This window comes from Myotis nattereri, assembly GCF_964212035.1.
Source record: "Myotis nattereri genome assembly, chromosome: 1".
Lineage (NCBI taxonomy): Eukaryota > Metazoa > Chordata > Mammalia > Chiroptera > Vespertilionidae > Myotis > Myotis nattereri.
The window spans coordinates 130,362,784-130,506,962 of record NC_138075.1 but is presented as its reverse complement, the minus strand read 5'-3'; the positions used below and the strand labels follow the sequence as shown (position 1 = coordinate 130,506,962).

The 144,179-nt window shown below is 41.8% G+C and overlaps 1 protein-coding gene across 1 annotated transcript; it reads left to right on the top strand.

The window, feature by feature from the left end:
* Positions 1–34,403: 34,403 nt before the first annotated feature.
* On the top strand, positions 34,404–110,989 carry LOC308523134 (ankyrin repeat domain-containing protein 26-like). Its single transcript, XM_081096819.1, has 18 exons — positions 34,404–34,472; positions 34,635–34,808; positions 36,355–36,452; positions 38,530–38,594; positions 40,375–40,431; positions 44,572–44,628; positions 46,422–46,556; positions 47,973–48,006; positions 53,242–53,329; positions 66,506–66,666; positions 77,959–78,133; positions 80,484–80,924; positions 84,342–84,394; positions 85,981–86,110; positions 91,386–91,667; positions 92,222–92,430; positions 94,486–94,623; positions 109,696–110,989. Exons 2-18 carry the CDS (start codon positions 34,701–34,703, stop codon positions 109,709–109,711), a joined length of 2,247 nt encoding a protein of 748 aa, XP_080952945.1. The 5' UTR covers positions 34,404–34,472; positions 34,635–34,700; the 3' UTR covers positions 109,712–110,989.
* The last annotated feature ends 33,190 nt before the right edge of the window (positions 110,990–144,179 follow it).

Genomic DNA, 144,179 nt, shown 5'->3' with positions numbered 1-144,179 from the left:
CTATTATTTTGGTTATTGGTGTGATTCAATTAGTCAACAACTGGTATAACCAACTAAATAGCAGCTTTTCTAGAAATTGCTTTTAAGAAGAAAAAGACTTCTTTTTCTTGGAGGTGGATCTCTTGTATTTTGAATAAGTTTTATTTGTTATTATCTTTCCTGGTGAGAATAAAAATAAAAAAATAAGAGTAGCATTTATTTTTATTGCTATGGAGCAATCATTTTATATACAATACATTTTTATTTCCACAGCAGCCCTTTGAAGTCAGTACTATTATCGTCATTCATGCTTAATTGATGGAGCTGCATTAACATTTAGCGTATTTGTAACTGTGACTCAGGAAGATTCATTTAGCTAAGATCATAGAACCAATCAATGGTAAAGCTGAGGTTTGAAAGCATGTCTGACTTTCTCCCCAACAAAACCCTTAGTCTTCAGTACAGCACAAGCATATCTAAAACTTTACCAGTCCATGAAATCCTTTTGCAGGAAAAATATCTAATCAATTACTTTCTTCAGATTTGCACTATTTGTGTTATAATATTATTTAGTCGTACATGCACAATGAACCTGGTATAAACTCCCTTTCAAATGGCTCTTATCCAACTACAGAAGGAAATGCGAGCACAATTTAAATGCAAAGAGAATTACAAAATTGATCAAATTTAACTAAACATTTTTACTACAGGAGGGAGAGAAAGATACTATAAAGCAACTGAATGCTTGAAATAGAATGTAAGTCCTTTCATGGTGCACTTTATTTTTAAGATTCTGGTAGGCACCGAAGAAGCCTTTTCAGAACAATAGCAATTATCTGCAAAGCACACCACATCTCCCCCAGGAAATTGCATTTGTTTAGTCAGTGAATGACTGCAAATAAAGAGGCTCACCTTAGTGGAACTTCTGTGGAAAGGAAAAGTCCAGAAGCAGAATCTGGGCTGAGCAGTGTCTTCTGCAACAGTGACCTGTGGTTTCAGTATGAATGATGTCCATCATTTCATTGATCTGGTCTGTTTACCATTAGCCAGAACCACCTTGCAGCTCCTTGACAAGGTGGGCAACAGTATTCAGAACAAAACTTCTCATCCCAAAAGGCACAATGTTATTATATGGAGGATGTCTGCATTGCTCTGTTTGCAATGTTATTTGGAAAATATCTTCTTTTGAGCCTTTTAATCAAAACATAAGTAAAAATCATGTAAGTCCAACTTTTTTTTTTTCACCAACTGAAAGAGTTAAACAACAAAATATTTTTTTCCTTATTTGGTTACCTTTTAATGCTATTTTACTTATGTGCATTTAACTTATTAGATAAAGAGTTTAGTAATTCAAGCATCCCTGACCTTCTAAGATATCTCCTTTTTTTTTCAGGAGTCTCAGTCCTAGTTCCTAATAGAATTCTGGCTAGGGAAGGCAATGCATTTGGTGCTTCCAAACCCTATGTGTGGATTAAGCATAAAATTAGACCTGCTGTTAAGGGTTGGAGGCCTATTATAGTCTGTATTTACAGAGTTCTTCAGCCAGCCATAGGTTCCAAATTTATCATTTATGGTCAAATCAATATTACTTTTTATCTGCCTCAATTTTCAGGGATTTAGAGAAGCAGAAAAAATAATTATCAAGCACTTACAATTTTCCAAAGACTGAGCTAAGGGATTTTTATACAGGGATTGATTTAAGACTTAAATAATTATATAAGGTGTTATAATCTATGAGAATTCCACTGAAGCAAATTGAATTCCAAGCAAATAGAGAATAAGGAGAGAAAATGGATTAGCTATCCCAGATCAGGTTGAGTCCAATAAAAAAAGATCTTCTCAAATTCTAAATGAATCCTACCATGAATACTTATAATCCTGATATCTTGGACATGTCTACTGGATGGAGACAAGCTATAACATAAACAAATTTACCAGATCCACAATGTGGTTCTTCATCAGAGCTTGACCACAACCAGTAAACATACACATGTTCAATACACAAACAATTCTTCTTCATTGCCCATCTCAGTCAAGACTGGATTTGCTACATTCCCATATTAAGCTTATTAAATTGATGATTAACCCATCAAAAATCATTTTTGCTGTTATTGTTGATTGGGATTTTTCTCCTTAAGCCTTGGGCACAGAGTCTAGCTTCCTGTCTTGTCTTACTGGTCACAACTGATTATCAAATGACCTGGTAGGTTTGCTTCCTGGTAAAGCCCAGAATGTCTTACACATCCCTTATTGCATCATGAATAGGCATTGAATTTCTTATACTCTATGTGATTAGAGACATTTCATAAATCTTAAATTCCTCAATTAACATTTCTTGATTTATGCTAAAGTTTTTGTTTTCAGTGATCTTACCTTAGTTATGTATGTAATTATTCATGATGTCAGTATTTCTTAATTGGCTAGACTGCTCAGGTTTTTATTTTTCATCTTCAAGCTTTTAAAATAAAAATTGTTGAATCCAAGGAATGAGTGACGGAGGTACCCAGGCTTTCATTATTAGGTTGACAAAACAAGCCATTTTTTTTTAAAAAAAAATACATTTTATTGATTTTTTACAGATAGGAATGGAGAGAGATAGAGAGTTAGAAACATCAGTGAGAGAGACACTGATCAGCTGCCTCCTGAACACCTCCTACTGGGGATGTGCCCGCAACCAAGGTACATGCCCTTGACCGGAATCAAACCTGGGACCCTTCAGTCCGCAGGCTGGCACACTATCCACTGAGCCAAACCGGTTTTGGCAAACAAGCCATTTTATATGCTGGGAAATCTGATTCTACACTAGGATAAAAGAGAGAATTTTTTGTGATGTCTCTCCTAAGGACTCAAAAGAGAATGATTTTAAGTTATTTAGTTTACATATACATCAATCTTGACAGCGGTTTGAAAATTTTAATTGCATTAGGAGATACAATGCAATTATGACCTCCTAGGAGGAAAATGGAAGCGGTGGTAGTGCCTCTCAATGCTGAATTGCTTCCTATGAAACATTTGCTGATGTTTTTGGTTGTATTCATTCGGGGAGAAGCTGTGATGAAGACTACCACAGTGTAGCTCTGTCATTCTGTTTAAAGACCTCTCTGAAGGTTGGACTTTTAAAGTGCTTCAGGAGCAAGAATGGAAAAGCACCCAACATATATAGGGAAAGAGAAATGGTTGCTACTGAAAAGGCCAAAAAACATCTACCTGAATATAAATCCTCTTTCTTCATTTATTTGCTTATAATGATTTTCTTGCTTGAAGTGACTTCTCTGTCTTGGTAGACTATTAACCTTCAAGACCCTGCTGAGACATAACTCTTTTCTAAAGCCTTCTCTGTTTTACCTCTTCCTTCAAATTGCTATACATTTATTCCATTTATTCAATTCACTCATTCATTCAACAAACGTTTCTATATTATTTACCAGGAATTGGGTCTATAAATACAGATAAAACTTGATCTCTATTATTCAGAAGTTTTAAATTGATTTGGAGGAGATTCACATAGTGAGAAAAATAATTGTGATAGTTGTCAAAGCTTCCATTAGAGACATCTTTATGAAGCATAAATAGTCCATGAAGCAAGAACTGTTAATCACTATTGGGAACTAACAAAGGTGTAATAGAGAAGATGGCATTTGTGATTATCTTGAAGTATGTGTACATTTGGCTGGTGTAACGGGAGCTGTTGGTAGCCTGCCTATATTTCTTTGTCTTTACAACAGCAGTGTACACTGGCTCAAATATTATTGGAGTTGGCTCTTTGGCCACATTCATGAGAGCCTGGACATTCTGGAAATTACCCACTCCCTCACAAGCAGCCCTCCATCATAGGTAAATGGTCTAGGCTCAAAAGAAAGGTCTGGGATGGAGTGTTAAGTATAGCGGTTGTTGGATAAATAGCTCACCTTCCTTACCCAGGGCTGAGATAACTCTGAGGAATGTGTGCCATACTGACTGGGAGTGCCCACGGGAGAGTTACCTGCAGTTACCCACAGTAGTAACTGGCTTCATAATGTGTACTTATAAGCTGGCTTCCCTACCTTGTCTCACTTCCTTATTTCCTGCTACCCAAATAAACTACTTGTAACCTGTTATGAGATGATTTTTAAAAGTAAAATCAAGACTTTCATACAATTGTAAAATAAATACATACCAATGGTTTTACTTAACTTATTATTTAATGAGAAAAATGAAGAATGTCACAACTGAAAGAAAGGTAGAATTACCAGATAAAATGTAGGATGTTAAATTTGAGTTTTAGATAAATTTTTAAAGTGTAAATATATCTGAGAGAGAGGAAGATGGCGGAGATATAGGCAGATGCGTCCCAGGTCGTGTCCCGGAGCAAATGGAGTGAGCAGCTGAAACTAGTAACACCCACACCGAATTGGCGAAATTGCTCAGCTGGTGATATGGTTTGCAGCCGGGAAGAGCAGAACTTCCCTGGAAAGCAGGTCCAAGCAACAGCAACCTCCTGAGCACCACACCCTCTGCTGAGGAACAGCAGCTGTACGTGAAACCTCGCCCCACCAGCCAGAAGAGCCACCACAGCTGTTAACAGCACCCACCAGAGGAGCTGCTGCCAACTGAAGAGCAGCTGCTACCGCAACCACCCGAAGAGCAACCACAGACCAAGGACTCACTGCCACCAAGGGAGCAACCACTGAACGACTCAACGTCTAGATATGTCAGTGAGATCAAACATGGGTAGACAAAGAAACCCCCAAAGGAAAGAGAAGGAGGACTCTCCAGAAAAGCAGCTAAGTAATACAGAGGCATGCAACATGACAGAAAAAGAATTCAGAATAAGGGTCCTAGTGTGCATAAACCGGATGGAGGAAAAAATCGACATCCTCTGCAAGAAGCAAGAAGAAACAGATGAAAAAATCGATAACATATGGAAGAAGCTAGAAGAAACAGATGAAAAAATCAACAACTTAACTAAGACCCAAGAAGAAATGAAGAGTGATATAGCTGCAATAAAAATCCATTGAAAGTATCAACAGTAGACTAGGAGAAGTGGAGGACCGAATTAGTGAATTAGAAGACAAGGAAGCAAAACACACCCAAAATGTACTGCAATTGGAGAAAAAAATTAAAAGACAGGAGGAGAGCCTAAGGGAGCTTTGGGACAACATGAAACGAAACAACATACGAATAATTGGGGTACCAGAACAACAGAAGGATGAACAAGGATTAGAAAACCTATTAGAAGAAATAATATCAGAAAACTTCCCTGAGGTGGGGAAGAAAAAAGTCACACAAGCCCAGAGAGTCCCAAACAAGGTGAACCCAAAAAGACCCACACCAAGACACATCATAATTACCATGGCAAATGTTCAGGACAAAGAGAGAATCTTACAGGCTGCAAGAGAGAGACGGAAAGTTATATACAAGGGCTCTCACTTTAGATTGTCAAATGATTTCTCAACAGAAACACATCAGGCCAGAAAAGAATGGACTGAAATTTACAAAGTAATGCAAAGCAAAGGACTGAATCCAAGAATACTCTATCCAGCAAGGCTATCATTCAAACTTAAAGGGGAAATAAGAAGCTTCACAGACAAAAAAAGGCTAAGAGAGTTTATCACCACCAAGCTAGCAATGCAAGGAATGCTAAAGGGACTGGCATAAAAAGAAGAAATAAAAATCTCAGAAAGAAAACAGCCACACAAAAAAAGAAATGGCTACAAAAAACATGACCCATATATCTGCTGTCTACAAGAAACCCACCTCATTAGAAGGGACTCACACAGACTGAAAGTGAAAGGATGGAAAAATATCTTTCAGGCAAATGGAAAGGAAAAGAAAGCTGGGATAGCAATACTTATATCGGACAAAATAGACCTCAAAGTGAAGGCCATAACAAGAGATAAGGAAGGCCACTTCATAATACTAAAGGGATCAATACAACAAGAAGATATAACCCTGGTAAACATATATGCACCCAATGCAGGAGCACCCAATTCATAAAAAAACTCCTGGAAGATATCAAAGGAGAGATCGACAACAATAAAATCATAGTAGGGGACTTTAATACACCACTGACAGCACTGGATAAGCCCTCTAGACAAACAATCAGCAAAGATACAGCAATCCTAAATGACTCACTAGATCAGATGGACTTAATAGACATCTTCAGAACACTTCACCCCAAAGCCAGGGAATATACATTCTACTCAAGTGCTCATAAGACATATTCAAAAATAGACCATATATTGGGTCACAAGCAAAGTGTCCCCAAATTCAAGAAGATTGAAATCATAAAAAGTGTCTTCGCAGACCATGATGGCATAATATTAGAAATAAACTACAATAAAAACAACCCAAAATACTCAAACACCTGGAAGCTGAATAGCATGCTATTAAATATTGATTGGGTTACCAATGAGATCACAGAAGAAATTCAAAACATCCTGGAAACTAATGAAAATGAAAACACAACAATCCAAAACCTATGGGACACAATGAAAGCAGTCCTGAGAGGGAAGTTTATAGCTCTACAGGCCTATCTCAATGAACAAGAAAAAATGGTAGTAAATCATCTAATTCTACAACTCAAAGAATTAGAAAGAGAGCAACAAGAAAACCCCAGAGTGAGCAGAAGGAAGGAGATAATAAAGATTAGAGCAGAAATAAATGACATAGAGACCAAAAACACAATACAGAAAATCAATGAAACCAAGAGCTGGTTCTTTGAAAGGATAAACAAGATTGACAAACCTCTAGCCAGACTCACCAAGAAGCAAAGAGAGAGGACCCAAATAAACAAAATCAGAAACGATAGAGGCGAAATAACAACAGACCCCACAGAAATACAAATGATTGTTAAAAAATACTATGGTCAGCTCTACTCCAACAAACTAGACAACCTGGAGGAAATGGACAAATTCCTAGAAAAATACAACATTCCAAACTCAATCAGGAAGAATCTAAAAATCTCAACAGGCCAATAACTATGGAAGAAATTGAAGCAGTCATCAAAAAGCTTCCATCAAACAAAAGCCCATGACCAGACGGCTTCACAGGGGAGTTTTACCAAACATTCAAGGAAGAACTAAAACCTATCCTCCTCAGACTACGACAAAAAATTCAAGAGGAAGGAACACTTCCAAGCTCATTCTATGAAGCCAGCATCACCCTAATACCAAAACCAGGTAAAGACAACACAATGAAAGAGAATTACAGGCCAATATCCCTCATGAACATAGATGCCAAAATCCTCAACAAAATCTTAGCAAATCGGATCCAGCAGTACATCAGAAAGATCATACACCATGACCAAGTAGGATTTATCCCAGGGATGCAAGGATGGTACAATATCCGCAAATCAATAAACGTGATATATCACATAAACAGACTGAAAGAAAGAAACCACATGGACATATCAATTGATGCAGAAAAAGCATTTGACAAAATTCAACACCCATTTTTGATAAAAGCTCTCAGCAAGGTGGGAGTAGAAGGATCATACCTCAACATAATAAAAGCCATATATGACAGGCCCACAGCCAACATCATACTCAATGGACAAAAACTAACGCCATTTCTCCTAAGAAGATGAACAAGACAGGGATGCCCCCTCTCACCACTCCTGTTCAACATAGTACTGGAAGTGTTAGCCATTGCAATTCGGCAAGAAGAAGAAATAAAAGGCATCCAAATTGGAAAAGAGGATGTAAAACTGTCCTTATTTGCAGACGACATGATATTATACATACAAAACCCTAGAGACTCCATCAAAAAGCTACTAGACTTAATACATGAATTTGGCAATGTAGCAGGATACAAAATTAACCCCAAGAAATCTGAGGCATTTCTATACACCAATAGTGAACTTTCAGAAAGAGAGATTATAAAAGCAATCCCGTTTACCATTGCACCAAAAAAATTAACCTACCTAGGAATAAACTTAACTAAAGATGTAAAAGACTTCTACTCAGAAAACTATAGGATGTTGAAAAAAGATATAGAGGAAGACATAAAGAGACGGAAGAACATACTGTGTTCATGGATTGGTAGAATCAACATCATTAAAATGTCCAAACTACCCAAAGCAATCTATAAATTCAACGCACTTCCCATTAAAATACCAACGGCATACTTCAGAGATCTAGAACGAACTCTCCAAAAATTCATCTGGAATAAAAAAAGACCCCGAATATCTGCAGCAATCCTGAAAAAGAACAAAGTAGGTGGGATCTCAATACCAGATATCAAGTTGTATTACAAAACTACTGTTCTCAAAACTGCCTGGTACTGGCACAAGAATAGGCATATAGATCAATGGAATAGAATAGAGGGCCCAGAAATTGGCCCGAACCAATGTGCTCAATTAATACTTGACAAAGGAGGCAAGAACATACAATGGAGCCAAGATAGTCTCTTCAATAAATGGTGTTGGGAAAATTGGACAGATATATGCAGGAAAATGAAACTAGACCACCAACTTACACCATACACAAAAATTAACTCAAAATGGATAAAGGACTTAAATGTACGACAGGAAACCATAAAAATTCTAGAAGAATCCAAAGGCAACAAAATCTCAGACATATGCTGAAGCAATTTCTTCACTGATACAGCTCCTAGGGCACTTGAAACTAAAGAGAAAATGAGCAAATGGGACTACATTAAAATAAAAATCTTCTGCACAGCAAAAGAAACCATCAACAAAACAACGAGAAAACCCACTGTGTGGGAAAACATGTTTGCCAATGTCATATCTGATAAGGGCCTAATCTCCAAAATTTATAGGGAACTCATACAACTTAACAAAAGGAAGATAAACAATCCAATCAAAAAATGGGCAAAGGACCTAAATAGACACCTTTCAAAAGAGGACATTCAGAAAGCCAAGAGACATATGAAAACATGCTCAAAGTCACTAATCATCGGAGAGATGCAAATCAAGACAATAATGAGGTACCATCTCACACCTGTCAGACTGGCTATCATCAACAAATCAACAAATGACAAGTGCTGGAGAGGATGTGGAGAAAAAGGAACACTTTTGCACTGCTGGTGGGAATGCAGACTGGTGCATCCACTATGGAAGACAGTATGGAGTTTCCTTAAAAAACTGAAAATGGAACTCCCATTTGACCCTGTGATCCCACTTCTAGGAATATATCCCAAGAAACCAGAAACACCAATCAGAAAGGATATATGCACCCCTATGTTCATAGCAGCACAATTCACCATAGCTAAAATCTGGAAACAGCCTAAGTGCCCATCAGTAGATGAATGGATTAGAAAACTGTGGTACATCTACACGATGGAATACTATGCTGCTCTAAAAAGGAAGGAACTCTTACCATTTGCAACGTCATGGATGGAACTGGAGAGCATTATGCTAAGTGAAATAAGCCAGTCAATGAAGGAAAAATACCACATGATCTCACTCATTCAAGGATAATAGAGACCACTATAAACTTTTGAACAATAATAGATACAGAGGCAGAGCTGCCTCAAACAGATTGTCAAACTGCAGCGGGAAGGCCGGGGAGGGTTGGGGGGCAGGAGGTAGGGGTGTAAGAGATCAACTAAAGGGCTTGTATGCATGCATATAAGCATAACCAATGGACATAAGACACTGGGGGATAGGGGAGGCTAGGGGACTCTCTAGGGCAGGGTGATAAAATGGACACATATGTAATACCCTTTTTAATACTTTAAGCAATAAAGAAATTTTAAAAAAAGTGTAAATATATCTAAATTTTTGAACGGGACCATACTTATGCTAAAAAATAACTATTTATTTGAAATTCAAATGTAACTGGGTATCTTGTTAGTTTGATTTGCTAAATATAACAACCCTATTCAAAGGAGCATTCAAACTAGTATATATAGATGTCAGATAAGGAATGTTGTGAAATAAATTTACAAGTAGGTGTAAAACTGGAAGAACTGGTCAATATCTATAGGACAACAATCAATTACATTCCAGCTGGCATAATTTATGTGTGTGTGGAAAGTATTTTCATGGGTAATAGTTTTCTACAACTTAGAGTTGTGAAATAGCTCAAAGACAATGAAAAAGTAGAGATAAGTGGGAGGGTGAGATAGGGTACTCAGTAGTCTTTTTGTTTGTTTTCCATTTCATAGACTTTTATAATTGTTTCCAACAATAAGAACTCTTGTCTGAGAGTCTGCTTCTGAGAGAACACAAACTAAGAAACTGTTCTGGGGACAGGTGAGGTGATCAATCTAGAAAATGGGACAGAATGATGGTGCACTATAAGAACTGTACAGGATATATGGAGAGTCATGTTGGGTGGTAGGAGTGTAGTGATAGGTTGCGAGTGAGATAATTAAGAACCTTGTGTACCATGCTGAGTAGCTTGGGCTGAATCATGTGACAAACCTGGAGCTACTGAAGAAGTAGCAAGATCAGATTTGCATTTATAGAGATCAACCAGCCAATAGAATGATGAATGGATTTTAGGGCTATAAAACTGGAGGTGAAAAACAGAGGCAAAAGTGGCAAGTAGGTACAGATATAGAAGAGATAGGAAAGGAGAACTCAGAAAAGAGTTAAGGAGATAGAATAGGCAGGAAGATACATTTATTAAAATGTGTGGGTTGAATTAGAAGTAACTGTGTAGGGATGACTATTATAGTTGTGCTTTATTAGTGACTAGAGGACCAGTGCATGAAATTCGTGCACTGAGAGGAAGGTCTCTCCACCCAGCCTGCACCCTCTCCCAGTCCGAGAGCCCACAGGGGATGTCTAACCCATGGGGAGTGGGGCCTAAGCTGGCAGTCAGACATCCTTAGTGCTGCCGCGGAGGCAGGAGAGGCTCCCACCACCACCGCTGTGCTTGCCAGCTGTGAGCCTGGCTTCTAGCTGAGTTGCGCTCCCCCTGTGGGAGTGCACTGACCACCAGATGGCAGCTCTGGCGTTAAGCGTCTGCCCCCTGGTGGTCAATGCACATGAAAGCGACTGGTTGACCAGTCGACTGTCTACCCCCTGGTGGTCAGTGTATGTCATAGCGTGTGGTTGAGCGGCCTTAGCATATCACTAGCATATTACGTTTTAATTGGTTGAACGGACAACCAAAGGACCAGACACTTAGCATATTAGGCTTTTATTACATAGGATATTAACAGAGATAGACAAGTCCTTGGACAGAAATATTGAGTTTAGCTTTGAATGCATTAACATCTATCAGCAGTCAGCTAGATATATGGTTTAGGATCAGGAGAAAAGTCTGGTCTAGAAATATGGATGTGGGAGGCTTAATGCAGTTTAGAACTCTGGGAGTGAATGAAATCATTGAGGAAAAGATGGGCAAGGGAAAGACTTTGAAGGGTGCACAGAGGTAGAAAACTCATCAAAGAAACTTGAGAAGCAATGTTGGACATTCGAAGAATCATGAGGGCATGCTCTAACACAGTGGTCCTCAACCTTTCTGACGCTGCGACCCTTTAATACAGTTCTTCATGTTGTAGTGACCCCCAACCATAAAATTATTTTCATTGCTACTTCATAACTGTAATTTTGCTACTGTTATGAATCATAATGTAAATATCTGATATGAAGGATGTATTTTCATTGTGACAAATTGTACATAATTAAAGCATAGTGATTAATCACAAAAACAATATGTAATTATATATGTGTTTTCCGATGGTCTTAGGCGACCCCTGTGAAAGGGTCGTTCGACCCCCATAGGGGTCGCGACACACAGGTTGAGAACCGCTGCTCTAACAGGACCCAGGCAAAGAGAAGAGAGCTTCGGGAAACAAGAAACAAGAAACTGTCAAATGCCAAGGAGAGGAATGCCGGAAAGATCAGTACACCACTATTAAAGTGACAAGTATTGTCCATGAACTATTGGGACAGCTTTTCCCAAAGAATGTTTTGAGATACTCAGGTTTAAAGTTCCATGTCCAAATAAGTTTGGGAACATTTGTTATTATAGTCTCCTTTTGCTGCTTTAACATAAACATCATTTAGATAATGGAGAAATTCTGATGTATTTCTCCTCAAACCAAAAGCACAGAGAAGGGTATGATTGAACATTATTTAGTCCAGAAATTTCCAATCTGACTTGACCATGAAGCACTTTCAGTCTCTTATTCATAAGTTAAGAAACAAATGCTTCTGGGAAGGATGCACTAGAATTAGTAAAGGAATAATAATAAAAAAAAAGTTTGCAAGGAAAGTAATGTAGAATGTTTAACATCTGTATTAGCAGTATTCCAGGGACTCTACCAACATTATTACATTTAAACTTCACAATGATCCTATAAGATGGGTACTATTATTATCCTCACTTTACTGATGAAGAAACTGAAGATATTAGAGAAGGTCACTACTTTTCCATCGATCACATGGCTAATTAATAGTGGACTCAGCCTTTGAACTGAGGTAGCCTGACTCCAAGCACTTGCTCTTATCCACAATACGATGTTGCCACCTAAATATTTTTTAAAGTTATTTCAAAATGGTTAGAAGAATACAAAAGAACAGCTTGTACAGTTGCAATTAGAAGGAGGTAAAAATTGATCATAATAATCTTGTATTGCATGTTCTATAGATCACAGAGACTGGCAAACTATAGCCCATAACTCAAGTCCAAACCGCCACTTGTTTTTGTAAGGCCTGTGAGGTAAAAAATTTTTATACATTTTTAAGTGGTTGAAAGTAAATGAAGAATAATGTTTTATGACACATGAACATTATCTGAAATTAAATTTCAATGGCCATAAATAAAGTTTTATTGGAACACAATTCCATTTGTTTACACGTTATTTATAGATGCTTTCATGCTACAATAGCAGAACTGAGTTGGAACCGACAGAATAGTCTGCAAAGTCTTAATTAAAAATTATACTATCTGGCCATTTACAGACAGAGTTTGTTGAGTCCTATAAGAAAGGGCAGGTTCTCTAGAGAAAAATGAGGGTACAGGCTTAAAGATTAGGTGCCATAGATGACATTATAATAAGATTATTATGCAGAGCTTGGGGAAACTGAAGCCTTCCATCTATTAACATAAGCTGCTATAAATGCTGGTGTGCAGAGCCACCACACAAGCAAGTGTATGTCAGTTACAAAGAACAAAAACCATTCAAGACAGCAAAAATAAAGGGGTGAAACAGCATCATTGTTCCCTCAGGATATGGGAATCCTAAGATTCAGGGAACTGAATTGTAGTCCTTCTGTAAGATGGATAGTCATCAAGCCTTTATTTTCCTCCTCCTTCTTCCTTCAGAGTCTCTTATCTCTACTTTGCTTCTGCCTCTATTTTTTTTCCTCCACAGAGCATCTCTCTGCTCATTCATTTGCTTACACAAAGCTGCATCCAAATGGTAGTCTACACAACTGAAAGTCCACATGACCTCCCAGCTTGGCTCCACGTTGCAAATGGTTGTCTCTCCTAAGAGAGAAATCCGATTGCTCTGGCTCAGGGAGGTGCATGACTCAATCCAATTACAGTGGGGCCTTGACTTATGAGTTTAATTTGTTCTGTGACGGAGCTCGTAACTCAGATTACTCATATGTCCAATCAAGAAGTGAACGAGTGAGACACGTGATGCTGGGCTGATGTTGTGGCATTCACTGTGACGTTTGCTGTGCCAACTAGTGGTGGGGTATCTGAAGCTGGCTCGTAACTCGAATTTTAGCTCGCAGCTCAAAGCAAAAAATCGGCCAAGACACCGCTCGTATCTCGAAAAACTCGTTAGTCGGGACATTCGTAAGTCAAGGCCCCACTGTAGTTGTAACCAAGGGGCTGGTTCAGATGCTCCACATCCCTTCTTCTGACCTGACGGGAAAGAGTTTAAGGCAGTCATGTGTTCCAAAACAGTTTTGGTAGAGTTCCTACAATGGGCCAGGCCTTGATTTGCAAATGGTAAAGAAGTAGGGGCCGCCATCGGACTCTGTGGTCGGAAACTATTAGACGGAAATAGTCACAATGTGAGGATTGCTGGAGTAGGGAGGTCCTCGGGGCAGATCTGGGTTTCTGTTAGAACAAGAGATGAAGAAAACATTTAGAGATGACGCAGATTTTGTTGATGATGGACCATAGATTTGAGAGGGTGCTTTGGAAGGGAGTGAGGGAGTCAAAGGGGACATAGAGTCAGAGCATGAAATGGCTTTTGTACATATAGGTCTTATTAGAGATTCCTGCTATCGTCCCACCATGATGTAAGAAACAAAGTTATGTTAGAGAAACAAAGTTCCCCCAAACCTATCATGAGCTGAAACATGTTCCGCTACTGTGTGCATTCTGAAGGCATGTGCGGACCTCGCCAAGACTTCCTTTTCTCCTATCGCCTTTATATGTCTATACTTGATCTTAGTCAAAAGGCCAAGAAGCAATCCTTTATATTTCTTTACAGTATTTAGCACTATCAGTCTTGTTACATATTTATTTATTTTGTTTTATTTTGTTTTGGCTATATTTCTAGTAGAGTTTCAGATACATTCCCATACTACTCTAGGTCCTCTCATTTTGATTTCTAAGAGTTTTAGTCTAAGTAACTTTGTGTTCTGAGTTTTATAGCCTTGAATTTTTATGGCTTTTATGCCGGATATTTTAACAACACCAAGTTCCTGTACCGGAAATAGAAATGTAATCAGTATCCTCGTGACCCAACAGCTGTTTCTATGACTGGTTTCAGTGTTTGAACACGGCCCCACAGAGAGGAAGGCTCTATTTACATATATTCTAGCGTTTCAGATACCTTCCTATACAATTCCAAGTACTACTGTTTTGATTCCTTACAGGTTCAGTCTAAATCCCATCGTATTCCAAGGTCTATAGATGTGAATTTTAAATGATTGTTACCAGGTTTCTTTTAAAAAGCGAAAGTATTGAATCGGCATTATAAATGTAAACAGAATAGTCGTCATTTCACAGCTTTTTGAAAGTCAGTTTTCAGTGTCTGAACATGGCCCCGCAGACAGGAAGGCTGTATTTACATGTTTCCTAGCATTTCAGATACATTCCTATACAATTCTAGGTCCTCTCATTTGATATCTAAGAGTTTTCTTCTAACTAAGATAGTGTTCTGAGCTCCATAGCCTTGAGTCTTTAAGGCTTTTATGCCACGTTTTTTAAAAATGCCAACTCCATGAACTGGAAATAGAAATGTAATCTGTGTCCTTGTGACTTCACAGCTCTTTATACGAGAGCTTTCAGTGTTTGAACACGGTCCCACAGAGAGTAAGGCTCTATATACATGTATTTCTAGCGTTTCAGATCCAATCCTATACAATTCCGGTTTCTATCATTTTGACCCTAAGTGTTTCAGTCGAACCAACATAGCGTTCTTAGGTCTATAGCAGGCTCCTCAAACTTTTTAAACAGGGGGCCAGTTCACTGTCCCTCAGACCATTGCAGGGCTGGAGTATAGTTTTTAAAAAAACTATGAACAAATTCCTATGCACACAACACATATATTATTTTGAAGTAAAAATACTTAAAGGGAACAAATACAATATCTGGATTTGCATGTGTTCCGCGGTCCATAGTTTGAGGACCCCTGGTCTATAGACTTGAATTCTTATGGTTTTTAAACACGTTCCTATAGAAATGTCAAGTCATTGAAACAGATTTATAAATGTAAACAGTATACTCGTCCTTTCACAGCTATTGGAAAGTCAGTTTTCATAGTTTGAACACGGCCCCATTGATAGTTAGGGTGTATTTACATGTATTCCTGGAGTTTCAGATCCCTTCCTATACAATTCCGGATTCAATCATTTTTATATCTACGTGTTTCAGTCTAACTAACATAGTGTTTTGAGGTCTAAAGATTTGAATTTTAAGGGTTTTAAGTAGGATTCTTTTAAAAAAAACCAACTGATTGAACCAGAATTATAAATGTAAACAGTATATTCGTCATGTTTGAGCACGGCCCCTCAGATTGTTAGGCTCTATTTTTATGTAGTCCTAGTGTTTCAGATACCTTCCTGTACAATTCTGGGGTCATTCATTTTGATTTCTAAGAGCTTGAGTCTAAGTTACACTGTTATGATGTCTATAGATTTGAATTTTTAAGGGTTTTAAGTAGGTTTCCTTTAAAAAGCTAACTGATTTAACCGGAATTATAAATATAAATGTACACTCCTCATTTCACAGCTGTTTAAAGTCAGTTTACAGTATTTGAACATGGCCCGACGACAGTAAGTCTCTATTTACATGTATTCCAAGTGGTTCATACACATGCCTTACTAATTCACTGGTCTATCATTGTGAATTCTAATCTATTTAATGTCTTTCAGGCAGTTCTCAAAGCTTATAATCATAAATTTTAAAAGATTAAACCAACTTTTAAAAAAAAATGCCAATTAACTGAGCAGTAATTATGAATGTTAACACTATTCTACTCATTTCACAGCAGTTTGGACCTGAATTCTCAGTGATTTCATACTTTCCTACAGATAGTAAGGCTCTATTTATATGTATAACAAGTGCTTCATGAACATTCATACAATTAGACTGGTTTATTATAGTGAATATCAAGTTATTTTCACCACACCCTTTCAAAAACATCAACTCATTGAGCAGGAATTAGGAATTTAAAACACTATCCTACCCATTGCACAACTGTTTGAAGGCTCTATTGACATTTATGCTAGCTTTTTCAACCACTTTTCTAATCATTTCCCTCATCTATCCTTGTGAATTCTGGTGGAAGCACTTCTTTACAATTTCCTTGGTTTTAAAACAGAAATTCTTGATAATTGTAAAACAAATTCTTCGCAAAACACTAACTCATTCATGGGGAATTATGAATGTAAACACTCTCCAAACCATCTCAAAGCTGTTGGAACACTAATTCTCATTGATTTAATATTGCCATACACATATGAAGGTTCTACTTACATGAGTTCCAAGTGGTTCACACATGCCTTCCTAATTCATTGGTCTATCATTGTGAATTCTAATCCATTAAATGACTTTCAGGCAGTTCTCTGAGCTTATAATCATAAATTTTAAAAGATTAAACCAACTTTTTAAAAAACTGCCCATTAACTGAGCAGGAGTTATGAATGTTAACACTATTCTACTCATTTGACAGCTGTTTGAACGTGAATTCTCAGTGACTTTACACTGTCCTTCAGATATTAAGGCTCTATTTATATGTATTCCAAATGGTTCATACACATTCATACTATTTTACTGGTTTATTATAGTGAATTTCAAGTTATTTTAACCACATTCTTCCAAAAACACCAACTCACTGAGCCTGAATTATGTATGTAAAACACTATCCTACCCATTGCACCACCAATTGAAGGCAAAATCCTAATGTTTTAACACAACCTTAGAGATAATAAGGCTCTAATTTCGTTTCTGCTAGGGTTTTCAATCACTTTTTTAATCATTTCCCTCGTATCCTTGCGAATTCTGTTGGGAACACTTCTTTAATGTATTATTGGTTTTAAAAACAGGATATTTTAAACTTAAAAACACATTCTTTCCAAAACACTAACTCATTCATGTGGAATTACAAATGTAAACACTCTCCAACCCATTCCAAAGATTTTGAAACGTTAATTCACATTTATTAATACTGCCCTGCACATATGAAGGCTCTATTTACATGTATTTCAAGTGGTTTATAAACATTCCTTACTAATTCACTGGTCTATCATTATGAATTCTAATAGATTTAACGACTTTCCTGCAGTTCTCTTAGCTTGTAATCATAAATTGTTAAATATTAGCCCTAGCTGGTTTGGCTCAATGGATAGAGCCTCGGTCTGCAGACTAAAGGGTCAAGGGTTCGATTCCGGCCAAGGGCACATGCCTGGGTTGTGGACTCGATCCCCAGTGTGGGGCCTGGAGGAGGCAGCCAATCAAGGATTCTCATCATTGTTGTTTCTATCTCTCTCTCCCTCTCCCTTCCTCTCTAAAATCAATGAAATATATTCTTTTTTTAAAAAAAAGATTAAACCACCTTTTTTCAAAAATGCCAATTAACTCAGTGGGAATTGTGAATGGTAACACTATTTTACTCATTTCACAGCTGTTTGGACGTGAATTATCAGTGACTACACTGCCCTACAGGTATTAAGGCTCTATTTATATGAATTCCAAGTGTTTTATACACATTCATACTACTTCCAGGTCAATTATAGTGAATGTGAAGTTATTTTAACCACACTCTTCCACAAATGCCACCTCATTGAGCCGGAATTAGGAATGTAAAATACTAACCTACCCATTGCACCACCGATTGAAGGCAAAATCCTAATGTTTTAACACAACCTTAGAGATAATAAGGCTCTAATTTCGTTTCTGCTAGGGTTTTCAATCACTTTTTAAATCATTTCCCTCGTATCCTTGTGAATTCTTTTGGGAACACTTCTTTAATGTATTATTGGTTTTAAAAACAGGATATTTTAAACTTTAAAACACATTCTTTCCAAAACACTAACTCATTCATGTGGAATTACAAATGTAAACACTCTCCAACCCATTCCAAAGATTTTGAAACGTTAATTCACATTTATTAATACTGCCCTGCACATATGAAGGCTCTATTTACATGTATTTCAAGTGGTTTATAAACATTCCTTACTAATTCACTGGTCTATCATTATGAATTCTAATAGATTTAACGACTTTCCTGCAGTTCTCTTAGCTTGTAATCATAAATTGTTAAATATTAGCCCTAGCTGGTTTGGCTCAATGGATAGAGCCTCGGTCTGCAGACTAAAGGGTCAAGGGTTCGATTCCGGCCAAGGGCACATGCCTGGGTTGTGGACTCGATCCCCAGTGTGGGGCCTGGAGGAGGCAGCCAATCAAGGATTCTCATCATTGTTGTTTCTATCTCTCTCTCCCTCTCCCTTCCTCTCTAAAATCAATGAAATATATTCTTTTTTTTAAAAAAAAGATTAAACTACCTTTTTTCAAAAATGCCAATTAACTCAGTGGGAATTGTGAATGGTAACACTATTTTACTCATTTCACAGCTGTTTGGACGTGAATTATCAGTGACTACACTGCCCTACAGGTATTAAGGCTCTATTTATATGAATTCCAAGTGTTTTATACACATTCATACTACTTCCTGGTCAATTATAGTGAATGTGAAGTTATTTTAACCACACTCTTCCACAAATGCCACCTCATTGAGCCGGAATTAGGAATGTAAAATACTAACCTACCCATTGCACAACCTATTGAAGGCAAAATCATAATGTGTTAACATGTCCTTACAGATATGAAGGCTCTCTTGACACTTATGCTAGGTTTTTCAACCACTTTTCTAATCATTTCCCTCGTCTATCCTTGTGAATTCTGGTGGAAACACTTCTTTACAGTTTTCTTGGTTTTAAAACAGGAATTCTTGATAATTGTAAAACACATTCTTCCCAAAACACTAACTCATTCAGGTGGAATTATGAATGTAAATACTCTCCAACCCATTTCAGAGCTGTTGGAACGCTAATTCTCATTGATTTAATAATGCCCTGCACATATTAAGGCTCTATTTACATGAATCCAAGTGGTTCATACACATTCGTTGCAAATTCACTGGTCTATCCTTGTGAATTCCAATCAATTTCATGATTTCATCCAGTTCCCTGAGCGTATAATCACAAATTTTAAAAGATTAAACCACCATTTTTCAAAAATGCCAATTCACTGAGCCGGAATTATGAATGTTAATACTATTCTACTCATTTCACAGCTGTTTGAACGTGAATTCTCAGTGACTTTACACTTTCCTACAGATATTAAGGCTCTATTTATATGTATAACAAGTGCTTTATAAACATTCATACAATTTGATTGGTTTATTATAGTGAATTTCAAGTTATTATCACCACACTCTTCCAAAAATGTCAACTCATTGAGCAGGAATTAGGAATGTAAAACACTATCCTACCCATTGTACTTTTCTACCCATTGCACAACTGTTTGAAGTCAATATCTAATGTTTTCACATGACCTTACAGATATGCAGGCTCCATTGACAGTTACGCTAGGTTTTTCCATCACTTTTCTAATCCTTTCTCTCGTCCATCTTTGTGAATTTTGTTGGAAACACTTCTTTACACTTTTCTTGGTTTTAAAAGCAGGATATTTTGAAATTTATAAAACACATTCTTCCCAAAACGCTAACTTATTCCGGTGGAATTATGAATGTAAACATTCTCCAACCCATTTCCAAGCTGTTGGAACGCTAATTCTTATTGATTGAATAATGCCCTGCACATAGGAAGGCTCTCTTTACATGTGTTCCAAGTGGTTCATACACATTCCTTAGTAATTCAGTGGTCTATCATTATGAATTCTAATCGATTTAATGACTTTTGGGCAGTTCTCTGAGCTAATAACCATAAATTTTAATAGATTAAACCAACTTTTTAAAAAACTGCCCATTAACTGAGCAGGAATTATGAATGTTAACACTATTCTACTCATTTGACAGCTGTTTGAACGTGAATTCTCAGTGACTTTACACTGTCCTTCAGATATTAAGGCTCTATTTATATGTATTCCAAATGGTTCATACACATTCATACTATTTTACTGGTTTATTATAGTGAATTTCAAGTTATTTTAACCACATTCTTCCAAAAACGCCAACTCACTGAGCCTGAATTATGTATGTAAAACACTATCCTACCCATTGCACCACCAATTGAAGGCAAAATCCTAATGTTTTAACATGACCTTACAGATATTAAGGCTCTATTTTCGTTTCTGCTAAGGTTTTCAATCACTTTTTTAATCATTTCCCTCGTATCCTTGCGAATTCTGTTGGGAACACTTCTTTAATGTATTATTGGTTTTAAAAACAGGATATTTTAAACTTTAAAACACATTCTTTCCAAAACACTAACTCATTCATGTGGAATTACAAATGTAAACACTCTCCAACCCATTCCAAAGATTTTGAAACGTTAATTCACATTTATTAATACTGCCCTGCACATATGAAGGCTCTATTTACATGTATTTCAAGTGGTTTATAAACATTCCTTACTAATTCACTGGTCTATCATTATGAATTCTAATAGATTTAACGACTTTCCTGCAGTTCTCTTAGCTTGTAATCATAAATTGTTAAATATTAGCCCTAGCTGGTTTGGCTCAATGGATAGAGCCTCGGTCTGCAGACTAAAGGGTCAAGGGTTCGATTCCGGCCAAGGGCACATGCCTGGGTTGTGGACTCAATCCCCAGTGTGGGGCCTGGAGGAGGCAGCCAATCAAGGATTCTCATCATTGTTGTCTTTATCTGGTTTTGATATAAGTGTGATGCTGGCTGCTTAGCATGAGCTTAGAAGTGTTCCTTCCTCTTGAATTTTTTTGAATAGTCTGAGGAGGATAGGCTTTAGTTCTTCCTTGACTGTTTGGTAAAACTCCCCTGTGATTCTGTCTGGCCTCAGGATTTTGTTTGCGGAAAGCTTTTTGATGACTACTTCAATTTCTTTCATAGTTATTGGCCTATTGAGATTTTTAGATTCTTCCTGATTGAGTTTTGGAAGGTTGTATTTTTCTAGGAATATGTCCATTTCCTCCAGGTTGTCTAGTTTGTTGGAGTAGAGTTGTTCATAGTATTTTTAAACAATCATTTGTATTTCTGTGGGGTCTGTTGTTATTTCGCCTCTATCGTTTCTGATTTTGTTTATTTGGGTCCTCTCTCTTTGCTTCTTGGTGAGCCTGGCTAAAGGTTCATCAATCTTGTTTATCCTTTCAAGAACCAGCTCTTGGTTTCATTGATCTGTTGTATTGTGTTTTTGGTCTCTATGTCATTTATTTCTGCTCTAATCTTTATTATTTCCTTCCTTCTTCTCACTTTGGGCTTTTCTTGTTGCTCTCTTTCTAATTCTTTGAATTGTAGAGTTAGATGATTTACTACCATTTTTTCTTGTTTTTTGAGTTAATCCGGTAGAGCTATAAATGTCCCTCTCAGGACTGCTTTCAGTGTGTCCCATAGGTTTTAGATTGTTGTGTTTTCATTGTCATTAGTTTCCAGGATGTTTTTAATTTCTTCTTTGATCTCATTGGTAACCCAATCAATATTTAATAACATGCTATTCAGCTTCCAAGTGTTTGAGTGTTTTGGATTGTTTTTATTATAGTTTATATCTAATAATGTGAAAAGAAATAGAAAATAAAGCAACAAACAAAAACTTGAAAACAAAGAAAAAAAGAAAAAAAATAGATAACAAAATAATAAAAATTAAAAAAATAAAAATGAAAAAGTGAAGTGTTCCTTTGGCTGGCTTAAGATCCCAGTCTTCTGTACTGTAGTGTTTGTCAGTTTCCAATTGCTGCCAGCCCCTTTGGACTAACAGGGATTATTTAGGGTTTTTTTTTTTTAATCCTTTGTTTTTTGTATCCATTCAGGTACCCTATGCCTTTTCATTGGAGCATTTAACCCACTTACATTTAGGGTTATTATTGATAGGTACTTATTTATTGCCATTTTAATTCTGTATGCCTAGGTTTCTCTCTGTGTTTCTCCTTCTCTTTACAGCAGTTCCGTTAGCATTTATTTTAATGCTGGCTTGGTGGTGATGTACTTGGTTAGCCTTTTTTTGGTCTGAGAAGTTCTTTATTTGACCATCTATATTGAATGATAGCCTTGCTGGATATAGTAATCTTGTTTCAGATCCTTGTTTTCGATTACCTTGAGTATTTCATGTCATTTCCATCTGGCTTAAAGGGTTTCTGATGAGAAATCAGGTGTCAGCATTATGGGATCTCTTTGGTAACAGATTGCTTTTCTCTTGCTGCCTTTAGGATTCTCTCTTTGTCTCTAAATTTTGGCATTTTAATTATGATGTGTCTAGGGATGGGCCTGTTTGGTTTCTTCTTACTTGGGGTTCTCTATACCTCCTGAACTTATGTGCCTTTTTCCTTTACCAGGTTAGGGTAGTTTTCTGCCATTATTTCTTCAAACATGTTCTCTATTCTTTTCTCCCTTTCTGCCTCTTCCGGTACACCTGCTATTCTAAAATTGTTACATTCCATGTTGTCCCACAACTCCCTTAAACTGTCCTGTTTTTTAATGTTTTTGTTGTTGTTGTTCTCTGATTGAGTGAATTTTTTCAACCCTGTCTTCTAATTCACCGATTTGAACTTCAGTTTCCCCTAATCTGCTTTGTATTTCTTCCAATGTGTTCTTTATTTGTGTTATATCATTCTTTATTTCCGACTGTTCTTTTTTCATAGTTACTATATCTTTTTTCATGCTGTTGAGCATCTTTACCATCATCACTCTGAACTCTGTTTCAGATAAATTTCTTATCTCTGCTTTATTTATCTCTTCTCCTAGGTAATTCTCTAGTTCTTTCGTGTGGGGTTGTTTCCTTGTTTCCTCGTTCTGGCTGTCTGTCTGAGCTTGTGACTATGCCTCTCAGTCTCTGGTGCAGAACACTGTTAAAGGCTGTTTCTGACTAAGTAGACCAGGTAGACTCCAAGCCTCCAGAGACTGCCTCTGCCTAGGATAGCGGTTCTCAACCTGTGGGTCGCGACCCCTTTGGGGGTCAAATGACCCCTTCAGAGGGGTTGCCTAAGACCATCGGAAAACACATATATAATTACAGATTGTTTACAGTAGCAAAATTACAGTTATGAAGTAGCAACGAAATTAATTTTATGGTTGGCGGTCGCCACAATATGAGGAACTGTATTAAAGGGCCGCTGCATTAGGAAGGTTGAGAATCACTGACCTGGAGACTGGTAGACTTGGCTTGCCTCCAGGCAATCATCCTCAGGTGTGGGGAGAGATTTTTTCAACAGGGTGGGGCAGTTGCTTCTGCCTGGAGGCTAATTGTTTTTGTTTTTTTGTCTCTTAAGTGGCCTCAGGGCATGATGTTTTCCAACAGGAAAACAGCCTGAATTGTCAGCTGTCACTCCCTGGCAGACAGCAACCTGGCTGCTTTTCACAGCCAGATGGTATGTGGGTACCCTCCTCAGTTGTGTTGCTCTCTGCTGAGGGGCCCAGCTTGGGGATTAGATTCCAGAGTTCTTAGTGGCACCCCCAGCATCCCTTCCCTTCCCCCTCCGCTCCCCCAGCCACAGCTGAGATATCTCTGCAACTTCAGTTGCTGTCTGTAGGCATCCAACCAGCTCTTTCCCACCTCTGCCCCTCCTACCCGTCTCTATGCAGTCTCCACTTTCGGTCCTTAGGTATCAGGGTTCTCTCCTGCAAGTCTTCTGTTGATTATTCAGGAAGTTGTTTTGTATTTTAGTTGCAATTCCAGTTTGTTCCTGGGAGCATGTCCATGCACCATCCTCTTACTCTGCCACCATTTTTAATCCCTGGGAGTTGATTTTCTTTTTAAAGGGTTGTCCTTGTTTTGTTTAATAAGTTTCCTCCAGCAAATTTGTGAAGTTTGTCCCTTTTGGAGTGTGCAGACATTCGTGTCTGTCCATTTATAAAATGTTTAAATCTTGCTTCCTAAGATTTGCTGCTGGGTCTGCATTGCTTAGCATTTAGCCAAAGATTGGACCAAAGTTCTCTTTACACCTCTTCAGTTAGGACTTCCACCTGCTGATGGATCGGTGTGTTGGCTCACAAGGACATTCAAAGTTCAGGTCATTTTCAAGTCTGCCCTGGTTTTGCACATCCCAGAGAACAAATGAATCGGTTGTGGAAGAGTGTTCCACATGTTTCTTGGTTACTCTTACAGGGAAAACACATTAATGACAGCCTTTGAACTGGAATTGGAAAATGTTTGCCAAGGGATTTGGTAAGGCATCCATCTCTCAGTCATTTTTCATTACAAAATAAATACTAGTCTACACATTATGAATTCCATTAGCATAACTTAAATGAGTGTGCAGGAAAGCAGAACCAGGGCATTATTTGAGTCTTAGATAGGCATGAGGATTCCAAGCAATACCTTACTACAGAGCATCTGCTCTGGGTACAAAATTAGTTTTACAAAAATCTAGGAATGGGAAATTTTAAATTCCAATTGCTTGTTTGTCCAAGGAAATGCAGACACTCAGAGTTGGCCTAACGTTTACTCTATCTCTGGTCCATAGAGAAACTCTAGGGTCCACTGACTTGGAGTCCTGGTGACTGGTTCCTACCTCTCTGCAGCCGGGTCATGTCTTTGATCCTCAATGCAGGCTGAATCAGGAATGTCAGAGCCTTCTCGTCACATGTCACTACAGAGAGCCTCTCCTGTAAATCTGAGGAGCAAATAGGGTACAATAGGTCATTTTCTAATTGGGCTGCTGAAGGAGGCAAATGCTTGGTCATCATCGTTGAAACTATTCCCATGCCCAAAAACCAGTTGGTCTAGCTAAGCTGAGTCATCTTGAGAATTTTTTGTTGTTGATTTGGTTAATTGTTCTTTTACCAATGAAGGCACTCGTCCCTCAGCAGGGACCCCTTCACCAGCAGCAATTCTTATGGAAGGTCCTGGCATTCAGCTTCTGGGTTTCCATTTCCAAGCAATTTTGCGAACTATTGAACCAAAGAACAAAATGGCAATAAATGGCCTCAGAAGAATAACTCCCTAAATTAAAATCTATGTGTTTGTCTTGCTGTAAGATGTGTGTACCAAACTTTCACATTTTCCTGGTGCGTTTTATGCAGTGTTGGTTCCTGTTACTCTCCATGTTGGCTAGCTCCTGACATCATTAGCAAATGTAGTAGGGACGTGGTGAGCTCTGAGTTAGCTGGTTTGCGCTAGCTGTGGCCCTGGGCCTGCGCCTGCTCCTGTGCGGTTCACCCCCCATAGCAGGCGTGGTCCCGTTGGAGTTGCTGGACCAAGAACTGCCCTAAAAGGAGTCTCTGCTGGTGCTCACCCGTTTATACCAGTTACTGCGGAATATGGAGCCAACCGATTTCACCTTCCTAAGACATGGAATGAAGATGGAAAGACAGGAGTTGCTGATAGAGAAAGATGAAAGCAAGGGGAAATGAGTATTTAGATTTTAAGTTTGTAAATCTTAAAGAATATGGAGCATGTATGGAGCACAAGAGGCTTCATACTGGTGAAGATGATAAGCTCAGTAAGCAAATTACTGAAAAATTTGGCTAAAGGGATTTGAGGAAAAAATAGGTATTTTATGTCATTTTAAAAAAAATTTTACCCTTCAATAAAAACAACCTCTCTTGCTTGCATTTTACTTTTCTTGTTTTTACATCTGCATCAAAAAAATTCCTCAATATTACATCTTTCTGGTGAAATCTTTACCATCCAGTTTGCCTTCCCTGCGAACCTGCCATAAACTGTCAATTCCTTCACCAGTTACAAAAGTACATCTTGAAAACTTCTTCAGTCTGATTGTCAACTGTAAAGATATTAATATAATAATCATTTATAATTATAATGGAAAAATATTCTATCACAATAAAAAATGAAAAATCCCTGATATGTCTAAAGTGGGCAGGATTTACATAAGGAAAAAATACTACCACATCGCTAATCGTGTCAACAACAAGAACAAACCAAAAATCCAAAAATGAAAGTATCGCCCTGCGTGGGAGCTCAGTTGGTCAGAGCATGGTCCAGGTATGCCAAGCTTGTGTGTTTGAATCCCAGTTCGGGCACATATAAGAAGCAACCAAGAAAGAATAAATAAGTGGGACAACAGATATTTTTTTCTGTCTAAATAAATAAGAATATTTTTTAAAGATTTGTTTAAAAAATAACTACCAAAAGCTAAGAGGAACATTTAATAGGACTTAAATAAATTGAGAGACATCATATACTGATTTAAGAGATTGTCAGTTAAAATTAATTCTCAAGCTAATTAAAATTTCACTAAGATTTCTTTTAAAACTTGGAATACTGATTAGAACTTCATTTCAAATAATTTTAAGGTAAACATTGCCAGAAGGAGACTGAAAAAGAATAATAAAGAGGGGGAACATTGAAACGGTAAAACACTACAATACGTTTTATAAAGAAGTTAAAATAGTGCAGTGCTGATGCAAAAAGAAGCAGACAGTTCAATGGATAAAACAGACCACCCCAAAACAAAAAAAACATAATCTGAGAGTTTAATGCACAGTAAAGTGACATTTAAAACTAGACGAGAAAAGGTGGTTTGGGACAGGTGAATAGCCATTTTTTTAGGAAGTTCTTAAATGTGAACACCATGCTCCAAAATAAATCTTGGATTGATTAAAGATTTATTTGGCCCACCTCTTACACAAATTAAATGTAAGAGGTAGGCCAAAGGGGGAGGATTAAGAGGCCTGTGGAAAGGTGCTTTCATCTGGAGAACGGGCACTGGTTTCTCATTAAATTTGCATCTGCAGACACATATTGCCACAATCTCTGAAACCATGAAAACATCTTTCTGTTGTTGCATCTGCTAAATTCCCTAGAGGTTGGCTGGGGCCAGAGGGATGTGGAACAGATATAAACTGGGGCACTGGGAGATGTAGAGGTGTTTTTAACGTGAGTTTTCTCAGGGACCAGACCTTGAGCATCCTGAAGTTCCACACCACCCTAGCCCTGGTCGTAAGCAAAGACTGCTTTTTCACGGGGTAACTATTGCAAGCCTCTGGACACACCTGGCCAACTGCCAGGGATGTTTGAACAGAACCCAGACCTGCCCACAGGCAATCACTGAGATTTTTTTTTAATTTTAATGTTTGTTAATCCTCGCGGAGTATATTATTTCCATTAATTGTTTCTTTGTGGAAGGAAGGGAAGGAGGAGGGGTGGGGGTGGCAGAGAGAGAAACACCGATGTGAAGGAGACTTTGGTTGACTTCCTCCCCAACGCACCTGATGGAACCAGGGATCTAATCTGCAACCTAGGTTCATGCCCGTGACCAGTTATGGAACCCGCCACCCTCTGGTGCTCAGGCAGAAGCTCTAACCAGGGAGACACATCCGCCAGGCAGCCTCTGCGATTTGAGTTACTTGGGCTTTGCACATGGGCTCTGGATGCCCTTGACCACAAGGCCCTATGCACATGCCTGGTGATGTCAGAGGCCGTTGCTTGGTTACTGTGATTCCGAGGGGAGAGATGCTAAACTGCCAAACTGCCCTGCTTGAATGCTGTGGCGTGAGGTGGTTGGCTAGAGAGCTAGTATTGAGCTCAGGAGGCGCGAAAAGCGGAGGGAAGGTGCGGCTTCTCTGAAGCCCTGACTCTCCGCCATGAAGAAGGTGTTTTCTTTTCTGAAAAGCCCCAGGGTGGCGGCCATGGACTCCCCCACCAATCCTGGGAGCAGTGGCGTGGGAGCCCGAAGGCCTGTCTTTCGAGACTCAGATATGGGAGCGATCCACAAAGCTGCCAGCGTGGGCAACGTGCGGAAAGTGAAAAAAATCCTATTGTTCAGGAAAAGTGGCCTGAACGATAGGGACAGGATGAGCAGGTGATGGGGCCTGGGAGGCTGGGGGCCCGGGGTCCACTGGGAGGAGGCGGGTGGACTTGGGAGAGACGCCCCTTGCGGGTCTCAGCAGGTGGGAGCAGCCTCCTGTCAGCCAGGGCGCTCCTCCCTGGTGGACACCTGACCTGGGGTCTAGCCCTCAGACCAACTTCATGAGCAAAGACAACACCATAAGGACCCGCTCTCAGTGCCTCTTACAGAACACTTTACTGACAACTTTCGAGTGATGTAACTGCATATCAATAATGGAAACAAAATTAAGTACATACAGCATTTTGTACTAGATTAGAGACCTGGTGCCCAGAATGCGAGCGCTGAGGGAAGGGGGGGAGTCCCTCAGCCAGGCCTGCACCCTCTCACAGTCCAGGACCCCTCGCTCCTTACCTCCAGCCTGCGCACTGCTCCTTAGCGCTGCGGCAGAGGCAGGAGAGGCTGCTGCCACCGCCGCTGCCCTCACCAACTTTGAACCCAGCTTCCGGCTGAGTTGAGCTCCCCCTGTGGGGCACACTCACCACCAGGGGGTAGCTCCTGCGTTGAGCGTCTTCCCCCTGGTGGTCAGGGATATCATAGTGACTGGTCATTCTGCTGTTCGATTTGCATATAAGGTTTCTATTACATAGGATGTACACATTTTTACACTATAATGTCACATGCTATAGAAAAATGAATAATGAGAGAAATAATTCCCATAATTGATCACCTTCTGAGCTAAAAGTTCTTTGGATAAAGTCCAATAACCGCTTTATATCAGTGTGCACCTATGTTCTTAATGGCGGGACCTCAGAAGGAACTTTGAATGGGAAGATGGCTGTGGTCCTGATTAGGACGACTCACTTTCTCAAAATGTGTGCCTTCCTATGTTTATCAATTTTACAACCAAGTAATTATGTTTTAAAATTGTTTCAGTTACATGCTATCTTTCTTTGTTGTGATGATATTAAGAAAATTGTGTATAGTAGACACAGGTTTACCCTTCTAGCTATCATCAGGTGCTATAAACTTTCAGAAAGTATTTATTTACAGATAAATGATTGGAACAGAATGGGAAATTCCAAACACCCCAAATATATGTAAGACTTTAGAAATTGATACGGATGACATTTCATATTTGCAGAAAAGGGTCAGTTAAAAATGGTGGAAATTTTCTGTTAAGTATTTGGAGAAAAATTACTAGATTAAAATAAATTCCCAATTAAAAATTTTAAATATAGAAAATGAGAACAGTACCAGAAGAAAGCACAAAGGATTATTTATACATTTTTTAAAAAAATGTTGACCAAGACTTCAAGAGCAAGATTTCAGGAGATTGACTGAGCAATATAAAAAATTCAAACCCTCTGTGTATCAGAAAATAATATTATCAAAATCAAAGAAAATGTGCTTGCAAAATATTTGCAATGTATGTGTATCAGAGGGAAAAGTATGTCTTCCTTTTACAGAGAAGTCTTTAAAATCAACAAGAGCCGAACCGGTTTGGCTCAGTGGATAGAGCGTCGGCCTGCGGACTCAAGGGTCCCAGGTTCGATTCTGGTCAAGGGCATGTACCCTGGTTGCGGGCACATCCCCAGTGGGGGGCGTGCAGGAGGCAGCTGATCGATCTCTCTCATCGATGTTTCTAACTCTCTATCCCTCTCCCTTCTTCTCTGTAAAAAATCAATAAAATATATTTAATAAATAAATAAAATCAACAAGAAAAAACTCTAATTTGAAAGTGGACAAAGTGCTTTTTGCATAAGTATAAGTGACCAGCATACAAAGGGAAAAATATTTAGTGTCCTGGTAAGAAAGGAATAAGTTAAAAGAGGAGTTAAATAGTATTTTCCATCCAAAAAATTTGTGAAGTTGACCAGTGATTGTCTTTATATTCCTACTTCAAGTTTAAGTTGCTTTTGATTTTGAAATAGGAAATGTGATGCTGAGCACCACACTTAGCATATGTATTCCCTCTACCCATCAATTCTATTTATACTAAAATATCATTATGAAATAATTAGATAAATTACACATTTGTTTTACTCAGCACTTCTTAAAATAGCAGTGTATTAATAAGAAAGACTCAGTTTGGTTATACATACAAGCAGACTATGATCGTTTGTTATGGAAAAAATATGTGCAAAATGTGATAAAATTTATTTCTGGGCATTTGTATTATAAATGAACATTTCCTTTTTAAAAAAATATAATTTCTTTAATGAACATATACAGACATTCTAGTAAATATGAATTGATTTCTCACTTTCTGTTTTTGGGAATTTTTTGGAAAATTTTTTGGGGCTTGGTATCTTCTGACAACTATTGGCCTCTTCAGAAGTAAAGAGAATATTTTTATTTTTATGTTTATTTTTCCTGTTGACACTGTTACAGATGTCCCCCATTTCACCTCCTCAGTGCCCTTCCACCCAGCGCCCTTCAGCCTTCAGGCATTGCTGTCTGTGTCCATGGTCTGTGCACATATGCACATATGTTCTCCGGCGAATCGCTTCCAGTTCTCCCACCCCCTCCCTCTGAGATCTGTCGGTCTGGCCCATGTATCCATGCCTCTGCTCTTACTTTGTTTGTTTGTTAGATTCCACATGTAAGTGAGATCATATGGTATTTGTCTGTCTCTGACTGGCTTATTTCATTTACTATAATAACCTCCAGATCCATCCATGCAAAGGGTATAAGAGCGCCTTCTTTTTACAGCAGCGAGTATTCCATGGTGTAAATGTACGACATCTTTTTCATATACTTCTCTACTGACAGGCACTTGAGTTGTTTGTCACCTATGCCTGTAAGCACACCATATGTGTTTTACTTCATATAGCTTTATTACATATAATATGTAAATGATTATAGCTTAATCTTTTTAGTTGTGTGGTTATAAAAATGAAAAATTCAAAATAGTGCCCTGACTAGTATGGCTCAGTTGGTGGGAGCATCGGCTGGTATCCCTCCTGTACACTGAAAGGTCTCAGGTTCTTTTCAAGTCAGGGCTCCTATCCAGGTTTCTGGTTGGATCACTGCTTGGGTGGGGTGCCTATGGGAGGCAACCAATTGATGCTTCTCCTTCACCTCGGTGTTTCTCTCCCTCTCTCCCTCTCCTTCCCTCTCTCTCAACTCAATTAAAAATAATTTTTAAAAAACATTTAAAAATGTTCTTTTTGTTTTATTGTTGACAGTATTACAGATGTCTCCCATTTTTTCCTTTTTTGTCCTCCCTCCACCCAAACCCCACCCCACCAGGTGACTTTCCCATATCATTGTCTGCGTCCATGGCTTATGCATATCTGTTCCTTGGATGATCTCTTCCTGTCCTTCCACTACCACCCTGGTATCTGTTGATCTATTCCATGCATCCAAACCTCTGGACATATTTTGTTCATCAGTATGTTTTCTTCATTAGATTACACATATAAGTGAGATCATGTGATGTTTTTCTTTCTCTAACTGGGTTTTTTTCTTTAAAAAAGTAATAAAACAGAAAATATAGGAGAACCATGGCCTGTGGGAATCGGCCGAAACAGGCAGTCCAACCCCACCTGCCTCTCCTGCCTGCCACTTTGGCTCATCCCGGCCCCACTGCACTTGCCCCACCACTGTTCCTGCTGCTCTGCTGCAGTCTCGGGGCTGTGGCGGCCAGCCGAGAGCCCTGTATCTGGCGCCTGTCCGTCAGCTGAGCCACACCCCCGCTGTGGGAGCGCACTGACCGCCAGGGGCAGCTCCTGTGCTGAGCGTCTGCCCTGGTGGTCAGTTCACATCACAGTCACTGGCCGAGCAGTCGCACGGGCTTTTATGGTTACACTAGAGGCCAGTGCACAGAACTGCATGGCCCTGCCCACTCACGTGCACTCCGCTCATCGGCTCATGCCCCACCCACCCACGTGAACCTCACTGTGCCCGCCTCACCGCGCCCACCTTTCCACAACCACCCGCCCACCGCCCAGCCACCCGCTGGCCGTCAGCCTTGGTCCAATCGAAGCTTGTGGGCTGCAGGGGAGGGACTGAGAGGTGCTCCATGAACCTCCTGGTGACTGGTCATTTGGTCATTATGGTGTGAAGGCATGACGTCCACTGGCTTTTTTATAATATAGACGAGTGGCCCAGGGCACAAAATTTGTACACATTAAAAGGGAATTAATTAGAGGAAATATTTTAATATTGCTATTTGCCCTTTCTCTATAATAGAAGTGTCAGAGCTGAAAGAAAATTAGTAAAATGTATATGAAAATCTTCCTCCTGTCAGAGTCTGGAGCACACCGTGGGACCCAGAGTCAAGTTCCCAGCCACCCACTGCACCTCGAAATTGCACGAGACCCAGACCCGGCCAGCCCCACCCCCACCGGGCAAGATCCAGACCCAGCCAGCCCCACCACCATCAAGCCCCGCCAGGCCTGGCACCAGGGCAGGGGGCATGGCCTGAGGTCCCCCATCTACCCCTGTCGGGTGGGGGGGCGGCCTAAGGTCCCCTGTCAAGCCCCACCGGGCGGGTGGCACAGCCTCAGGTCCCCCACCCAGACCCAGCACCATGCAGCCGCAGGTCCCTGACGGTCGCTCATTACCGCTTGTTACGGGAACCCTGCCTCTGCTGTGGGCACAGCCATCTTGTGGTGGCCTGATGGAGTGAGGGTCAATTTGCATATTATCTCTTTATTATATAGGACTAGAGGCCTAGTGCATGAAATTCGTGCATGGGGGGTGGTCCCTCAGCCCCGCCTGCACCCTCTCCAATCTGGGATCTCTCAGGGGATGTCCGAGTGCTGGTTTTGGCTCTGTGGGATCGGGCCTAAACTGGTAGTTGGATATCCTTCTCACAATCTGGGACCACTGACTACTAACCACTCACCTGCCTGTCTGCCTGATGGCCCCTAACTGCTCTTCCCTGCTGGCCTGATCACCCCTTACTGCTCTCCCCTGACAGCCTGATCATCCCTAACCACCTCTGCCTCTGCCACCATGGCTTTGTCTAGAAGGACATCTGGAAGGACATCAGAAGATGTCTGGTCTATCTGGTCTAGTTAACATATTACCCTTTTATTAGTATAGATAGATAGATAGTATTCCATTGTGTAGGTATACCACTGGTTTTTAATCCACTCATCTGCTGCTGGGCACTTAGGCTGTTTCCAAATTTTAGCTATTGTAAATTGTGCTGCTATGAACATAGGGGTGCGTATATTCTTTCTGATTGGTGTTTCTTATTTCTTGGGATACATTCCTAGAAGTGGGATTGCTGGGTCAAAAGGAAGATCCATTTTTAATTTTTTCAGAAAACTCGATACTGTTTTTCACAGTGGCTGCAGCAGTCTGCACTCCCACCAGCAGTGCACAAGTATTCCTAGTTCTCCACATCCTCGCCAGCACTTGTTGTTCATTGATTTGTTGATGATAGCCATTCTGACAGGTGTGAGATGGTACCTGGTTTTCATTTTAATTTGCATCTCTCGGGTGATCAGTGACTTTGAGCATCTTTACATATGTCTCTTGGCCTTCTGTAAGACATTCTGAATTAAAAATTGGATTCCAATGTCAGAGATGTTAAAGTGAGAGAATATAAGCATTTTAGAATAATTGAAATACTGTGTTCTTCTTAATCCTTAAAACACATGTGCAAAGTAGGTATAATGATATCAGTTTGCTAATTGATATGTTGTCTTTGTAAAGTGGTGGTAATAGTAATAATGAAACTAATATCATAATTATTAAGCTGTTTTTATGTACAAGTTACTGCAGTAAACACTTTGCATAGATTCTCATTAAAACAAACAATGGTGTCCTGTGAGATGCCTATTATTTTTATCCCCATTTTGTTGATGAGGAAATTGAGGCCCATAAAGGCCAAGTGACAGCTAATAAGTGACAATTAAAATAGGATCAGAACCAAGTTAAGCTGAATTCCCAGGTCATCCTCTCTGTATTCAAACAGGCTTTTCCTTCACTAATGTGGTGAGTAACAAAAACTAATAAATATTGTACTGTCTCCAGAAGAAAATTAAATAGTTGCTTTGAAGGCATAGAGAGAAATGTTTACAATTACGTGGATATTGTAGGCTTTCATCTGGTGCCCTCTAATTCTCTAAGTAGTCCTCTCACTTTCATAGGACTGCTCTGCATGTGGCCTGTGGCAAGGGCCATCCGAGAGTGGTGAGACTGCTAACACGTAGACATTGCCTATTGAACCTCTGTGACATTGACAACAAAACGGCTCTCATTCACGTATGTATTAGCCAACTATGTCAACATGAGAGGGGTTTAATTGAATTACTTAGAATAAAAATGAGTTTATCTCATTTAATGAGAAGCCATTGGTGAAACTTGTGGAATGTTTACTTTGAATTCCTAGAACTTATAATCTATTTCTTGGCATAATACTGACAGGCCATACAATATGACCAAGAGGAATGTGCAACCATTCTTCTAGACCATGGTGCCGATCCAAATGTAATGGACATCCACGGCAACACTCCTCTTCACTATGCTGTCCTTGGCCACAATACAGCGATAGTGGAAAAGCTACTTTCCTGTATGGCAAATATGGAAGCAAGAAATAAGGTATAGATCAAGTAACTTTATTTACAAAATATTTGAAATACATGTTTTTACTTTAGTTTCAAGCCTTTTAAAAATTGTATGTTCTGCCAAAACCGGTTTGGCTCAGTGGATAGAGCGTCGGCCTGCGAACTGAAAGGTCCCAGGTTCGATTCCAGTCAAGGGCATGTACCTGGGTTGCGGGCCATCCCCAATAGGAGATGTGTAGGAGGCAGCTGATCGATGTTTCTCTCTCATCGATGTTTCTAACTCTCTATCTCTCTCCCTTCCTCTCTGTAAAAAATCAATAAAATATATTTAAAAAAAATAAAAATAAAAATTGTACGTTCTATTAATTTTAAAGAGAAAGGAAAGGAGAGGGAGAGAGAGATAGAAAAATCAGTGATGAGAAAGAATTATCCATTGGCAGCCTCCTGCCCATCCCGTCTGGGGATTCACCCCACAAACTGGACATGTGCCCTGACCTCCTGGTTCAAGGGTCAGCACTCAACCACTGAGCCACACCAGCTGGGCACAAGAACTTTCTTTCTTTCCCCTCCCTCCCTCCCTCCCTTCCTTCCTTCCTTCCTTTCTTCCTTCCTTCCTTCCTTCCTTCCTTCCTTCCTTCCTTCCTTCCTTCCTTCCTTCCTTCCTTCCTTCCACACAAAGATTTTCTTTCTCAAGTGCATACACTGAATACAATAGATCAGGCCCTATCACCATGGAAACACTCCAAAGCCCAGTCAGGGGGCTGGAGAAATGTAGAGTCCATGGTAGGGGGCAAAGCTCTGTCTCCAGCTACCCTTCCATCCCAGAAGGAAGAACTTCCTGTTAGTGCCTGGGAGTGGGAGATAGGCTCAGAGCCCACTAAGGCTGAAGGCCTGGGGGAGTGAAGTGATGCTGGGGACTGGCTGCTGTGCTGCCAGGGGCTTAGGAAATGGTGCTGCTGGGGATGGGTGGGAGGAGGAGGCCTAGTACCCAGCAAGGGGAGCTGGGTGAGTGCAAGAGGGAAGAGGAAGCCCCAGTCCACAGGCAGCAAAATAACAACAGGATACCGTGATAGGAAAACAGATTCTGGGAACCCGTACTGTAAATGTTGGAAGTGAGATTTGGAGAAGGATGCTGCAGTTAATCTGTTGAAGAGGCAGTGGAGGGCATATTAAAGGGAAGAACAGTCAGTGACGCAGGGGTGGGAAGATAGGGGATCCTTTTATTTATTTGTCCTCCTCACCAGAGGATTTTCCCCCCCATTGATTTTAGAGAAAGTGGAAGGGAGAGAAGGATGAGGGGTGAAAGAGAGAAACATTAATGTGTGGGTGCCTCCTGCATAGGCCCAGGCCAGGGCTGGGGGCCAAATCTGCAACCCAGGTGCAATCTCTGGAATGCGAATCAAACCTGGACCCTCCATGAGCAGGCCAATGCTCTAACCAGTGAGAACACCAGCCAGGGCAATAGGCGCTACTTTTTATTTACTTTCTATATTATATGTGTAAGTTCATAAGTTTTAATGTTCAGTTTGTATATATATATATAACTTAATAAATTATAAACTGTTTTTCTGTTTATACAGGATGACTTCACACCATTTTCACTTGCTAAATATGAAAACAAAGAGAAAATGGTGGAATTTTTAGTAACTAGAGCTTCAAAAATCAATCACATGGAAAGGTACAATTGCTCATTCCTTGTTTTATATTTGGAGGGTACATTTATTAAAGCTAGGGCCAGTGAAACAATGAAGGGCTTAGTTGGAACTATTCTAAGCTGCCAGAGAGATTGAAATAAAGCTGCAGGAAAAGACCAGATTTTCTCCTTTGTTACCAGATCTGTCCCTCCCCCCCCCCCACCCCAAGGACACTAGAACATCTTTGTTTAGGTAGTGGAAGGTCCCATGTCACCTTTCCCAGAGAAGTAGGCAGCAGCTTGCCTGAGACTCCATAATTGAGGTTGGCCCCTCAAAGGACCTCTTTGCCATAAGAATGAAACATTCCCAAGTGAGTTGAATTTACCTCAGGTTTCAAAATATTTTAAATTATGCCTCACATGGAAGCCAGTTAGAAAGCTCTGATTCAAGAGTAGGTTAAGGGTCCTTACAATTGCTAAGACCCCATCATGACTCATCAGTATCCAGTAGTGACAAGTAGGATTCTGTCATCCAAGCCAATTGGGTGTGGACAGGGATATTAAGCATCATTCTCATAAAGATCTGCTGGCTCACAGTGTGAGCAGATAGGGAAGAGATAGTAGTGGTTCAGGCCACGCCCTGACTTCTATTAGTTTTCTGTGGTTGGCATGATTCACAACAAAAATAAGGGAGCATTGTGTTGTTATCTGACTTCATGAGGTAATGTATTTGTACATACATTTAGTTGCAAGTTATATGATGGTTAAAACACCCTGAATTACAAACCACAAAGAAAGAATAAGTAATAACCAAAATCCTATCTAATAAAAGCCTAATATGCTAAGTGTCTGGTTGTCTGGTCATCCATTCAACCAATCAAAGCATAATATGCTAATTATATACTAAGGCCGCTCAACCGCTCACTATGATGTGCACTGACCACCAGGGGGCAGATGCTCCAACTGGTAGGTTAGCTTGCTGCTGGGGTCCAGCCAATTGGGACTGAGCGAGATGGGCTGGACATGCCCTGGAGCTCTCCTGTGGTCCTTTTCTGGCTGGCCAAACTCCTGCTTCCCTCCCCAGCTCCGATTGTGCACCAGTGGGGTCCCTCTGCCTGGACTGCACCCTCCCTCAATCCAGGACTCCCTCAGTGGGGCACATTGACTGTCAAGTAGTTCCATCCTATATAATAAAAGGCTAAAAGGCAAATCAACTGAATGGTGGAATGACCGATTGCTATGATGCACACTGACCATCAGGGGGCAGAAGCTTAACACAGGAGCTTCCCCCTGGTAGTCAGTGCACTCCCACAGGGGGAGTGTCACTCAGCCAGAAGCCCTGAGATGGGCTCATGACTAGCAAGCACAGTGGCAGTGGCGGGAGCCTCTCCCACCTCCATGGCAGCAGTAAGGATGTCCAACTGCCGGCTTGGGAGTGGGCCTAAGCTGGCAGTCGGACATCCCCTGAGGGCTCCTGGACTGCGAGAGGGCACAGGCCAGGCTGAGGGACCCCCTGCCCCGAGTGCATGAATTTCGTGCACCCGGCATCTAGTTAATATTTTCTGAGAACGGCAACATTTGAATGTTAGAAACTATGAAAAACCCACATTGAGATTTCATTGGGATTCTAAAATAGTTTCAAAAAATAAAGCTCATGAAGAGATTTTTCCTTTGCCTTGCTGTTTCTCCAAGCATCTCTTTTTGCTGCAGTATTTAATTTAATTCTCGAAACAACCTTCGAAAGTAAGGCAGTAAAACTTATTTTGTAGAGGAGGACCTTGAGCCACAGAAAAGTCACTTGTTTGAGAACAAATAGCTGTTGGTTATAGAACAGGGATGTCTGAGTTCAAGAGACTTGCCATTATGTCAAGCTAACCCTAATTGATTCACCAAACTATATTACCCTCAAATCATGACTGTTTCGTGCTTTTTTTTTAAAAAAAAAAATTGCATGCTTCATAAGAAGTTTGTAGAACTTACAAGTTTGAAGTGTATAGATTTAAAGTTTTAATATTGACTCTGATGTTATCTAAAAAACACTAAGAATTTACAATATTAGGGAAATATTTTTATGTTTGTATTAACATAGTAATATTATTTATCACCATTTTTTTATTGATAGCGAACAACTAACTTCTAAATATAAAGAAGAAAGACCTATCAGATCTTCTGACGGTTGCAATCTTGGTAAGACTTCTGATATTGAATTACTCTTGGTGGTCCTACCATGGATGAATTAAGAGTAAGTTTTGCTAATGAAAGAGCAATAAAAAAACCCACCAAACAATGTGTAAGTTGCATGTATAGTTTTTCTTAATCTCTTCCTTAATAGAATAGTATTCAGTATTATTAAAACAGTTAATTATAGGTAATTTTAAAACCTGGGGCAATAGTGTTTGAAAAGAGGTTCATTTATTTAGTCCCGAACCCTAAAATCCTATATGATATCTTTATGTAAAAAGAAAAATGACTTTAAGTTACGTTGTTGTATGTTTCCTCTATATTCACATTCTAACTAATTGGACTTGTTTTAAAAATGAATCTTTCGTTTAGTTTTTACAGCCAGTGGGTTACATTTAGTAAGTGAAAACCTGTTTTTACATAGTGATTTGTCTCACTAAATGTGCGACAATCTCGATGAGAATGTTTTTCTTGATTTCAGAGAGGAAGGGCAAGGGAGAGGCTTAGGAACATCAATGATGAGAGAGATTCATTGATTGGCTGCCTCCTGCACACCCCACACTGGGGATCGAGCCTGCAAAGGCGGCCTGTGCCCTGACCATGACCCGAACTTTGATCTCCAGTTTCATAGGTCAGTGATCAACCCCTGAGCTGTGCTGGCAGGGCCCAGTGAGGTTATTTTTCAAAGAGACCTACCAATGGCACAGAAGTCAGAAAGGCCAAACCTGTTGAGAATCATGGAGTATTTTATATATAATGACAACAAGATCTCACTATTATCACCTTTATTCCTCAGAGGTCAAAACAGAATGAGATACGATGATTCATTAGAACAAGATGTTTCCTTCTGTTTGTTGGATAATTGTCAGGACATTGTAATTTCTTTAGAACAAGATGCTCTGTTACCATTGATCAGAAGGTAATCATAATAAGTATTCAAATAACCCAATTCAGAACTCTACAAATTACAATAAGATACAAAAGTGTTTCACAATGACAAAAATGCCACAGTGCTGCCCAGACGTGGCACCTAGTTCACTGTGCAATCAGAAAGGTATGGGGACGCCTTGGACTTGGTAGACCCTCATCGGAGGACTTGTGGAGGCTGGTTTTGCAATTTTTAGGAAATACAAGGATGAAATGATGTTTTGACCTTGAAGTTTCTCATAATATGAGAGCGCTGTCCCTGGTTTATTTCTGGGTTTTTTTGTGTGTTTTTCCATCAGAATTTTCAATTTTTTTTCCAAAATTTAATTATTAATTTGTTTGCTTACTGGTCTACTATTTAACTCTCAGCTTCCTTTTAGGTACTGAATGCTATTCTTATATTGCAGAATTGAAATATTTTAAAAACACAGTCTCTGCCCTCTAAGAATTTGTTACTGTCATTATCATTCCTATTACTTACTATACTTTATTCAGTGCTTACCAGGTGGTAGAATGCACTAGGACTTTATAATTATCATTATTTTTTTTTTATTGATGTGTAGTATGTGCTAGCCTCTTTAAGTCCATGATGATAATTAGAGTTTTAAAAACGTGGGTGAGGCCTTGGCCCTGTACATCAGTTCTTAAAGCTTTGTTACCAATATGCCAAAGTTGTGGGTTTCATCCCTGGTCATGGTACGCACCAGAACCAACCAATGAATGCTTAAACAAGTGGAACAACAAATCAAAGTTCTCTCCTTTTCTCTCTCTAATCAATTTTTTTTTAAGTAGTTAAAAATCAAAGAAAAATAAAGGTGTGGTTGCATGCCCAAGCCTTCCTCCCTTTCTTTTCCCACAGGGATGCATCTCCTAAACTCTGAGGGACCCCAGGAGGCTTACAACCAGAGCAACAATGGTCAGTGGCAATTTATGCCGGGCAAACCCTCTAAACCTGTCCCCAAGACCCTCTTTTGTCTGACCACTTAGTGAGCCTAGGCTCATTTCCCCATTCCTTTCTTGTTTCACTATCCCCAACTTTAATAAAGGTCCTCTAGACTGTCTAGGGCGGGGGGGGGGGGGGGAATGGACACATATGTAATACCCTTTGTAATACTTTAAGCAATAAAATAAAAAATAAAAAAACAAACACACACACACACAAAATAAATAAATAAATGTCCTCTAAAATTCACACACACACTACAAAAGTTAAAAAAAATAAAAATGTGGGTGGGATTTAAAGTAAGCATGCAGGTGGAGGAGAAGTTTGCCAGGTAAAGGGGCAGAAGGGTTATGTTTGGCGGGGGAAACAGGCATTGTGATTACACATTAGGCAGCAGGAACAGCAGGGCAAGAGCTAAGATGTACACGTGAAGTTTATGGGATTCACGAGCAGTGCCGTTTCAGTGTGAAAAAGTGCGCTACGGGAATGGTTGGGAATGGGGTGAGTGCTTAGCTAAGGCAGGCTTATGAAACCCTTTCTACAGAAAGGACTAGACCTTATCTTGTAGATCTTGGGAACTTATCAGGTAGAATGCTGTTAGCTTCAGATAATAATAGGTGGCCTAATTAAGAGGCTGAAACAATAGGAACCAGTATTGTTCGGGTGGCTCGGTGATGATATAAGGATCCCAGGTGTTGTCCCTTATTCAGCTGTGAGGTTGTCAGTGTTTATGCCTGCTTTCCTGGTCAGTAATTGGCTACGGCTCCAAAGCATCCTATTCTCACATGGCAATATGTGAAGGCCAAAGCACTGCTTTGTTCATTTTTAAATTTTTTAAAGTCTACTTGGCACACAATATATTACTTTCAGGTGTATGACATAGTGGTTTGAAGGTTACATATCTTATGATGGGTTCACAATGAAAAGTCTAGTAACCATCTGTCACCGAACAAAGTTATTACAGTAATTAACACATTCTCTGTATTGTGCACTAGATCCCAGTGGCTTACATATTTTATAACTGGAAGTTTGCACTTCTTATTCATATTCTTTATTTCATCCCTCTCCTCAACTATCCTCTGGCAACCATCCGTTTGTTCTCTGTAGCTACAGGGTGTGTTTCTGTTTTGTTTGTTTTGTTGTTTTAGATTGCACAGGTAAGTGAGATCAAACAGTATTTTTCTTTCTTTATCTTATTTCACTTAGCATAACACCCTTTTGGTCCATGCATGTTGTCCTAAATGGCAAGATTTCATTCTTTTTTATGTCTGAGTAATAGTATACATGTATATACACACATATATAATCATATATATGTATATACACACACATATGTGTGTGTATATATATATATATATATATATATATATATATATATATATATTGCACCTTCTTTGTTCATTTATCTATGGAAGAACATCTACGCTGCTTCCATATCCTGGCTATTGTAAATCTTGCTGCAGTGCATATGGGTGTGAATATCTTTTCAAATTCGTGTTCATGTTTCTGTTGGATACATACCCCGAAGTGGAATGGCAGTTCTATTTCCAGTTTTTTGAGGAGTGTCCACGCTGCTTTCCACAGTGACTGTGCCGATTTACAATCACTTGAACAGTGCACGAGGCTTTCTCTTTTCTCCATATTCTTGCCAAAACTGTTTGTTATTTATGTTTGATGACAGCCATTTTGAGAGGAGTGAGCTGGTACTTCATTAAGGCTTTCATCTGCATATTCCTGTTTAGTGATGTTGAGATATGTGCTTTCTTTAACTTAAAAAAAAATACGAACAGACTGTCAAACTACAGCAGGAAGGCCGGGGAGGTTTGGAGGGGGAGGGGGTAAGAGATCAACCGAAGGGCTTGTATGCATGCATATAAGCATCACCAATGGACACAAGACCTTGGGGGGTAGGGGAGGCTGGGGGAAAGTCAAGGGCGGGGGGGGGGGAAGAGACATATGTAATACTCTTTGTAATACTTTAAGCAATAAAACAAATTTTAAAAAAAGAATAATAACCAAGATTGAAATGTAATTGAACTCTTTATGTGATTAAAAATGTTTTGAGAAATTAGTTTACACTTCAAAAAAAGTATGGTGTTATTGATATTTAGTGAGAGAGGATAGGAAAGGGAGAGAGAGATGGAAATAGCAATGAGAACCATCACATTGATCTGATGCCTACTGCCCACCCCTTCTGGGTATCAGGCCTGCAACCCATGTGGCCTGAGTGGGAATAGAACCAGCGACCTCTTGGTGCATGGGACAATGTTCAAGCCTCTGAACCTCACTGGCCTGGACTATGTGTTTCTTGTAAATAGGGAGAAAATGGACAGACTTTCAGTTGACTTCCTCTAGCAGTGGTTCTCAACCTTCCTGATGCCGAGACCCTTTAATCCAGTTCCTCATGTTGTGGTGACCCCCAACCATAAAATTATTTTCGTTGCTACTTCATAACTGTAATTTCTCTACTGTTATGAATCGTAATGTAAATATCTGATATGCAGGATGTATTTTCATTGTTATAAATTGAACATAATTAAAGCATAGTGATTAATCACAAAAACAATATGTAATTATATATGTGTTTTCCGATGGTCTTAGGCGACCCCTGTGAAAGGGTCATTCGACCCCAAAGGGGTCGTGACCCACAAGTTGAGAACCACTTTAGAGTAAAGTTTTATAGGCCTGAGTTACATCACGTGCTCATTCCTAAACCAGTTATTGATAAACTAGGTACTGTGATGAGCTTAGTATAATCATTTCCCTTTTTGGAGCTGGGGAGACACCACCTTCTTTGCGTATCAGGACAGGAAATGTCCAAATACAGTTGTAGTTGTCCAGCAAGAATGAAGACTGAGGTGGGGAACCAGCGCTGCTTACTGCAGGGATTCATGGGAGTTTTGAGCAGAAGAGGAACAAGATTAGATTTGATTAGGGCCCTCTGGTTGTGGTAGGACGGAGGGATCAGCAGGCTTTTTCTGTAAAGGGCCTGATTTTAGGCCATGTGTTCTGCCACATCTACTCAAGTCTGCCATTGTGGTGTGAGGGCGGTCCTAGAGAACCTGTAAGTGAACAGGCATGGCTGTGTTCCAGTGAGACTTTATTTGTAAAACCAGACGGCGGCTTGTATTTGGCCTGTGGGCCCTCCTTTGCTGACTGACCCCTCATGTAGTGGGTTCATAGAAGGAAACCACATAAAGAAACGTGGAGACGAGGGAAGATTTTGCCTCCTTGGACTAGCATCAGTCCATTCTGAAGTTTTCACCCATCCGTGCAGAAATGAGTCAGGAAGCTGTATTTACTCCATTTGAAATGTTGGTTTTTTTCTAGGTCTATGTCTTTCTCTCTTTTTCTGCTTAATAAATCTAATTAATTTAAGATGGAACAATAATGGTTGGTGGTATTTCCCTCCCTAGGAGAGCCATTTCTTAAGAGCCCATGTTTGACTAGAGCAGTTGACAGTAGCAAAGTAAGTGGAGACAGTAGGAGGCTAAGTTCATACGATTTCCTGGTGATTGCATGTAAACAGTGGCGAGGAGAAAGAAATCTAAGGTGACTGACAGGTTTTCAGGCAGTGCACTGGCATTCAGGTCGGACATGGAGAATAGGACTTTTCCTATGAGCAGAAAAGAGCAACAGTTCCGCTGGAAAGAGCAGTAAGTCTCCATACATGCTGAGTTTGGTGGAATATCCCTGGATAGCCCTACATTTTGGATACAATTTCTTTGACTTTGACTTGGCCTGCCAATAACCGCCTTAAATAGGTGAACCATGATTTAAGTTTTATAATAAATTAGGAACAAATTAGGAAAGAATTCTGTAAGCACAAGGATGCTATTATACTAATATGGTAATTATTGTTTTTCTGTAGTTATCACAGTTACTTGATTGATTCACAACTATTCTAAAAAGAAATTAAGCCCTGCTTAGTTGAAGAAAATTGTCAGTGTGATGTTTTCCTTTTCTTGAGCGGAACTTCCATGTTATAGAACATGTTGCCAATCATTAGGGCTCTGTATTTTCTATTCTGAGTAAATAGGGTTGTTGCTTGTTTCACATTGTTTTCTGACATAGTTGTTCTATTTATCCCTTTCTATACCTTTTTTCCAATAGTTACAGATCTACAGGAATCTCCAAAACAAGCACTGAGCAAAACAAAACCAAAGACAGGTATTCTGTGCAACCAGCTTCTGGCTGTAATTGTGTATAACACCTCAAATCAAATAATAACGATTTCACATAATGCAGTTTTGTTAAAGATCTGAAACCCACACCTAAGTTTGCTTGTTCACTAGAGAGATTTATAGGACTCAGCATATAGCGGTGCTCATACCTGAGGTTTATTACAGGGAAAGACCAAAGTAAAACCAGCCAAGAGGAAAGGTGTGTGTGTGACAAAGGGTGGAGGACACCAGGCACAAGCTTCCAAGAGTTCTCTCCCTGTGGAGTTTCCAGGAGGTCTTCATTACTCCAGGGTCAAATTCTGACAACACACGTGAACTGTGTCATCTACCAGTCTGGTTAGACTCAGTGCCAAGGTTTTTATGTCATGCTAACCACATAGGCATCTTCCCCACAGTATGTACCAAAATTCCAGATTTCCAAAAGGAAAGCCAGTGTTCAGCATGAACACCGTTGGTTGTACAAAGTGTTTAGGCACAGGGAGCCTCTATTATCAATTTAAAAAATGTGAAAACCCTGCTCGGATTCAGATTTTCAGACACCAACTGAAGGCGATGTGTGTAAGCAGGACTTTCTAAGGATAGCAGACTTGAGCCTGCTGCATGAAATGTTTCTGCACAGCAGGTGTAGCCCTGACTGAATCTTTGGCGCTCACCTACAATTTTATTTTAAAAGCAAGTAATATAACATGGCACTAGTTTCAGTCGCATCATCCATAATTGCCTTCAATGCTGACTACATTTGTGACTCTTGGTGAGTATTTAACAGGTATTTGTACATAAATTACTATTGCAGTATTAGGGAATGATAAACTTTTCTTTTTATCCAATTACCGTTTCAAGATAATTTTTAGATAAAATCAGCATAATAATTTGTGATTTAAAATTAGAATAAAAAGTGCCTTTTAATTACAAATAAAAAATCACTTTTTATTTGTGTTGACAATAGCATTAATATGTTGATATATATTAATAGCAGATTCAACGGATACATTTTTAAAGAAAAATTAATAAGCCTTATTTTTTAAGCTGTTTTAGATGCACAGCAACATTGAGCTGAATGTACAGAGTTCACATCAACCCCACAGCCCCTACACACACAGCCTTGCTCATTTTTGACTTCCTGCACCAGAGAGGAACAGTTATTACAACGGATGGACGTGCATTGACACATCATTATCAACGAAAGCCCATAGTTTACCTTAAGATTCACACTTGGTGTTGTACATTCTATGGGCTTTGACAAATGTATGATGACACATATGCACAGTCAAGAGTATCGTATAGAATTGTTTCATTGTCCTAAAAATTCTCCCTGCTCTGCTTATTCATTCCTACCTTCTCCCTAACCCTTGGAAACCACTGAACTTTTTTTTTTTTTTTTTTACTGTCTCCATAGTTTTATATTTTCCTGAGTGTTGTACAGCAGGAATTATGCAGTGGGTATCTTTTTGATTAAAAAATTAAAATGCTAATGTAACTGGATGTAGTTATCCAAGATGTTCTTTGAACTTTGTGGTTTGTTGTTGTTGTTCATCAGCATAGGCTATGATGACATCTGCAGTACAAGCTGAAAGAGAATGATTTCTGTAGGCATTTGCCACCTAATGTTGAGGGTTGAGAAAAATGACCTCACGCTCTACTGCAGAGCACTGACTGTCTGGACCACCCTGCTCTATGAGCTGGGGACAGATACATTGTAGCAATGGAAGGAAATAGTCTCATGGGTTCTACTTTATCAAATTGGACTCACAAAATCTCTCCTACTTATCTTGCAACTAGAGTCTCGATGCATGAAATTGGTGCAATGGGTCCGGCTCCCACCGCTGTGGAGGCTGCCTCGGCCCCAGCCCGCCACAACAGCAGCCTCTGCCTCGGCCACAGGCCCCACGGCTTCACCCCAAAGGTCATCTGGAGGTACGTCTGGATGTCCAGTCTAATTAGCATACTACGCTTTTATTATTATAGATTGGAAATGGAGCCAGAAAGAGTCTGCTTCCTATGTTTTGCTGTGCTAGAAGGTGTAGAGTCTAGTGACCAAGCTTCCTTTTGATGGAGTATTCCATCCTAAACTGGCTGTATTCACTGAAGAGCTGGAGAAGTCATACTGTGTTACACAAAATAAGTGTACTCTCATGAAACTGCTCCTAAGGGAAGGAGTCCAGAAAACTAATGCTATTTAAGTTTGACATTGTTATTCTATGACTAGAGGCCCTGTGCACATATTCATGCACAGGAGGAGTCCCTTTGGGTGGCCTGCGGGGATCAGGCTGAAACCCGCAGTCCAACTCTGCCTGTAGCTCCTACCTGCCACTCCCACGCATACTGGCCCACTGTGCCGGCCGTGGGCTTGCGCCCAGTTATTCCCTATCCAGAGAGGCTCGTACTCCAACAGCAGTGCTTGCCACCCCTGAGCCCTGCATCTGGTACCCTCCTGAGTGGAGTGGCCTGCAGGATTGGGTCGAAACTGCCTCTCTAACATCCCCCAAGAGGTCCTGGATTATGAGAGGGTGCAGGCCAGGCCAAGAGACACCACCTGTACATAATCAGGGCTGGGAGGGACCTCGGGAGGGCTCCAGGGAGTGTCTGGCCCATCTCACTCATTCCTAATAGTCCGGACCCCTGAAACAAGCTACCTATTGGTCAGAGTGTCTGCCCCCTGGTGGCCAGTGCATGTCATAGCGAGAAGTTGAGCTGCATCAGCATATCATTAGCATATTATGCTTTGATTGGTTGAACAGTTGACCGGACTACCAGACATTTAGCATATTAGGTTTTATTATATAGGATTCTGCTTCTACTAATGTTGCCATTTTCTGTCAGCCTTATGGGATTTGATTGGGATTATGTTCATTGTAAATAGCAGTTGATAGGTAGGTATCAAATGTTGAAAGAGCCCATTCTCTTTTATTCTTGGATTTGATATATTTAAAAGGAGAAAGTAAGTGTTGTTAATGGCCTACCAATAATATGATTAATAGTCCCTCTGGTATAGTCTTTGTGTGTGGTCCTAAAGCAGCCGTGGGCAAACTACGGCCCGCGGGCCAGATCCAGCCCATTTGAAATGAATAAAACTAAAAAAAAAAAAAAAAAAAAGACCATACCCTTTTATGTAATGATGATTACTTTAAATTTATATTAGTTCACACAAACACTCCATGCTTTTCTTCTGGCCCTCCGGTCCAGTTTAAGAACCCATTGTGGCCCTCAAGTCAAAAAGTTTGCCCATCCCTGTCCTAAAGGAATAGTTTATAACAAAGCATTACTCTGATACTTTTAGTGTCTTGTATTTTTCTATTGTTTTAAAATGTATTTTACTTTTTTCCTTAATAGAGTATGAGCTCTCTGAAGAAGACTCTTTACGCAGGTAGGATTTTATGGGTTTTTAAAAACTATACGTTACCTAAGGGAAAGCAGAGAAAAGAAACTAAAAGTTCTATAGTGTTCTACTGTGTGCTAGACCCTATATTTATATAACCTGTGTTATATAATCATCACAATAGCTGTCAATGTAGCTGTGTATTGTAGCCTACTTTTTATTCATGAGGCAACTATAATTCAGGGAGGTGGATGAATTGACCCATGATTCTATAGTTAGCAAGTGGCCAACCCATGATTTGACTGTCAACCTGTTTGACTCCCCAATCTATTCTTTTGTCCCTCAACATACACTGATAAGTTCCTATGTAGTGCTGGCATTGAGATATAAATGTGAATCAGACCAACTCAGAAAGTGAAGTCTGATTGTGTGTTAACTCTGATTTAGAGATTTTCTAAGAGGCTTAATTAATCTAAGCATTTATCTTACTCTCCTTGACAATTGTAGTGGTAAATAGGACCTTGCTCTTCATACCAAAGCTTTTAGGGCCCTTCTCAGTTAGCTATGGTCACAGAACCAAAGGTTGTGCCTAAGCAAGGCCTCATCAGTCAAGTGTTGTTAGGTAAAACGATATCTATTCTTCTTGGAATGAATTACAGTGGGGCCTTGACTTACGAGTTTAATTCGTTCCATGATGGAGCTAATAACTCACATTACTCGTATGTGAAATCAATTGTGAACGAGTGAGACACATGGTGCTGGGCTGATGTTGTGGCGTTCACTGTGGCGTTCACTCTGACATTCGCTGCGCCAACTAGCAGTGGGGTATCTGAAGCTGGCTTATAACCCAAATTTTAGCTCGCAACTCAAAGCAAAAAATCGGCCAAGAGACGGCTCATATCTTGAAAAACTCGTTAGTCGGGACACCCATAAGTCAAGGCTCCACTGTACTTATCTGCAAGTAAAGAATATCTATGTATAGTTCATGTTATATTAACTAAATTCAGCGTGTATTTAGAGGATATTCCTAATTGATTCCTCTATTTACTGACTTCCCAGTCTGGCTTTCTCTTTAGGCTACGACCTTTGCCTAGTTGTATGAGGTATTTTCCTTGATCCTATAGTCTTTTTCCCTCTTCCATAAGTTCTTGATTTATTTTATTTTATTCTCTGCTTTTTTTAGTGTTTCTTTCATTGTGTTGTTTTTTTTTTTTTCCAATGCTGCCAGCTATGGTGTTCTCCATTTTTCTATAGACAGAATCAAAGGCACATAGAATTTCAGTAGTTTAAGGAAGCCTAGTAATTAATTAAACAAAACTGCCTGTAGCTATTCAACCTGTGTTTAATATCATGGCTAACTGATTGTTGGCATAGAATACTGGAAATGAAAAGAGGTTAAAGTGACTCACTGGGATATATAAGGTGGTGAAACTGACTTATAAATTCAGGTTGCTAAGTGTAATACACTACCTTCTTTATCAATCTGTAGGAGAGTTTCATAATAGAAATATGGGGAGTGGTATTGAACACAGTCAATAGAGGGTAAAAATGGAATTAGCAGGAGAATCCTAAGTGTCAAGAGGAATAACACTAGGTTGGGATTGAAGATGAGAATATTGGGGTTTGTGACAAGTTAAAGGTAAGTTTTAATAAGGAAGGCCATAGGATGTTGGGAGTTCTCTAGAAAGGCAGATTAAAACATGAGGCTCAAGGAAGTCCTGAAGAGATTGCTGCTTTTCTATTCGTTTGTTTAATAGAAGGAAATAGCACCATTCAGGGTTTCTTTACAAAGATATTTAAAACATTGGAGCCACTGGAATGATTCTTTTGATCACAAATAGGACTGTGGTCTCATCAACCTGAACTCTGACTCACAGAGTGGGACTTAGGTACCCTTGAGTCCTAGGGTGGGCTCAAATGAAAAAAAAAAAAAAAAAAAAAAAAAAAAAAAAAAAAAAAAAAGGAGCTCTCTATTTCCCTGGCAAACAAACTAAATGGAGTCTGAGTGATTCACTCATTACTTAGGCGTGTTACCCAACTCCATTACTGATGTGACATCTAGTCCTTCCCCTGCCCAACCCTCTGTGTACATGGGAAGCACATCAGCTAATTGGGGTTGATCCTCATGCTGCTACACTCAGTATACAAGCTGCTGTTCAAAGACTGACCCCATGTCAAGTAATTCAGTCCAGCTGGGTGGGGTGCCTGCCCAGATTTCTGTTTGGGTGTTCTGCTTGTTCTAATTGGTTCATGCTCTGAAGCCCCCCACTGAGTGTGTTGGTTCTGGAGCCTCTTGGGAGGGACTCTCTTGCAAGTCAATGTCAGTCTCTGCCTGTGATTTCCCCTGGGCTACCTGTGTGGAGCTACAAAGCGATCCAGCTTGTGACTGCCTCTGCTGGGCCTGGGTGCGCCTGGGAGGGGCCAAGCTGCAGAGCAATGCCTCCTTCTACCAGCACCACCCCCATGGGGCAGCTGAGCAAAAAGCCCAAGTCACTCCGAGATCCCCCTCCACCTACCAGCTTTCTGTTGGGGTCAGTCACTGAAAGAGCTCCTGTTGGTATGTGAGCTGCATGAGGTAAGTGAGTCATCAGGTAGGTGCCAGTGGTGTTTACCATGTTGCTGCAGATTCAAACTTGGCTTCATTTTTCGGTATGAGGCCAGTCAGCACAAGTCCCAGGTACACAAATGCCAGTTATCACCCACCGGGGACCTGTGGACCTTTGTGTTTGAGGGGCCTCAGGGAGTCATTAGGGTGGGGCCAGCAGAATTCCTCAGGCCCCAGGGACCAAGACTTGGCTGTGGGAAGAGAGGGCTCAGCACTGGAATGGTGGCCTCAGTTAGACCAGCAAGGGGATGAAAGCCCCAAACCAATCACACAACTCAGTCCCTGACACCCCGAGTCCATCCCGACCTCCTTAAGAGACCTCCATGAAAGTCTACACCAGGCGTCCTCAAACCACGGCCCGCGGGCCACATGCGGCCGCTGAGAACATTCATCCGGCCCGCCGGGTGTTTTTGCCGCCGCTGCCTGTCCTGCTTAGCGGCCGACTCGTCCTGGGCCTGCGGTGCGCATGTGTGGAATGTCTGAGGGACAGTGAACTGGTCCCCTGTTTAAAAAGTCTGAGGACCTCTGGCTACACCGTGGGCCCTGGCAGCGGGCTCCTTTGCCCTGTATCGCTCACAGGGTCGGGGACAAGGTTCAGGATGTACATTCCCCAGGCTGAGGCGATAAGGAAGGGAGGGCTTGGCACAGGGGTGATGGCATCTGGGAGAGGGACTCAGCACAGGGAGGGCACCCAGAGTCCATCCCCTCAGCTCTCTCCCAGAGCCACACAAAGCAGTCTCTCCTCACATGACTCCCAGTGCACTCTGAGCCACCCTTTCTTCACAGGCCCAGGCTGAGTGGTGGGACCTTGTGTACCAGACCTTTAAGAGGGCTCCTGGGTTCCTAGCAGACTCCCACCTCTTCCGGGAGGGCAGAAGCCCCGCTGATTTTCACAGCCAGATGTCCTGTGAGCTCCTCTTCCAGGCTCTGGTCCTCAGGGCATTGTGATCGTTTTCAGAAGATGACCAGGGGGAGTCTACCAGGGACCCAGGGTCTGCTTGAGATGGAGGAACAATTATGAGAGAGGTTTCTTCTCCTTCAGGAAATGTTTGTAATGCTGCAGAGACAGACTTTCCAAATGCATCTTTCCCCTCACAATCAAGCATTTTACCTGTCAAGTTAGAAGGCCTTTGTCTTAAGCTTGCTCCTTCTTTAGAGTTATCACGTAGTGGCTCTTCCTCAGGGCACTCAGCCATTTTGAATTTTACAGAAAATTCATGTGACCTCTGCTGTGACTCATCTTTGGGAAGTTGTAAGTTCTTCCTCTGCTCTAATGTGCCTTGTCTGATGCACATTTCCTCATCCTTTTGCACAGAAGGGTGTCCTGAATATGACGATGTATCCTCTTTGTCACATGCCCTATTTATTTGTGATTCTTGAGACATTTTTTTCTAAATGCAAAGGTGGAAGATGAATATGCTTGCTTTGATTTTCAGATGTCTTTGCTGTTGGGGTATGTGTTTTTGAAATAATTTATCCATGAGTAATCAAGTATGGACAAAGATAAGTTAGAATATAATTAAAATTTAACTGTTAGGATTCTTAATCTATGTTTAGTTACTTCCAATCACAGGATTGAAACTAAGAAGTCAAGAATAATAATAACTTGCCTTGGTCTAAATAAAAATGAAAATATGAACCCTCACACCTAATTTTGGCACTATTGGAATTATACAATTTATTACGTGTTAAATCTATCAAAATTAAATTACTAGCTGAATTTTAACATTACAGACGCTTCCTTCCTCACTTAAAATATTTCACCTCACCATATCCTAACAGTGAGCCCCTAAAGGGCAGAATTTGTTAGGGGTGCTCCAAGATGGAGGCAAAAGAGGTGAAAGTTACACTCACCTCCTCCCTGGGCCAAATTGGAATGACAACTAAATTACATAACCACCAACCTGAAGACTAGCTGAACATTAGTCTTATACCCAAGGATCTACCGAAGATGCCTCAGCTACACTGGCAGGAAGGACAGAGATTCCAAAAGGGCTGGCCCCACATCTACGTGTGGTGGCTGAGAGGCATGTCTCAGGGCAATGGTCCCTCTGAGGAGCATGTGGTCTCAACCCCACGCTGGGCTCCCACCCTTGTTTCAGGAGTCTGTGCCCTCATAAGCTGAAGATGTAAATGTTCTGGAGCCTGCAGAAGGGTGATCTGGGAGTGGGAAGGTAGCAACATAAGCATTTGTTTTTTGACATTTGGACATATAACATTTAACCATTGCAGGACATATAACATTCAACCTCCTGTATAGTTTTAAGGTAAAAGGAAGGAATGGGTTCTCCTTAATAGGTGGTTTCCATGCTAAAGAAGCAAGACTGCCATTTTTGACTGACATCGTTTAGTCTTTGAACCAGAGACAGATGATGAGGAAGGGACAGTGTATCTTCTTACCTTGACTCAGGTCATCAAATGTGTTCCAGTTTAGGGAATAAAAGTTATGTCCGCCATTAATTGGTGAAAACAAATTAGTCTCAGGCAGAGTGTGTCTTCATTAAATAGCTCACAGGTTGGGAGAGGTAGCAGCAGAAATAGATAATGGAAAGTGTTTTTTTTTAAAAAAAACAAAAACAAAAAAAACTCTAAGGCCCAGTGTTAATTATATTAAGAATCTTTATTTGATATATAGATAGCTGATTTTTCACTTAAATTGTTTTGTTGTTTTTTCAAAGAAATGGATTCACTCATTTCTGTTGTATATTTTACTACAAATCTCGCATTATTGATTCATGCCCTACATCCGACCATAAAGACTTGAAGGTAAAGTGATCTCTTGTGAAATTAATTTTCCTGTTCTGAATTGAATTATGTGTATCATTTACTCCTAAAGTTTCCTAGTGGCTTCCCTATCACTGTTTTATGTTTGTAAGGCAAAATTAGTCATATTATTGTTAAATCCTTCAGTGAGGAAATATGTTTTGAATTGATTATAGAGAGAGAGGAAGGGACTGGGAGAGAGAGAGAAAGAGAAACATTGATGTGAGAGAGAAACATTGCATGGCCAATCATGGGAATGAACTGACAATCTGTGTATATGCCTTGACTGGGAATTGAACCAGTGACCCTTCCATGCATGGGACAACACTCCAACCACCAAGCCCCACAGGCCAGAGCGGAAAATATATTTATTTTATTGCATGGTTCTTTTTATATACAATGTCCACAAAAAGGTGGGTCCATAGAGAGACAAATCAATCTAACAAGTGGTTGTCAGAGACTTGGGTAGGGGGGATGGGGAGTCTCTATTTCATGGGAATGAGGTTCCCTTCTAGAGAGATTGAAAGGTTTTGGAACTAAATAGAGGTGATCATGGCATAGCATGGTACATGTGGCAAATGCTACTGAAGTTTTTACTGGTTTACTTTATGTTTGGTGAACTTTAATCACTAAAAAAAGAATACTGTCATAATCAATCAATCAGTCAAATGAAGATCATGTCACCCCTTTTAAAACAATCCAATAGACTCATTTAAAACATGTTTCCTGGTGAAAGGTTACATTGTTAATTTTCCTGTTTCTTGAGGTAGGCCTATATTGTTGTGAAGTTCCCTCTTAAGGTTGCTTTCATATGTCCCATAGATTTTGGGTTGTCATATTCTTATTTCATTTGTCTCTAGGTATCTTTTGATTTCCTCTTTGATCTCATTGTTAACCCATTCAGTTTTTAGTAACAGGTTATTTACCCTCCATGTGTTTGTGTGTTTTCAGCGTTAATTTGGTAATTGATTTCTAGTTTGGTACCATTGTGGTTGGAGAAAATGATTTTAGAGAGAGAGGAAGGGAGAGGGACAGAGATATATAAACATTGATGAGAGAGAAACATCAATCCTCTGACTCTTTTATGTTCCCTGCAGGGGATTGGGCCCACAACATGGGCATGTGCCATGAAAAGGAATCAAACCAGTGACCTCTTGTTTCCTGGGTCAACACTATCTCCTATCTCCTCCCTATCTCCTCCTTCTGGTGCTCCTATAATGTGGATGTTGCTATACTTTGTGTTGTCACAGAAGTCTTTGAAACTAGCTTCATTTAAAAATATTTTTTTCCTGCAATAATGGGATATTACCTGCTATCTTGTCTTCTAAATCAAAGATTCTATTTTCACCCAGCTGGCATGGCTCAGTGGTTGAGTGTCAAACTTTGAACCAGGAGGTCATGGTTCGATCCAAGTCAGGATCTATGCCAGGGTTGCAGGCTCTGAACATGTTTTAAACAAAAATGAGGAGAGTTTTTATAATGATACAGAAAATAAAAAAAGTAAGGACTCCAGTAGTTATGTCTGAAGTGAAAGGAGACCAAGACTTTGCTATGCAGATGACAAAAAATATGACCCCAAATACCATGGATTGGAAATTAGGCATGTGAGGCAAGCAGGAGGCAGATGATCAATGATTCTCTCTCATCATTGATGGTTGTTTTTTTTTAATAGTTTTATTGATTTTAGAGAGGAAGGGAGAGGGAGTGTGAGACAGAAACATCAATGATGAGAGAAAATCATTGGTTGGATGCCTCCTGCACATCCCCTACTGAGGATGGACTGGAATCAAACCCAGGACCCTCAGTCAATGCTCTATCCACTGAGCCAAACTAGCTAGGGCTCATCATTGATGTTTTTATCTCTTTCTTCCTACCCCTTTCTCTCTGAAATCAATCAAATGTGTTTTTTTAAAAAGATTCTCTTCTCTGCTTCATCTAATCTGCTACTGATTCCTTCTAGTGTATTTTTCATTTCAGATATTATATACTTTATTTCTGAGTGGTTATTTTATATGGTTTCTTTGTCCTTTTATATACTTGCTATCTCTTTGTTGAAGTTCTCACTACATTCCTTGATCATCGTTGTAACCATGTTCTTGAACTCTGTATCTGGTGCACATCTTTCCTCCTTTTATTTAGTTTGTGTTTTTTTCTGAGGATTTCTCTGTTTGTTTGTTTTGTTTTGTTTTCATTTGGGTTATGTTTCTTTTTATCCACATTTTAGCTGCCTCACTGTACTTGTTTCTGTGTATTGGGTAGATCTGCTTTGCCTCACATTCTTGGTTTAATGGCCTTATGTATTAGGTGTCTTGTGAGGCTCATTGGCATATTCTTTCTGATCACCTGAGCTAGGTGCTCCTGGAATGTCACTTGTGTGTGTTATTGTGTTAGGTGAGCCTGCCTTGGTAGAGTTTTCATTGCTGTTGGCCTGTTCATGGAAATTGGGCATTGTACCTACACCTCAGTCTAGTGATCTGAAAAGCAGTCTTCATTTGTGGCTTGTCTGTGGAAATGATTCAATTAAAAAGCCATGACATGTCTGCTGTTACTTATAAGGAAACAAAGCCAAATCAAGACTTGTTCCACAAGCCATTATGTGCAGATAATTGCAGTGCTAATTATTGTAAAAGCATGGGCTCTAAATTAAAAGATGAGAGTTCCTCTGCACTGCACAATGACAGAACACCTGGAGTACCCATAATAATAAAAGAATAATATGCTAATTACACCGGACAGCCGAACAACCTTCTGAATGTCATTCTGGACGTCCTTCCAGATGAAGCCGCAGCAGCAGCGGCCAAGGAAGAGGTGGTTAGGGGCAATGAGGCAGGCAGGTGAGCAGTTAGGGGCAATGAGGTAGGCAGGCTAGCGATTAGGGGTGAACAGGCAGGCAGATGAGCAGTTCAAGGTGATCAGGCAGGCAGGAAGAGTGGTTAGGGGCAATGAGACAGGCAGGCAAGTGGTTAACGGAAGTCAGGCAGGCAGGCAGAGGGGTTAGAGGCAGTCAGGCAGGCAGGCAAATGGTTAGGGCCAATCAGGCAGGCAGGCAGAGGTGTTAGGGGTGATGAGGCAGGCAGGCAGAATGGTTAGGGGCAATGAGGCAGTCGGATATCTCCTGAGGGGTCCTGGATTGTGCGAGGTTGCAGGTCAGGCTGAGGGATCCCCACCCCCCATGCACGATTTTCTTGCACCAAGCCTCTAGTATGTAAATGAAGAACTACAGCAAGATATATAAAGGCTTAAGAATGACATAGACATGGTAAAACTAGAGAGCCTGGCTTGGAAAAAAGAGAAAGTTCAACTTCAAAAAGAGGTAGAATTTCACTTGCTTTTGTTCTCTTTACCAATTCTCTGATCCATTCTCATTTTTCATTTCTAAAAAAAGTTTGTGTATAAAATGAGTTTGTCTAAATATGTAATTATATATTTAAGTAGATTCTATCAACTAAATAATAGTTTAGGAAAACATTCTCAAGTTTGTTTTTTAATTATGTCTTTCTGTCAGTCTTCCCTATGAATTGGGAAACTAAGTTAGCTATGTACATGTGACCTTCTGAACCAGTGAAAGTATAAAGGAGATTGCTGAAAAAAATGTAATAAGCACTAGGGTTTTGTTTTGTTTTAAGTCTATTGGCTTAAATATAAATTATATCCCATAGCCTGGCTGGTGTGACTCAGTGGTTGAGCATTGACCCATGAACCAAGAGGTTCCTGTCTGGATTCAGGGTCAAGACACATGCCTGTGTTATAGCTGGATTTGCAGTAGTGGGTGTGCAGGAGGCAGCCAATCAATGTTTATCTCTCATCGATGTTTCTATCCCTCTCCTTTCTGCTCTCTTCAAAATAAACTTAAAAAACACCCATAAGAGGATGTGGAGAAAAAGGAACACTTGTGCATTGCTGGTGGGAATGCAGACTGGTGCAACCACTATGGAAGACAGTATGGAGTTTCCTTAAAAAACTGAAAATGGAACTCCCATTTGACCCTGTGATCCCACTTCTAGGAATATATCCCAAGAAACCAGAAACACCAATCTGAAAGGATATATGCACCCCTATGTTCATAGCAGCACAATTCACCATAGCTAAGATCTGGAAACAGCCTAAGTGCCCATCAGTAGATGAATGGATTAGAAAACTGTGGTACATCTACACGATGGAATACTATGCTGCTCTAAAAAGGAAGGGACTCTTACCATTTGCAAAGTCATGGATGGAACTGGAGAGCATTATGTTAAGTGAAATAAGCCAGTCAATGAAGGAAAAATACCACATGATCTCACTCATTCATGGATAATAGAGACCATTATAAACTTTTGAACAATAATAGATACAGAGGCAGAGCTGCCTCAAACAGATTGTCAAACTGCAGCGGGAAGGCCGGGGAGGGTTGGGGGGCAGGAGGTAGGGGGATAAGAGATCAACCGAAGGACTTGTATGCATGCATATAAGCATAACCAATGGACATAAGACACTGGGGGATAGGGGAGGCTAGGGGACTGTCTAGGGCGGGGGGATAAAATGGACATATATGTAATACCCTTTGTAATACTTTAAGCAATTAAAAAAAAAAAAAAAACACCCATAAATTGCATCCCAGAAACAATAAAATGGAAGGAAGCTATGACTGAGAGAAGGGATATAAACAAATAGCCCCAGCTAAACTCATCTATTTTTGTGCTATAGTGTGTGCAATCTTCTATGTTTTACTGAAAACCTTGGAACTTAGAATTCCAATATGAACACTTAAAGATATTTTTATTTTATTTTACTTTTTAGTTATTGTTTATGTTCAATATTATTTTGTATTAGTTTCACATGTATAATATACTGGTTATTCATATACTTTGCATCACAGTCCCCCCAAATTTGAAGTACCCACCTGCACTGTACCTAATCATTGGAATATTATTGAGAATTTTAATAACACACATATATACTTTCATGTATATTTGTTATCACCACTCTCAGATGTGTTTGTTCAGTCAAACCTTTATGTTGTTTAATAAAGTATGATACTGCCATAAAAAAACAAAACCTTACCATTGTGACAGCATGGATGGGCCTAGAAGGTATTATGCTAAGTGAAATAAATCAGACACAGAAAGATAAGTTCTGCGAGAGTCCATGGCCAGTGTGGCTTTCCTGGGTTCAAAGGCTTGGAGGAAGAGCTGATGCACAAATGATACACAAGATGAAATATTATTTTTAATACCGGGGGAACCAGAGGACAACTTAACCATAGCAGTCAAGTTCTCCCCGTTGCTCCTTTCCCAGCTGCTTTTATTAGCTAGAAAACACAATTGCTTTTAGGAATGCAAGCAGACATATCAATGGTAATTGTTTATTAAACACTAAGATTGTCAGGTTTTGGGGGATTTTGCTTTAGGCCATTGAGTCAGCAGCAGGTAACAAAATGTAGATATTCATCCTGTGAATATCAAAAGGAGTTCTGGTCAGCCTTCTGCCAGACTCCTCACATTTATATCAATTACTGTTGATCTTGGTCTCCAGAAAGTTCCATCTGATTTCACTTATTAGTATATGTGGAATGTAAAGAGTAGAATAGATGATCTAAGAAACTTAAAACAGAGTCATAGGTAACAGAGATCTAACTGATGGATGCCAGTGGGAAGGAGGTCGGTGGACTGGGTCAAAAGTAAAGAGATCAACAAGTACAAATTGGTAGTTACAGAATAGTCACGGGGATGTCAAGTACAGCATAGAGAATATAGTCAATCATATTGTAATAAGCATGAATGGTGTCAGATGAGTATTGAAATATCAGGAGGATTACTTTGTAAAGTATCTGATTGTCTAACTATTATGCTGCACAACTAAAACTAATACAAATAATGTTGAATGTGAATTGTAATGGAAAGATTAAAATACATAAAACCATAGAACACCAACGATAGAATACCTTCCAAAAATAAAAGCATAGCAATTATTATTTTTAAAAAATACTATTTATTTTTCTTTATTGATTAAGGTATTACATATATGTCCTTATTCCTCCAACACCCCCCCCCCAATGCCCGTGCCCTCACCCCCCTGGTGTCTGTGTCCATTGGTTATGCTTATATGCATGCATACAAATCCTTTGGTTGATTTCTCCCCTTTAACCCCACCCTCCCATACCTTCCTTCTGAGGTTTGAACATCTGATCGATGCTTCTCTGTCTCTGGATCTGTTTTTGTTCATCAGTTTATTTTGTTCATAATAATCCACAAATGAGTGAGATCATGTGATATTTATCTTTCTCTGTCTGACTTATTTGGCTTATCATAATGTTCTCCAGCTCCATTCATGCGGTTACAAATGGTAGGAGTTCCTTCCTTTTTACAGCAGCATAGTGTTCCATTGTGTAGATGTACCAGTTTTTTAATCCACTCATCTCCTGATGAGCACTTAGGCTGTTTCCAAATCTTAGCTATTATAAACTGTGCTGCTATGAACATAGGGGTACGTATATCCTTTCTAATTAGTGTTTCTGGTTTCTTTTTTTAAAATATATTTTATTGATTTTTCACAGAGAGGAAGGGAGAGGGATAGAGAGCCAGAAATATCTATGAGAGAAAAACATTGATCAGCTGCCTCCTGCATGCCCCCCACTGGAGATGTGCCCACAACCAAGGTACATGCCCCTGACTGGAATCAAACCGGGACCCCTGAGTCTGCAGGCCGACACTCTATCCACTGAGCCAAATCGGTTCTGGTGGTGTTTCTAGTTTCTTGGGATATATTCCTAGAAGTGGGGTCACTGGGTCAAATGGCAGTTCCATTTTGTTTGTTGAGAAAACTCCGTACTATTCTCCACAGTGGCTGCACCAGTCTGCATTCCCACCAGCAATGAAGGAGGGTTCCTTTTTCTCCGCATTCTCTCCAGCATTTGTCATTTGTTGATTTGTTGATGATAGCTATTCTGACAGGTGTGAGACGGTCATTTTGATTTGCATCTCTCCGATGATTTGAGCATGTTTCCATGTCTCTTGACCTTCTGTATGTCCTCTTTTGAAAAGTATCTATTTAGGTCTGTTTCCCATGTTTTGATTGGATTGTTTATCTTCCTTTTGTTAAGCTGTATGAGTTCCCTGTAAATGTTGGAGATTAAACCATAAGGTTGGAAAATATGTTCTCCCATGCAGTGGGCTTTCCTGTTGTTTTGTTGATGGTTTCTTCTGCTGTGCAGAAGCTTTTTATTTTGATGTAGTCCCATTTTTTTTATTTTTTCTTTAGTTTCCATTGCCCTATTAGCTATATAGGTGAAGATATTGCTTCAGTATATGTCTGATATTTTGCTGCCTGTAGATTCCTCTTAAGATTTTTATGGTTTCCTATCTTATGTTTACATAAGTCCTTTATCCATTTTGAGATTATTTTTGTGTGTAGTGTAAGTTGGTGGTCTTGTTTCATTTTTTGCATGTATCTGTCTAATTTTTCTAACACCATTTATTGAAGAGACTGTCTTGACTCCATTGTATGCTCTTGCCTCCTTTGTCAAATATTCATTGAGCATAGTGGTTTGGGTTGATTTCTGGGTTTTCTATGCTCTTCCATTGGTCTATATGTCTGTTCTTATGCCAGTACCAGGAAGTGTTGAGAACAGTGGATTTGTAATACAGCTTGATTGATATCTGGTATTGAGATCCCTCCTACTTTGTTCTTTTTTCTAAGGATTGCTGCAGCTATTTGAGGTCTTTTTTTTATTCCAGATGAAATTTTGGAGAGTTTGTTCTAGTTCTGTGAAATATGCTGTTGGTATTTTAAGGGGGGGGTGCATTGAATCTATAGATTGCTTTGGGTAGTATGGACATTTTAATGTTGATTCTACCAATCCAAGAACATGATATGTTCTTCCATCTGTTCATGTCTTCCTCTATCACTTTTTTCAGTGTCCTGTAGTTTTCTGAGTGCAGGTCTTTTACCTCCTTAGTAAAGTTTATTCCTAGGTATCTTAATTTTTTGGTGCAATGGTAAATGAGGTTCTTTTTTAAATCTCTCTTTCTGAAAATTCACTATTAGTATATAAAAATGCCATAGATTTCTTGGCATTAATTTTGTTTCTTGCTACATTGCTGAAATCATTTAGTAAGTGTAATAGTTATTTGATGGAGTCTTTAGGGTTTTTTCTATGTAAAATGTTATGTCATCTGAGAATAATGACAATTTTAGTTCTTTTTTTTCAATTTGGGTGCCTTTTATTCCTTCTTCTTGTCTGATCGCTATGGCGAGTACTTCCAGTACTATGTCGAACAGGAGTGGTGAAAGCGGGCATCCCTGTCTTGTTCCTGTTCTTAGGGGAAATGTATTTAGTTTTTGCCCATTGAATATGATATTGCCAGTAGGTTTGTCATATAAGGCTTTTATTATGTTGTGGTATGATCCCTCTATTCCCACTTTGAGCAGTTATCATTTTGACATGTATGTTATTATCATACTAGAAACCCAGTACATGAATTCGTGCAGCAATGGGGTCTCTTGGCCTGGCCTGCAGGATCAGGCAGAAGCCAGATCTCTGAGATCTCTTGAGGGGTCCCAGATTTTGAGAGGGCACAGGCCAGGCTGAAGGACCCCACCAGTGCATGATGAGGGCTGGGGAGGGATGTGGGAGGTTGAGTGGCATGGGAGGGGCCACAGGAGGTTGGCCATCCAGGGGGAGGGGCCACCGGAGGTTGGCCGGCCATGGGAGGTTGGCTGTGGGAGCACACTGACCAGCAAAGGAGAGTTCCTGAGTTGAGTGTCTGCCTCCTGTTGGTCAGTGCACATCATAGTGACCAGTTGACTGGTTGTTCAGTCATTCAGTCATTTGATCACTTAGGATTTTATATATATAGATAGGTCACATAAATTATTTGCAATCCTCCTATATAATAAAACGGTAAAATGCAAATTCACCCTAACAGCAGAACAACCAGAATGACCGCTGGACCAGTCACTACGAGGCACACTGACTACCTCTTGGTCTCTTTCCCTGGCCAGCAGGCTCCAATTGCCTGATGGCCACCCACGGCAGGGGCGGGGCTGGCGAGCGGGCAGGAACAGCCAACCTCTCAGTCCCTTCCCCCATCCATCAGGCACTAATCACCTGATGGTGAACAGGGAACTGGGAGTGGGTGGCGGTGGGAGTTGGGGCTGGCTGCGGGCAGCTGGGGAAGGTGGCCCTGATCACAGGCGAGGCCTTGGAACTGTACCTGCACATGAATTTCATGCACTGGGTCTCTAGTATCTAATAAAAGAGTAATATGCAAATTAACCCTCATTCTGTCACTCCATCACAAAGATGGCAGCGGGTGGCCACAGAGCCGGAGTGAGCAGGAGGCTTGGGTTGCTCCCGGCAATGGAGGAAGCCAAGCTTCCAGCCTCCCTGGCCAGGCCTGGGCTCCACTCAAGGCTACAAAGTTTCAATTATAGAAGATAAATAAATCCCAGATACCTGCTGGAAAAAAAAAAGAAAAAAGGAGAGGCTGAGAGCTTGGGTCGCCGGGGGGGCGTGGCCAGCCTGAAAAGAGCTTTCAGGCCCTCACCCAGGCTGGCCACACCCCCATGGGGTGTGGGTCCCCTCTGGGGGGCTGGGAAAGCCTGCAAACAGCCACCAGCCCCTCACCCAGGCAGGCTAGGCACCCCAGCAGGACCCCCACCCTGATCGGGGACACCCTTCAGGGCAAACCAGCCAGCCCCCACCTATGCACCAGGCCTCTATCCTATATAATAAAAGGGTAATATGCAAATTTACCCTAACAGCAGAATGATTGGGTATCACTGGTCAATATGATACGCACTGACCACCAGGGGGAAGATGCTCAATGCAGGAGCTACCCCCAGTAGTCAGTGCACTCCCACAGGGAGAGCTCTGCTCAGCCACAAGCCAGACTGCCAGCTGCCAGCACAGTGGTGGTGGTGGGAGCCTATCCCGCATCCTCAGCAGTGCTAAGGATGTCCGACTGCAGCTAGGCTTGCTCCCCCTGGCAAGTGGACATCCCCCAAGGGCTCCCAGGCTGCCAGAGGGATGTCTGACTGCCAGCTTAGGCCTGATCCCCCGGGGTGCAGGCCTAAGCCAGCAGGTGGACATCCCCCAAGGGATCCAAGACTGTGAGAGTGCTCAGGCTAGGCTGAGGGACCGCCCCCCCCCCCCCAAGCAAGTGCACCAATTTTTGTGCACCGGGCCTCTAGTAAACTCAATATTTGTCTCTAAAGAGGAAAACTGAGTTTTGAGTTGGAAAAATATTGAGATATTATGCTCCTTATAAGGAAAAGTGGATACCACCTCTCATTACACTAGGCATTAAATTACTTTTCAAAAGTTATACTTAATTTATGCTATTAATTTGATGAGATTTTATGTTTATTTATCTGATTCAGCATTATAAAATTATATCCTTTCTTTTGGTGCCATAAAATGCTAGGTAATGCACCTTTAAGAACTTTGGACAGATCATTAAACCTTGGTTTCATTTCAGTTATCAGTAAATATGGGGCTAACACAAGTATATATCTACTGGTATATCCTCTAGCTATAAGATTTTATAGTGATTGTATGTGAAATTATGAAAGCATTACTTATTTTCCAGAATTGCACATTAACTAACAATTCATTGATTTTATTCTCCTCCAGTATTATGGTAAACTTTGGTTCATATATATTTTGAATACCACTTTTTGATATCCTCAAAGATCTTAGAAAACTTAGTTTTAAAAGGCAATGGGGGAAGGAATAGCATCCTGCAAAAAGAGGATGTCTTCCTATTTGTTACTGATGCACAATGTCATATCCTCTAAATCTAGTGGGTAATGTAAGACCCAAGTGAGAAAGACAAAAGGGGCAAATTTTGCATATTTTGGTTCATAAGTTTATGTTGTTCATTATATTCCACAAAGGATTGAGATCATGTGATATTTATCTTTCTCTAACTGGCTTATTTCACTTAGCATAATGCTCTCCAGGTCCATCTATGCTGTTGCCAATGGCAAAAGTTCCTTCTTTTTTATAGCATCACTAGAGTCCTGGTGCATGAATTCATGCACAATGGGGACCCTCGTCCTGGCCAGCCGACTAGAGCTGTCTTTCCCAGTCCCAATCAGGGCAATTGGGGCCATCTGTGTGTGTGTGGGGGGGAGGGGTGGGGTGGGGGAAGGGGAGGTGGTATTGCGGAGGTTGGTCATCCAGAGATAGGGGCCGATCGTGGCCACTGGTGGTGGGGTAGGGACACGGGTGATTGGCTGGCTGGGGGCGGAGAAGAGGGACGCAGGAGGTTGGCCGGCCATGGAGGGATGGGGAGGGAGGGACCACAAGAGTTTGGCTCTGGGAGTGTACTGACCACTAGGGGGCAGCTTCTGCATTGAGTGTCTGCCCCCTGGTGGTCAGTGTGCATCATAGCAACTAGTGTTTTGGTCACTTAGGCTTTATAGAAATATAAATAGAACTAGAGGTCCCATGCACGGAATTCATGCAAGGGGCTCAGTCCTCACAACCCCACCTTTGTCCGGAAGGTTGTCCAGACCATCATTCTGCTGTTTGGTCTAATTAGCATATTAGCTCTTTATTATATAGGAATCCATTGGGTAGATATGCCACAGTTTTTTAATCCACTCATCTGCTCCTGGGCACTTAGGCTGTTTCCCAATATTAGCTATTGTAAATGGTGCTGTTATGATCATAGGGGTGCATATATCCTTTCTTTTTTTTCACTTGAGGATATTTTTCCATTGATTTTTAGGGAGAGTGGAAGAGAGAGGGAAAGAAAGAAAAAACATCAATGTGAGAGAAACACATTGATTGGTTGCCTCCTGCACAAGCCCTGACCAGGGCCGAGGCCGGGGAGGATCCTGCAATTAAGGTACGTGCCCTTGATTGGAATTGAACCCAGGACCGTTTGGTCCAAAGGCTGATGCTCTATCCACTGAGCCAAACTGGGTTGGGACATATATCCTTTTTGATTGGTGCTTCTGATTTCTTGGGATATATTCCTAGAAGTGGGATCACTGAGTCAAATGGGAGTTCCATTTTTAACTTTTTGAGGAAACTCCATACTGTTCTCCACAGTGGCTGCTCCAGTCTGCATCCCACCAGCAGTGCAAAATGATTACTTTTTCTCCGCATCTTCACCAGCAATTGTCATTTGATTTGTTGATGGTAGCCATTCTGACAGTTGTGAGATGTTACCTCATTGTTGTTTTAATTTGCATCTCTCAGATACTTAGTGACTTTAAGCATGTTTTCATGTCTCTTGGCCTCTGTATGTCCACTTTCGAAAAGTATCTATTTAGGTCCTTAGCCCAGTTTTTGATTGGATTGTTTATTTTCCTTTTGTTAAGTTGTATGAGTTCCTTATAAATTTTGGAGGTTAAACCCTTATCGTATATAACATTGGCAAATATGTTCTCCCATGCAGTGGGCTCTCGTGTTGTTTTGTTAATGGTTTCTTTTGCTGTGCAGAAGCTTTTTATTTTGATGTAGTCCCAGTTCTTTATTTTCTCCTTAGTTTCCATTGTTCTAAGAGCTGTGTCAGTAAAGATATTGCTATTACATATGCCTGATATTTTGCTGCCAGTGGGTTCCTCTAAGATTTTTAAGGTTTCCCATTGGATGTTTAACTCCTTTTTTCATTTTGAGTTTATTTTTGTGTATGCTATAATGTGGAGGTCTAGCATGTATCTGTCCAATTTTCCAACACCATCTATTGAAGAGACTGCCTTGACTCCATTGTCACATGTTCATTGAGCACAATGGCTTGGGTTGACTTATGGATCCTCTGTTCCGTTCCACTGGTCTATACGTCTGGTCTTGTGCCAGCACGTGGCAGTGCTGAGAACAGTGGCTTGTAATGTAGCTTGTTATTTGGCATTGTGATCCCTCCAACTTTGTGCTTCTTTCTCAAGATTGCTGCGGCTATTTGGGGTGAGAAAACTGAGTTTTGAGGTACGTTTTGAAATGATATAATGTGAATAGGAGCACAAAATTAAAAAAGCCCTTTGAGAAAACTTGAAAAATTCTGCTTCTTTATTGAAAAAGAAATGAAACAGAATTTATAACAATTTTAATGATAAAATTAAACATACAGAATATTTTTATTGATTCAAGTCATAGCAACTAAACTAAGATTCAAATGATCAAATTAATGAAGACTTTTTCATTAATAAAGTAATAACAATATCCTTAATATCAAACTTTCATCAAAGGTTGAAGAAAAAAAGGAGCAGAAAGGCAGTAAAAAAGAAACATCCAGAAACATGTATGATGGTGCTGGTGATAGTGACAGTGGTGGATTGAATCAGCAGAGCAACAGTGAACAAACTGATAAGCAGCAGGTTTCTATTATGGAGGATGAAGATTCTGACAGGTAAGCCTATAGCAGTACTTAACAGTAGGTAATTATTCTTTTCCTATAAACGAATTCCAACTTGAGCTAATATTCCTGATTACCAATTTTTTAATTTTTACTAGAGAGAGCAAACCTTGATTGGTAATCAGAAAGATGCAAATCAATGAACAATGAGATACCATTTTCTAAACTAATAATGATAACTATTTTGTTAAAGAAAATAAACACCAGAATTGGCACATGGGAGGAAAAGGCATTCTCATGCACTCTCGGTAGATGAAATTGGCACTTTTTTTTTTTTTAAGGAAAATTGAACTAGTTTTGAAATTTCAAGTATTTCATTCCTTTATCCCAAGAGCTTCACTTCCAGAACTAGATCCTACAGGAAAACATGACTTGTATAAACACACACATACACATTCAAAGGACATTAATTATATATTATTATGTATATAAAACATACAGTAGGACATTGTAATATATATATATATATATATATATATATATATATATACACACATATATATATAATATGACATAGATGTTAAAGGTATATAATATACACACGCATTAAGGATATTTATATAAATGCTACAAATATATGTATGTATGCTAAGGATATTTCTTACAACATTGCATACCAAAAAGTTGCAGATAGTGTAAATACCTATCTATAAGGAAATGCATTATTATACCCACAAAATAATGTAGTGTGCTGCCATTGGAAAAAAATGAAGGTAGTTCTGGTCCACAGTATGATTGTTTCACAATTGAAATGTATTTAAAGCATTGGGTTTATATCATGTCTTAAGCAAATTTTGTGAGAATACTTTTAATATCTGCTCAGGTATAAAAGGAAGTCATATGCAACACTGTCACTCTACTTTGTTTCTATCTAAATTGCTAGTGACTAGTTTTTTGTGTTTTGTTCCTAATACCTGAGTGCTCAAATATTGGACACTCAAATTAATATGAAAGCCCAGGGATTTCACAAGGCAGTTTTTTCCATGTCTTATCTACAGAGTAGAGGCCTGGTGCATGAAAATCATGCACTCAGATGGGGGGATCCCTCAGCCTGGCCTGTGCCTACGGGGAGCAGGCCTAAGCCAACAGTTGGACATCCTTAGCCCGGCAGCGGAGGAGGGAGAGGTTCCTGCCACCGCCACTGTGCTCACCAGCATGTGCCATGCTTCTGGCTGAGTGGCACTCCCCCGTGGGAGCTCACTGACCACCAGGGGGAGGCTCATGCATTGAGAATCTGCCCCCTGGTGGTCAGTGCATGTCATAATGACTAGTCGTTTGGCCGTTCGGTCAATTTGCATACTAGCCATTATTATATAGGATTTCGGTATATTGAGTAAAATCTATTAAAGCACATCAAGAGGCTAATCTGCTAGACGAGGGGTTGACAGACCTTTTCTGTAAAGGGCCAGATAGTCTGTAATACAGGCTCTATGACCCATCTGGTCTCTGAAATCTGTCATAGACACTAGGTAAAGGAGTGGGATTGGCTGTGTTCCAATAAAACTTTATTTACAAGCACAGGCTCTGGGCTGGATTTGGCCTGCAGGCATTCATTTGTTGACCTTTGCATTATTAACCAAAGTGCTCCTAATGTAGTGAATATTCTTTTTGAAGGTATGCATGCATACTTTTATCCCTCCTTTTTAAGGAGAATGCATTTCAGTATGCACCACACACAATTTATCAACAGGGACATCATATTACACAATTGACAAAAATTCAGTTTGTAAAGCAAGAATATTACCTGCATGTTCCCCCTTTATTTCTGTTACACAATTTTAAGATGACTAACTACAGTGAACTTTGTACATTTGAGTAGTGTAACATGTTCTAGGATTGGATGATTTTCATCTAGCAAGAAATCCTTCTGTCGTCTTTGTAAGCATGAGAAACATGATAATCAGGTTATATAATATTATATATCTAGCAACATTTCATGGGATCTTTTAGTTGTATAATTTTGTGAATTTCTTTTTTTAATACTTAGCCTGGCATGTTTTAGACCAGATAGTGCCACAGGTATGTAATGAAAAAATTTTTAAGTATTACAAAAATGCTTCATAGTCACTATGAAAGGATTGAAAGTGACAGCTAAACATGAAGATGATGAGATCATCCAAGATTGTGCCATTTAGCTACAAAGTCCTGAAAAAAGAAAAGGCCTATACTCACTGATTCTAATTTCCCTTCCACGCACTCTTGAACCCACTCTCATAATTTTTAGTCCCACTTCTTCTACAAAATTGTTTTTCTCAAGGTTAGTACTTATTTTCCTCTAATAAATCTAGGGATAATGTTTTAGACCTGGCCTTACCTAACCTATCAGCAGTATTTGAACCAAAGGAAAACTCTTTTTTCATTCGGCTTTCAGGACTGTGAGTTTTCAGGGGGTTCAAACAGACTAACGAAGTTTCCCCCTTGCCCTTCCTAGTCTGTCCTTCTTAGTCTGTTTGGTTTCTCCTCATCTCCCACCTTTTACACATCCAGGTGTCCCAGCACTCAGTCCATGATCCTATTTCTCATGATTTGTATTATCTAATATATACTAACTAGAGGCCCAGGGCACGATTTCATGCATGGGTGGGGCCCTTCTGGGTGGTCTGCAGGATTCGGCCAAAACCCGCAATCTAATGCTGCCTGCAGCTCCTACCTGCTGCTCCCAATCATCCCGGCCCCACTGTGCCTGCTGCGGGCTCACGTCCAATCAGTCCCAATTGGGAGAGGCTTGTGCTGCTCCAGCAGCACTCAGCAGCCATGAGTCCTGCATCTGACACCCTCCTGAGGGGTGTGGCCTGTGGGATCTAGCTGAAACGGGGTCTCCCTTCACCCCCTGAGGGTTCCCAAATTTCAAGAGGGCACTGGCCAGGCTGAGGGACCCCACCAGTGCATGATGGGGCCAGGGAGGGACTGTGGGATGGCTCCAGGGCACGTCTGGACCTGTCTGGCCCAGTCCCATCAGGGCCAGCTGGCTGAGAAGAGACCGCGGGAGGGCTCCAGGTGTGTCTGGAGCAGTTGACAGTTGACAGGTCTCTGGATGACCTAACACTTAGCATATTAGGCTTTTATTATATAGGATTAGATACTAGCCTAAAAGTCTACAAAAGTTACCAAATAATTTAATTTTCAAAGAAAATCATAACTAATTGGATTATCACCCTTTTCTAACTAACCTATATAATAAAAGCCTAATATGCTAAGTGTCTGGTCAACTGGTCGTCTGTTCAACCAATCAAAGCATAATATGCTAATGACATGCTAAGGCCATTCAGCTGCTCACTATGACATGCACTGACCACCGGGGGGCAGAAGCTCCAACTGATAGGTTAGATTGCTGTTGGGGTCCAGCCGATTGGGACTGAGCGACACGGGCCAGACATGCCCTGGAGCCCTCCCACAATTCCTCTCTGGCTGGCCAACTTCCCATGTCTCTCTCACATTTCCAATCATGCACCGGTGGGGTCCCTCAGCCTGGCCTGTGCCCTCTGGCAATCCGGGACCCCTTAAGAGATGTTGGAGGGCTAGTTTTGGCCCGCTCACGCAAGCCAGGCTGAGGGACCCCTCTGGTGCATGAATTCGTGTACTAGGACTCTAGTATATATATCAAATGATATGTGATTATTTTTTTTTCCAATTTCTAATTTTTTCCAGTTTTATTGAGATATAATTGACAGATATCATTGTATATGTTGAAAGCATACAATTCTGTTCATTTTATACACTTTTAGGTGGTTAGACTAGAGGCCCAGTGCATGAAATTCATACACGGGGGAGGTGGGAAGGGCCCATCAGCCCAGCCTGCACTCTCTCCAATCTGGGACCCCTTGGAAGATGTCCAACTGCCTCTGGCAATCTGGGACCATTGGCTCCTAACCACTCACCTGCCTGCCTGCCTGATCACTCCTAACCCCTCTGCCTGCCAGCCTGATCACCCCTAACCACCTCTGCCTGCATGCTTGATCGCCCCTAACTGCTCTCCTGCTGGCCTGTTCACCCCTAACCACCTCTGCCTTGCCCCGCACCCAGGACCCAGGATTCCCTCATCTGGCCAGTTGTAGGCACTTGGGACCCAGAATTCCCTTCCTCTGACTGGCCTCAGGCACCCAGGAAATGGGCTGGCTTCACCCAGGCTGGCTGCAGCCACAGGGGCCATGGGCAGGTGGCCTTGCCTGGGAGGCAGCCACGGGCGCCTGGGACCATGGGGCAGGCAGCTTGTCCCTCTCCCAAGTGGCACGCACAGGTGTAGCTGCTGGCACCCAGGACTGTGGGGCAAGTGGCTTGTCCCTCTCCCGGGCCACAGCCACAGCCACAGCCACGGGCACCTGGGACCATGGGGCGGGCAGCTTGTCTGTCTCCCAGGCCCCAGCCTGGCTGGTCTCCATTTCTCTCTTGTGAGCTCATTAGTGCCGGCTGGTCCCCATTCCTCTCTCACGAGCTCATTTGTACCTGGCTGGTCCCCATTCCTCTCTCACGAGCTCATTTGTGCCTGGCTGGTCCCCATTCCTCTCTCATAAGCTCATTTGTGACTGGCTGGTCCCCATTCCTCTCTCCCGAGCTCATTGTGCCTGGCTGGTCCCCATTCCTCTCTCCCAAGCTCATTTGTGCCTGGCTGGTCCCCATTCCTCTCTCCCGAGCTCATTTGTGACTGGCTGGTCCCCATTCCTCTCTCCCGAGCTCATTTGTGACTGGCTGGTCCCCATTCCTCTCTTCTGAGCTCATTTGTGCCTGGCTGGTCCCCATTCCTCTCTCCCGAGCTCATTTGTGCCTGGCTGGTCCCCATTCCTCTCTCACGAGCTCATTTGTGCCTGGCTGGTCCCCATTTCTCGCTCCCAAGCTCATTTGTGACTGGCTGGTCCCCATTCCTCTCTCCCAAGCTCATTTGTGCCTGGCTGGTCCCCATTCCTCTCTCCCGAGCTCATTGTGCCTGGCTGGTCCCCATTCCTCGCTCCCAAGCTCATTTGTACCTGGCTGGTCCCCATTCCTCTCTCCCGAGCTCATTGTGCCTGGCTGGTCCCCATTCCTCGCTCCCAAGCTCATTTGTGACTGGCTGGTCCCCATTCCTCACTCCCGAGTGTTCAGTGTCTGAACAGCTCTGGTGCAATGGCACGAGGGCAGGAGGGCATCGGGGCATGATGACCATTTGCATATTAGCTCTTTATTAAATAGGACTAGAGGCCCAGTGCATGAAAATCATGCATGGGAAGGGGGTCCCTTCAGCCCAGCCTGCACCCTCTTCAATCCGGGATCCCTGGGATCAGGCCTAAACTGGCAGTCAGACATCCCCCTCACGATCTGGGACCGCTGGCTCCTAACTGCTCACCTGCCTGCCTGCCTGATCACACCTAACTGCCCCGCCTGCCAGCCTGATCGCCCCTAACAGCCCTCTCTCCCGACCTGGTCACCCCCAACTCCCCCTCACACAGGCCTGGTTTCCCTTTACAGTATCCCCTGCCGACTTGGTTGCCCCAAACTGACTGCCCTCCGGCCTAATCGCCCTTTACTGCCCTGCCTGCAGGCCTGGTCACCCCCAACTGCCTGCCTTTGCTGGCCTGGTGGCCCCTACTGCCACCCCTTGCTGGCCTGGTTGCTGCTCACTGCCCCCTCTGCGGGCCTGGTCGCCCCACGCAGCCTGCTGTTCAGTTCTTTGGTCGTCCCTCACTAACACCCCTGCCAACCTGGTTGCCCCACGCATCCTGCTCTTCGGATGCTTGGCCATCCCTCACTAATCCCCCTGCTAGCCTGGTCACCCCATGCAGCCTCCTGTTCTGTTGTCCATCCAGTTGTTTGGTCGTGATGTCCCTGGCCTTTTATATATTACTAGTAGCCCGGTGCATGAAATTCATGCACTGGGGTAGGGGGGAAAGGGGCCCCTCAGTCTGGCCTTCACCCTCTCCAATCTGAGACCCCTCAGGGAATATCCAACTACCTGTTTGTGCCCACATTATAACAGATAACAGCTCCATTGTTGTTTCTTTCTTATGCTTAAAACCATTGGAATTAGTAGGTATTCAAAGTGTGTATACATTTTGGGGGGACACCCTGTATATCTCTAGTCAGCGGTGAAAGGAACCAACAGCAGATTTGGAACCCCCAGGCAGGGAACCTCGCTCACTCCCCACATGTCTCCCCACTTCACTTTCCACCTTCATGGGCAGCAGGAGAATCAACGTTTTCTCTCATTAACTCGGAAACGCACGTCCTGTCACCTGCTGTCCGGCAGGAGTGAGCTAGGCCCCAAGCATGTGAGGCTCAGTCAGGGCAGCCTTTGCTCATGGGTGCTGGCACCCAAAGTGCACATTCCTCCTCTACAGTTTCCCCGATATCCCACTGTTTCACTGAGAGGACAGAATTCCTCTCAACCTCTGGGTTCTTGATCTTGAACGCTGACCGAAGGCACCTCAGAGAGGGCCACCCGTGCCCACCAGGTGTGTCTGTCTGCACCTGCTCCTGCCTCAGCACCTGCATTAACCCCCCAGAGGTGATCTCGTAGCTGCACTGACCTCCGTGGGAACAGGGCATCACCACTCCGCCCTCTCACTGTCATCTCACAGGCACCCACCCTCAGCACCCAGAACACCCAGGCACTCTCCAAAGGACATGAGCGCATCAGAGGGGACGTGTGCACATCCTGTGGGGGTGTTAGGCATGCTGGGTTGATGGAAGTGTGGTGGAGAGGCGGGGGGGGGGGGGGGGACTTGTGCACGCCTTGGTTTGCAACTGTTGCAGGCGCGGGAGGGTGACAGTGTGCTGGGGGATGTTCGCACAACAGGGGGGGGATGTGCACACCGGAGGCCTCTGGCTTTGCAGATCTTCAAACCCCCGTGGTGCGGCCAGGAGGACGTCAGTCTGGTCCGCCATGGTGGCTGTCCCTGTGATCCTGCACCTTCTGGGCCAGGAGGCGGATCTTGCGCAGCCACTTCTGGGTGCTGATGGCCTGCAGGCGCTACTTCAGCTCAGCCTGCAGGCTCCCCTTGGCGCCCTCACAGCTGTCACCACCGCCATGTGGGGAGTACAGGCCACCCTCTGCTGGCCTGCCTCCCCTGCCCAGAGGCTCTCTGAGCTGCTCACCTGCCCAGAGTGACTGGGGCTGGGCGGAAGCCAGGCGTCCTGCCCTGCCCAACCCCGGCCGATCCGCCCCTGTGCGAGCTGCTGCCCCGCCGGGAAGAGTCACAGATCTGGGTTCCGGGACCGCGGACAGCCTCAAGCACTGCCCCCCGCCCGGCAGGTCATGGATCTGGGTCCCAGACTGCTGACAGCCTCAAGCACTGCCCCCTGCCCGGCAGGGCCACAGATCCAGGTCCCGGACCGCGGACAGCCTTGCCCGCTGCTGCCTGCCTTCAGTATGCAAATTAGCCTTCATCTTGTTGCTTCAGGGTGGGGGTCCCCACTGGGGTGCCTGGCCAGTTTGGGTGAGGGGCTGAGGGCCCTTTTCAGGCTGGCGGGCAACTGAAGCTCCCAACCTCTCCTTTTTTTCTTTTTTTTTTTTATTCTGGGATTTATTTACCTTCTATAGCTGCCACTGGAGCTGAGAGCCAGCTGTAGCTCTGAGGCTCAGCTCCAGCTCTGAGACCTCAGCTGCTGAAAGCAGGGATCTGGGTTTGTTTGGCTTCTATAATTGAAACACTGTTGCAGTCCTGCTGGCTGAAGCCTGGCTGGTTGAAAGCAGGTTTCTGGAGTTTTTTTTAGCTTCTATAATTGCAACATTGTTTCTTAGAGTGCAGCTCAGAGGCCGGAAGTGGCAGGTGGGGAACCTTGGCTTCCTCCATCACTGGAGCAAGCAAGCCTCCTGTTTGCTTCAGCTGCCAGGCTGCCAGCTGCCATCTTGGTTGGCAGTTAATTTGCATATCACCCTGATTAGCCAATGGGAAGCGTGTCGGAGGTATGGTTAATTACCATGTTTGTCTATTATTAGATAGGACTAGAGACCTGGTGCACAAAAATTTGTGCACTCGGGGGGGATTGGGGGTCCCTCAGCCTGGCCTGTGCCCTCTAGCAGTCTGGGACCCCTCAGAGGATGACCACCTGTTGGCTTACGCCCGCTCCCTGGGGGATTGGGCCTAAGATGGAAATCAGACAATCAGACATCCCTCTGGCAGCCAGGCAACCCTCGGGGGATGTCCACATGCCAGCGGGGAACAGGCCTAAACTGCAGTCGGACATCCTTAGTGCTGCTGAGGAGGCAGGAGAGGCTCCCATCACCACCGCTGTACTGGCAGCCATCAGCCTGGCTTGTGGCTGAGCAGAACTCCTCCCATGTGAGAGCACCCTGACCACCAGAGGGAAGCTCCTGCATTGAGCATCTACCCCCTGGTGGTCAGTGTGTGTCATAGTGACCAGTCATTCCCAGTCCTTCTGCTGTTAGGGTCAGTTTGCATATTACCCTTTTACTATATAGGATAGAGGCCTGGTGCATGGGTGGGGGCTGCCTTGTTTGCCCTGAAGGGTGTCCTGGATCAGGGTGGTGGTCCCGTTTGGGTGCCTGGCCAGCCTGGATGAGGGGATGATGGCTGTTTGCAGCTGGTCACACCCCCTTCAGGATGGGGGTCCCCACTGGGGTGCCTGGCCAGTCTGGGTGAGGGGCGAAGGGCCGTTTTCACGCTGGCGGGCGACTGAAGCTCCCAACCTCTCCTTTTTTATTTATTTTTTTTTATTCTGGGATTTATTTACCTTCTATGGCTGTCACTGGAACTGAGAGCCAGCTTTAGCTCTGAGGCTCGGCTCCAGCTCTGAGACCTTGGCTGCTGAAAGCAGGTATCTGGGTTTGTTTGGCTTCTATAATTGAAACACTGATGCAGCTCCAGCTCTGAGGCCCAGCTGGCTGAAAGCAGGTTTCTGGGGTTTGTTTAGCTTCTATAATAGCAACATTGTTTCTTAGAGTGCAGCTCAGAGGCCGGCAGCAGCAGGCCTCTTTTCCTCCATCACTGGAGCAAGCAAGCCTCCTGTTTGCTTCAGCTGCCTGGCTGCCAGCCGCCATCTTGGTTGGCAGTTAATTTGCATATTGCCCTGATTAGCCAATGGGAAGCGTGTCGGAGGTATGGTTAATTACCATGTTTGTCTATTATTAGATAGGATGATGATTACCACAGGATTCTTTGTTCACATTTCCATTACATCACATAGTTACCAATTCTTTATTTGTGGTGAAAATCTATAGATCTACTCCCTTAGCAACTTTCAAGTATATAATACAGTATTGTTAACTATAATTACTATGCTGTACATCAGACAGAGTTTAATTATATATGAAGATATATGACATTTATTCCAATAATGCTGGCAATATGAGAGAGCAGCAGGTCATCCAAGAAAATCTGCTTTGCAACCCCCACACCAAAAGCCAACTTATATGTGGTAGTAAGACAAAGATTACATGGGTAAGGAGGAAAAAATAATAAGAATGGGTATGATTCAAAAACAATAAAAATGGATATTACAGGCATGGGGAAGTAGGCAAAAGAAATAAAATTGGATATAATGGTTACAGATTACACCAATGCAGGCTGGGACTCCAGTTTCACCAACAAGGTTATTAATCTTTCCATGATAATAGGCAGTTAAGGAAGATGGACCACATTTCCAGGTTAACTCTCAAGTCTAAGGGAGCTGGGGGGAATTCCCAGACAGATGATAATATGCTGTCTTTAATCAGAACAAAACAATCACGGTTAATAGAGCATGGTTAATATTTGTCATAATTATAATTATTTTCCACTATTCTATTTCCGCCCTTACCAGTAGGATTTCCTTCTTTCTCATGCCTCATAAAATGCCTTTGTATATATGTGTGTGCGCGTGTGTGTGTGTGTGTGTGTGTACATATATTTGTGTGTATACACACATATATTATATATGCATATACATGCATATTCATATATATAATACACACATACATACAAACATATATACATACATACCACATCCTCTTTATTTGTTCATGTATTGGTAAACACTTAATTTATAAATTTTGCTATTGTGAATAAGGTTGCAGTGAACATGGGAGTGCAGCTATCTCTTTGAGACAGTGATAAAATATGTATGACTGTTCTATAAATGTTTGTTATGTCCATTTGGTCTAAAGTTTTGTTCAAGTTTAGCATTTCCTTGTTGACTTTGTGTCTAGATGATCTTTCATTGCTGAAAGTAGAGTATTGATTCCCCCTACTATTATTGTATTGTTGTTTATTTCTCCCTTTAGTTCTGTTAGTACTTGTTTAATATTTTAGGGTAACCAATGTTGAGTACATACATATTTACAATTGTTATATCTTCTTTATGAAGTAACCCCCTTATAAAAGACCTTCTTTGTCTCTTGTTCCAGTTTTTGGCTTAAATTCTGTTTTGTCTGATACAGGTATAATTACAACTGTTCCCATTTGCAAGGAATATCCTTTCCATCTCTTCGTGTTGAGACTTTAAGTATCTTTAAGAATGAATTGAGCCCTGGTCTGTGTGGCTAGGTTGATTGGAGGGTCATCCATTATACCAAAAGTTTATAGGTAGATTTCCAGTCAAGTTTGATATCTTGTCTGGATATGAATGGTTACAGATTCATATTGATGAATGTTGTTTCCCTGTCGGTCTGTCTGTTTGTCTGTCTCTCTTTCCATTCCCCTCTTTCTAAAACCAACGAGCATAACCTCGGGTGAGGATTAAAAGGTTTTAAAAAAATGAATGAATTGAGTCTCTTGTAGGCAGCATATAGTTGGTTCTTATTATAATCCATAAAGACATTTTATGCCTTTTTTCTTTATTGAATTTATTGAGGTGCCTTTGGTTAACAACATTATACAGGTTTCAGTTGTGCAGTTCTATAGCACACTCTCTGTCCACTGCATTGTGTGTTCATTACCCCAAGTCATCCTCTGCCTTTTGATTGGAGGAGTCAATCCATTTACAAAGTAATTATTGACAGGTAATGACTTACAATGCTATCTTGTTGTTTTTTGGCTGTTTTGTAGTTCCATTGTTCCATTCTTCCTCTCTTGTAGCCTTGCTCTGTGAACTGAAGATTTTCCATAGTGTGGTTTGATTTCTGCTCTTTATCTCTTGTGAATCTGCTGGAGGTTTGACTCTGTGGTTACCAGGAGGTTTACGCAGACATCATCCTCTATAATAAAGAGCTAACATGCTAATTAGACCAAACAGCAGAATGACCGTCCAGACGACCTTCCGGAGGAAGCCGGGGCTGCGAGGGCTGAGCCCCTTGCAAGAATTTGTGCTTCGGGCCTCTGGTATAAATATGACAGGCTCTCTTATGTTGATCACAGCTTTGCTTATATTTACCTGCAGATCTATCGTAAGAGAAGAAAAGGGGAAGAGGCAAGAAGCTGATCTGTTATGTGAAAAAAATAGGGTGCAGTCAAGAAAGGAAGAGCACTCTATTAAAGAAGTTGAAATGAACTCACAACTTGAAACCACTATTAGAACACAAAACATCACACTGGAGATTATAACAGAGAATGAGGTAAATTTATGTTTGGGAAAAAATCTCTCATTTCTAACAGTACTTCATCAATATTTATATCCCTTTAATTTTAATGTATATTATTATGTTTAAAGCAAATCAAAAAATGTCATCTCATTCAAAATCTGAACTTTGACATTTATGACTAAAATTATTATTTTTTGCCGAAACTGGTTTGGCTCAGTGGATAGAGCGTCGGCCTGCGGACTGAAGGGTCCCGGGTTCGATTCCGGTCAGGGGCATGTACCTGGGTTGCGGGCACATCCCCAGTGGGAGGTGTGCAGGAGGCAGCTGATTGATGTTTCTCTCTCATCGATGTTTCTGACTACCTCTCTCCCTTCCTCTCTGTGGAAAATCAATAAAATATATTTTAAAAAATAAAATAAAATAAAATAAAATTATTATTTTCTTACTAGTCATGGCATGTAACAGATGCTCTGTGTATGTTTTCTAAATGAAGAAATGGAAAATAAATTGAGCTTATTCATTAACATAAATGTTAATCTTGGCTTTTAAAAAATGTTAACATACAGGCTAAATTGCCTTGAGACTGTGATGAACTATTCAAATGTTCATAAAGAAATTTTATTTCAGAATACTGTATTTTTGCTCTATGACAAATCTGGCAATCACTTAAAATTTGACTTTTTCATGGAGAGGAAAAATCACTGTGCTAAAACAGGCTACTTCCTTTTCACAGTTTGTTTAGGGTACTGCTCATAAGCTTAGGTTATTTTTTAATGGTATGAGACCAAAAACTCAATGAAATGTGTCCCTGGGTTGTAGAAGAGTGAGATCGCACTCAGAGCCAACTTTCTCAAGAACAGAATGCCAGAATATTACAAGATGGAATTCTGACCAAACACCTTTGCAAACCAAAGGAGATAGAAATAGCTTATAAGAAAATGAATTCTGAGATAGTTTATTTAGTCATTTTCAAATTGTGTGAGTATGCATGGGTAGGTATATATTTAAAAAAAAAACCAATACTGTACATATGGAAACTAAAGAGGATTTAGAAAGCACGCACGTGTGTGTGTGTGTGTGTGTGTGTGTGTGTGTGTGTGTGTGTGTGTGACAGGGGTGACATTTTGGGTCCATTAGATAAAATGATATTGTTAATTCAAATCCATTTGTCTCCAACGGTCAAGCAGTGACTTCACAATGGCCTCATCTTAAGGGGAGGCTTTTAATATTTTCCGTAGGAATCAATGTGTTGTCATGATCTCAAAGATATTGTTACTAACAACAGATGTTCCAAATTTGGGCAGTGATTTTATTTCCTTGACATATCAATAGAGAGGTTAGTTTTCACTTCCACTGATGGAATGGAGGAGGGTATAACCAGTTCAAAGATGATATTTTGGATGTCATTCTTCTACTTTTGAGGAAAGTAACAATTTGTTCTAAGTAGTATCCCATTTTAATACAAGGGACTTCTGAAGAGAATGGCATGCTGTATATACTTAGTGACAACTTGTTGATAAGTATCTTATTCCTAGTAAAGTAGTTCAGTGTATTCCTTCCCCCCCCCCTCACAAACACACTTCACATTTAATACTACTTTAAACATCATGAACAAGAAATGAAAGTTATTGCAGCAACAAAAAACTCATGATTTTCTAAGAAGACTCTGTACATTTTACCTTATTCATCATTTGTTTTTTGAAACATAGGCTTCTTTTGTGTTTTTATATCCACACTGGAGAAGAACTATGGATTGGTGCAAGAGCACGGAGTCTGAAAACCTGGGGGAAATCCTGAACTTGTTTATCTTTTTAACCCCTCCATTCCAGATTGTGATAACAGCATGAGGTCATTGATGGATGTAGAAGTGCTTAGGAAAATGCTTGGTGATCAGTTGTTCATGGAGGTAGTCTTTATAACTGTCTAGGAATGTATTAGAAAAATAGAATATCTATGGGATAATATTGGGAGAAAAAATTTTAGGAAATTTAGTTTATCCTAATATATGTAGGGTTAATACTCTTACCTTGGAGCAGCTGTGTGTTCAGACTGTAATCTCAATTTTTAAGTGTAGAAAGAGTTAGTAATCAATTAATGCATTCTGGATTTGTGGTGATTCAGGAAAACCCTTTCCAATTTGAGACTCTTATAATTCTCTTGTGATATTTTTCATTTTAAAAATTCATAATTGTATATTAAATTTTTAAAATTTAGAGATGTTGTGCTTGGAAAAAGTTAGAGAATTGAATCTAACTCTATTTTTTCCAAGGGATACCTACTTATTGCAATTTTTAAAATTATAATCATAGTTATTCTTTAATTTCAGAAGCTACCATGGCATGTTTTCAATGTTGTAGCTAAGAGTCTCCTTTGTGTTATTTAGGTTTCTGAGAGTCCTAACAAAGAAGAAAGTCTATTGCATGAAAATTGCATGTTGCGGGATGAAAATGCCAAGCTAAGACTAGAAATAGACACAGCAGAAAATCAGGTCCAGGAAATGGGAAAAAAATGTTTTGAGGAAATTTCAATTGTCAAAAAAAAGAATGACCGTCTTGAAAAGACATTAAGAAAAACAGTATTTCAACACAATAAGCAGCTTGAAGTTCTGAGAGCTGAGAATACTGTGCTAAACAGTAAACTGGAGGATGAAGAACAAAATAGAGGAAGACTGGAAGCAGAAGTTGAATCATACCGGTCTAGACTGGCTACCGCTGAACAGGACCATGAGCATTGTCAGACATCAAAAGAAGACCTACAACTTACTTTCCAGAGACCAAGAGATGAATGGTTTTGTACAGGAAGGTCATTCTACATACCGGTTGAAGTAGGCATATCTTTCATTTTCTCTCACTTGGAAATATTATGAAAGCATGGAAATGTTCAGATCATTGTAATATGTACATCCACAAATGACAACTAAAAAAATTAAATCTAGGTCCACTAATGGATATTTTTAAAATATTGATATAATTCACACATTGTATAATTTGCCTATTTAAATTATATGATTCAATATTTTAGTAAAAGGCGAAAGATTTATGCGATCTGAAGAGAAACCAGAGTTGATTCAATATTTTAAACATATTCAGAGAGTTGTGCATCTATCACCTCAGTCAATTATATAATATTTTTATCACTCTAGAAACAAACTCCACACCACTTAGCAGTAACTACCAGTTCCTCCCAAAAACCAGTCTCATTTCTGTCTCTATTGATTAGCTTAGTCTGGATATTTCATATATATGCAATCACAGAAGTTATAGTCCTTTGGACTGGCTTCTTTCCCTTAATGTCATATTTTAAAAGTGTGTCCACATAACAATATTTTATTTGTTTCTTTTTATTGCCAAACAATACTTCATCATGTGGCTCTTCCACTTATCCATTTATCAATTGATGGAAATTTTTATTGTTTTCACTTTTGGGCTGTTAGTAATTCCACTGTGAGCACTATTGTACAAGTCATTGTGTGAACATAGGTTTTTCTCTTCTTGTCATGGGATTTTTATCCTCTGAGATAACTGGGCTGATTTCAGCATCTCTCAGCCTTTACTCATGCTGTCCATTCTGTCTTTTCAGTTTCTTTCCCTCCTGCCTCATCCTATATCTATTCGGACCTGGCCCCCAATCTCCCCTCCGTGAAGCATTCTCTGTTTCAACTCTCACTGACCTCATTCATTTCTGCACTTGTCATCTCATGTGTGCGGAATGCTTTAGCCCTGAATTTCCCATTGTCTTAATTTTCTTCCCAAGAGATAATCTTGTCTTTCTATGTGTTAATTTCTATGTGGGGGATATTATTTGATATAAGTGTACCTATCTGTGTATAAATTGAACACATTTGAGCTTAACTATTTTTAAGATACAACTAAATACTTTATATCACTGGCATTCTTGGAATTCAAACCCAAATATTTGTTCAACACAGTGTTGAGGTAAAGAGTCTGCATTGGCAAGAAGAAGATAGCTCTAGCTTTCCCAAGCCTTCAAACAATATAGCTGAGATAACATGTGAAAAGAACTTCAGAAGATTTTACTGGTCAGGTCTTTATGAAATAAGAATTTATTATTTTAAAGGCAAATAATTGATCATCTGCCACTTGCAAACAAACATTTGCATTATAAGAGAAAAACAAGACAGAGAATGCTGGTCAACATCCTAACGGTGAAGGTGCCCCCAAACTCAGAACACAGCAGTAGTACGCTCAAAGTAACGCCAATAAGAATCAACATAAAATGTACAAGCTTAGCAATCTACAAGGGCGATCCAGGTCACTCATGGTTTATGAGTGTGTGGTTGAGGATATTGTTTATGAGGAGCAAGAAGGGAGAAAGAAAAGTACAGATGACCTCAGTAAAGGGGTCAAGGCTAGAAATGTTGATTAGGGAATCTGGTTTGAAGTGTTGAGATTAAAGGATCTCTGAGAGAATTTTAAGAAGGGAATAGACTGCTTTCTGGAAGTCTGTTTCTATTTTGCTTGGTAGTTCAGTTTGTTCATTAAATTCCATATATGAGTGAAATCATATGGTACTTGTCTGCTGCTCATGGTGGTGGTGTTGGGGGATGGTCTAGGGATGGAGCAAAAAGAGAAAAAATTAGAGAGAACTCATGGACATGGACAACAGTGTGGTGATTTCCAGGTTTGTGATGGAGTTGGATGGAGATGGAAAAGGCCATAATGGGGATACATCGTGATGGAAAGAAAATAAAAAAGAAGTAAGGTAGAAAAGAAATTAAAAATAAAATTGTGAACCTGGGCGCTGAACCTATGGGAGGCCAATATAATATTTTATCTTCCTTTGTTTGTTAGAAATTTTTCATACTAAAAGGTGAAAAAAACACCCCATTGTCTTTGGTGACCACTGTCTCTATCCACTGCTGGACTGGAGCTCCCCTAATTTATTCTTCAGAGTGTTCCTCTTCTGTGTGTGTCTGGGATTTGATCCTATCAGCTTTTGGTCTTTTAGGGATTCTTTGTTAGATGCTATTATCTTTCTGTCCTTTTGAAATTCCTCATAATTTCTGTTGTATTGATTATAGACTTATTTTCTTACACTAAGTACAGAATCTCTAGTCCTTATCTTTAGCTTAAGTATTCAAAACAAAGGTCATCAAGTTATAAAACCAGGTATTGAGTTTCTTAAACTTGTTACATCTCCCTTCAACCTCAATGTAGTTCTAGTCTATGGCATTCAGCAGGGTGAAGAAAAATAAACATGCTACCACTTCCTTCCCCCCCAAAACCAAGCAAAAATAAATAAATAGAAAAGCAATAGACAGAGTGGAAGACTGTACATCATGGTTACTGTTGAGAAATGAAGTGCAGTTGAAGGACTGGAGGGACAGTGTGTATGTGATCACTGTTATCAGTCTCTGCTGAGAAGTAAAGCATTAAAGGACTAAAATAAGATGACTCTCAAAAAAATTTAGTGAAATTATAGGATTGAAAGTCAGCTTCTTATGTAAAAAAAAAAAAAAAAAGATTGAATGGTGAAAATATGAATATGTGGGTGAGACCTTGCATTAAAAAATGTTATATTTTAATGGATGGGGACAACAGGATGACAGAAAAAGCTACAAAAATCAAGTAAAAGTTATGTTTTTATGTAATATAGAGAAGACATTTTATTTAAAGAGGAAAGTGTTTAATAGAAAAGTAGAAAATGAAACCTATGAAAGAAAGCTTACAGAGAATGAGATTCTACCTCATCCTAAAGTCAGATTACCACCATAAAGTAATGGGGACTGCATGGGAAGTTTTCAAAGATTACCTTAGTAAGATGTGATTTAATTGAACCTGGAATATCTTGAACTATTGATGAAAATGTATCTAGGGCATCTTTAGAAACTAAAAGGTCAATGTAGCCTTAAAAAATATTTTAGCCCTTAGTATTTTTTATATCAAAACCTCTGTTTTCACCAACTTTGGCAATTTAATTTCCAGAAAGAAAGTGGTGAAAATGTAAAATCAATTTAAGCTGCTGTAAGAAGTCATTATTTTTGAAATCTGTCCTATTGGCATCATCAAGTTTATAAACTAGATTTTATAAACCTGTCTACTACCTTTTATAAACTTGTCTACGCATGTTATTCATGAATTCATTAGAAATCATATTTTTTAGAAAGAAGAATGAGTCTCTAGATTTTTAAAAATAATTTCCTTTAAAATATTTTTCAAAGTTTCAGCACAAAAAAGAAGAGTTAAAGAAATATATTGACTTAAACATATTTCTGCAACAGAGGTTGCAGCAAGAAGAAAATGAAATTGGTGATTTAGAAAAAGAGATTACCGGGTAAGATTTTAACATTTCAGAGCATTTCTGCCATGAATTAAGATTTAACTGTCATTTTACTTTATTAAAACTGAAATACAAATTTATTTCCTCTGTAATTTCTATAATTAAATTATCCTATTTAAAAACTTACTGGAGAAACACACAGCACAATCTGAAACTGCGTTGAGGGCCATGATGTTGTACTTACTCTTTTATGATTCCTAAAACAATAATGAGGATGCCTTTGCATATCCTTTCAACTGTTCTTTTCATGTCTACCTTGAATTTTTAATTCTGCAACATATCTGCTCTCTCTGGTGATATTCCCTTCTTCTCATAGTATGCATCCCTTCTGCACTCAAATCTATGTATATATAAAAGCCTAAGTGACTGTTACTACTGGTTGTCTGAATGACTGGTCCACTGGTTGCTATGATACCCACTGACCACCAAGGGGCAGATGCTCAATGCAGGAGCTTCCCCCTGGTGGTCAGTGCACTCCCACGGCCAAGCTTCTGCGGCTGGCCTATCTCCCACAGTCCCTCCCCTTGGCCAGCTCCTATCGGCCCCAATTGGGACTGGGCAAGATGGCCAAAATCAGCCCCAATCACTGGCCAGGCCGAGTGATGCCACCTGTGCATGAATTCGTGCACCATACCTCTAGTAATTTAATAACTAAAACCTATCTATGTCACTGTTTAACGATGTCAGTAATTATCTTTATTTGGCTTATGTTTCTTTCTCTTTTTTTTAGTTATAAAAGATATCACATATACAAAATGTTTGTATGATTTAAAGAAGCTGGGTAATCCTGTGTTTATCACTCATAGAAACTCAATGGCATCTTTCCCATGTCTGGGGAGCCCCCACCTGGCTTCCTTTCTGCTTATTGGCGAATTCTTAAGTTTGCTCCTTGATTCTCTCAGTGTGTTTCCTCTCACTTTATTGTCTTTCTCTATATTATAACCCTTTCAGTTTCTTAACATGGTGCTAGCAAAGATCTCTTGGTAAAACAGCCTTGAAGAGACTGTTACACATTATCTCTCTGATTTCCCTTCCTCTAAACCCCTGCCTCTTTCTGGTTTCCCCTTCCACTCAGACTTCAAAGATTCTTCTTTCCTGCTTCTCCTTCTGTTCTGAATGATCTCCTTGATGTTGGTACTTTTCTTCCTTCTTGTAGACTATTGTCAGTAGGTACCAAAAGATATTTTTGTGTCTTTTCAAAACATTCACATGTAATTATGGTTTTCTTTTTCACCTTGGATACTGATTTCTGTTTTCTAGTTGATATTTAATAATAGATTAATGTTTTATATTAACATAGTCAAATGAATATTAATAACTTATTTATAAGGACTCTATATAGTTACAATATTAACTATATATCCATATCACATATGTCATGACTTTTTTCATTTTATTTACAGAAGATTATAATTTAGCTAGTATGCTTTCAGACAATATTAGATTAGAACAAATGAGAGCATCATAATTTATAGATTTGCTTATTTTACATGATTTTATAAACATAATATCTGTTTAAAATAATAATTAAATATTTATTCTTAAAGAATTTGACATACTCATTTTGTGTATTTCTTCAGAATTAAGGAACATTTAAAAGTTATAAAAAAGAAATTAAATGAATGTGATCATGAAGACCTTAGTTTCCCTGGAGATTCAAAACCAAGTCCAGCTGACATGGAAATTCAGTCTGAAAAGCCAAAACAGAAGGTAATTTTAAATCAGTTTTGTGACCTAAAATTCACCTAATTTGGGGAAATAGATATCATTCAATGCTTTAAGTAGTGAAATATAGGTTTTTCTGTTAATTTTATAGACTTGGTATCAGCTTTTTCTTTATCACTTTTCTATAAAAAGGGACTACTGTTAACTCTCTATGTCAGCGGTTCTCAACCCCTTTGGCAGTTGAACGACCCTTTCACAGGGTTCGCCTGAGACCATCCTGCATATCAGATATTTACATTACGATTCATAACAGTAGCAACATTACAGTTATGAAGTAGCAATGAAAATAATTTTATGGTTGAGTCACAACATGAGGAACTGTATTTAAAGGGCCAGAAGGTTGAGAACCACTGCTCTATGTCTTGAACACTGGCACCAGCACCAAGTCCAAAAAATTTTTGGTGGCAGCTTTACTGAGTCATAATGAACATACCATGCAGTTCACTCATTTAAAGTGTGCAGTTCAGCCCTGACTGGTTTTGCTCAGTGGATAGAGAGTCGGCCTGTGGACTGAAGAGTCCCAGGTTCGATTCCGGTCAAGGGCATGTACCTTGTAGGGTGTGTGCAGGAGGCAGCTGATCGATGTTTCTCTCTCATCGATGTTTCTAACTCTCTTTCCCTCTCCCTTCCTCTCTGCAAAAAATCAATAAAATATATTTAAAAAATAAATAAAGTGTGCAGTTCAGTGCCTTTTTCTGTATTCAAAGGGTTACACAGTCATCATCACAGTCAGTTTGGGGACATTTTCATCCCCCTAAGAAGTAGCCCTGTGCCCTTTACCAACCATCCTGTGCCAGCTTCCACTTCCCCCCTCTTCCTGGCCCTCAGGAACACTACTGTCCTCTCCGTCTCTCTAGAGGAGAGATTGGTCTGTTCTGCACATTACATATCAGTGGAATCACACAGTAGGTGCTCCTTTGTGACTGCCTTTTTTATGTAGCGTAATGTTTTCAAGGCACATCTCTTTTGTCGCACGTATCACCAGTACTTCATGCCTGTTTATTGCTGAATAGCATTTCATTGCATGAAGCGACCACATTTCTTAAAATCTATTCATCATTTCATGAACCTTTGGGTTACTTCCACTTTTTGGTGGTGTTACTAATTCTGCTATGAACATTCATGTCCAACTTTTTATGTGAACATATTGTTTTCATTCTCTTGGGAATATAATTATAAATGGAATTGCTTGATCAGATCTTTAACCTTTTGAGAAACTGCCTGATTGTTTTCCACAGTGGCTGCACCATTTGCATTTAATTGATGGTGTATGAGGGTTCCAATTTCTCCACATTCTTTTTTTTTTTTTAAATATATTTTATTGATTTTCCACAGAGAGGAAGGGAGAGAGATAGAGAGTTAGAAACATCGATGAGAGAGAAGCATCGATCAGCTGCCTCCTGCACATCCCCTACTAGGGATGTGCCCGCAACCAAGGTACATGCCCTTGACCGGAATCGAACCTGGGACCTTTCAGTCCGCAGGCCCGATGCTCTATCCACTGAGCCAAACCGGTTTCGGCATTCTCCACATTCTTGCCAACACTCATCATTACTTTTTTTTTTTTATTGTGGCCATTATAGTGGGTGTGAAGTGGCATCTTATTATTGGTTTTGATTTGCAATTTTCTAATGACTAGTGATATTCACCATCTTTTGACATGTATATATTCTTTGAAAAACTATTCAATTCCTTTGCCCATTTTTAATTGGATTGTTTTTGTATTATTGAATTGTAAGAGTTCTTTAAATGTCCTACATACAAATCCCTTATTAGATAAAGGATTTTCAAATATTTCTTCCATTCAGTAGCTCACCCTTTCAGTTTCCTGATAGAGCCTTTCAAAGCACAGACGATTTTGATTTTGATGAAGTCCAGTTAATCTATTTTTGTCTTTTCGTTTCACATCCAAACTTGAAGTAAGGCAGAGGGGACATTGTATTTAAACGGTGCCAAATCCAGTCATGAAGATATACACCTATGTTTTCTTCTAAGTCTTTTATAGTTTTAGCTTTTACATTTTAAGTTAACTTTTATGTATGGTCTGAGATAGAGGTCAAATTTTATTCATTTGCATGTGGATATCCAGCTGTCCCTGGACAATTTGCTAAAAAGACTATTCATATCTGATTTAATTGTTTGGCACCCTTGTCAAAAAGCAGTTGGCCGGAAATTGGGTTAAGGTTTGGTTTCTCCCTTGTACTTCAATGATGAATAAGTCTGTCCTTATGCCAGTACCAATTCAAATTTTAAGAGTATCTTTCCCAGTCATCTTGCATAGTACCAGCTGTTTTATGTAATAAAAAAAAAAGTCAGTGTAGTGGAATGTTTTTACCTCTACTTTTATGGAGATTTCTTGTTTCTTGATAAAGCTTATGGCCAGCTTATGTTTTGCTGACTCTGTGACATGATGGGAAAGTAGGCTTACAAAGATAACACCCATTCCTTTTTTTTTTCTGCATTCAAACCTTCAGCCTCTAACCCAGTGCCTCCCACTTCACTTCCATTTCCATGAAATCCTAGTAACAGGATCTGCTGACTTAGCCATTTCCTTGATTGTGCTTAACTCATAATTCATAGACTTGCTGGTAGGTGTCACTGCCTGGGCAGGAGAAGATTAAAATCTGGACTGTCGCCTTTCCTCTTTAGAAATGCCTGACTTGAAGTCTCAAATTTTATTTTATTTTTAAATACACACACACACACACACACACACACATTTATTTATTTATTTATTTATTTCAGAGAGGAAGGGGAGAGAGAGAGAGAGAGAGAGAGAGAGAGAGAGAGAGAGAGAGAGAGATATCAGTGATGAGAATCATTGATTGGCTGTCTCCTAAATGCCGCCTACTGGGGATTGAGCACACAACCCAGTAATGTGCCCTTGACCTGAATGGAACCCATGACCCTTCAGTCTGCAGGCTGCTGCTCTGTCCACTGACTCAAACCACCTAGGGCTGAAATCTCAAAAGTTTAAAGCCAATTTGTTTCCTATGGAGAAACACTGTGGTATAACATACAAGCAAGCTTGAAGTAAGCTAGAGAAATTGTATTTAAATGGTACCAAAAGGCATTGCAGTTGTTTTGCCACTGAGATTTAAAATGATTTCATAATCCTCTCTGTCTCCTCACTCTGGAAAGGATAGCTTAGTCCTAACCTTGGAGTGCTTCTCTGTGGCCCTTGGCTGTTCCCTCTGAGACTTGCTCTGTCCTTTTCATAAGAAATGGCCTGTGCTTGCAGCTCCTTTTACAGCCTGCTTCCTCCCTGTGGAACATCTGAGGCCCACAGGCTCTTTTGATTGTGTACTGCCTCGGTCTCCCTTCAGGAGGCCAAGCTAGCATTCTCTTAGGAACTTTGAGTGTCTATCCAGTTAATTTTATTGGGGTTCATGGCATTAGAAAAGCCACCTCACCACTTGTTTTCAGATCAGCTCTTCACCTGGGCTTCCTGAAGGTGTTGTAGGACAGTGCCGTTAAAATTCTTACATTCTGAAAATCCTTTGAAGCACCACATAAATATTTCTGTGGTCTTAAGGGTTTTATAAGTCTTGGCTTCATCCTTCGAACATGTTTTCTGGACACCCTGGATTTGATGTTAGCCCAGAAGCCATTTCTTTATTTTAGGATTATTTGACAATTGGACACGTGGGAGAAGTTATAAACGGGAAATAGATATTTTTAAACCGGTAAATGGGGTCCTTTTATATTTATTTGTCTATTTTTAGCTTATGTTTCTCATCGATTTCACTTTCAGCTACTTCCTAGCGAGAATCCCTGTCATCTTCCTTTCAGTGTCATTGTGTTCACTTGCCCAGAAGCCCTTGCTGTCAGCCTCCTCAGGGGCCATCAGGCCTCCACTCACCCTTTCTTGGAGGCCCTTTTGGTTTTCATTCTCACGCTTCTCTACATTATGTCGGGTTCCACCTGCCTCCTGTTCAGAGGTGCTCCCATATGTGTGTGTTTCTTTTTTAGTGTCAGCACTCTATTTTTAATGTCAGTATCTGTGCCGGTTACTTAATGCTGCTTAGTAACCACCTCCAAACCTCGTGTCTTAAAGCAGCACTTACTTGTTCACAAATCGGCAGTGAGGCCAGCTCATTGCTTTTCCACTTGCCATCAGCTGGGATGACTTGAAGCTGGGAAGTGGAAACATCAAAAGGCTTGTTCATTCACGGGTTTCTCAGGTGCAGCGGGCTTTTGGCTGGGATGCTCGCTGGGGCAGTCTCAGCTGGACACCTGTGTGAGGATGACCATGTGGCTTGGGCTGCTTCCTTCTTCACAACATGGTGGCTGGGTTCCCAGGGTGAGCTTCCCTGGGGAGAGAGTCCGATGGCACCCAGACATAGCAGTCACACAGCAGTCACCATCTCCTGTTCACCAGAACCCAGGTAGCACTGAGGCCAGCACCTATTTCATGGACAAGTGCCAGAGAATCTGGAGACGTGCTTCAAAAACTCGACATCCCTCACCTTGTCTTACCAAATAATCATTGTATTTGAATTAAAGTAGTTCCTCCCAAGTCATTATCATTGACATTCCAGCAAGTTTGTTGTTGTTGATGATGTTGTTTTTGCTTAATATGTTCTCTTATTTTATGGGAAGTAACAAAGAATTTCAAGATAGCACTATTGGATTAAGCCCCCATCCCCATTTTTTTTTTTATTCTAAAAAATATAGGGCTCATCTCGCTAAACTTTTACAGTGAGAGATATAATTTCTCAGTAATGCAGGGATTCATTTCTTTTTGGAATGCAATTCAAATTAGCATCAAACGTTCATAGTTCAATAAAAGATATATGACATTTTAGAGTCTATATTTATAAGATTAATTAATTAGTCTCATTTCGAAAGTCTTATTTTGTGAGGCATTTGTTGACTCAGTTCTGAATATCTGAATACCATATCCCTAAAACTTTTGTGTAAGATTATGAAGTGTTAAGATGGGGGAAGAGATATGAGACTTTCTATTTTGGAGCAATGCATAGTCATTTTGTGGAGGAAAGACATGAAACAGTCATAGAAAAAAAGAGTATAAAATCAAGGGCAGAAGAGATGTTGTGTGGCAAAGATGACACCAGTAAATACATTTTTGTGACTCCTGGTTGTTTTAACTTTGGTCTTGATTCTGAGTAATTGAAGGTTTCACATTCTAAAACCCTACCAGAGTATAGGTAACATTTTATTGCCACTGAATTCATTTCAAAATTTCGTACTGGTGTCCACACCTTCATAACCAAACTATATTCTTTTATTTATGCAGAATGATGAGCTTATAGCAAAACTGCAACCATCATCTTCAAAATGTATACGTCTGGATGAGGAAAAGACACCTCAACAGGAATTATCAATGGAAGCACTTCTAAAGAGACGTGAAGAACTAAAGGATAGAGTAAAGAAGGCGAAACAAGAATCAGTAAACCTCAGAAATATAGAAACGAATATGGTAGAAATCTGTGAATTAGAAGACTATAAAAAGAAGCTTGAAGAAAGAGCAAGGCGGGATGTAGAAGACAAAGTAGAAAAAGTCAATTCACTTTTACAGGTTAATTTTTTGATTTATTGTGCTTTAATTCATTTCACTGCATATTTCCTTTTGGATAAATACAGTATTTTTGCCTTTCCTTTGCTCCCTTTAATAGCAATTGATTTTGTAGATTTCTGGAAGGAAGGTGGCATTTGTTTTTCCTTTTCACTATTTTAGTTTCCAACATTATCACTAAATTGATCTTTCCAAATGATCCTTCATTTTAGTTTTAAGAACACTTGATGTAAAATAAGACTATTAGGAAGAAAAGGTAAAAAACATGATTTTAAAATTGTACCATACTCTTGAATTAAGTTATATTTTTTAACTTTTAATGTCTTACACTGATTCTATTATTCTTTGAATTATCAGATTACATGCGTACTAATAGAAGAATGATTAACTTTATAACTCAGATTTAATTCAGTGGACATTGATGATAACTATTTTAAATTTCAGCTTTTTTCACACTTAAAGCTGATCTCTGAGTTGATGACTCAAAGCTAAAGAAAACAAATATAAGTGTTCAGCTTATAATTACTTTAAGAATGTATCCTTTTTATTTGCTGTAGAGACAAAGAGCATCTCAAGAAATGTCAGAGCAGATGATAAATGATCAGGCTTCAACAAGTCACTTGGAACTCAGAAATAAAGAGCTGGAATCAGAAATCTCTAAAGTGCAAACTTCTCAAGACGATATCGAAAGAGAATTGGAGAAATATGTGCGACTCTGCCAAGAAGAATTGGAAGGCAGAAAGTTACTGGAAAATCAGCTAACTGAGTAAGTCAAATGCAGAATCAGAGAAAATAAATTTAATTCATTAGTTAGCCTCTAAACTTTACACATGGTTACTATTGGGCCAGGTTCATAGATTAGTAGTGCGGGAAAGCCAACTAGGTCGTTTAACTTTGGAAAGTGATGTTAGTAAATAAACTTACCTTTCAAATGTCCCTCTAAGACGGTTTCATCTCTCCCCCTTTTTTTGCTTTTACCTGCCTTTATTTTCCCCACTTAATATTTCCATGTAGTTATCTGGGTCTACTACTAGTCTTTAACCTGAGTGTCTTGAAGCTCTAAAATTTAAACAGCGATATTATTATAAAATGAGTGGCCCAGTGCACGAAATTGGTGCACAGGGGAGGAGGGGTTATCCCTCAGCCCAGCCTGCACCCTCTCCAATCTGGGAACCTTTTGGGGGATGTCCGACTGCCAGTTTAGGCCCGATCCCTGTGGGAAATCCCCACAGGGATCGGGCCTAAACTGGCAGATAACCCTCTCGCAATCTGGGACCACTGGTTCCTAACTGCTCACCTTCCTTCCTGACTGATAGCCCGTAACCACTCTGTCTGCTGGCCTGCTCGCCCTCAGCTTCCCCCCCCCCATCCCCCGCACCAGCCTGATAACCCCAACTGCCCTCACCTTTTGGCCTGATTGCCCCTAACCACCTCTGTCTTGGCCTCGCCACTATGACTCTGTCCGGACAGACATCCAGAAGGTCTCCCGGTCTAATTAGCATATAACCCTTTTATTAATATAGAAAGAGGCCTGGTGCATGGGTAGGGGCTGGTTGGTCTGCCCTGAAGGGGGTCTCAAATCAGGATGTGTGTCACCTTGGGGGGCGTGGCCAGCCTGGGTGAGTGGCTGGGGTGGTTTGCAGGCTAGCCAAGCCTCTGGCTTTGTCAGAAGGTCTTCAGAAGGTCTCTAGTCTAATTAGCATATTACTATTTATTCTTATAATTGCTTGTCAGAAGTCCCCTAAATAGAAATAGTTAAGATAAAAACGTAAATACAAAGCGTTAAGTTACTCCAACACATTCTGGTACTTGGTATATTTACTTTCTTGATTGTGAACTTTGTTATTATCAATAGACTAGAGGCCCAGTCCATGAAATTTGTGCACAGATCGGGTCCCTAGGCCTGGCCAGTGATGAGGGCCTATCAGGGGTCTGCAAGCCTGGGCCTCCCTTCATTCCTCACCACCCCCTGGTGGTCAGCACACATCATAGCAAGTGATCAAATGCCCGGTCTTCAGTTGAACTCCTAAGGAGACACTTTGCATAATTAGAGGCCCAGCAAGCAAAATCACACAAAACCCAGACCCGCCATGCCGGCAGGACCCCAGGCCCGCCATGTGGGAGTAGCTCGCTGCGTCCGCCTCACAGGCCTCAGACCCCGACTCTGTGCCAAGCGACTGGCAGGCTGAGGGGAGGGAGTGAGAGGTGCTCCATGCACCTCCTGGTGACAGGTTGTTTGGTTGTTCTGGCGTTCCAGCATTATGGCCACGGGCCTTTTATAACATAGATAGATGGCCTCTGGAGCTGTTTTCATTCATTTGATCACTAGCCAGGATATCTGTTCTCCCTTACAGGTTGTTGTTCTAAATTATGCCTGGGTGTTATATGATTAATATCTCCAAGGTAATGAGTGTATTGTACAAGGGTGGGGAAGGCAAATGCTTGACAGTGTCTTTGAGGGATTTTTTTTTTTTAATCTCTAAAGTTGCTACTAAATATGTCCAAGGGCATCTTAAAAGGTCGTGTAAGTACAGCCCTTCCAGAGGCAGCAAGTATTACCTGATAAGCCGTCTGCATCACTGATAGCCTCCCTACTTTGGATTAAGTACTTAGTTAGGAACCCCCTCCCCGCACTGCCTGGAAACATAAGTACTTTTTTAGAAAAATTAAGAACCTATACTTGAGTAGAGCAGATCTGCTCTGACACCTTTTCATTGCTAAAATGCTGTTTAATGGGCAATTCCATTTACTATCCTGGCTACTTTAAAAAATTGCAAGTCACTTAGAGAAAAATAAAATACTAAGCATTTATTGTTTACAGTTTTCCTAGGACTAAGGAGAAGCTAGCAGAAGTCAGCAACAAACTTTTCTGGGAGAAACAGCTCAGCAAGAGAAATTGTATTCCAAGAGAAAACCTGGGGATTCCTACCTCAAGCCCATGCACTTCAACTTACCACACGTTAGTTATATTATCTTTTTTCCTCTTGGGTTTCAGATTTCTGATACAATTCTTGTGTTTCATTTGGTGAAATTCCGAGTTGCTTAATTGACTAGTACACACTAATAAGAAGTCTTAATTATTGTGCTAATGTAGAAAGAAGACAGAAATTTTATGATCACTTTTAAGTCCCTGGATCTCTCATTTGCAAGAGATACCTATCATTAACTTTATTCAATTAATATGCCTAAAGTGACACATTTTAAACTTCTTAAAAAGCTGCATGTCAGTTTGATTTTAGAAATTATATATTCTTGTCTAATAACCAGTGGTGTACTTGGAGATGCTTTGGCTTACTTTCTAATGGATTCTAAATTGGTGATGGCTCATAACCATTTTTAAGTTTTGCTGAACCCCAACTTTTCCACCCCTAAGCATAAGTGAATGATTGACATCTAAATATTTAACCATTTATGGATGTTTGCTACTTAAATGAAATGGAGATAAATCATTTTAATGAATTAAATAAACTTGTAGCACTAAAAGGTTAAATTTCTCTCTTTAAGTGAAAATGTTTGTCATCTTCTTAGGTCAAAGGACAGTGTTAATTGCTATTTACTTCAGCGTTTTTATTCCAATTGTTATAAAATGTCTTGCTGAGCAGCTGTACATTCATAAAATAGTTAAATTTAGCAAATATTTGAATTTTTATTTTTAAATTTATGTATTAATATTTAAATTTTTAAATGATGTGTACTTATGTCTGTTTATCTGGACAGCACTAGAATAAGTGATGACTAAGATGGCAATGATAGTCTTGAAATAGCAACTAGCTTTCATTGTGTATCAGTGCTATTAAAATATTCCTTCTTCATCTTATTATTGACTTCTTCAGCAACAGAATTTCTGTTTGGTTCTTTTTTATACTTCTCATCTCTTTGGTAAAGTACTCCTTCTGTTCATTCATTTCATTCCTGAGCTCGTTGAACTTACTTTTGAGTTTTCTTGTATCACTGAGTTCCTTCATGACTGCTATTTTGATTTCTCTGTTCATTTAGATCACAATCGTCCAGTATTCTGAGTTTCCTTCTGGAGAATTATCATTTTCTTTCTGTGTTAGTGTTACTATGGTGGTCCAGGCTGCTTGATGGGTTGGTTGTTCCTCTGCTGGCACATTTGAAGTGCTGAACACTTTTCTTAGGAATGTTGTGATTTTCACAATTCAGCAGGTTGATAATTTCAGGTCTTTCTTTTGTTTTCCAGTAGATGGTGGTATAGCGCAGTTTTTCTTTTCTCTTACCTGTACTGCTGAAGCTTGGGGAGGGTGTGCAGTGAGTCAAGGTGTGTGAGGCTTACCCTTGGACATGGGAGTGGCAGCTTGGGTAATTAGGGTGGTGGGTGCCAATGCTGTATCCTGGTCGCCTGGGCCTCAGGGCACCCCATGGTGGTAGGTGTGGGTGTGGCCAGTTGAGGGGAGCCAGTTTGCGAGCCCACTGAGCTGCTGCCTCATTCCCTTTGGCCACTGGCAGCACTGTTCTGTGGCTGGAGGCTGGAGACTTGGCTCTGCTGCTGTTACTGGTCTGTGGTGGTGTGGGCACAGCTGCAACTGGGGAGGGATCTGGATTTGGGGAGGAGGAGGGACTCCTACTGAGCAGTGGTGTGGGCACTGCACCCTGCCTCCCCCACCAGTAGTACTGTGTTTGCTAGGGCTGTAAGTTCAGCCTTGTCCTTGGAGAACTGCAGGAGGGGCCTGTCCCTGCTCCTCTCTCTATTCTGCCTCTTCTGCACATCCCAAGACGCCCACTATCGAGGTGAGTAGAGGTGCCTTTGTTGGGTTCTAGATGTTCCACTTGTTGTAGATTTAAGAGGAGACACACTTTGTCATGATGCTGACGTCACACACTGAAATACCCATTTCAATCAATGCACGATGGTTTATGGTTTTAATTATGTTTTTATGGTGTTTTTCATGCAGGGAAAGGTAGCTCAGGCCTGTGCTAAGTGAGACTTCAACCTCTTTTTCTCAGTTTGCTTCATCATAACACAACATAGAAGAGCAAAGCTAAGAATTTCTAGACAGCCTTTAGGCCAAATACAGTCTCAGTTGTTACAAATTTGTAAAACTGGGCTACTGGTACAAAAAAAAAATCAAATGCTTTTGTAAATTGTTAAGCTAAACTATGATGCAGACTTGAAATGTCCTCACCAGAAAATCAGAAAATGTCTCATTTTGCAAAATGAAGAGGGAAAAGAATGTTAATGCAGAAGCAATGCAAGGGAAGATATTTGTGAAAATGTTTTTGTTTAACTAATATTTTGGGAGGAATGAGGTGCTTACTCTTAGTATTTCTTTATAAATTGAAAAAAATAGTTGATTTTAAACTTAACATTGTATTTTCAAGGTATACATAGTTTCCTTGTGGGGCATTAGTTCACCAAATCATGCTAGACTCAGGAAGAGAGAGTCTGAAGCACCAATCTACCAAGATACAGAGATAGGTCGCCAAATTTCTATAGCAGTAGGGATTACAAAATTCTTAGACTTGTGGAAAGAAGGTGCTTTGTAGAGTCACTGGGAAGGTAATTATTGCCATTAGGAAAACAACTAATTCTATGAGAGATGGTAACATGTCTAAAATAATAGAAAGGGGTGGGTTTTGGGATGGGGCATTATAAAACAACAGACTTCTAAAGATTATTGAACTATGATTCTAAAGAATAAATGTTACAAATACATCAATATTGAATGTGTTTATCAATCCCATTTATTTGCAAAGTTTAGACATTTTGAACTATTCCTACTGTAGTGCTCTGTCTTATTCGGCATTGTTTTTTCTAACTTTAAGGACAATCCTATCTAATAAAAGAAAAACATGGTAATTGGCATATGACCGCTACCCTTCCCATTGGCTAATCAGCAAGATATGCAAATTAACTGCCAGCCAAGATGGCAGCTGGCAGCCAGGCAGCTTGAAGCTAACATGAGGCTTGCTTGCTTCAGTGACAGAGGACTCCAACGTTCCCCTCTTGCCGCTGCAGGCCTCTAAGCAACTCTAAGCAACTATGTAACAAATATAGAAGCTAAACAAAACCTCAGAAACCTGCTTTAGGCCCCCGGGCTTCAGCCAGCAGGATCGCAACATTGTAAGCAAAGGCCAGAAACCTACTTTCAGCAGCGGAGGCCTAAGAGCTGGAGCCAAGCCTCAAAGCTAAAGCTGGCCCAGAATAAACAAAGGAAAAAAAAGAAAAAAAGGAGCGGTTGGGAGCTTCGGTCACCCCCAGCCTGAAAACAGCCCTCAGCCCCCCACCCAGACTGGCCAGGCACTCCAGTGGGGACCCCCACCCTGAAGGGTTTGTGACCAGCTGCAAACAGCCATCATCCCTTCATCCAGGCTGGCCAGGCACCCCAGTGGGGACCCCCACCCTGATCCAGGACAGCCTTCAAGGCAAACCAGCCGGCACCCACCCATGCACCAGGCCTCTACCCTATATACTAAAAGGGTAATATGCCTCCCAGCACCAGGTTCAGCAGAGCCGTGAAGCCTCCATGCACCGGGATCAGCATGACAGGGGGCAGCGCTCAAACCCCCTGATTGCCTGCGGCTCTGTGTGTGACAGGGGGCGGGGCCACAACCTCCCTATCCACCCGGCTCTGTTCGTGACAGGGGAAGGCGCCCCAACCCCCTAATCAGCCCTGCTCTGTGCCTGATAGGGGGAAGCTCCCCAACCCCCTGATCACCCTGCGGCTCTGTGTGTGACCAGGTGCAGCACCCCAAGCCCCCACCACCCCAAGGGCTCTGCTCTGTGTGTGACGGGGTAGAGCCATAACCTTCCCATCGGCCCTGCCCTGAGTGTGAGAGTGGCGGCGCCCCAACCCCCTGATTGGCCCTGCTCTGTGCGTGACAGGAGGTGGTGCCGCAACCTGCCCATCGACCCTGCCTTGAGTGTGACAGGGGACGGTGCCCTAACCCCCCAATCGGCCCTACCCTGAGCGTGACTGAGGGTGGCATCACAACCTCCCGATCACCCTGCTCTGTGCATGACAGGGGGCGGCGCCCCAACTCCCCAATCAGCCCTGCTCTGAGCCCGACCAGGGGCTGCACCTAGGAATTGGGCCTGCCCTCTGCCACCCGGGAGCAGGCCTAAGCCAGCAGGTCGTTATCTCCTGAGGAGTCCCAGACTGCGAGAGGGCACAGGCCGGGCTGAGGGACCCCTCTCCCCCCCGAGTGCACAAATTTTTGTGCACCGGGCCTCTAGTCCTATATAATAAAAAGAAACATGCAAATTAGTCACCCCTCCACTATGCTAAAGCCGTGCTCACGATCCACAACCACCAGCCATGCCCACCAGCCAATGAAGAGTTAGTATGCAAATTAACCTGATAAAGATGGTGGGTAATTTGCATACACAGAGCAGAGTGGGAGATCCGGCAGGTTGGGGGACGTGGCTCCCTCAGTGGGGAAAACCAAGAGCCTGGGGAGCACCAGGAATTCTGGGAATAGTAGTTTTGGTGGCAGCCCCAGGGCCTGAAGTGGAAGCCCAGAGCAAGAGAAGCACCAGGAATGCTGAGAACTGTAGTTCTGATGGCAGCCTCAGGACCAGAAGCAGAAGCCCCGAGGGCAGGGAGCACCAGGAATGCCAGGAACCCTCTTTCTTCTAGAGCCTAGAGCAGTAGTTCTCAACCTTCTGGCCCTTTAAATACAGTTCCTCATGTTGTGACCCAACCACAAAATTATTTTCGTTGCTACTTCATAACTGTAATGTTGCTACTGTTATGAATTGTAATGTAAATATCTGATATGCAGGATGGTCTTAGGCGACTCCTGTGAAAGGGTCGTTCAACCACCGAAGGGGTCGCAACCCACAGGCTGAGAACTGCTGCACTAGAGCAAAGTGAGCTTGGAGCAAGTTACTGCTGAGGCTGGGGATGGAGGGAAAGCAAAGGCGACAGACATAAGTAAAGTCAGAGTGTCCAGGAAAAATTAAAGGGAAGATATCCTAAAACTTCCTGGAAGTCTCCACCAATGAAGCAAAGAAAAAAAAAAATGCCTCTATTAATCTGTGAGCAACAAACCAAACTGGGTTGGGGGTCTCAGACAATTCGCTCATATGATTGCAAAGACAGACAGAAACTCCCGATTAGAAAGAGCTCCCCTGAGGGCTCCCAGATTGGAGAGGGTGCAGGTCGAGCTGAGGTTCGCCCCCGGCTGCCAACCCCCCACCCAAAGTACCGCTCCAATCTGTGATTTCAGTTTTCTTCATGTTCATGATATTTAGGTTTGTTGCCTTTGTCGTCATTACATGGAGGTGAGCCTTGCCCAATTGATTCCATCTGTACTGGTACAGATTGTTACATATCTGATTTGCTAATTCTTACCATTAGTTTTCATATTCTAGTTTAATTCTGGATGTTGGTCCAATACATCAGAAGTGATTTCACAGTTTTATTTAACTTTGTTATTTAGTTTATTATAATAAGTTACAAAAGTTAAAATTAGCTTGAACAGACATATCACTACATTTTCTTGCACTTGGAATTGTTTTCTTAGAACTGAAAACTTAAAAATTTATTCCTGACAATTTTATAACACATAGAATTTCTCTGATTTCAAAATTTTTTATATTCAACTGTTTTTCAATATTTGTGTTCCTAACACAATGCATGTCACATAGTTCCTCATTATCCTTTCAATCTGTGTCAAATAGGGAGACTCAACTTTACATTGATTGATTTTGGGCTTTCGGTTCATTTCTAAGACTTTCAGAAAACATTAGAACTCTAATAATTCATGTAAATAATTTTTTCTATTTCTCAAATGTGTTTTCAGTTAACAACTCTTGCTATACAAATACATGAAAGCTAAAACAGTTACTATTCCTAAGACTTTAGCTTTGCACATGGCAGACAGAACATTGTGTCTCCACAAAATGTTGAGTCTCAGTGCTTCCTCACAAAACACAGACCACGTGTTTACATCAACAAGGCAGTGCCTTTCTACTCTGAATTTTACCTCTTTTCAAACTCTCACAGTGGTGATGCTGGTTTCTCAGAAGGCAGAAACAGAGCTTAACAAACTTGTTTATCACATCAATTATATGCTCTATATAATTCCTCATGTCTTCACTTTATTTTGTCCACTTAGACAATTGCCCTGTAGTCATTTTATCTTTTAAAGGCAACAGATAATTGCTCAACTTCTTCCTATGCTTTTTTGTCATTCATTTTTCTCTGTACTTAACTTTTCAGCTCCTTGATCAGCAAACTTTTCCTCAGTTCTTTTTTTTCTGCAATAAAATACATGTTTTTGATATTTACCAACTGATAATGTATTTCCTTCTCACATTAACCTGTTTACAATTAGATAATGAATTGCTATAGTTTAAATGGGCAAATGTACTTGATTTTATTATGTTTATATTACATTTATTTTTATAACATTTAAAATAAGGATGATATCAAAATTTAACTTAAAAATATCAGCCCTGACCAGTTTGGCTTAGGGGATAGAGCATCTGCCTGCGGACTGAGGGTGTCCCAGGTTCAATTCCGGTTAAGGGCATATGCTTTGATTGCGGGCACATCCCTGGTGTGGGGTGTGCAGGAGGCAACTGATCAATGTTTCTCTCTCATGGGTGTTTCTACCTCTCTATCCCTCTCCCGTCCTCTCTGTTAAAAAATCAATAAAATATATATAAAATATATATATCATTAGTTACTGACCATATATCACACATGGGAATGTAGATGTGTCTGTCGTTTGTATATGTGTATCAATTGGTCTCAAAAAGAGAAGGCAACATTATTTTTCAACCTGTAGTATCAAATGTAATAGAATGGTAGCCTATCAATAAATTAGTGTTAAATGAATGAACATATATTTGCATTTTTTGTGTTTTGCTGTTGTTGTTGGCTTCTCTGCATTTTTCTTTCAAAAATGTAACTTCCCCTCTTTAAAATGGGGGTTGTTTTGAACAATGTACATTAAGTATAAAGTCAAGAAAGGAGAAGACATTTCTGCAAGTGTAGAGTCGTCATCTTTCTTTTTGGAGCTGTGGTGGGGTAGATGGCAAATGACAGCCCTGTTTCCTTTTTGAGATGAGATCATAGAGTCAGGCAGATGGAAATGGACTTACCAGCTTGGTTACTCACACATAGTAAGGAATTGGAAAATGTGGTTTAGATGTGGGATCACATTGCCTCTGAACACTCATCCCAAATCAGGCAGTTTCACACCCAGTTGTGAGTGGAGGGAAGAAATACCTGACGCCTGTCCCTGGCAGGCTGCTCCCTGCAGAGATGAGAGCAGACCCAAGTTCATGTGACTGTGGGCAGCTATGTCTTTTTAAAGAAGTATTTGGGGCTAAGCAAGCATCTTCAGTTCCTTCTCTCAAGTGCACACATCAGACAACTCTTCCGTCCCCTCGTGAGGAAGGTAGAGAGAGCCTAAGGCCTCCTGTGGAGACTGGAGGGCAGAGAAGTGAAGGTGCTCCTATGATTTCTGATGGGGTTAAGTCATAATGGAAATTCAGTTCATGTCTTGTGTACAGACCAACTAAGGATGGAAGAGCTTGGGCAGAAGTATGCCAAATAGTAAAGAGAAATCTGTTCTGTGTTTTAAGTTTTGCTATAGATAACCCCCAACACAGATAATTCATTGTTGGTTGATTTTGGTAAACCAAGTTTTATTTGGAGGGAATGGATAGTTCCTTTAAGGAAGAATTTCCTTAGTTTAACTAAAAGATTTTCTCCTTCACGTTTCTTGTCCTGTGGCTAAATAATCTGTGCTTTATAAATTGAGTGTCAAGACTGCTACAAATAGGATTTATGATATTAATTTCTGTTCCTATATTTTTACTCATTGCTTAAAAATTGATAATTGAGTTACAACGCTATTATTTTGTGTCTCATGCTAAAACATTATTGAGCTACATGACAGTTTTACAGATTCATTTTCTCTGAGTTTTAAAGTTTTGTTTATTTTTCCATGAATATGAGGAAGGAGCTGGCACAGAACCTTAGGCCTTAGAGCCCACTTTGGGCCTGCAGCTACTTGGTTTTCTGACCTCAGGCAACCTGTAATCTCTCTGAGCTTTTGTTGCCTCTTGGGACAAATTAGGAACTTGGACTATGTCAGTGTTTTTCATTGGTTATGCTTATACGCCTCCAACAAGTCCTCCACTGTCCAAAAGAGAGACAGGAACCAGAAAGTAAATGAAACTCTGAGTAACCAAAAGAGCTGCCACAAAATAAAAACATTAAATATTGTGCAGTTTATTCGGGGGACATTAAAGCCTTCAAGCAGAATTGTGTATTTGGAGCCAAAGTTTCAAAATTTGTTTATCTGGTTTCTCAATTACTAACATATTAGAAATGACAATTAAGGGGAGGTAAAAAAGAGTAGCTGCTAATGATAGACAAACTGACATTAGCAAGAAATACAAGAAAGAAACAGAGTATGAAGGAAGATATACCAATTCCAAATCCTAGCAGTTTGTTCATATTTTTTTTGATGTTTTGTGACTTTATTTTTCAATTACATTTGACATTCAATATTAGTTTCGGGTGTACAACATAATGATTAGACATTTATATAACTTACGAAGTGATCACCCCATAAGTCTGGCACCCCTGGCACCATACATAATTATTACAATATATTTTTTTAATTAAATCTTTATTGTTCAGATTATTACAGTTGTTCCTCTTTTTTCCACCCATAGCTCTCCTCCACCCAGTTCCCACCCCACTCTCTGCCCTTACCCCCCACCACTGTCCACATCCATAGGTGGACAATTTTTGTCCAGTCTCTTCCCGCACCCCCCACACCCCTTTCCCCCCAAGAATTGTCAGTCCACTCCCTTTCTATGCCCCTGATTCTATTACATTCACCAGTTTATTCTGTTCATCAGATTATTTATTCACTTGATTTTTAGATTCACTTGTTGATAGATGTGTATTTGTTGTTCATAATTTGTATCTTTAGCTTTTTCTTCTTCTTCCTCTTCTTAAAGGATACCTTTCAGCATTTCATATAATACTGGTTTGGTTGTGATGAACTCCTTTAGCTTTTTCTTCTCTGTGAAGCTCTTTATCTGACCTTCAATTCTAAATGATAGCTTTGCTGGGTAAAGTTATCTTGGTTGTAGGTTCTTGCTATTCATCACTTTGAATATTTCATGCCACTTCCTTCTGGTCTGCATAGTTTCTGTTGAGAAATCAGCTGACAGTCATATGGGTACTCCCTTGTAGGTAGCTGACTGTTTTTCTCTTGCTGATTTTAAGTTTCTGTCTCTGTTTTTTGCTCTTGGCATTTTAATTATGATTTGCCTTGGTGTGGTCCTCTTTGATTTCTTTTGTTTGGGGGTCTCTGTGTTTCCCGAACTTGTAAGTCTATTTCTTTCACCAGGTAGGGGAAATTTTCTGTCATGATTTCTTCAAATAGGGTTTCAATATCTTTCTCTCTCTCTTCTTCTGGCACCCCCATAATGTTGATGTTGGTACGCTTGAAGTTGTCCCAGAGGCTCCTTACACTATCTTCATATTTTTGGATTTTTTGTTTGTTTGTTTTTCCAGTTGGGTGTTTTTTGCTTCTTCATATTTCTGATCTTTGACTAGATTCTTGCAATCCTCTAGTCTGCTATTGGAACTCTGTATAATATTTTTTATTTCAGTCAGTGTGTGCTTAATTTCTAGTTGGTCCTTTTTCATAACCTCGAGGGTCTCACTCAATTTCTTGAGGGTCTCACTAAATTTATCGGCAGTTTCTAGAAAATTCTTGAAAAACCTTATAAGTGTGGTTTTGAACTCTATATCCAGTAGTTTGCTTGCCTCCATTTCTGTCATTGTGACCTGTTTCTTTGTCTCTGCATTTTGGCTGCTTCCCTGTCTTGATAGAGTGGCTTCCTGTGCTAGGTGTCCTATAGGGCCCAGTGGCTCAGCCTCCCCAGTTACCTGAGGTGGACACTCTTGGTGCACCCCTTTCTGGGTTTTGTGCACAGCCTTGTTGTAGTTAAGCCTTGATTGTTGTAGGTATCACTGGGAGGAATTGACCTCCAGGCCAGTTGGCTGTGAGAATCAGCTGTGTCTACAGTGGGAGAACTTCTGTGCTTGGGTCACCCTTCTGGGGCAAGACTTGCTTCAGTGGGGATTTGGTGCTCACTGAGTCTGCCCCCTGAGTGTGTCCCTTATGGATCTGAGGAGTTGTAATCTGGATGGTCCCAATCTGAGCAATGGGTACACTGGCTCTTGGATCTCTAAGGAGGTGCTAATTTAGCCTCTGCCAGAGGCTACCCAGCAGGAGATACGGAGAGATCTGCAGATTCCTCTTCTTTGTTTGTGGTTTGGAGGTGCCCAGATGAGGCCCAGCTGTGAAGCAATGCAAGCTGCTATGGGGCCTTGGGCCTTCTTTTGGAAGTTCTGGGTCTCTCTGACCCAGCTGCAGTTTGTTAGGTAATTTTCAGATTGCAAAGGGCCAGGCCTTTCATATGCTAAAGCCTCTGGGTGGGGCGGGGGCTCAGGGGATCAACTGAGTGGACCAGCTATGGCTGCTCCTCAGTCCTACCCTAAGAGGCCCCGTGTCTCAGTGTCCTGAGATAATCATTGCAAGCCCCTCTGAGAGAAAGCCGCCCTCGAGTTCCGACCGATGCCAGACAGTCCAGTTTCTCCCTGTATGAGTCCGGGTCCCCAGAGACTCGCCCAGAACTGGAGTTCAGAGCAGTCGGGAGTTTGTGACTTTCTCCCAATTGAAAAAGACAACCGTGTCCTCAGTTGCCAGCCCTTTTCGAGTGCGCCTCCCTACCTCTGCACTTTACTTCCACACCTCCTCTGAGTCTCAGTGTGCTTTTCTCTTTCCTTCTAGTTGTAGAATTTCCACTCAGCCAGCCTTCCTGTGGTTCTGGATGATGTCCATTTTTTCTTCCAGTTGTATTTTTGAAGTGATTGTGCGAGGCAGCAACTTCTGGTGTTTATCTATGCTGCCATCTTGGTTTCTCCAATATTTTATGATTTAGAGTCTAAATCTGTTTAAAGAGAAAGAGAAATAATTTCTAATTTCAGCACCACAATAGTAACTTACAGGCACACACACACACTCTTGTATAATATTTCTATGAATGTTTATGTATTCTGATAAATCAGTTCATATTATTATATCCCATAGGCTGTTTTATAGATTGCTTTTTAAAATAACATTGACAATTTACCATATCAATAAATGTTGGTCCAAATTTGTAAATAATCATCTTATGTCGATTATTTTTTACAAATCTAAATTTAAGAATTACATAATTTGGTTATACTGATATATAATGCCATGTCACAATTTTATTAATATTTGAAATTCAAATATGTATGGCAATATTTTCATTATACTTTTGTCTCATGTGCTTTTTCATGTGTATTATCAGGAACTCACTGCTCAGATGCTAAGCTCAGTTTATTCCAATTTATTTTAATTATTATTTTCTAATATTCAAATTTTCACCACTTTTTTGGGGTGGGCATTCTCTCCAAGTTGGCTTTTATTTATTTATTCATTTTTCTTCCAAATGCCTCTGACAATATCACTGTTTTTGGAGAGCCACAGAATGCCCCAGGTTTCCCCTTCATTTTTACTTGATGCCAATTTCTCTTCCATGAGTCCTAGCCACCCTTAGTGGCAACCAGTACAATGGATACACTCTGGCCCTGGGAATGCCCATTAGACGTGACCACTGATGGGAGGCATGGTGACACAACAGGCTGCTTAAGGTGTGTTATTGGCAGAGATATTTCAAGTACTGACATTTCCAATGGAGTTATTCTATGTTTTTTTTGACATCATGTTTTACTACTAAGAACCTCTGAATTCATTTGTGTGTGTCTATTAGTATTTTCATAACTTTTCTTTCAGATTTGACATTCCATGTATTTTTACTCCAAATGATGGGCTTAAATTAGAGTTACAAAAATCTCTAAAAGGTTTTTGCAATTGTATATTTGTCAAAGTAAGTCTGTTTTTGAACTCGTTTTTGCTCTGTAAGTTGTTTAATTTACTGTCTTGAGTATTGTATTTTTAATAATTTTTAAATAAGTATTAGTTTTTCAAGTTTTGTCTTCCTTTTTGAAGTTGTTTTGACTAAACTAAGCCCTTTGACATATTCATATACATTTTAGAATTAGCTTATCAATGTCTACCAAGAAATCTTGCTGGGATGTTGATTGGCATTATGTTGACTCAATAGCTCAGTTTGGGAACAATCAATTCTTGATAATACTGAGTTTTCTAACTCATGAATCAAATATGTCTCTCCATGTATTTGGGTATCATTAGTTTTTGTTTTGTTTTTTATCAATGTTATAAGTTTGCAGTGTACAAGTCTTACACATCTTTTTGATCTATTTATCCCTAGGTGTTTCATAATTTTTACTATTAGTATTTGTACTTTTTTCAGAGTAGATGTTAGTATATACAACAGCAATGTGATATTCCTCTTGTGTTCTGCATTATTAAAAATCATTTATTAGTTCTAGTACTTTTCTTCCAGAAGACAATCGATATTCTACACAAATGATCATACGGTCGGTCTGTAAATAAAGGGTGTTTTATTTCTTCTCTTCAAATTCTCTTTATATTTCTCTTCTTGCCTGATTGCATGGACTACAGCCTCCACTATAATCTAGAATAGAAGCAGTGATGATTCCATCATTGTCAAATACTTCTTTATTCCTTACCTCATCTCTACAGAAATATTAGGCTGCTTAGTGTTGTCCCACATTTCACTGATACTCCTTATTTTGTTTCTCTTAGTCTTTTCCTTTGGATAGTTTCTGTTCCTCAACAGGAATTAAACTGTTCTTTTGAATTATCTACTATGCCTTTAATGTATTCATTGTATTACTACCTCACACATTTACAATTTTACTTTGTTCATTTTTATATCTTTCATGTCTCTTCTTTGCCTTATTAATATGTGGAGTGCAATTATGTTATCTATGTTAATGTTCTTTTTTTAAAAATTATAACATTTGTGTTATTTCTGAGTCAAATTTAACTAACTTAATCATTTTATGGGCCATCTTTCTCTTCCTCTTTATTTCCTTAGTAGTTTTTGATTGGATGCCAGACATAATGGATTTAACTTTGAAAGGTCCTGAGGATTTTAATGTTTTTATAAATGTTTTAAGCTTTTTCCTTGAATGTAGATAATTTATTTAGGAATAGTCTGTTATATGACTTTTTTAAAAAAATAATTTTTATTTCTTGTAGTATTATAAAGAGTATTACATATGTCTCCTTCCCCCTCCCCCTTGACATTCCCCCGGCCTCCCCTACTCCCTAGTGTCTTGTGTCCATTGGTTTTTCTTATATGCATATAAGTCCTTCAGTTGATCTCTTAACCCCTCCACCAAACCCTCCCCAGGTTTCCCACTGTAGTTTGACAGTCTGTTCAATGCTGCTCTGCCTCTGCATCTATCCCTGTTCATCAATCTATACTGGACCACATTATCCATTTCAACTTCACTGGGGCCATCCTGACCTCACCGGGACCATTTCAACCTCACCGGGGCCGTCCCGACCGCACCGGGGCTATCCCTACCTCACCGGTGCTGTTCCAGCCTCACCGGGGCTGTCTCGACATCACCGGGGCTATCCTGACCTCACTGGGGCCGTTTTGGTCTCACCGGGGCCATCCCAATCTCACTGGGACCGTCCCGACCTTACAGGTGCCATCCCAGCCTCACTGGGGCCGTCTAGGCCTCACCAGGGCCGTTTCAACCTCACTGGGGCTGTCCTGGCCTCACCGGGGCTGTTTCAACCTCACCGGGGCCATCCTGACCTTACCGGGGCCATTTCGGCCTCACTGGGGCTGTTTCAACATCAACGGGGCTGTTTCAACCTCACCGGGGCTGTCCCAACCTCACCGGGGCCATCCTGACTTCACTGGGGCCGTCTTGACCTCACCAGTGCCATCTCAACCTCACCAGGGCGATTCTGACCTCACCGGAGCCATTTTGGCCTCCCTGGGGCTGTCCCAACCTGACCGGGGCCGTCCCGACCTCCTCGGGGCCATCACAGCCTCCCCGGGGCCGTTTCAACCTCACCAGGGCCATTGCAGCCTCACCGGGGCCGTCCCAACCTCACCAGGGTCGTTCCAACCTCACCGGGGCCGTTTCAGCCTCACCGGGACCGTCCCAACTTCACCAGGGCCGTTTCACCCTCACTGGGGCCGTTTCAACCTCACCGGGGCCATCTCGGCCTCACTGGGGCTTTCTCGACCTGACCGGGGCTGTTTCAACCTCACCAGGGCTGTCCTGACCTCACTGGGGCCGTCCCAACCTCACTGCGGCAAGGACTTTCTTTTTAAAATTGGTTAGATGGAGCCAGAACCACGTTTAATCTGGGACTAGTAGTTCCCCACTACTGAGGCAAAACCCATTTCAATACTCTACCCAACACTCTGTGAATAACATGTTTTCAGAGAGGTTGTTGAGGATACACATGATAGGTGGTGAGGAGCGCTATTCCCTAATCCTTTAGGATGGGCCTTTCTGTGGCCTTGGGTAGTTTCTCACATGCATGTACTGATCCAGTCTCTTGCTGAATATGCTAGGGAACCCTTTGAGGAGATCTGGGGTTCTTGCTCTGTGTAATCCTATTCTTTCTGGTACATCCAGGATGAATATTAGCTCTGAGATTCACAAAGGGAAGTCACATTTCATGTATTATGTCATGTTTACCTATGGTCGGCCTGTGTGACTGTGGTTAAGTCACACACACATCCACCAATTGAAGGTGATTTAGAAATTCCCTCAGCTTCCTAGGACAGCTATGGATTAAGAGACCTTTTCTGATCTGAACCTGGACTAGTTCCTTGATTATGTGTAGTGAAGTAAATTGCATCTACATGTTAAATATGTATACTCATCATGTTTGACCATAAATGAAAATTTACCCTTAATATACTACCCTCCCATATTTATACTCAGAGTAACCTCATAAGCCACACGACAGGAATGATTGTTCATTTCCAATATACTATCATAATATAAATATTTTTTGCATAGCTCATAGCAAGTTGATGGTAACCAATATATTTTCTTTAATATTTTAGAAAGAAGCACTTTTAAATGAAAATATGGCTTATAATTTTCCAAAAATGCAAGAAAATGTGTTCACAAGAGAAATGTGTTCACATGGGAAAAAATGCATCTGATTACAGAGGACAAGATGGAACACGGTGTGAATGCAAGAGCTTTAAAAGTTGCTGTGGTTCTGTAGAAAGCACTCTTCCATGTATTTACACTAAAATTCTTTTTGTAAAACTTTGCTTACACTTGCTCTACTTGCTTTGTACCAGGCACAGTTCTAGGCATTTCCCTATTATAGTTCAAGGTGAAAAGATGATATAATGTAAAAAACAAACCCAAATAATCTTACCAATTGGTTCTGTGGCCAAGCTTGTCTATACTTCAGTTCTATCCAAATTTCCCTATACTTAATGTAGTTTTTTACACTGAAACTTGAAAAAGTTGCATGTAAGATAACAACTACATACATACCAATATAGTTTTCTGCTATTTTTTTAGCCATAAGGAATAATAGAGAATACCTGAGCAAAACAAAGGGAAGGAAGAATGGGAGGAGTTAGAGAAGGAAGGAAAGTAAGAAAGAATTGAAGGGAATAAAAGAAGGAAATGAAGAAAGTTTAAAGGAGGAACATCAGGTCAAGACTTGCCCTGCCTTCTTTCTACCACCTTTCTTTGATTTATAACATTATAAAACTATAGAGGACTCTATCATTTAAAATTGCATGGCCAGAATGCAAAAAATGTAGACCTGTTTTAATTATCAGTGACTGTGTAGTATCAGGAAAACATGATCATCTTCCATGCAGTTATCCTCAAAGCATCCATCCATCCTATCTGTCCCACTAGTCTTGTTTCTAGGTGAGAGCCTACCTATGTCACTCTAGTAAATTACTAACTATCCCCACCAGCTCTTAATTTAACCTACTTCAAACCCATTTTATTTAAACTACTACCTCATGATATTTTTAAAAACTCTTTTTATTGTTTCTTTTTCTGGACCCAAAACTTAAAGATCCCCATTACCTCTCAAATGAAGCTCAGACTTCTTAGGCAACCAACCATTCACCACATTCATCACTGTCTAGAGTCCACACCCAATCTAACCTTTTTACTTTATTTCACATATCACCCTGAAGAAGGCCGCTGCTATGACCTAAGCTTTACTTTTATAGACTCTTGAGCCAAACCACTGAAGTCCAAGTCCTGCTTCACCATTTTCCAACCATGTCAATAGCTTGGACAAGTAAACTCTCAAACCATGTAGAGTAAGAAAAGATTTCTTTAGAACTAGGCAAAATATTTAAACAAACACTTTGCAAAAAAAAATCATGGATGAGCACAGGATAAGATGCTCAGTAAGTGAGTAGACTAACAATGATGGCAAACCTACTCAATGATATACAACTGTACAATTAAAAGGAAGTGAACTGCTGATACACACAACAACATGGGTGAATCTAAAAATAACAGTCCTCTGTGAATTGAAATAGAAATAAAAACTGTATATTACATGATTCCACTTATATAGAATTCCAGAATATTGAAACATACAGTGATAAGGGGCAGATCACCGATTGTCTGCAGCCAGGGGCAGATGAAGGGATGGGCTACAAAGGGGCATAAGGAATCCCTCTAGGCATGTTGGATGTGGTCTTTTTCTTAATTGTGGTAATGATTCCACAGGTGTATTATAGCTCAGGATTCATAGAATCATATACATTCAGTGGATTACTTGTACAAATTATAACACAAGAATTAGATACATATAAAAATGGTTTTTGAACAAGGATATACATTGAGCTACAATTTTCAATAGAAAAAAATTAAATCATTCTTAATTTTCAATATGAATTTAATTTAATCCACTTGCCTACAACAATTCCACTAAAATCAGAACTTGTTCCTAATGTTCAAAGAAGCACATCATAACTAAAGCTTATTAGACTGCCAAAATGTCTTGGCCCAAGAGATCAGAATGTATCTTCATGTTTTTAGAATTTGGTTTTGAAAATATTTAGTATAATTACATTGATCTTCCTTTTTTATTATTAATATTGACCACCTACTACTGTCCATTCCTTCTATTATGAAGTGCAAATACGTGTTTTTTGGTGAATTTATATCTAAGCATTATAATCTGGTGAATAGTAACACAGGGTTGGGAAACATATATACCTGGGTGCATATTCACTCTCTGTCACCGACTAGCGATTTTCACCTGGGACAGGTTATTATTCTCACTGTAAAATGCAATACCAAGAATTCTTATTTCAGAGAAATACTATGGAGAATTATTGAGACATGTAAATGGTGCACAATCATGGTACTTATTACTTTCAATAATTACCAACTACTGCTCTTGTTTAGCAATTTCATTTTACATATGAGGTAACTAAATCTAGATAAGTTAATAGACTAATCCAAGATCATCAGTCATTCATTTTAAAGCCTGGTTCACCCCTATTTATTCTAAATACAGTTACTTTGCTGTACAGAATGTTGATGGCTTTTCATTGAATTTATCATCCCGTCAATTTTTTCCCCTAAAACTAATAAGTTAAGATGCATAATTCATGGTTATTTTTCAGTCAGATCAAATATACTCAGCTCCATAATTTAGAACGGTGCCTTAATGTTTCTTCACAGGCCAGAAATACCCCACTATTGAGTCTTTTGCAGACAGATGTTCTAGATTATAAAAACATGAGAAGGTGAAATCTCACCTACCCCCACTGTACACTCAGAAACCCTTCTTGTCTGCAGTGAGGAAGATGTTTCCAGGTAATAATTTGGGGACATTTACAGGACTCACCGTGTTTGTTTTCTTAAAGTATCACAGATCTACACTGCATTTGTCAAATGTCTGAAAACAATTATTTCATATATTTTTGTTTGCCTTTAGATTTTGTTTTTGCATAAGGAGAGAGGGTTAATCCAGTTTATTACGTTGTCATGGCTAGAAAGGGACGCTACTGTTTTATTTTTACTCTGAATATTTTTTAATTATTTTGTTAGAATATCCTTAGTTGATTTATTTGGAAACTTTCTCCCATGTATATTAAAATATTTGCTAGGTTTTTCCAGTACAAGTTTTTATACACTAGGGTTTTATCATTCAGTCATGATCAAGAGGGTTTTCTCTACATTTCCTTTGCACACATGCATTCCCTCTTACCTTAAACCACCAAGCCTAAACATACTTGACTCTAGAAAACATCTAAGAGTTTAAGAGTTTAGTATTTTGTCCACTTCATAAGTGCTGTTTACGTAAATCATATTTTTATGTTCTAACCTGGTTCATCATATTTAGGAACAATTGATTAACTGTATTTATAAAAATTTACATCCATGATCATCTTTTATAGATGATTACACAAAGAATTCCCAATTTTACAAGCTTCACATTTATTTAAAGTTCTAATATGGGTATTTTGGTTGTTTTAACTAGAAATAAAAGTTTCTAAATAATACTACAACACAATTAGAATAATTGACCATTATGCATAGGTTTTGTTTTAAATTACGTATTTTCTGAATATTATGTATTTCTAACTTGCTGACAGCCTAAACACTAATAAACTATTTTACAATCCAATGTATTTCTCATATATATATGTAAAATAGGGGGAAAGAAAGTAGCTGCAGTCTCCAGCTGTGACAAGGTCTTTTAATAAATGAGACAAGGAACATCAGTAATAGATAAGACAATTTACGTCCTTCAAAGATGACTATCTCTACTCAATATCAAAGCCATAGTCAGTGGTAGAGCCCAGCAGCTGGCACGGCTAAAGTGAATACTTACTGGGAAATCAGGTTGTCACTCTATCAGCTACATTATACTGACAAGAGCACACTAAGATTCCTGTGGAACATTTAAAAGCTTTCCTTTTGAGTTCACTGCTAGGAAATGATCTCATTTCACTTGGTCACTGATATCAATTGAGTGACAGAATGCATTTCATTGCTGCTACTGCAAAGCAATTAGCTTTTACTTCCCACTGTAGGCAGAGTCCAGAGTGTTCTTTAGTGAGAAATAGGAAAAAGTGTACTAAGTCCATAAGATTGATGCAAAAAAATAAAAATTATGTTACATTTCCAAACGTTAATATGTTTCTAGAACAGCTAGGAGTTGTGGGAATAGAGCATATTCCAATATGATGTCAAATAATTCACATTTTAAATACGCACACTTGCCCTGCTTATCAGCTATCACAAGTAAGACTACTATAACAAAATTAAAATGTCCCAAAGAGTTTTCAGAACTAATTGTATTTTCTAGTAACCACTAAATCTATGAGGATCTATGGTTAGTTAAACTGAGCTTCCTGTGTCATAGGTTATAGGGAGCGGCTATAGAGTTAAGCCTCAGATTGACCTGTGGCAGAGCCACAAACAAGTCCCAGCTTAGAGGGCAGAGCCGTCTTAGCATAATTAAGCTTGACCTTAAGGCCCCCCAAACCCCCCTAGATCCTTCCTAGGCAGCTAATTGGCTGTGGGAAGTGCAGCAAGTGCTGCCAAAACAAGTGAAACTCACAAGAATACTGTAACTATGGTGACCATTACCTTATTTACCTCTGGCTATAAAATAAAGCCTCAGCTTGCTGGCTGAATCCTCTGTGGCCTCAGCCAGGCTCAGGAGATCCACCGAGGCCCACTATATCCTCTGTCTGTCTTTTCTTTAATCCTTCACTGCCCCCTCTCAGGCTCACTGAACCCTTAGCTGTGCTGGCCTGACACAACAGGTAACTGGAAAAACCACACAACTACCCAAAAACTATGATCAAATCCCAACCAGGAATCATATTCTCGCACTAATGTTTGGATATTAGTGATCCAGGCATCATCTATTCATGGATCCATTAATGTGACTTGAATTTACATACAACTAAGGAAGAGTATTGTGTTCACTTTTACTGAAATATTTATAGCTTATATCTGTACAGCGCATGTCAGAGCACAGCCCGAGCTCTGCATGGGCACTGCTACCCTGAGTTGCTCTGAGTCCATATATTCTCCAAAATTCTTCCTGACTACGCCTGGGCAGGTCCCTTCTCAAACCCTGCCCACTGTACTAACTGTTGGGAAGTTAGTCCAAGCTCTTCTTTCTCTTCTGCTCACTAGTTACAGCTGTTGGGTCTGAGCCCCTCTGCCTGGGGCTGGACCTCCTTGGACACCAGGTCTTAGAGAAGCCATGAGAGGCTGTGGGTGTATAAGAAAGAGTCTGTATTGCAGAAGCCAGTGGCTATATAGTCATCAGACAACATGGTCTTTCATAACAGTGTCCCAAGCAGGCAGGCAGCTGTACACCGGCTGGTAAATATCTTTCCTGGAAAGCAGCATTAATCTCTGTACCCACAGCTGTTACCTGAGCAGCCACATGTTGCCTCTAAACCTCAAGCTTTACATAGCAATAGTGCCTGAGCTCTCCCTTAGAGCTACAGCCTCAGTAGCCTCGCTGGCTCAGCAGCTTCTCCTGTCTCCCCTGCCCAGCACACTGGCTGGTTAACATGGCAGCTATAGCCGAGCTCTCTGTGAGCTCTTAGCCTTACATCGTAGCAGTACCAGCTCTCAGGTCTCCAGCTTCATCTTCTTCACACTCCAGACTAGCTGGTCAGTAACCTGTATATTACCCCAGAGACAAAGAAGGCTTCGTGCCAATAGTTGCATCAATCGTTTTGGCTGCAGAAGGGCACACAGGCACAGTATACCCTGAGATCGCTGTTGTCTTGCACCTGCTGAAAAGTATGTTGGCCTTGAGCACCCTGATTAGGCCCATGCTTAGAGCAGCCTTGGGCATCCAGTGTATTCCTAGACAGAGCCCCATGGCGCATTACAGTCTACAGTATGTATTTGTACATATACCATTTTTAAAAACTATGTAAGATGGGAAAAATTATTGCCTCATTTGAGATGGAACCACTAATTCAGAAGGGTAATAGGCTAATGATACGTATTAATCATGTGCAATCTTTGTGTTTCCTACACTGAAAAGGTAAGGTCCACAGCCACAATCAATGTCATTATCATAATAGTAACATACCAAGTTTGGGAAATAAATTAATGATAGAACTAAAACACGTGCTTATAATAGAGAATTAGTGAAGAAAGGAGGTAATTACGAAGGAATTTCCAGGTGAACTTGTACAATGTATGATACTATAAAAGAATGAATTAACTCTCTTCTGTAAACCAAACACAAAAGATATTTTCAAAATGATAAAGCAATGCTAATATATATATAATGTGTATATATATATATAGCCTTGAATAATAAAAGTTATTTTCATAGTTCTGAAAGGACACTCACGTTTCATAGTTCTGGAAGAACCTCCAGGGTTTCTTACTACATGAACAGTGTGTTGAAAGTAAATTCTAATAATAAGAAAATTGGCTTTTAACAACATACAACAACAAACCTGCACAGTGCTGATACCTGCTAGCTCAGTCCTCTTTATCCCTCCTAATAGTGGATTTCATTAAACTCTTACCCAAGTCCAGTTGTGGAGAAGATCTAATTTTTTTAGTGTTTTGAAAAATGATGGGACTGACTTCTTGGTAGAAATCTATATCACATAATGGTTACACTAGGTCTTTTGTGATTGGAAACAATAGTTACATGATCTTTATAGGTATTTCTCTTTTGTTTGCCCTGTAAACTATAGAAGTAACTTTTATGCACTTGTGTATTTAGAAGTTCGTCCTTTAAATTTTATCACACTACTATTATAAGTAAGGTGTTTTGCTCAAATATTAGAGAAAATGAAGTATTTATTTGGAAGTGTTGATCTGCTTTAGGTAATATTAAAATTCGTTAACAATATTGACAATCATTGGCACATGTATATGTTTTTTCCCATATCATAGATTTTAATTTATTTTGCAACTAATGAACTTTTATCATTGTAAAAATGAAGTAAAGCATATAAAATAAAATGCATTTTTGAATTATCCGTGATGTCACTTCTGATTATAAACTTTGACTTTATTTTATGTCTTTGTCTTTCTCCTGTTCTTATAATGTTGGCTCAGAAAGTTAGTGTGTCTGTCAGCAGAGTCCCTTGGTGCTTACAATGCAGAATGCAGTTGAGGGAGATGAAAACAAGACCATAGTTCCCACTAACCTATTTTAGCCTTTGTTGCTTGTGCTTTTTGTGTCACATCCAAGAAATCAGTGCCTAGACCAGGGGTGGGCAAACTTTTTGACTTGAGGGCCACAATGGGTTTTTTAACTGGGCCGGAGGAGGGCCAGAACAAAAGCATGGATGGAGTGTTTGTGTGAGCTAATATAAATTCAAAGTAAACATCATTACATAAAAGGGTACGGTCTGTTTTTTTCAATAGCTTTATTCATTTCAAAGGGACGGATCCCACCCGCGGGCCGTAGTTTGCCCATGGCTGGCCGAGACCAACGTCATAAAGCTATTCTCCTACGTTTTCTTCTAAGAGTTTTCTAGACTCAGGTCTTTTACACTTCATCTTTAATTCATTTTGAGTTGGTTTGTGTGTATGGTGTAAGAGAAGGGTCCAATTTTATTCTCTTGCATGTAGATACCCATTTTTCTCAACACTTTTTGTTGAGGAGAGTATCCTTCCTCACTGTGTATTCTTGGCATCCTTGTAGAAAATTTGTTGACCAGATATGCATGCTGTTCCATTGGTCTATATGTGTGTTTATTCCAGTACCATTCTGTTTTAATTACTACAACTTTGTAATATATTTTAAAACCTGGAAGTATGATGCCTTTATCTTTGTTCTTTCTCAAGATTGCTTTGGCTATTTGGGGCATTTTGTGGTTCCATATGAATTTTAGGATTGTTTTTCTGTTTCTATATTTTTAAAAAGTTGTTTTGACTCCAGTAGGGATTGCACTAAGTCTGTAGATGTCTTTGGGTAGTATGGACACTTTAACATTATTAAGTCTTTGAATCCATAAGCAGAGAATGTCTTTCCATCATTAGCCAGTAGTGATTCCATTTACATGAGATATTGAAAATAGTCAATCTGAGAAACAGAGAGTAGAATGGGTAGTTCCCAGGGGATGGGAGAGGGGGAAGTGGGCTGTTCAATGGGTATGAGAATATGAACAGAAGAAACTTTAATCAACGTAGGCTGAATATGCCACAGTGAAGATTTAAACTGCCTTTCAATATTTGGGAGGATTTTATGCTGCTATTTATTTGAATGAGGACCAAAAACTGATTTAGCTTCATAAAAATTAGATGTTCACATATTTTTATATGACACCTTTGAGATTTCTGTCCAGGAATATTCATTCTCCTTTTTGTAGTGATAATATCAATTTCCAAAACATAGAGATCTCCTGGCAGCTACATTTTTCTAACATTATTCTATTGCTCAGATTATAATAATTTAAAATTACATGTTCATATTTTCTTAGAATATTGGCAATGTTTTAAAATTTTTTTCTTTATTGATTAAGGTATAACATATGTGTCCTTATCCCCTCATTCCACTCCCACGCTCCCCCTCAAGTCCTTACCCCCCTGGTGTCTATGTTCATTAGTTAGGCTTATATGCATGCATACAAGTCCTTTGGTTGATCACTCCCCCTTATCCCCACACTCCCATACCTACCCTCTGATGTTTGATGGTCTGATCAATGCTTCTCTGTCTCTGGATTTGTTTTTGTTCATCAGTTTATGTTGTTCATTATATTCCACAAATGAGTGAGACCATGTGATATTTATCTTTCTCTGACTGGCTTATTTTGCTTAGCATAATACTCTCCAGTTACAGCCATGCTGCTGCAAATGGTAAGAATTCCCTCTTTTCTACCTCAGCATAGCATTCCATTGTGTATATGTACCACGGTTTTTTAATCAACTCATCTGCTGATGGGCACTTAGGCTGTTTCCAAATCTTAGCTATGGTGAATTGTGCTGCTATGAACATAGGGATGCATATATCCTTTCTGATTGGTGTTTCTAGTTTCTTGGGATATAGTCCTAGAAGTGGGATCACTGGGTCAAATGGGAGTTCCAGTTTTAGTTTTTTGAGGAAACTCCATACTGTTCTCCACAGTGGCTGCACCAGTCTGCATTCCCACCAGCAGTGAAGAAGGGTTCCTTTTTCTCTGCATCCTCTCCAGCACTTGTCATTTGTTGATTTGTTGATGATAACTATTCTGACAGGTATGAGATGGTACCTCATTGTCATTTTGATTTGCATCTCCTGGATGATTAGTGACATTGAGCATAGTTGTTTGGGTCAATTTCTGGGTTCTCTATTCTATTCTATTGATCTATACATCTGTTCTTGTGCCAGTAACCGGCAGTTTTGAGAACAGTGGCTTTGTAATACATTTTGATATCTGGTATTGAGATGCCACCTGCTTTGTTCTTCTTTCTCAGGATTGCTGCAGCAATTCGGGGTCTTTTATTATTCCAGATAAATTCTTGGAGAGTTTGTTCTAGATCTTTGAAATATGCCATTGGTATTTTAATGGGGAGTGCATTGAATCTGTAGATTGCTTTGGGTAGTGTGGACATTTTAGTGATGTTGATTCTACCAATACAGGATCATGGTATGTTCTTCCATATGTTTATGTCTTCCTCCAGCTCTTTTTTTTTTTTCAGTGTCCTGTAGTTTTCTGAGTCTTTTCCCTTGTTACTTAGGTTTATTCCTAGGTATCTTAATTTGTTTGGGTGCGATAGTAAATGGGGTTGTTTTTAGTCTCTCTTTCTATATGTTCACTATTGGTATATAGAAATGCCGTAGATTTTTGGCATTAATTTTATATCCTGCTACATTTACAAATTCATTTATTTAGTCCTCTCATTTTTGATGGAGTCTTTAGGGTTTTCTATGTACAGTATCATGTCATCTGAAAATAAAGACAGTTTTACTTCTTCTTTTCCAATTTGGATGCTTCTTATTTTTTCTTCTGGTATGATCACTATGGCTAGCACTTTCAGTACTATGTCAAACAGAAGTGGTGAAAATGGGCATCGCTGTCTTAGGGGAAATGGTTTTAGTTTTTGCCCATTGAGTATGATGTTGGCTATAGGTTTGTCATATATGGATTTTATTATTTTGAGGTATGATCCTTCTATTCCTACCTTGTTAAGAGTTTTTATCAAGAAAGGATGTTGTATTGTATCAGATTCTTTTTCTGCATCAGTTGATATGACTATGTGATTTTTATCTCTCAGTTTGTTTATGTGATGTATCACGCTTATTGATTTGTGGATATTGTACCATCCTTGCATCCCTGGGAGAAATCCTACTTGGTCGTGGTGTATGATCTTTCTGATGTAATGCTGGATCCGATTTGCTAGGATTTTGTTGAGGATTTTGGCATCTATGTTCATGAGGGATATTGGCCTGTAATTCTCTTTCATTATGTTGTCTTTACCTGGTTTTAGTATTAGGGTGATGCTGGCTTCATAGAAAGAGCTTGGAAGTGATCCTTCCTCTTGAATTTTTTGTAGTAGTCTGAGGAGGATAGATTTTAGTTCTTCCTTGTATGTTTGGTAAAACTCCCCTGTGAAGCCATCTGGCCCTGGGCTTTTGTTTGCTGGAAGCTTTTTGATAACTGCTTCAATTTCTTCCATAATTATTGGCCTGTTGAGATTTTTAGATTCTTCCTGATTAAGTTTTGGAAGGTTTTATTTTTCTAGGAAATGTCCATTTCCTCCAGGTTGTCTAGTTTATTGGAATAGAATTGTTCATAATAATTTTTAACAATCCTTTGTATTTCTGTGGGGTGTGTCATTATTTTGCCTCTTTCATTTCTGATTTTGTTTACTTGGGTCCTCATTCTCTGCTTCTTGGTGAGTCTGGCTAGAGGTTCATCAATCTTGTTTATGCTTTCAAAGAACCAGCTCTTGGTTTCATTAATCTTTTGTATTATCTTTTTGATCTCTGTCATTTATTTCTGCTCTAATCTATATTATCTCCTTCCTTCTGCTCTCTGGGCTTTCCTTGTTGTTCTCTTTCTAATTCTTTAAGTTGTAGAGTTAGATGATTTACTACCATTTTTTCTTGTTTTTTTGGGGTAGGCCTGTATAGGTATAAACTTCCCTTTCAGGACTGCTTATGCTGTGTCCTGTAGATTTTGGATTGTTGTGTTTTCATTGTCATTCATTTCAAGGCTGTTTTTAATTTCTTCTTTGATCTTTTTGGTAACCTAATCATTGCTTAATAGTATGATATTCAGCTTCCAAGTGTTTGCCTTTTTTGGATTGTTTTTATTGTAGTTTATTTCTAATAATATGCCATTGTGGTTTGAGAAGATGCTTGATATGATTTAAATCATCTTGAATTTGGAGAAACTTTGCTTGTGACCTAATATGTGGTCTATCTTTGAAAATGTCCCATGTGCACTTTAGGAGAACGTATATTCCATGGCTTTGGGGTGAAATGTTTTAAAGATGCCAATTAAATCTACCTGATCTAGTGAATCATTTAGTATTGTCGTTTCTTTGCTGATTTTTTATCTAGAGAATTTATCCAGTGACATCAGTTGTGTATTAAAGTCCCCTACTATCATTGTATTATTGTTGATCTCTCCCATGATATCTTCCAGGATTTTTAAAAATATATTTGGGTCTTCCTGCATTGGGTGCATATATGTTTATCAGGATTATATCCTCTTGTTGTATCGATCCCTTTAGCATTATGAAGTAGCCTTCCTTATCTCGTGTTATGGCCTTCAATTTGAGGTCTATTTTGTCAGATATAAGTATTGCTACCCCAGCTATTTTTTTTTTTCCATTTCGATTTACCTGAAAAATATTTTTCCATCCCTTCACTTTCAGTCTATGTGAGTCCTTTATTCTGAGGTGGGTCCCTTGTAGACAGCAAATATATGGGTCATATTTTTTTTATCCATTTAGCCACTAAGTGTCTTTTGATTGGAGCATTTGGTCAGTTTATTTTTAAAGGTTTATTGATAGGTACTTGTTTGTAGCCAATTTTATTTTTGTGCCTACGTTCCTTCTTTCCTTTTTATTTCTTCTTTTTACACCAGTCCCTTTAGCATTTCTTGCATTGCTGGCTTGGTAGTGATAAACTCCCTTAGCCTTTTTTTGTCTGTGAAGCTCCTTATTTCCCCTTCAATTTTGAATGATAGCCTTGCAGGTTAGAGTATTCTTGGATTCATTCCCTTGCTTTGCATCACTTTGTAAATTTCCTTCCATTCTTTGCTGGCTTTATGTATTTCTGTTGAGAAGTCATTTAATAATCTAATAGGAGATCCCTTGTACATAACTTTCTGTCTCTCTTGCAGTCTTTAAGATTCTCTCTTTGTCCCAAATATTTGCTATCATAATTCTGATGTGTCTTGGTGTGGGCCTTTTTGGGTTCATCTTGTTTGGGACACTCTGTGCTTGTGTGACATTTTTTCTTCCCCATATCAGGGAAGTTTTCTGATATTATTTCTTCAATTTGGTTTTCTAACCCATGTACCTCTTCCTGTCGTTCTGGCACGCTTGTTATTTGTATGTTGCTTCGTTGCATGTTTCCCCAAAGCTCCCTTAGGCTCTCCTCATGTCTTTTAATTTTTTTCTCCAACTGTAGTTCAGTTTGTGTGTGTTTTGCTTCCTTGTCTTCTAATTTGCTAATTCGGTCCTCCGCTTCTCCTAGTCTACTGTTGAAACTTTCCATGGTGTTTTTTATTGCAGCTATATCACTCTTAATTTCTTCTTGATTCTTACATAAGTTGTTTATTTTTTCATCCATCTGCTTTATGAACTGTATGACCCTTATTCTGAATTCTTTATGTGACATATTGCATGCCTCTGTTTCACTTATGTGCTTTTCTGAAGAATCTCATTTTCTTTCCTTTGGGGGTTTCTTTGTCTACCCATTTTTGTTCTCACTGAAGGACCTAGGTATTGAGTTGTGCAGGGGCTGCTCCTTGGTTGGCAGTGGCTCCTCAGGTAGCAGCTGCTCCTCAGTTGGCAGTGGCTCTCTTGATTGGTGCTGTTCCCAGCAGTGGTGGTTTCTCTGCATGGTGGGGGGATGCTGTTCATGCAGTTGCTGCTCCTTGGACAGGGGTGGGCTACTCACAAGGCTGTTGCTCCTCAGACGGGGGCAGGATGCTCACGGGGCTACTGCTCCTACGATGGGGGAAGGCTGTGCATGGCTGCTCCTCCTCAGATGGAGGTGGGCTTCTCATGCAGCTGCTGCTCCACGGATGGGGGTGGGTTGCTCACAGGACTGCTGCTCCTCAGATGGGGGCAGGGTGCTTGTGTGGCTGCTGCTCCTGGGACGGGGGAGGGCTGTGTGTGGCTGCTGCTCCTGGGACGGGGGTGGGCTGTGTGTGGCTGCTGCTCCTCAGACAGTGGTGGGCTGCTCGTGAGGCCACTGCTCCTTGGAGAGGGGCCGATTGCTTGCAGGGCTGCTGCTGCTTGTACGGGGCTGGGGTGCTCGCGAGGCTGCTGCTCCTCTGATGGGCGCGGGCTTCATGTGGCTGCTGCTCTTTGGTCGGAGGCAGGCTGCACAGGGCTGCTGCTCCTCAGATGTGTGCAGGCTGCTTGTGCAGCTGCTGCTTCTCAGACTGGGGCAGGCTGCTCAGGCAGCTGCTGCTCCTTGAATGGGGGAGGGATGCTCATGCAGCTGCTACTCCTAGAACAGGTATGGGCTGCTCATAGAGCTGCTGCTCCTCGGACAAGGATAGGCTACTTTTGCAACTGCTACTCCTTAGGCAGGGACAGGCTGTTTGAGTGACTGCTGCTCCTCGGATAGGGGCAGGCTGCTCGCAAGGCTGCTGCTCCTTGAACGTGGGTGAGCTGTGTGCAAGGCTGCTACTCCTTGGACAAGGGTGGGCTGCTCACACACCTACTGCTCCTCAGATGGGTGCAGGCTGAATGCAGCTGCTGCTCTTTGGTCAAGGGTGGGCTGCTCATACAGCTGCTGCTCCTCAGGCAGGGGTGAGGGTGGGCTTCCCCTTGGATCAGGGTGGGCTGCTCCTTGGATAGAAACAGGCTGTGCACTTGGCTGCCGCTCCTTAGACAGGGGGGTGGGCCACTCGCACGGCTGCTGCTCCTTGGATGGGGGCAGGCCGTGTGAGGCTGCTGTTCCTCAGCTGGGGCCAGCCGGTCATGGGGCTGCTGCTCCTTGGATGGGAGTGGGCTGCCTATGTGTCTGCTGCTCGCATGGTCTCAATGCCCTGTGCTAAAGCAATAGGGCCAGTCAGAGGGGAGCGCACTTCAGAACTCACAGGAGCCTGTGCCCAAGGTGGCTAGAGTCTCATTGATTGTGGGACTGCAGCCAAGGCAGCAGGTCCCCAGCAGGGATGGCTGTAGAGTTCTGGGTATTATCTGAGGGTACCCTGGTGGAGGTGAGGCTGGGCTCCCAGTCACAGCAGCTCTTGCCTTCAAAATGGTGAGGCCTCTGAGGAAGAGCTGGCCACTCCGGGACTGCCTGCAACAGTAGCAGAGGCTGCCTGGTTAGGCGAGCCTGGTTATCCTCCCCGCAAAGGTCCTGTGGGATCTAACTCTGTCTCAGTCACACACACACACACACACACACACACACACACACACGCACATCCCACATGACCACACACTCTTCCTCTGCTCCCTCACTCACTCATGCTCTCTCCCTGACTGCCACCTTCTTCCTGTCTCCGTAGTTGAATCTGGAGTATTATTGACCCATTTATGGATAGAGTCTCCTCTCTGGGTGTCTGGTTATGTGGCTCGCTCTCTAGCACATTGGCCAAGCAGCCTAAATTTCACCTTGACAAGACACGACACAAAGAGGACAAAACATGAATGTACTCACAATAACCCCAATATAAGTGACCACCAGAGAAAAGAGAATCAGGTGTGAGAAAAGAGCACAAATGATATTGAAGAGAGAAAAAATGGTATGAGAGAAAAGTAAAAGAAGAAAAATGGAATATATATATATATATATATATATATATATATATTCCATTATGGAATATATATATATATATATATATATATATATATTCCATTATTATATATATATATAGATATAGATATAAATATATAATAGAGGAATATGCAAATTAGTCCAGGACACCCTCATGGGTAACAACTGGCAGGAGTGTGTGGGCACGGCTGCCTGCTGCACAAGGGCCGGGGACCTGGGGTTACATCAAATAAAATAAAATGTGTTCACATGCCCTAAAGCACAAGCATCCCAGCAGATAACTCAATGAAGGTTATTGTGTAATCACAATGATTACACAATAAATCACAATGACTACACAATATTGATTACACAATAAACTTATTTTCACACAAAAAAAATAACTACTTTTAAAAGTGCCCCAGTGAGGCTGCTGAGGCTTTCATCTGTCCCTTTCTATACTGAAGATGACAGGGTTCAAGGAGGAAGGCCTCCAATTTTGTTTTCTCAGCACCCAGCTAGGAGGCCTCCCTGGGGTGGCTCTCCCCTCTGAGCCCTGCACAGGATAGGTGCTCCACTCCAGCCTAGGAGCACCAAAGGGAGGCAGAGCGAAGTGCTTTCCCTCTAGGACCCTGCTCTCCCTGGGAGTCCAGCGTGGAGGGTGCTCTCCCTGGGAACCCCAGAAATCCACCTCCCAGGGAGACTATGCAGCAGCCAGGCCTGGAGAGCCATGGAGAGGGCAACCTACTCATGTGGATGTGTATGCTGGCGGAGGCCACGCAGCTGCCATAGTTGGGAGTCATCCTTGATGGAGGACCAGGGGTGGTGGGGATTGGAGTCAGCCATGTCAGCAGTGGAACCCCAGCTCCACACCAAATGATGAGAGCACATGGACCTCAATGATCCTCAGTCACTTCCTGAGCAGCAGTTAGCCCCGACCGGGGATCAAATTTGAAACCTAACTAGGTGCCCTGAAAGAATGGAACCCAAACCTTTGCTGTGGCAGAGGAACTTCGACCGACAACAGGGGCCAGGGCACACCAGAGGGGTTTTGTTGAGGGGCCCTGACAGCATGCAGCGCAGTGGGTTAGAAACTCCTCCTGATATAGCAATGTTGCGGGTTGGATCCCTGGTCAGGGCACAGACAAGAAACAACCAAAGAAAGCATAATAAGTGGAACAACACACTGGTGTTTCTCTAGCTCCCTTCCTCTCTCTAAAATAATCAATCAATAAAAATTAAGATGAAAAATAAACCCTCTGGCTTGCAGAGTTGCTAAAACAGAAAGCGAAGTACAATCCCTTCTCGTTCATTCAACAAATACTTCATATGCTCCTTCAATAATCACACTGAGGATGGGTGTTCGTTTGTTTTAGTTAATCCTCACCTGGATATTTTTGCATTGATTTTTTTTTTTTTTTAACAGAGAGTGGAAGGGCGGGAGAAAGACAGAAACTAATGTGAGAGACATCTATTGGTTGCCTCTTGCTGAATCCCCAACCAGGGCCCCGGATTGAGCCTGCAACCAGGTTACATGCCATTGATCCCAGTCCAACCCTGTACGCTTCGGCCCGCCCACAGAAACACTATCCACTGAACCAAATGAGCATTTTTTTTTCCATTCTCTTCCCGCAAATCCTCCCCTCCCGAGAATAGTCAGTCCACTCCCTTTCTATGTCCCTGATTCTATTATATTCACAGGTTTATTCTGTTCATCAGATTATTTATTCACTTGATTTTTAGATTCACTTGTTGATAGATGTGTATTTGTTGTGCATAATTTGTATCTTTACCTTATTCTTCTTCTTCCTCTTCTTAAAGAATACCTTTCAGCATTTCATATAATACTGGTTTAGTGGTGATGAACTCCTTTAGCTTTTTCTTCTCTGTGAAGCTCTTTATCACCAAAGCCAGGGGTTACGGGTGCGGAGGCCTAACCCTAGAGCAAGAATTGTGGCACACTCGACATTATGTCTGACCCCGGGAAGGGGGTAGTAACTGTGGAGGAGAGGGTGACTTCTATTGTGCCTCTTGGGGTTGTGAGACCCTAGCCCAGGGGTGGGCAAACTTTCTGACTCGAGGGCCACAATGGGTTCTTAAACTGGACCGGAGGGCCGGAACAAAAGCATGGATGGAGTGTTTGTGTGAACTAATATAAATTCAAAGTAAACATCATTACATAAAAGGGTACGGTCTTTTTTTTTAAGTAGTTTTATTCATTTCAAACGGGCCGGATCTGGCCCGCGGGCCGTAGTTTGCCCACGGCTGCCCTAGCCCCATGGAAAAAACCTTCCACCAACAAGGTCCTCCGTCCAAACAGAGAGGTTCGACCTGGGGCCATGAAGGAGAACTGCACGATCGGAAATTGTAACCCCGTCCTCCTCATGCCTCTGGCCTGGTGGACTGACCAATGGGAAGGGGGAAAGACATGGGGACTCAGACTCTATGTAAGCGGCCGAGACCCTGGCCAGCTCTTCACCATTCAATGCCGGACTCTTCCCCGGTGGTTCAACCTGATTGGCCCCTTGCGTCCCCTACACAAGCCAGAGAGGCCGAGCCAGCCACAGCACCCAGCCCCAGCTAAACCTCCTGGTTCCCCTGGGTCACAGAGCTCTGGGAGCCCCAGCCCTACTCCACCTGCAGCCACAACCTCGCCAGCCCTTGGGGACCTACAACAGCTTTTGGATACAGGCTGTAAAGTTAATGGTTTTATACACCCAATACGCCAGAATCTTAGAGGAGGACGCTGAATCAAAGATTTGATTCCCAATAAGACCAGTAGGGAATGTACTGGGCTGCATATTGGGGCGCGCTGTACTGTCTGTTCCTGGAACAGACAGACAGGAAGGTACTGACATCAGGTCAGGCCTTGAGATATGGTCTCATGTTCCCTCCTCAATATACTGTGCTGTCTGTTTCCGGAAAACATAGATAGGAAGGTGATAATGCTAGACTGTGTCGGAAACAAATTGTGTAAACAAGGCTTTGTAACTTTGTAGTTTTTGCACATAAATAGGCTGTAACGCTTGCAGTCATTGCTGCAGTTCAGCCTTGGCTTTGGCGGAGTGCTGGGACTGCAGACAGCTGGCCGGCTTAATAAGGTTCCTAAATTTAAATTCTGAGTCGGTGGTCTATCGCGCTGAGCCAACCCATAACATTATGTGAATCAATCAGGTTTATTACAAAAATAACATTTTATAAAATCAGAAAAGAGCCCTTCACTCCCGAACTCATTGAACACATGTGTGCCCCTCCATGTCCCTCCCTGGACCTGGGTCTTTGGGGGCAGGGCCTTCACAGTTTACCTTTCAGGAGCTGAGAGGGGCTGGGAGACAGACAGGAGAACAAGAACCACATTTTATTTCAGAAGATACCCAAAGCCATGGAGAACACAGGCTTGGTGATATGAAGAGGGGGTGACAGGGACTACATGGTCCCCTTTTGCTGCCCTAACAAATGACTCAAACCGAGTGGCCCTCACCACAAAGTGTGTGATCCCAGGGGCTGTGGGTCAGAAGCCTGAGGCAGGTGCATCCAGCTGAGCTCCTCCCTGGTAGGTCAGAGACCCTGCTCCTGGCTCCTGGGGAAGTAGAAGAGCCCTCTCCTTGTAGAGCAGTTTCCTGCTGTGTCCCTGCCAGAGCCACTCCCAGTTCCAGGGTCTCCAGAAAACCTTGGCTCCTGGTCCCTTCCTCCAGCCTCAACTTCCTGCAGCCAGCAACTCAGACTGAGCCCCTCCCACAGCATCTGTGACCCACCCTCTCACCCACAGCCCACTTTCAAGAGCACATGGTTACTGAGGGCCAGGACCTAGGGGGGACAGGGCAGGGGAGAAGGTATCATCCATGGCGAGCTGCACCTTCTGTACATTCTGTAGAGGGTCTGGGGTTTGTTGGTGCTAAATGAATGTTCAGTCAGTGACTTAAAACAGCCACACATGAACCCCTGGTTACACTGGCCCACCTGGCTGACCTCAAGTGGTTGCCAGGTTACCACTATGGCCTGTCTCACCATTGTGACCTGTCAGCTCTGTGACCTGTTGCCAGCTTATACCCCACACACCTGGGTTGAGACCCCTTCAGTGTGAGGCCCCAAGAGACTCAAGGAAGGGCTCCCCAAGGTCTTGTCATATTTAACTCAGACTTGGCTGTTGAGACAGAGCTCGCCACAAGAAGAAATCAGGAAGCCACCACCAAAGGGACAGCAAGTACCTCCAGGGCAGGGAGAGCCAGGCTGGTGCAGGAGAGGGCGGGCAGGAGAGGGCAGGCAGGAGAGGGTGGGCAGGCAGATAAAGGGTGGGTTGGAAATGCTGTCACAGCAGGAAGGCTTTTAGGCACCAGAATAGGGGGATCTGATTTATATTTTTTAAAGATCACTCGGTGATTTGACATTTGAAATGATATTTGACGTGTGTCCTGAGAGCCAGGCAGGATTTGGGCAGATGAAGACGGTGAGATGTGCTTCAGGTGCAGACAGTGGACACGGCCTGGAGCAGGACAGATGAACACTGGGGACCAGAGCACATGCCTCTCAGAGCCTGTGAGTGATGGGACAGGGCAGGGAACCAGAAGACCCTGCATGGAGGGGACAGGGCAGAGGGGGGAGGGGACTCCCTATGGAGGGGGCAGGGTAGGGGAGACAGGGAAACCTCCATAGAGGGTCAGGGAAGGGGGGACAGGGAGGCCACCATGGAGGGGGCAGGGTAGGGAGGAGAGGGGACCCTCCATGCAGGGGGCACGGCAGGGAGGAGAGGGGACTCTCCATGGAGGGGGCAGGGCAGGGAGGAGAGGGGACTCTCCATGGAGGGGGCTGTGCAGGGAGGAGTGGGGACTTGGTCCCTGCCCTGCCCTGCCCCCTCCATGGAGAGTCTGCTCTCTTCCCATACCCGCCCTGCCCCCTCCATGGAGAGTCCCCTCTACTCCCTGCCCTGCCTCCTCCATGGAGGGTCCCCTCTCCTCCCTGCCCTGCCCCCTCCATGGAGAGTCCCTTCTACTCCCTGCCCTGCCTCCTCCATGGAGAGTCCGCTCTCCTCCCTGCCCTGCCCTGCATGAGGGTCCATGGAGGAGAGGGGACTCTCCATGGAGCGTGCAGGGGAGGGAGGAGAGGGGACCCTCCCTGGAGGGGGCAGGACAGAGAGGAGAGGGGACCCTCCATGGAGGGGGCAGGGAGGAGAGGTGACCCTCCATGGAGGGGGCAGGGCAGGGAGGAGAGGGGACCCTCCATGGACGGGGCAAGGCAGGGAGGAGAGGGGACTCTCCATGGAGGGGGCAGGACACAGGAATAGGAATCCCACCTTTGAGGGGACAGGGTAGGAGGGAGGGGGCACCCTCCATGGAGTGGGGAGAGGAGACCAGCAATGGAGGGACAGGGCATGGAGCAAAGGGTCCTTCCTATGGAGGGAAATGAGCAGGGATGTAGGGATCCCCCTCTGAAGCGACAGGGCAGCAGGGAGAGAGCGCCCTCCATAAAGCGGGGACAGGGGACACTCCATGGAGGGGACAGGGAGAGGAGATAGGTGACTCTCCAAACCAGATAAGAAGAGGGTCTCTTATCTCCTCTCCTTGTCCCTTTCATGGTGCATCCTCTTTCCCCACTCTATGGAGGGTGCTCCCACCCCCCTGCACTGTCCCCTTTAAGGAGGATCCCTAGTCCTCTGTCAATTCCCCTCCATGGTGAATCCACTTTCCCCCCTCCCTGGCCCCTCCATTGAAGGTCCTCTGTCTCCACTCCAAGGAGCTAGTTCCTCTCTCTTCCCTCTCCCCTCAAAGGGGGTGTTCCTTCAACCCCTGCACATTCACTGCCATGGAGGGTCCACTGTACCCTCTGTCCTGTCCCTCCATGGAGGGACCCCTGTCCCAGTGGAGATATGGGCAAGGGTATAAGGAATCCCCCTAGGAGGGGACAGGGCAGGGGAGAAGGTATCATCCATGGAGGAACAGGGCAGGGGAGGAATTTTTCTCTCCATGGAGGAAAGTGGGCATGGGAACTAGGAACCCCCATTTGTGGGGACCAGCATGGGGTTGGGGCACCCTCCATGGAGGGAGGGCAGGGGATGCTCCATGAAGGGACAGGAGAGGAGGACAGGGCCCCTCCATGAAGGGGTATGGTCAAGGGGATAGGCATCTTCCCTTTGAGGGAAGAGGGCAGGAGGGAAGGAGCACTCTCCATGGAATGGGGACACGGAACCCATCATGGAGGGTCCCCTACCTCCTCTTCTTGTCCTCTCCATGGCATGTCCCAAACCCCTGCTCTAAGGAGAGTGTTCTCCCCCTGCCCTGCCCCTCAAAGGGAGGATCCCTACCCCTCTAACCATCCCCTCCATAGAGAGGACCCTTTGCCTCCTGCCCTGTCCCTCATGCAGAGTCTCTGGTCCCCACTCCATGGAGGGGGCCCCCTCCCTCCTGCCCTGTCTCCTCAAATGTGGGATCCCTATTCCCCTGACCATTCTTCTACATGGCGAATCCACTTCCCCCTCCCCATACTTTCCATTGAGGGTCCTCTGTTCCCACTCCATGCAGGGTGTTCCCCTCTTCCTCCCCCAGCCCCTCAAGGAAAGGTCCCTTGTACCCCTGCCCATTCCCTTCCATGGAGCATCGCTTTTCCCACCTCCTCATACTCTCCACTGAGGATCATGTGTTCCCACTCCATGGAAGGTGTCCGCTCATACTCCCCTGGCCCCTCAAAGGGAGGTTCCTTGTACCCTTGCCCATTCACTGGCATGGAGGGTCCCCTTTTCCCCTTGTCCTGTCCCTCCATGGAGGGTCCCCTGGGACATGGCAAGGGGAACAAAGAAACCTCCTTTGAGGGGACAGGCATGGAGGTGGGGACCCCCATGGAGGGGGATAGAGAACACTCCATGTAGGGGACAGGGTGTGGAAAAGAGGATCAACCCTGGAGGAGAACGGACAGGGGCACAAGGGGACCCTCCATGGAGGAAGAAGGGCAAGAAGGGCAATGCCATGCTCCCTCCATGGAGGCTGCCCTCTCCCCACCTGGGGGTGGGCAGGAGGAACGGGCAGGAGCATAAGCACCCCTCATTTCAGGGGGCAGAAAATGGATAACAAGGGAATCTCCATGGAGTGAGCATGGTAGGGACCACAGGGACTGCGGTGACCCGCACCTTGGAGAGGGTCCGACGGGTAGAGGCGGAGTGGGATGAAATACAAGAGTCCGGGGTTGGGAGGACTGGCACAAGGCACCAGCACCAGCACCAGTACCAGCAGCTTTATTCTTTACACACACTGCTTTATATCTAAGTTGTGGCTGGTCATGCTTCATAGATCACTGCTAGGACTTGGCCCATTATAGGGAAGTAGCAGATTGTTACAGGCTGGGCAAGACTGGGCAAGCTTTGTCTAGATCCATCTATGTTTGACAGTTACTATGACAATCAGGTTATGTTTTAGTAACTGCACTTTTAGCCACCGAGGTTGTGCCTCGGTCAAGCCTTGTCTAGTTCCACTTTGCTGCAAACTCTAATAAGGCCTTAAACCTTTCCTGAGCTTTGACCTTAAAACCTTCCAGGATCGACATAGGGTAGAGTCCAGGGCTTTGCCATGTCCTCTGGTCAGCTTAGACTTTGCCAGCAGCATGACGGTCCCCAACATCTCCCCCTTCTTTGTTTTTTAGTCGAAGCTCATGGATGGAGGTCTGGATAGCTCGCAAGCTGGCTCCGAGGATTCGGATGCCGACTGGCAAGAAACAAAGAATAATTAATATCACGCCAATTGTCATTGAAGCACTCCATAGTATAGACAAACTATGAAAATGAGAAAACCACCCTTCGAGGGTGTCAAAGATTTGCTTGGCCACCTCTGAGGGTGGAAGCAAAGGAGACTCAGAATTAGATATAACCATAATTTTCTCATGTAATTTTAAAGTTATACAATCAATCATTGTTACTAAGTGCAGTTATTAAAACATGAGTGAATTATATAAAACTATAATTAATCAATAATGTTTCATTACCAAGGTACTTATTAATTAATTTTGCTTTGTTGCTCTAGCTATTAATATAAACTTGCCCCATTTCCTAGTTCAAATCCTGATGTTATAGCAGAAGAGATGATTACCATAGTAGACATAATAAAAGCTATTAAGGAATATACAGAAGAATAGTAGGTACATTTAAGGTGAGGGTCTGGTTAAACAATGCTTGAAAATGAGTCCCCCAAATGTCCATTGGGCCTCACCCAAGTCCCTTGAGTATAGTCCAAGTTGTTGGTAGTTAAAGGAGGATCAGGATTAGTCCAAGTCTTCAGAGTGAAGGTTGGTGGATCAATCATATGAGTCCACTGAACCTCAGCCAAAGTCACTGGCAAAAGTCCCGTCAAGGCGATCAAAGCCAAAATTAACTCCTAGGAAGAGTTCCGAGTGAATGCTTTGAGCTTCCGTATCCAGCTTCTTCAAAGAGCCCCAGGTGAGGAGGGGCCACCTCCATCTGAAGGGTCTGCCAAGGATGCCTCCACTGGAGCATGTTCTGCCTCTTCCTCAGAGATCCGATTGCAAACTCGGTCACTGGGGTCTGCATCTGGAACTTAAGCACAAGTATACCCTCTTCCCCAAGTTAGCAACTCCATACTGTTAGAATCTTTCTATGTTACTAAGGCAGCCCGATGGGCTCCCATGGTCCATTGTCGATCTGCAGCAGACAAACCCTGCGCATCCAGATTCAAAAAATTTTAAGTAAATAGTGAATATTGTAATATTTGGTGAGGAGAGTATGGACCCCTAGCTCCCCCTTCTTTGTTTTTTAGATCTGATTTTTCAGGGAACGATGTGCCCTTTTAACTATGCATTGTCCTTGGGGATTATAGGGGGTTTTAGTAATATGAGTGAAGAATTTACTTTATTAGGATTTAATTGTTTATAAAGATACTGGCTTTTTATGGTAAGCATTTTTATTAATAAAGTTAGGAAATTTAGTAAAGTTTTATGTCTGATTTACGAGGTGTAAATACTGCCTATCTCTAGCCTAGTTTAAAATGTAGTAGCAAGGAGCTTTTGTTATTTTAAATTATATCTCAAAATTTATTGCTGTATTTTAAGAAATTTTAAATAAAATTACTTGTTTTGCCCTTTCTTAGGGGCAAAAACAAAATATATATTTATTAATTTTTATTTAATAAAGCTTTTTATGTGATTTTAAGTATATTAAATTGGCTTTATTAAAAAATTCTTTAAGAGAATAGACTTTTGAAAACATTTCAGGGCCTATGAAATGTCCTAAAGTCATTCCTTGGTTATAGTTTTGAAATCTAACTTGAAAGACTATTAAATATTAATGTGTATATATGATTTAAAGATTATATATTTTTATAATTATTAAGAGATATTAATTATTACATTTGGCTTACTGGCCTGTACTATTTGATTAATTTCCTTTTAATATTTCTCTTTTTCTTCTTATAATTTCTTATTTTTAGAAATTTCAATCCTTTACAGCTAGTATTTCTTAGATTATTAAGAGTAGGTGCTTCCTTCCTTTTACCCTTTCGTAGTTTTCTCTGAATCTTATCAAACACTGTTCTCATCTGCTCAATACTATCTTCTGTTAAGGCTATGAGGGTCTCTTCCTCATCACCCTTCTCCGGGAAGTCATACAAATGATCTTCCTTAGGAGTGGGGAACTGCTCATCATCTTTCCTGGGCCACTGAGGTCTCCTGTGAGAAGGCCCCATCAGTGAATTCAGCGACCGAGAAAGACACATGGACTCAGGCACAGACCCCAAGCTGTCCCTTACCAAACCCCAGATGGAAAATGCATCCAACAGAGTATGGGTCGGATTTCCAGCATGAAAGTCCTTAAGCCCTTGCCCTACTCGCTCCCAGGTCTCCGGGCTGACAGTACCCTCCTCAGGGAACCAGGGACACTGCTCATGAACAAATTTTAAAAACCTCTCTACTTGAGCAGCTGAGACTTTCACTCCTCTACTAACTAGCATAGACTTTAACATCTGAGCATAAAGCTGCCTTTCTCTGGACTCAGATTGCCCCATTTTTACTCCCAATGAATAAGAATCAAATTCCCCCAGGAAAACTCACTTAACACTGAGACTTCTGACTTTGCCGGCAACTCTGAGGTCCTCATGAAGCCCACCTTCAGGTCCCTGTTCGGGCGCCAATCTGCGGTGACCCGCACCTTGGAGAGGGTCCGACGGGTAGAGGCGGAGTGGGATGAAATACAAGAGTCCGGGGTTGGGAGGACTGGCACAAGGCACCAGCACCAGCACCAGTACCAGCAGCTTTATTCTTTACACACACTGCTTTATATCTAAGTTGTGGCTGGTCATGCTTCATAGATCACTGCTAGGACTTGGCCCATTATAGGGAAGTAGCAGATTGTTACAGGCTGGGCAAGACTGGGCAAGCTTTGTCTAGATCCATCTATGTTTGACAGTTACTATGACAATCAGGTTATGTTTTAGTAACTGCACTTTTAGCCACCGAGGTCATGCCTCGGTCAAGCCTTGTCTAGTTCCACTTTGCTGCAAACTCTAATAAGGCCTTAAACCTTTCCTGAGCTTTGACCTTAAAACCTTCCAGGATCGACATAGGGTAGAGTCCAGGGCTTTGCCATGTCCTCTGGTCAGCTTAGATTTTGCCAGCAGCATGACGGTCCCCAACAAGGGACCCGCCATGGAGGAGAATGGGAAGGGGGATTCGAACCCCCCTTTGAGAGATAAGGCATGGGGGAGAGAGCACTCTCCATAAAGTGGGGACAGGAGACCCTCCATGGAGGGAAAAGATGGGAGAAGGAGGTTCCTCCATGAAAGAGAATGGTCAGGAGGATAGGTACCCCACGTTTGAGGGGAAAGAGCAGGCGCAGAGCACCCTCCATAGAGTGGGAACAAGAGGCATGCCATGGAGGGAACAAGGAGGGGTATAGGGAACCCGCTATGACTAGTCTCCTGTCCCCACTCCATGGAGGGCATCCTCTCCCTCTCCCAGGTACCCTGTACCCTTGCCCATTCACTACTATGGATGGTCCCCTTTCCCCCTTTTCCTGACCCTCCATGGAAGGGCCCCTGGGACATGGGCAGGGGATCAAAGAACCTCCCTTTAAGGATACAGGCATGGAGGTGGGGGGGGACAATCCTCATGGAAGGGGAATAGGGGACCCTCCATGTAGGGGACAAGGAGGGGGGAAAGAGGACCTTCCCTGGAGGGGAAAGAGCAGGGGGTCAGGGAACCTCACTTTGAGGGGTCAGAACAGAGGGGACAGGGGACCCTCCATGGAGGAAGAAGGGCAAGAAGGGCAATGCCATACTCCCTCCATGGAGGCTGCCCTCTCCTCTCTTCCTGGGGGTGTGGGACAGGAGCATAGGGCACACCTCATTTCAGGGCCAGGAAAGGGAGAACAAGGGAATCTCCATGGAGTGAGCATGGTAGGGACCACAGGGGCCTTCCATGGAGGGGAATGGGCAAGGAGAGAGGAATCCCCCCTTTGAGGGGGTAGAGAAGGAGGGGAGGGGGCACCCTCCATGAAGTGGGGACAGAGGACCCTCCATGGACAGACCAGGCAGACGGGAAGGGGACCCTCCATGAAGGAGAATGGTCAGGGGGATAAGTATCCCCCCCCCGCTTTGAGGGTAAAGAGCAGGCAGAAAGCACCCACCATAGAGTGGGAACAAGGGACATGCCATGGAGGGGACAAGGAAGGGAGATAGGGGACCCTCCACGACTAGTCCCCTGCGCCCACTCCATGGAGGGTATCCCCTCCCTCTCCCTGGCCCCTCAAAGGGAGGTTCCTTGTACCCTTGCTCATTCACTGCCATGGAGTGTCCCCTTTCCTCCTTGTCCTGTACCTCCATGGAGGGTCCCCAGGGACATGGGCAGGCGATTAAAGTACCTCCCTTTGAGGGAACAGGCATGGAGCGGGTATAGGGGACCTTCCATGCATGGGACTAGAGCGGGGGGGAAGAGGACAGTCCCTGGAGGGGAAAGGGCAGTGGGACGAGGAGCCTTGCTTTGAGGGTCAGATCACGGGGGATAGGGGACCCTCCATGGAGGAAGGGCAATGCCATGCTCCCTCCATGGAGGCTGCCCTCTCCAACCTGCCAAGGGGGGAGGGGTTGGAAAAGGGCATAGAGCACCCCTCATTTCAGGGGGCAGGAAAGGTAGAAAAAGGGAATCTCCATGGTAGGGATCACAGAGACCCTGCATGAAGGGGAATGGGCAGGGGGATAGGGACGCCTCCTTTGAGGGACAGGGCAATGGGGAGAGAGCATTCTCCATAAAGTGGGGAAAGGGGACCCTTCATGGAGGGACAAGAAGGGGAGTTAGGGGACCTTCCATAATGGTGAATGGGCAAGGGTACAAGGAAACCTCCTTTGAGAATACAGAGCAGGGGGAGGGGGCACCCTCCATGGAGTGGTGACAAAGGACTCTCAATGGAGGGGACAGGGCAGAAGAAAGTCGATTCTCCCTGGAGAGGAGTGGGCAGAGGGTTAGGTATTTCCCCCTTTGAGGGAACTGGGCAGGATGGAGGGGGCACCCTCCATATGGAGTGGGACAAGGGATTCTCAATGGAGGGGACAGGGCAGAAGAAAGGCGGTTCTCCCTGGAGAGGAGTGTGCAGAGGGTTAGGAATTCCACCCTTTGAGGGAACAGGGCAGGATGGAGGGGGCAGCCTCTATATGGAGAGGGACAAGGGATTCTCAATGGAGGGGACAGGGCTGGGGAAAGGGGACTCTTCTTAAAGAGGAATGGGCAGGGGGAGAGGGATCCCTCTTTGAGGGGACAGGGCAGGAGGGAGGGGCACCCTCCTTGGGGTGGGGACAGGGGAACCATCATGGAGGGTCCCCTATCTCCTCTGTTTGTCCCCTCCATGGTGTGATCCCTGACCCCACTCTATAGAGGGTGCTCTCCCCCCTTGCCTGTCCCTCAAAGGGGGATCTCTATCCCCTGACCATTCCTCTCCATGGAGAGGACCCTTTGCCCCCTGCCCTGTACCTCCACTAAGGGTCCCCTGTCCCCAGTCCATGAAGGGTGCCCCTTCTCTACTGCCCTGTCTCCTCAAAGGGGGGATCCCTATTCCCCTGCCCATTCCCCTTCATGGAGGATTATCTTTCCCTCCTCCAGTCCTCTCCATTGAGGGTGTTCTGTCTCCACTCCATGGAGGGTTTCCCCTCCCCCTCCCCTGGCTCCTCAAAGGGGGGTTCTTTGTATCCCTGCCCACTCACTGCCATGGAGGGTCTCCTTTCCCTCTAGCCCTGTCCTTCCAAGGTGGGTCCTCATTTCATGTAGGGTGCCCCCTTCATCCCTGTCCTGCCCATCAATTGGGAGGTTCCTGGTACCCCTACCCATTCATCTCAATGGAGAGGAAAGGGAAGGGTTGAGAGAACACCCTCCATGGGGGAAAATGGGCAGAGGCGGGACCCCCCACACTGAGGGTAGGGCAGAGGAGAAAGGCACCCTCCATGGAGAGTTAGGGCAAGGGAGAAAGGGGAGTCTTCATGGAGGGGAATGAGCAGGGGTATAGGGATCCCTCTTGGAAGGGACAGAGCAGAGGAAGAAAGCACCTTCCATGGATTAGTTACAGGGAACTCTCCATGGAGGGGCCAGTACAGGGGGAACAGGGCATTCTACATGGAGGGGAATTGGCAAGGGTACAAAGAAACCCCCTTATAGGGGACAGGACAGGGAAAGAGGCACCCTCCATGGAGTGGGGACAGGCCAGAGAGGGGAGGGCACCCTCCTTGGAGGAAGATGGGCAAGAAAAACAATGTCCTGCTCCCTTCATGGAGGGTGCCCCTCCCCTCTGCCTGTGGAGGAAAATGAGCAGAGGGGTAGGGCACCCCACCTTTTGAGGGGTCAGGAAAGGGTGAACAAGCGATTCTCCAGGGATGGAGCAGTGCAGGGAGCACAGGGACCCTCCATGCAGGGAACAGAGTAGAGGAAACAGGGGACCATCCATGGAGAACGGGCAGGGGACAAAGAACCCCCATTTGAAGGGGCAGAGAAGGGGTGCCAGGGGAACCATGACAGGGGTGTCCTGTCCCCCTGCACTTTCCCCTCCATGGATGCTTCCCTGTCCTCCATGTCTTGCTCCGGCCATGGACAGTCCATTTCACCCTCTCCTTGCCCCCTCAAAGGGGGGATCCCTATCCCTCTGCCATGTCCCTCCACAGAAGGTCTGCTCTCCCCACTCCATGGAGGGGTCCTTCTCCCCCCACTTTGTCCCCACAGGGCAGTGTGGATAAGGGACTTTCCATTGAAGCAACAGGGCAGGGAAAAGAAGACCCTTCGTGGCTGTGTCTGGGCAGGGAGGAGAGTGGACCCTGCTTGGTAAGGACAGGGCGCCATCCATGGATGGGATAGGGCAGGAGCGCCAGGGCAAAAGGGACAGGAGGTGGGGACACTGACCCCTCCATGCGGACACTCCCCACCTCCTGTCCCTTTTGCCCTGGCCCTCCTGCCCTATCCTATCCATGGATGGCACCCTGTCCTTACCAAGAAGGGTCCACTGTCCCCCATGCCCTGGCACAGCAAGGAAGGGTCTTCCTTTTTTTTTTTTTTTTTTTAAGGGGAGAATGATGATTTTTTTTGAATATATTTTATTGATTTTTTACAGAGAGGAAGGGAGAGGGATAGAGAGTTGGAAACATCGATGAGAGAGAAACATCGATCAGCTGCCTCCTGCACACTCCCTACTGGGGATGTGGCATCAGCAAAGGTACATGCCCTTGACTGGAATCTGACCTGGAACCTGTGAGTCCACAGGTTGACGCTCAATCCACTGAGCCAAACCGGTTAGGGCGGAGGTATTCCTTTTCCCTGTCCTGTTGCTTCAGTGGAAAGTCCCCTATCCACTCTTCTGCATCCCTGCCCCTTCCCAAGGTCTCCTGTCCCCACTGCCCACCCCCTCTCATGGTGCCCTGTCCCCCTGCCCTGCCTTCCCATGGAGGGGCCCCTGTCTCTCCTGCTCTGACCACTCTGTGGTTGGTCCCCTTTCCCCTCTGCCTTTTCCCTCCATGCAGGGTCTTCTGTTTCCCTGTCCTGACCCCTCACTCACAGGCATCTGAGGGGCATATGCTCTGGTCTGTCCAGTGTTCATCTCTCCTGCCTCCAGGCTGTGGCTACTGTCTGTACCTGAAGCACATTCTCACCCTCTTCATCTGTCTAAATCCTACCTGAGCCCTCAGGACACATCTCAAATATCATTTCAAATGTCAAATCACAAGCAGGGGAAGGGGGGTGGCGGGTGGGGGGTGGGGGGTAAAGGGTGGGCGGTAGTGGGTGGGGGTTGGGGGCTGGTGGGTGGTGGGTTGGGGCTGTGTGATATGGGGTGTGGGATGTGGGGTGGCAGGTGGGAGAAGGGGGTAAGAGGGGTATGGGGGGTGAGGGGTAGTATTGGGTTGTTGGGGCAAGCTGGTGGGAGGTTGCCTGTGAGGACTGGGGGTGTGGCATGTGGGGAGCAGGAGGGGCTGGTGGGTGTGGGATGGCAGCTGGGGGTGGCGTGTTTGGAGTGGTGATAGGGTTGGCGGGTGAAGGGTGGGTAGAGGAAGAAGAGGGCATAGGGGCGATTAATGGTGATGGAAGGAGACTTGACTTGAAGGCAGTGAGCACACAATGTGATATACAAATGATGCATTATAGAATGGCACAGCTGACCTATGCAATTTTATTAATGAATGTCACCCAAATAAGTTTGATTAAAATAAATTCAAAGTGGGTCTATTGAGGGTGATTAGGTTATGAGAGTGGAGCCCTCATGAATTTCATTATTACCCTTTTAAAAGATCCCCCATGCTATACTTATCAGGGGATCACTCTATATGTTATATTAATGTCAAACCACTATTATATACACTTGAAACTAATATTGAATGCCATCTCTAATTGAAAAAAATTAAATTACTAAAATAATTTTTAATAAAAATACAAATCAGAGTGATCTTTAAAAAATATAAATCAGATCAGTACAGTCGGTGCCTAAAAGCCTTAAGCGCTCCAGCAGGGGTCAGCTCTCCAGACAGCATCATGCCTGTCTACTACACTGCTGGGAGAGGAATGCCCTGTCTTCTTCCTCCAGTTGCCCCCTTCACTGTTCTGGTGACATGTGGCACTGGTACAGGGCAGAACTGTGCTTCCATGAGAGTGAGCTAAGCATCACTTTGGTTGCTTTGTTCTACTGAAGGAGCAGACACAGAAAAAAAAACATTTTAAAAAATCTTAATGGTTCTAATAGCATTTCAACCCACCCAAGGGCCATTTATCTGCCCTTTCCTGCACCCAGCCAACCTGGCTCACCCAGCTTGAGGAAAGAAGGCAGGAATGGTGCTGCCCATGCAGCCAGTGAACATGCATCTGGCCAGACATCTGAAGAGAACTGCAGTTATCTTAGGATGGAAATGGAGGGACGCTTCTGTGAGGATCAGGTACACACCAGAGGACTAAACTTTTTGTGACACAGTGATGGGATCAGAGCTGCAGGACATCACCACCATCTCACTCTCCCACTGCATCCCAGGGGACCATGAACCACCCACAGCAAGAAGCAGCTCCATGGCCTCGGACAACCCACTGACCCTCTGCAAAGCACTTGAGCTCACATGGCTGATCTCAGAAATCTTATGAATCCCAGAAATCTTAAACCCTACGAAGTAGCCTGTTTTGACATTTTAGTTCTCCTCCTCCAAAGAAAACCAGGCCTGGGTCTTTTGTAGCCTTCTCAGAGGAGTGTGAGACCCAGTAGGTGGAAGCTAGACCTGGTATACCTTGGAACATTTGCTGAGTGCCCTCAAACCCAGCACAGACAACAAGTTTGAACCTACATCAATCTGGTGAACACCGCTCACTCTACCTGAGAACTCACTGAGAAGTTACCTCATGCTACTTGAATACCTCCAGAGACTCTTTCAGTGACTGAGCTTAACAGGCACATGGCAGATGCAGGCAGGCAGAGGCAGATATCAGGGGTGTTTTAGGACTTTTGATGAACTTCCCCCAGTCCCACTGCAAGTAAAAGTCAGCCTTGGTGCACTGCTTGGGCTTCCTGAACTCACTCTGACCCAGCAGAGGCAGCCACAAACTGTGAATTGCTTTGCAGCTCCAAATAGAATGCCCAGGGCCAGTCACAGAAAGCATCTGAAATTGGCCGGCACCAGAATCCCTCCCAGGACAAACACACAGTGGCCAACTTTAGATGACATCAGAGCATGATCCAATTAGCTTAATATGCAGCATGTCCAAAGAGAGAGCTTGGCAGGCACCAGAACATGATGAGACCACTTCAGCTCCATGTGGTCAGCACCTGAACAGCAGCTCATACAATGTGAGGTCAGGGTTGGTCCTCACAGTCAGTCAGCCTGAAGGTCAACCATGAATAGGCCAATAGCATTGTGGACTCAATGACAACTGGAGGACCCACATAACACACACAAGGGAGATTCCTAACACACTCAGCTCTGGAAAAAAGAAGACAGTGCCACTACGTCTCACAGGATACCTACTACATAAGCCCACACTGCCAAGATTGGGCGTCTAATAGTGCAATACATAGAAACAAACACACAGAGACAGCCAAAATGGGTAGACAAAGAAACATGCCCCAAATTAAAGCACAGAAGACACCTTAACAAAAAAAAAAAAAAAAAAAGAAAGAAAAACACCTTAATGAAGTATAGGCAAGCAACAACAAACACAGCATTAAATAAGAAAATGGTTATAAGGGTTCTAAAGGAACTTAAGAATGGATGAAATCAGTGTGAACTTCAATAAAGAGATGGTAAGCATGAAAATGAACATATAAGCCATAGAAAAACAAGCTAGAAGTAAAGGATACAATGTCTGAAATGAAGAATACACTAGAAGAAATAGGCAATTGGATGAAGCAGAAGATCAAATCAGTGATTTGGCAGACAGGGGAGCAGAAGACAATGAGAGCAGCAAAAAGAAAAAAAAATTAAATGAGGACTGTTTAAGGGATCTTTGGGACAACATGAATCCTAAGAACATGAATTGCATCAAAGAAGTACAAGAAAGAGAAAATAAAGAGCAACAGATGGAGACCCTATGAAAGTAAATAATGACAGAAACTTCCCTAACTTGGTGAAGAAAAAAGACAAGTCCAAGAAGCACAGAGAGTCCCAAACAAGATGAACTCAAAAAGGCTCACATCAAAACACATCATAATTAAAATGGCAAAGATTAAAAACAAAGAGAAAATCTTAAAAGCAGAAAGAGAAAGGTACTTAGTTATGTACAAGGGAGCTCCCATAAGAGTGTCAACTAATTTCTCAACAGAAATATTTTAGGCCAGAAGGGATTGGCACGAAATATTCAAAGTGATGTAAAGCAAGAACTACAATTAAAACTACTCTGCCTAGCAAGGCTATCATTTAAAACTGACAGAGAAATAAAGAGCTTCCCAGACAACCAATAGCTAAAGAAGCTCATTATCACCAAACCAGTATTTCAAGAATTGTTAAAGCCTCAAGAAGAAGGGAAAAAAATAGGAACAGAGTTAAAAGATTAGGATGGCAAAATATACATACCTATCAATAATCAGTTTAAATGTAAATGGCCCCCACGTTCCAATTAAAAAACATGGTAACTGAATGGGTAAGAAAACAAGACCTACCTCAGAATGGAATATACAAACTAAAAGTAAAGGGGAGGAAAAATATATTTCATGCAAATGAGAATGAAAAAAAAAATACTGGGGTAGCAATACCTATATGTGACAAAACAGACTTAAAACAAAGACTGTCTTAAGGGACAAAGAAGGACCCTACATAATGATAAAGGGAGCAATCCAAGAAGAGGATATACCCCTTTAAACATTTATGTCCCCGACATAGGAGCACCTAAATATATAAAGAAAATCTTGATGGATGTAAAGGGAGCGATTGACAGCAATACGGGCATAGTAGGGGATCATAACACCCCACTGACATCAATGGATCTATATATGCCAGACAGAAAATCTAAAAGGAAATAGTGACCTGAAATGACATACTAGATCAGGTAGATTTAATTGGTATCTGCAGAGCATTTCACTGCAAAGCAGCAGAATATACATTCGTTCCAAATGCACACGGAATATTTTCTAGGATAGACCACATGTTAGAACACAAAACATGTCTCAATAAATTTAAGAAGACTGAAATTATATCATAAATGTTCTCTAACCATAATGACATAAAACTAGAAATCAATCAGAAGAAAAAAAACTGGTATACAAGTGATATATTATAGAATTGTACACACCTAAAACTTGTCATCCCAATAAATTCAACAAAGAAGAAAAAAAAAATGAGAAGCAAAACAAACAATTTCGGAGATGGATAGTGGTGATCGTTCCACAACATCAATGTATTTAATGCAGCTGAATTGTATATTTAAATGTGGTTAAAATTGTATATCTTACATTATATGCATTTTGCCATAATAAAAGTTATTATTTATAAGATAAAAAAGAAGAAAATATAAGGCACACAAAGACATAAAGACTAAATAACATGTAACTGATGAATGGATTAAAAATTAGATCCAAATAGAAATCAAAAAGATAACTTGAAACAAATGAAAATGGGAACCAAACGATCCAAAATCTACTGGACACAGCAAAAGTAGTTCTAAGAAGGAAATTTCAAAACATTACAGGCCTACCTCAAAAACAAGAAAAATCTCAGATAAATAATCTAACTTTACACT

Excerpts from the sequence above, each read along its gene's own strand:
- LOC308523134 (XM_081096819.1), top strand. The coding sequence starts at position 34,701 with ATGGACATCCACGGCAACACTCCTCTTCACTATGCTGTCCTTGGCCAC. Across the intron at positions 78,134-80,483 it reads AGATTATAACAGAGAATGAG|GTTTCTGAGAGTCCTAACAA; the intron begins GTAAATTTATGT and ends TGTGTTATTTAG. Across the intron at positions 86,111-91,385 it reads CTGAAAAGCCAAAACAGAAG|AATGATGAGCTTATAGCAAA; the intron begins GTAATTTTAAAT and ends TTATTTATGCAG.